A 144172-nucleotide genomic window follows, 5' to 3' on the forward strand; every position below is an offset into this window, starting at 1 on the left:
GGGGTGGAGGTTGTGCAATATTTGCAAAACGTGACCTTGCCTTTAAGTATGTTCTGGGCTCCAACACTCCTGCGATTGGATACCAGATAGGCGAACTTTATGATAATCACAGAAATAAAATCAACATCATCAATATATAATCCCTGTAATACCTTGGATGAAAATTCACTGAAAGGAATTGTAGACAAAACAGATAAACCTTGTATTATATGTGGTGATCTCAACAGTCATAACCCCCTGTGGGGGAGCGCGAAATTAGATCATAACGGTCAAATTATTGATGATTTTCTCACTGACACCAACATGGTTTGTATTAACTCCGGAGATGGTACAAGGGTCAACACCTCAGAAGCTACACTCTCCTGCATAGACGTTACCTTCGTTTCACCAGGCATAGCTACAAAATGCAACTGGAGAGTTCTCGACAACACCTGGGGAAGCGACCACTGCCTCGTTATAGTCGAAGTAAATCAACCTATCCATACAAATCCGATCAACTTCACCCCAAAGTGGTCTCTTAAAAAAGCCGAGTGGACAAAATTCGAAACTGCGTGTAATCGATACATCACTGAACCCAGCTAGTTAGACAACATAAATGAAGCTTACGACAATTTTCTTTACCAACTTGAATCTGCTATGAGCTGTTCCATCCCAAAGACCAACCCAAACCATCATAAAACCCCCTCCTCCTGGTGGAATGAGGAATGTAAACAAGCTATTGCGGATAAGAAGAAAGCCTTGGAAATTCTCAGAAATTCATGTCTTCCCTCCGACCTCATGCTATATACATGTAAGAGGGCTTGAGCTATAGCCAGAAAAACCATTAAAAGCACTAAAAGAAAAGACTGGGAGAACTTTTGTTCTGAAATAAATCCTAAAACTAACACAAAAATCATCTGGAATAAGATTAAACGAATTGAAAAAACCCGGAACACAAATAGCATCCCTGTCAAGTGTCATGAACCAGAACGATACAGATGCCATCACTGACAAGGGTAAGGTTGAAGCTCTTGCTGACAGTTTTACTAAAGTTAGCAGTACAAACAATTACTGCCCCTCATTTATTGCCATCAAAAAGATACTGAAAACGATTTCTCCATCAATGATAACAACGACAGTGTTATTAACGAAATTAATACAGAAGAATGAAACCTGGCGATCGACTCCTCTTAATGTATCACCCCTGGAAAGGACGGCATCAGTAATGCCGTGATTAAACACCTCCCCATGAAAAGCCGTGATTACCTGCTCACCATCTTCAACAGAATCTGGCAAACATCTCAATGCCCAAAACAATGGAAAGAAGCCATTCTCATCCCACTCCTAGTCCTAAAGCCAGGGAAAGAGTCCACCAATCCCCTGTCCTATAGACCAATTGCCTTGACCTCTACTTTCTGCAAACTTATGGAACGTATGGTTAACTCTAGACTCCTTTGGTACTTAGAAACACATAACCTCTTATCCAATTGCCAGAGTGGTTTCCGAAAAGGAAGGAGTACTAAAGACCACATTCTCAATCTGGAATCCTCCATTAATAAAGCCTGTACTAATAAAGAAAGCACCCTGGCAGTTTTCCTCGACATAGAAAAGGCCTACGGACATGCTCTGGCGAAAAGGAATAATAATTAAGTTACATTCCTTGGGTGTCTATGGCCGAATAACAAAATGGATTGACAACTTCCTGACTGATAGAAAAATTCAAGTGCGAATCATCAACGTCTTCTCTGAAGAGAGAACTCAAGAAAATGGTGTCCCACAGGGTAGCGTCATCAGTCCCCTCCTCTTCAACATTGCTGTCAATGATCTCTCCAGTCACATCACTGATGCTAATGTATCTCCATATGCAGATGATATTGCCATATGGAAATCTAACAGAAACATCTCCTACTTACAAATGAAAATACCAAAACCTCAACAATATCAATACATGGTGTGAAAAATGGGGCTTCAAACTGTCTGCTCCCAAAGCAATTGCTGTTTTGTTCACCAACAAACTACACGCTAACGTTTCCCTTCGCATCCAAAACCTTACGGTCCAAACACAATCTTCAGCCAAATTCCTGGCAGTTATCTTCGACAACAAATTAACCTGGAAACAACATAATGACAGTGTCCTCTCCAAATGTAAAAAGAGACTCAATATTCTAAGATGTATCTGCGGAAACTCATGGGGAGCCGACTGCAAAACACTCTACCACCTATATACTGCACTTTTAATATTAATCCAATTCTAGAGTATGGATGTGAAGCATTCGATTCTGCATCTCCGACAATCAAACATAAGCTCGATAGTGTCCAGTACCAAGCCTTGAAAATGTGCACAGGTGCTATTCACAGTTCTCCACTCTACAGGCTACAAACTGAATGCGGTGACCCTCCCTTGGCTTTACGACGACAATTACTGTGCAACCTATATGGAATAAAAATGAACACCCTAAAAAATCATCCCAATAAATATTTCAATCTCGACAACTGGCAAAAACGCTACTATGCTGATAAATGGAAATCTTCAGCCCATAAAACTCCCTTTGAAGCAAGGATCTCTCAATATCCGATCACCGTATTTCCCCTAAACGACCCTTTTCCTTTTTGGCACTACAGCAAACCTTCGATATCTACAGAGATCCTCTTGAGAGTGACATACATGTATGCTACCCATAGTTATGACAAAAGAAATATCAGCATAGAAATCATCAACACTACGTGAAACAATTCTCTGCACAACTACACTGACGGTTCTTACCACCCTACCCTAGAAACAGTCGGCTGTGGTGTCTACATCCCCCAACTGAAATATTCGAAAAGCACTCGTCTCAACAATGGCGTTTCAATTTTTACAGCAGAATTGTTTGCCATTCTCCTCGCCTTAGAGTGGATTGAGGATGTCAAGCCCCTACACACCAGCATATTCAGCGACTGTCTTAGCGCCATCCAGGCCATCTCAAAGCCATTCCCCCCACACAAAATCATCTGTGACATACGACACACCCTCATTAGTATTTGTAACCAAGGCAATATTGTAAATTTTGAATGGATCCCTGGCCACTGCGGTATCCCAGGAAATGAAAGAGTCGACCAAATTGCCAAATCTGCTACTCATAAAAACAAAATCGACCACTGCATCCCCCTAATGAACAACGAAATTAAACATATTCTCAAATCTCAACTAAAGAAAAACTGGAATAAAACAATTCCCAACCTGGACCCCACCAAAAATATGAATTATGAAGCATCTTTCTCCTTTACAAGTTGGGGAATGAAACGCACCCAAGAAGTTGCTCTACACAGGTTAAGACTTGGTACATGTAACGGCCTAAACAATTTCCTTCACGAAATCAGCAAACACCCAAACGGAATGTGCCAAACCTGCAATAGCACAGACAATGTTCAGCACTTCCTTATTAAGTGCCAAAAATATAACATCCAAAGACATATCCTCCAAAAATCGCTTGACTTCTCTGACATACAAATGACACACCCAAATTCTGATACCTAAACAAAATGGTAAACACATCCTCAAATACATCCACACATGTAATATTAAATTATAAGCCCCCCCCCCCCCCCCCCGATACACCTCAATGATTTCTGATATAGTGCCCAGTATTTTTCGGGGTGGTGGGTAAGTGTGAGTGGTTGGCTGGACATAGCGTCACCATCATCACGTGGAGGTGTTGCGGACCTGCCAATCAACCAGCCGTGCCCGGGCACTTACATGTAAAATGCGGGGGATACAATCCGACCTCGCAGGACTCCTGTGACGCTTTGTGTCCGGAGGATCACAAGCGCTTCCTCTCCCCCCACCCATTACCTGTGTTTTCCCTTTTTTCCCCCCTCACTTTTCAGTTTTATCCGTTCTTGTACCGACTCTTTTTCCCACCTTAGAACTAAGCCACAGAGACTTTTCACTCATTACCGAACCCCATGTGTAAACGAAGCGTTGTATTCCTACGCGCAGAAGCACACACAAAGTATATCGGAGCTACACACTGACGTTAAAGGGACACTAGGTCCTGGAACAGCCCAATTGGGCTACAAAACGCGCTTTGAACGAGATGATGATAATCGGAAATAACTTTTAAAAGTAGGATATAGGGCCTAAACATCCACACAACTATCCTTTCAAAACTGGGCGTTTTTGTGTTATTCCTGTATTATGCGTGCGAGAATGAACTTCAGGGTCCACTTTTGCGACCCCATAAATTCGAGCTGTTTGGATGCTAGTTGTGATTTCATTCGTACGCGTAAAGTGTTCGCCTTTTGCGGATGTTGAAGAAACCACAATTTTTTGCGTTGGTGATTGGTCACCGTGCGCTGTTCCCGAGACACACAACGTGTATAGCGTACATGAGAACGACACGAAAAACGTATTCGTACTCCGTCATGTCCGATGTAAACAAGCGGTTTTTTTTCCGTCTTTTCTCGGGAACGGTAAGACATTAAGTTGGTTTCCTTTCAACCAGATGTTTGAAATAGGCTAAGTAAACAATCCAAAACTTAACATTTTCAGGGATTTCAGGACCTAGTGCCCCTTTAATGGTGCAAAGGGCACGCGAGTGCTGTAGGCACCAGTCTAACCTACATCAACAACACACTTGTACATCACTGCGAAGCAAATTCCATCTAACAAAATCCAATCTATTCTGTGCTCACTATTATGAAATGATTTGGATCATTCAAAAGACAAGCTTGGCAAGGGAGTAGTGCAGCGTGGTCTTTAAAACAAGTACATGCACATGTGTTGTCTAAATGTGTGTAAAATACATGTATGTACAATTAAATTATTTGGAACAAAACCTTCTACAGTTAGAAAGATCAATACAACCAGCCTACATGTACATACCTGTTGTTGCAAGCCACTCTTTACACCGACATTTTTGTTTGGTAACACAATGAAGCGGCTGGACAAATCTGTAGAGGGTTCAGAAAAACAACGAAACATTTTAGTGAAATCAGTGAAGACACACTATCCTTGTAGTGTAGGGCCCCTGTTTTGTTTTGATCAAATTAGAGTCAAAAATGTTTTTTATTGCTCAAAAATCACCTGGCTTTACAATAAAAACCAGACTTTTCTCAATTCTAAGTACACCCGTTTTGCAATTGTGAACAATTTTTTTGGTAGAAACCATGATTTTCCTGCGCGGTTTGTGCCTTGTGATTCAGCGCGCCGTGCGTGCTCACAGTACATCGCGTGGTGACCGCCATCTTTATTTTCGGGTTGCGTGTTGTCGCGGTGCTGTCATCGTCATTTTACCTCCAAATTTCATTAAAAAAAATTAAAACCCTGCCCTCTGTCTATGACATACCTGTTTACTGAGAATGTCGCCAACTAGTTTGGTCGGTAAAATAATAATTTTAAAGTGGATTTTGTTCCCTTTTCAACCGGGCCTAGCCCCATAAATGTGGCCAAGTTACTGGACTACCTCCGTAAATAAAGGCAACACTTCCACCATGTACAAAAACACATTTTCACATTTAGGCTTATTTTGTAGTAGACCTGTGAACATGGCTATATACATAGCCACGCTTCAGTCTATAGTAAAAACACTCTATTGTGATCCGCGGTTACCAAAATGGTGTGACCGTTCTAGCCGAATTTCGGCTACATTTGACAGAATATTTGAATACAAAAATGAGTTGTACAGAAAATCAGCAGAGTTTTTTTTTTTGGCAGAATTATGAAGATGAAGGAAAATGAAAAAGATTGGAAAGAAATATGGCACATTTGGTTTGAAAAACCTTCATTGTTTGAAAGATCCATAAAACAACCCTTGCACATTGGAACAGCAATATAAACTGGGTGATTTGGCAGACTTTTGAAGTGGATTTAGCAGAATTCTACATGGTATTATGGTCATCCTGCCATGACGTTTAGTCGGGTACCCACTGGTGATACTCCTACCGCTTTGCGCATGCGGAACTAAAGGTACCAGAGTGTCATGCCTGTCTTTGATTTTCTGATCATTTTGAAAACATTTGTTGTGACAAAGTTGTGCCGTACTTTACATCAATTTTCTTGGCAATGACAGATCCAACACTCAGGGAAATTCACAGGAAGCCCAACAAGTAAGTGATTCACCTATGGGCAAAATTATACATGGTTATATGTAGCGGATCAAAAGATAGAATGCTGTCGCTTATATTTACTCGACGGAAGCGCGTGGCGTTGTATACAACGCCACGTTCACGGGTCTAATTTTGTAGTTGAGTTTTGCTTTAGAAGCATACTCACCGTCTTTATAGGCTAATCAGTAGTGCTGCCTTTTTCAGTCTAATTTTTGTGAAATTTCATGTTGAAATTTTGGAGTAATTGCAGAATACCCCGCCACGCGAAAATTACCCCCTAAAAATAAATGGCTACGCAGTCGGAAAATGTTGCAGAAATGTCCAAAGTACATCTAGATGTCGGGAAGTGGATACGCGGATACAATATACAGGGTGGATTTGAGCGCTGGAGGGTCTAAAGAGGGCGCTATTTCCCTGTATTTAGAAATGCGGCCAGCAGGGACAACGTGAATTGAAAAGGGGGGGGGGGGGGGGGGGAGCAGGGGTTAAATAAATCTAAGTCCAAAGTAGGTGCCAGGAAGTGGATACGCGGATACGGGGTGGACTTTATTTTTAGCGGAGGAAAATATTTTTGAGAACGAAGTATCCATATCCATGTTGGAAAATAACGAAGGCAGAGACAACGTGAGTTGAATGGGGAGCAGGGGAAAAACGTATAAGTCCAAAGTAGGTGCCGGGAAGTGGATACGCGGTGGCACACGCATGTGTTAGTTTCTGTTGAGCATCCAAGCGTGACTCCGTATCCGCGTACATCCGGATACGAGGTGGGATACGTGAGTGGCGGGGTATTCTGCAATTGTGCCGAAATTTTGATACGCAAACGTGTGCAAACGAATCTGGATATTTCACAAAAAATAGACATCTGAAAAAGGCAGCACTTTCTGATTAGCCTATAATAAAGAGGGTGAGTAGGCTATGCATCTAAAAAAAAAAAAAAACTACAAACTAAGCCTAAATGTGAAAATCAAAATTTGACAAAGTTTGACATGTTTTTGTACATGGTATGATGGACATTGTGGAAGTACAACTTGCTACAACCAATACAAGCGTGGCCTTTAATTTACGGAGGTAGTCCAGTAAATTGGCCATATTTATGGGGCTAGTATGGGAGAGTCACACAAATAATGGCAAGGACATTTCCTACCTCCATGTTAAAACAAAGGCAGTGTATATTTTGCCGGAGACGGCAAACCTTTAGTAAACGTTAGTTTGCCGGATATGCACTGAACATGCGCAGTGACTGTTTTTTGTACTTAAACATTTTCCGGTGACAAGTTTTAGTCTGGCTCCATGCCAAAATTATCGTTGTTACCTCGTATTCACAAGCATGACAAGATGGGATTCAGACCATTTTATAATTTCAGACTTTATTTCCCTTTTAAAAAAAATCCTCCAGAGCCACAAATCTGAAAAAGAAAATGTACTATAGTCGTGTTCCCTAACGTGGCGCACTTCGAAGCCTACCCGACTTTCCTCGTGCAGTGTTGCCAAACCTCTTTGTTGACAAACTTCAAATTCATGCATTAAAATACTGGTACTTTTACCTTATTAATGCTTGCTATTTAACCTCTGTGAACAATTTCAGTTTTATAAAATTTAATCCGAAATTCAAAAACGGTGGCGTCCGGAAATTGGGCACAAATTGGCGGAGTGTTCCCTAACGTGGCGCACTTGAATAAATCCCGGAAAATTCCAATTTAACATTTAAGAATTTCTGTAAACTTGATAAATTCTGATAAACAATTATTATCTCTACTTACATGCCCAGCCAGATGTTTGTCAGAAAATTATTTTCTTATTTTTCGGGGCATTTTTAAAGGGTTCACTTTGCACTTGAAAATAAAATCGGAAAATCACGCCAAAATAAATTGTTCTTCTAACTTTGTTTCGGGTAAATAAACTCGCGATTTATGAAGAGGAGTGTTTAGAACTTGAAGAAATTTCGCTTTCTTGGAAATTTCAGTTAAAACTTTTGCTCTAGGTAGGTGCTACAGGCGAAAAATCAAAGTGCGCCACGTTAGGGGCCGCGCCACGTTAGGGTACATCAACAATACTCTGCAAAAACTGTTTGAGACATGTTAAAATAAAAGAAGAATATTCTTATTTATTTGGGGATGAGAAAAAAAAAATTAAAAATTGTGGTGCGGTCGGAATCGAACGCGGGTCATCCAGCTTACTAGAGCCTTTGCTTAACCATTACACCAAACGTGCTACACAACTTTTAGTGGTAATTTAATACATCTTATAATTCAGCCCTATTTTAAAGAGTACAGCGCCCTCTGTTGATATGGATTGCCGCCGGCAAACCTTTAGTAATCGTTAGTTTGCCGTCATTACCTCCGGCAAAATATCCACTACCTAAAACAAATGGAAAATGGTCATCTGGTATTGGGGCGAAGTGGCAGTGGGGCGAAATGGCAATGGGAGTGAAGTGGCAATATGCAGATATGGGGCGAAATGGCGACATGACTATTCCAAAATCATTCATTTTACAACGTTATAAACCAACTAAATAAGACTCACTGTGAATACAAATTAAACTTTTCTGTATCACAAAATACATACCGTTCTGGCCATAAAGTCGAACTTCACAGAGAATGCGCCCGTTTTGAGTTAAAAACACGTCGTCAAATTTTCTGTCAAATCTGCCGCTCACTTCTCCAAACATGGCGTCCGCTAATTCCGGCGTTCGTTGGCTCGAGATTTTGACATGCAGAAAACCAGTAGCCATTTATTTCATTCCTCCACTGATTGCACGTGGTGGGATTAGACTGGTTCACCGTCCCCCGGGTGTCGCCCAAACCAGATTGAAATTGTGGGCGTGACTACTAATACATCACTTAATTCCCAAACCAAAATTTTCCAAAACTAGAAAACCTGGGAATCAACGAGGAGAGAAATCTTTTATCAAAATTTCTTGTCAAATCCTTTTCTTAAAAAAATGGCAAGGGTTTACCTGACAATGTTGTTAAATTTTGAGAAAAATTGAGTTCTCCCCAAGCAAGGCAGATGAGCACTTATCACTACAAAAATTAATTTCAACTGTCATTTATTGGTTCTAATTAATTGGAGTTTGCCCTTCAATACAAGAGCGTATTTTAATTAATATGCATGAGACCATATTATTACATAGATTGAGCCAATCCAATGATTTATGACCATAAATCCCAATCATGGCCAGCAGGTAACTAGGCGGTCACCTGGGTACATCAATATTTCAAGGGGTCATTAAAGGCAACTGGTTTATTGTTTTTGAGCAATTCAAGATTTTAAATGGAGAGGGGGGGGGGGTAGGCTGCTGATTATGGCAGATTTTGATATAATTCTCGACCCGTCAACTTTTAGAAACCCTATCAAGTGGCTTTCAGAAAAATGTGTAAAAAGACCCCAATGGCATTTGCTATTTTTCAAGAGACCTTATTGTTCAAGTAGTTTTGCAACCCCCAAATGAGTTTTTTTTTCAAATGGAAAGAGGTTCACCTTTCATTTGTCTAATTATAACCACACTTTTTACTGATGTCACTTAAAATATTTGACCTTTGTAGAAACTGGGGAAGGTAGAGAAACTGTAGAAAAGACCCTCAAATACACAATTACACATAGACAGGGCAAGACTTTTGTACAAGAGTTTGTATATTTTTAATATTAATCACTTTTATTGGCAAAAAGACAAACGAAGACCTCAGACTTTCATCCTTTGAAGACATTTTGAATACCATAGGCTTCCAAATCACAGAAAAACAGCACCTTTTTGTACACCATTGTTATTTACAGTGCAAAAAAATTTGGTTTCAAATATATATGGCCAGTAAATATATCTTTCAAACTGTACCATTGGAGTAGTTATTAATTAAGGCTTATATACATCACTTGATTTAAATTGGAATGCTTGTTCAATCTCTTTCATGGAGGCAATGATAACATGGTATTCCTTACCATGCACGTTCCAATAACATCATATAACTCATTTCAAAATAAAATGTTTACATTATAACTGACTTGTGCATATACGTACAATTGCATCATTCATTTTATTTAGGTAACACACAATTGATCACCGGATCTCACTCTCTCTTGTTTGGCTGATGCTCAACCATGGGCGTCGCTGGGGGGGGGGGGGGGGGGCAAGAAAAAAAAAAAAAAAAAAGAGGCGCCAAGTCATAGTGGTGTACATTTAATGAGTTGGGGGGCCCAAAATGTCCCTGCCCTCCTCTAAAACTGATAAATCGAGAATTTGTTGAGAAATACAAGAATTTTTTGGGGAAAAATATGTTTTGACCCCCTCTAGAAAAAATCCTGGCGACGCCCATGTGCTCAACCAGGAGACTAAATTTACTGCCGCAAATTTAATTGATATTAACAGTTAGAACACAACATATTCAAAGAAATTATTACGACAATGCAACAAACCCTGAACAATCCAAAATATATATATAAACATACCAGGTGGAAAATGAATACAGCATTTCTGAAAAGCAATAGTTGTGCTCTGCCTAATACATTCAAACTTTACTCACCCGGCAAACATACTGTATTCAGCCATGAAATATATGAAGGGAAGGGATTTTATGAATGACCGTTAACAATTACAAATGAGTTCATAAATAAATCTGTTTGCAATACATCACACACTTGGTTGAAAAGGAATTTGAAAGTACAAATAATCAGTTGCACAAAGGCACAACATAACAATTGTCCTAAAATTGTTTACATTGCATTAAAGACCATGATTTTTTTTTTTGCATTTGATCATAAACTACTGAAAATGTCAATGGCATATGGGACACAGACGCACTACCTTATTCCATACATGTTCCACTCACGCTTGTGATGTAACTAAAATAATACTGCTGGGCTTGAAATATACCTGTTTGCCTGTTAGGAGTTAAGTTATGGGACAGTTTTTCCGCAATCAACCCACTGTATCGGATATTATTTAAACTGAAGAGTTCTGAACAACTTGTCCAGGCACTTTCTGTGATGACACTTTCTGTGATGAAGTTTTCAGCACTGTTTACAAACCGATGACATCAATTTCCGAAAGATTCTGGGGAAATTGGTTAGAATCCTTCAACAAATACACTGTACCTGATACAATGGGTCTAGTACAGAAAACAGTTTCCACAGCTCATCCCAGGTAGTCATGGAGATAATCCTTAATACCAGAATTAGCCAAATTGCACATGTTAATACATTGTCTACCTGAAAGTGAACATATGACCAAAAATATATAATCTTTACGAGTACATGTGTCAAAACCACGTTCAGGTAGGTTTTTTTTTACAATAATCTTAGGCTGCATACAGTGATTGCAATTTTTATATCATTTCTATAAATGTCTGTACAATGAGTTTATCCTTTGACAAAGTAAACAAGGCTCATTTGGAATATGGGGCATCAATACAGGGTGATGCAAAAAGATGAAAACCCACTTTTGACCAGAATTTTAACCAACTTGCTTAATATTTGAATTGTTTTTATTGTTTTTTTACAATTTAGTGAAGTATAGTTCTTCAACCATACGTGGTGAAAAAACTCTGTTAAAAAATCGCAAGAATAGTGTTCTTCTGCTAATTTGAATAAAAGTCTACAAAATCACTGTTGCCCACGCGTAAGTCTAGTGCAGTGTTTTTGTCTTCAGATCAAGCTCCGGAGCTCAGTCAAGCGGATGGAATAAAGCCGTCCGTGGACAAACAGGTTTGGCACATGAAACATTTGAACTACCATATCTCAGAGACAAAATATGCATTTGCAATCATTTTTTTCTTCACTTATGTTCAAAGGTCAATATTTTAATACCATTACATTACATTTTTCAAATATGCTCAACAAGTAAGTGAAAATTGCTGTCAAAAGTGGGTTTCCTTCTTTTTGCACCATCCATGTACATGTATGTAACCTGAATGTCTACCTAAAACATTTTTTTACAGAAATGTAAATTTAATTTGTGCTAAAACATCAAAAATTTGGTAAACTGCGGTGACCTGAATTAAAAAATTTGGGCTACGCATGTTGAATCATTACATAATACTGCAATTTTAAATAAAACACGACTTACGGCCTCCAAGTTTTCTTTGCAAAAATAGAATATTTAGCCAGTACAGCTGGCCTACACCCGTTACAAAAAAACCGGAAAAGTCATTTGCGTTTATAATGAAGGCACTTCAGCCTACTGTTAGCGGAGAAAAACTAGCACACATATAACATTTAAGTCCTTCCAACACACTTAGTTAGCAGTGGGATAGAGTTAATAGTTAATGTACAATATACAAAAGCACCTCAGTGACTGAAAGTTTTTAGTTGGAAAAATTGGTTCATCGGCACCACAATATGCATCAGTAATTAACAGTGTAGAAAGGGAAGCAATAAAGTGTATGTTCCCACAAACCCTGAACCCCAATTTCCTGAGAAACGTTCTTGCCGGAATGCATGCTTCTAAGCTCGTACTGAATATATAATTTAATTCTCAAACTTTCTCACCAATTCCGTAAACCAGTGGCGGTAATAAATGAGCCACATTTTAAATAAAAGCCACAGAATATGAAACCTTTCCAAAAATACAGGGCCATCTGGGTTCAAAGTCAATATTCTTTACACAAAACAGCCACACATATCAACCTGCCGTAGCCTAGTATGTACATGTAAAAGTCTGTTTTATAATTGCAAAGTCACGTGGTTCTGACTGTCAATTGATAAGGATTCCCACTATTTTGTTGAATGTCAGTTGGTGTATGGAGTGTTTTATAGCATGTGGAACACCCAATTTGTGTGCGAAATGAGTGATCTCGTGACCCAATTTTCCACGACTGCAATAAATTGGTAACTGGTACTGGTCAGTGGAGACCTGAAGCACGTGTTGTTGCGAGGGCCTAAGGGGCAAGGTGATTGATTGCCGAAAAAAGGCATGTTCTGACATTTGTTACAAACCAACCAACCAATGGAGAGACATGAGTATTTCTAGAGCTGCTCAGCCGCGGCTAAAAATACGCTGCGAATTGAAAAAACCTTGTCATTTGTAGACAGGTTCCTTCCAACCTCTTTTTTAAAATCAAGAATGCAATGCTTGATGTTATAGACAGCAACTGACTTGTAAAATTGAAAGTAAAATTTAAAAAGCAGTAACGAGGTTAACCTTGAGGTTTTAGAGAGGTTTGCGAGGTTCAAGCTCAAGTATGGTCTATGTAAGAGACCCTTGTGCAAGGGTATATGATATGCGAGCAGATTCGGTGATTAATTAGGCAAAACCAGACTGCGTCTTGACCTCGAGATTCTGACCATTCAGCGGGCGCTTTCTATATCGGGTCTTCAATTATATACCCATCGTCGCGTCATAGACATCTATAAATAAAACCCAGACACGACATCTGTTATTCTTTTACGTTGTGAATTGAGCAAACAAAGGCCGCGGTCATCACGCGCTCAGTAACGATATGTTATGCGATGCGCCAAGCTGAGAGCCAATGTTGTGTCTAGGTTTTTATAGATTTCTATGCCCGGCCGTTGTTACATTACAAAAACACTGCATCCGAATTGACCAATCAATGACTTAGTCCAGATGTAAAGTCGACTCCGATTGGCTGGCACCCGGGGTCGCATAAATTTGCATGCTTAAATATATCAGACCTTGGACCGGAGACAGAGGGCTCCGTGGACACTCAGACTACCTCAGCTAATACCTCTGGTTAGATTTTGCATTCTTCCCTTATAAGTCTGCGAAAACTTAAACAGACCTGTTTTTTTTTTCTCATGAAAACAGTTTGATTTCCAACAGTTTGCATTTTGTAGTGTAGTCCAAGGAATGATTTGACTTATGCACGCTGTGCATAAAAAGTAGACGGCACTTTGTGTAAGATCAGTTGTAAGATCTCCTTGGAAGGCACCCACTGGTTTGTGCGCATAGTATGGTTGATTTGATGCTGAACGATCACAGACACTTAGTGTCTCCATGTGATCGTCAGGCGCCTTGGGAAATGTCTCCGGGAATCCATCCCAGTGATCCCACTCAACCTTTTAAAACAATGGGGCAGGTTCTTGTGCACGGAGTTCAGTGTATCTCTCCTGCTGTCTGAACAGTCACAGACAGTCAGAAACTAAATCCTCTTCCTCTGCCATGCCGCGACTAGTCAAATTCCATCAACAGACAAAATCAAGTAGCTGGTAGGTACAACTGGCTTATCAATCACTGTCAACTCAAGGCTGTATCAAGTTACATAAACAGTCACAGCCAGTCAATCCTGCTTTATGTAGGCTGGGAGCTCTTGACTGTTAAAAACAGTCACTGGATTGATTCTGACTGCTGGGATAGCTGTGTTGAATTTGACAGCCAGAGTTATTAAGGCATACACAACACAGCTGTTACTGTCCAGTTTGTGTACGTGGAGGCATAATTAACTGTTGCATGAGTCCCATAGACGATGGGTCCATACTGGGAGACAGGGATTGCATCTGGTACTGGTACTCCCCAGGAGATGCTTGGTCAGCGGTTGACGAGCCGGGCTGCGACTGGGAACCGGGGGAGCCCTGGCCGTGGGACAACGGAGAAAAACGGGGGTTTGGCTGCAAGCCGGGCGGGGTGGAAAGTCGGGCGGGGTCCAAGTCCTCTGTCCTATCCATGCCCGAGCTCATCCTGGCCATGCTCACACTGGCCGTGGTGATCACCGGCGCGGTCAGGCAGGGCATGGTGAAGCCGGACGACGACGGCAAGTCCTGGTGCATCATGGGATGCGGCGACAACTGGGCTTGTCCCGGCACCAGGAAGCCGGGCGGAGGTGTTGCGGGCATCATTTGCCTGGAGGAGGACGGATGATTCGACTGGTACAAGAGCTGGTTTCTCAAAAGTTGTTGTTGCTGTTGTTGTTGTTGTTGCTGCTGCTGTTGCTGCTGTTGTTGCTGCTGTTGTTGCTGCTGTGGTTGCTGTTCATCACACTGTTGCTGTTGTTGTTGTTGCTGTTGTTGCAGCTGATGTTGCTGCTGCCGATTGATAAAATAAAGTTTCCCTATTAAAAACAATATTGCACTTGGAAATGTTGTAAAAGGGCCCATGTAGTTTTTTAAAATGCAATTCTTGAAAATGCACCTTTGTCCCCCATTTCACATTATTTTCAAGTTTCATTTTGCCATCCCACATGTGGGTTTCGTTTTTTTTTTACTCACCCTGTATATGGAGCACAATGCTTACAATGGTTGGCATACCTGTACATATGATACGGGACTTGCACAACTAAAATTCATACCAGAAATGTGTTTAGGAGTTGGCACCAGATGCACGACATTAATGGCACCCAGATGTCTCTCATCTCTTTGTCAAAGTTGGAGGAGACTTGTATTTAGTATCCATAGCTTCTCAAAAACTTTGCTGATTTTTTAACTTTGTAACTGATCTTTGATGTTCAAGTTTTATAAAACACGTCATCCTCATCAAAAGCCAGAAAGAAGGCTTACCGATTCCTGCAACATCTGAGGGAAGAACGACGGTGCTTGCTGAGCCGCAATGATTGCCTGCACCGGTGAGTGTGTTGAGACCTGTGGGTCCGTTGCTAGACCAGTCCTTCCATTACTGCTTGAACTGGGCATAATGCTGGGCTGGGCTTGAGATCGAGATGCTGTCAAAAAAAGAGCAAGGCTTTGTGACTGTCAAAATACAGGTGCCTTCTAATGGTAACCTTAGTGGTAACCTTAACCTTACCTTAACCTTAACGGTTACCTTAATGATAACCTTATCAAGTTTGGATGCCGAAGAAGGCATTCAGTGGCAACATGTTTTTTAAAGAAACAGACAAGGAAACCAGACTACTTCAGTCAGTTTCAACGTCTTAACACAACATTTGTGAATGTGATTTTATCTGCATGTGAGTTGAATGTGTGTAGGATACAAAATTTGGAATTGAAATTTTGAGCAAAGATCACGGCAAACGTTGACGAAAAATAAGGCCACCTCAGATTTCATATGAACTGTTACAAATGAAATAAACAACTCAGTATGTTTGCCAAAGGCAGAGCCGACCGCCATGTTAAGGCAATTCTGCCTACTAGAGGAGCCTTTAGGCATGCCCGACTGGCAAGTTTATCAAACATTGTGCTCAACGGTGCATTTAGTGCCCTACATCCCAAATTGGTTGGGTCTGCGCACAGGATACACACATGGTGTGATTTATAGCACGCAGTGCTGCAGTTTATGAATATGTCCAACATAACATACATTGAACAGTGCAGCAGGGAGGTGAAGTTTATAGTATTTAAAACACTGCTGGAGCACACACTAGGCATTACAGTTTGAAACAATGACAACTCCAGGTTCTGGTAAGACATGGGTTAACAGACATGATAAAGCCAAAATTTTGGGCTCCCCTTCCTGATATACTTTGATTTATACTTCTCAACATAAAAAACAACAACACGTTTTACAGCAAAAAGTAAAATCTGGTTTTAGCAAGTGCGAGTGCGCACTAAGCTCTGGCCGCCTTGCATGAAAGTCTTGCATGAAACAATTGTGCGTACAGGGGAGGTCCGCCGTCCCACGCAAAAATCTCGCACTGAAAATTGACCAAAATTTGCAAAACAAAACCAGGCCAACTTTACTCACTCTTTAGCCACCAAAATTTCTTTTCTTCACAATTTGCAGCTGAGAGTGAAGCCAAGTGATTAAAATTTGAAGGTAAAGGCTAGACTGGTGCCTGTACAACTTTTTTGCAAAGACTGATCCTTCAGTAGTCTGGTGGCATGAAGATGGAAATATGTAGAAAACGAGCCAGATTCCAGACCTTTCTTTTGACAAAAATGATTGGTGCAGTGCTAAAGGGTTGTTGGCCTGGTCGTTTCATGTGCCAGTCTATTTTCTTGTATTGCATGTTTTCAATACCTTAAGTTTTGGGACTCTCACACACAGTATTGAGAATCCTATATTCTCGGACTACATGAAAACACAGGGTTGACGTCATGGGCATACAATGCTTGCAGCATTTAATACTGTGCTTTTTTATACTAGAAGCTAGCAGGATAGCAGATATTAAGCACACACTGACCAGCTGTTTGCATGCCACAAACCTGTGTCTAAGGCCTGCTGGCCCAGTATTTGATCTAGAAGGCTTTCGTCCAAGGCCAAATTTGGTTCTGCTAGTAAAACATCCAATCATGTCAAAGTTATAGAAATGGCAGTGGGAAACGCTACGGTGGCAAAACCCAGTATTGATGCTCAAGCACAAAATCTGTCACTATCTCAGAGGAATGCTTGACCAAACTACACCAAGGTAACTGCAGAACAATTTTAATGTTTGTTTAATCGTCCAAATAACACTGATAAAAGAAAAGGATATTGATTTAAGAGGGCAACATCTAGGGTCGTCCATTTTCGACTAATTTAGTATTTGATTACTCGAAACTGTGTTTGGCCAAATATTTAGACATTGGAAACTCTCAGATCAACTTTTACACACACCAGCTGCAACTATGTGCCGCATTGGTCAAAAGTTGCACGCATAGCACGCTGGTTAAAATTTGTGTGCGCCAATCGATATTATGGGAGCGTTTTGCAAATAAGTATTTCACAACTTTCAAGGGCTTTAACCTGCTAGCCCGACAACAAACGTTGCCATTGACACAAAAGGCGCATCTGACGATAAAAAGCCGCCAATTTACAATTAAAATAACATCGCAGTTGTGTGTGTACATGAGTAGTTTTTTTTATTTTCGAATATTTAAACTGGCAAAAGGCTATTAGAATATTTGGTCGATGATCGTATATCCGGTTATTGGATATATTCGAGACAGCTCCATTAACCAGTTCGCACCGGGAATATTTTGTCAAGAACAGAACGAGGTGCGGGATTACTTCTCACTCGACCTCAGGCCAGGCGGGTTGAAGCCATCACCCTCGGGCAGCACACTCAAATTTCCGGCCTCGCTCACTGCGAGCGAGTCCCTGACAGATATTTGAGGCCCAACTCCCTGCGTGTTTATCTGTCATCCGTTCCGAATACCGCAAAACCTTTGCGTGTATACATGTCATCCGGCGCGAACTGGTTAACATCTACAACCTTGTCAGGGTTTGACCTGTGAGTTGCGACACACAGTTCCAGGAAAACTCACGACTGCACCATTCAACAACTCTGTTACATGCATTTGGGTCAAAGTACCGGTATCTCCTACCTGTAACACAAGAACAGGACTAGCATTCCCACGAGAAGATTTTCGCTCAGAATCAATCTCCTAAGAAATGTACACACTACTTCTGAAATCCAGGGGGAGTGTGTGGCCTAATGGTTAGGGTTCGTGACTCATGATCAGAGGGTCAGGGGTTCGAATCCAGCTGGTGGTCATGTGTTGTGTCCTTGGGCAAGCCACTTTACCCCCACTTGCCCCTCTCCACCCAGGAGTATAAATGGGTAATGGCATTAGCTGGGGAGTAACCTGCGATGGACTAGCATCCCATCCAGGGGGAATAGAAATATTCTCAGTCGTTTAATGCTACTGAAACCAGAGATAAACGCCGGCCTGATGAGCCACATTGGCTCACGACAGACTTTACTTTCCTTTTACTTCTGAAATCCTTTCTCAGAAACCTTTAAGATTAAAGTGGTTCACTAAAACTAGTGACAATTGCTCAAAAACTAGCAGCACCTACCTGGTTGCGTTGCGGGCGGCATCAGCCCCTGAAGGAAAGGATTACTGTGGATCAGAAACTGCTGCGCTACTAGCAGCTGCTGCTGCACGGCCTGCAGCTCCTTCTGCTGCTGCACTATGGCGTCCTGCAGCTTCTGATGTCGCTGCACTAGCTGCTCTTGCAGCTTGATCTGCACCATGACGAGCTCAGGCGCCAGCGCACTCTGCTGTTGAACATACACAGAAGGTGAAACACGAAATCAGAACGCAATTGTGTCATTTCGAGATGTGTAGGCTTCAAGTGCCTAATTGGCATTGAAGAGCTACACCTTTAAAATGCTGTCAACAGTTAATTCTTGTGGGTAAAATATATATTCCCTACACAAATCTGAACTGTTTTTGCTTCGGCAAAATTACCTGTGTTTAAGAGTCTGGGCAGTTGCATTAAAAAAAAATTTGCACAGGCTTGGCAGCTTTTAGTTTAATTAACCGTAGTTTTAGTTGGTGAATAATGTGTGATTTTTCGAGGCATCCAAATGCAATTGTGTTCACTTGTTACTACAGCAATGAAAACAGGTGCATAACTGCAGGATAATAGACGCATGATTACAGCGGCAAGTTGAAAGATGAGAACTTTGAGCCAAAATGCTTTCAATCGCTCCTTTGATAACGGGTTATGGTGTCCCGTGTCTCTCAGGAAGGTGTTTCAAGTGACAAGGAACCATCTGCAATGTTACCAGCTAACTACCTGTACTTGGAGATTCTGGTTGTAGTCGGTGGCGGCCTGTGCGCTGATGTTGGAAGGCGAACTGGGCAGCACCTCTTGGTCCGAGTATAGATGACTGCTGTTGTCTGTCAAAAATAACAATGAGGGAGACAAAGAACATGAGAAATTGCTGGAACTAGGCTTAAACAGTATGGATTTGTTGGATTGTCATGGAATTAATTCTTGTCTGTATCAGTTTATGTGGGTTTGAGGGTAAAAAGTCATATCTTTATTATTGAAAACAAAGATAAATGAGTGTTCTTTTCATCTAATACAGCTTCTCTGTTTTTTGGAACTTCGGTCAATTTTATTGACCGACATTGACATGTCAAAGAAGAATGTCTATAATCTCTTGTAGATACAAACTTGCTTCTAGTTTTTATTTTGTAGTTTGTTTGATTTTGTTTAACATAGTCAATTATAAATCGTGAAATAAACAACTTGCGTCATTTATTATGCGAACCCTGATACTTATCTTTGGGACAAACTAATGAATAATCTATGAAGGATTATTGCATCACTGTGCCTTCAATTCTCGATGCAATCAGTTGCAACGATGCATCAGATAAAAGCAGGACACGGGAACTTGCTATTTTTATTAAAGCATTTCTTTGAGAGCACGACAGTTCCTCTATCGAAACGTTGGGCAGATTTTCTTATGGAGAAGACTGATGAATCTTAGAGGGTCTAGAAGAAGGAGTGAGTTTGAACCAACCTGTGCAGGTACTCTTCTGGCTACTCATGCTGGACAAAAGCGGCGGGGGTACGTAGTTGGGTCGCGGTGGCATCGGTCTGGGCGGTTTGGGCCTCGGTGGGCCGGGGCTAAGGGACGGACCGGTAGGCGGGAGGGGTGGACGAATGGACGCCATGCTGCCAACTAAACAAAATTAGAAAACAAGGTAAGGTTCAATGTCTCTGAAATGAGCTTCCATAGTAAAATAGTTCCATGCAAGAGATTTGGACGTAGCTTTAGAATGGGCGGAGGTAACTTCCAACCAGTAAAGCCCCTGTCACACATTCAAAGGTTGGAGCTACGAATATCCACGGTTTAACAAGAATCAATCGATCATGATGAACCGTCCAGATTCGTGGAGAAATCGACTTTCTAAGAATGCACTAAGGTTTCAGGACGGATAGCCACGACTGTCCTACGGTTTCTCTACGAATACACGACGGTTTGTCAAGAATATGGACGGATTGTTGAAGAATATCGACTGTATTACTAAGAATAATGACCTTAACGCCAGGGTTGTCTGCGATTCGGCCACGAATGACTAAGGTTCTCCTACGAGTAAAGAATACATATTTGTAGTACAACCTTAGCAGAACCCTTGCATACCCGTTGGACATTTGTAGCGAATTCGAGATTTCTACCACGAATGAGCCACGGATCTCCAAGAATATGTTCGATTAACCACGAATAACACTACGAATCAGTACGGTTGTCCTACAGATGTCCCACGGTTGCACTACGGATTGATTTTCATGACGATTCACCACGGAAGTTTGGAACAGTTTACAACTTCAGCAGCCCCTCCACGAATACCCAAGGAAGATGACAGGTAACCCCAGAGGTACTAAGGATGAATACGGTACTCCCATGGTTTATCACGAATTTTAAACCGTGGATATCTGTAGCTCCAAACCGTGAATGTGTGACTGGGGCTTAACGCTTGCTTTAACTGTCTTAGAACTTCTTCGAACTTGAGTCTAGATCCAAAAGCAGCAACTTACGACCACTCTTACCACTGTGGAAAGACTCTGCCAGGCTCTTAGGTTTCTTGTGCTTCTTGAGGTAGTGTTCACCGTCTGAGGATACCGGTGACGTGGACGCTGACATATCCGAGGTGCTGGTATGCGAGTCCATGGCTGCGCCGCTGTCCGACTTGTCTGCAGCTATCCGGGAGTCTTCGGTCAGGTTCAGGGACTGGTTCACATCATTGCGAACCTCAGCATAGCTGGAAAATACAATTGAATCAAACCAACGTGCACATCTTGAGCAGGAAATCATATGTACCCAGGTGTATCTTGCCAAATACCACGACTGCCCTTTTGACTTGCAAGTTCTTATTTCTTTCCTTTTATTTTTTTTATATTTTGGGTTTTGCCCTTTGCCGACATATTTTATAAACACTGTATACTCAGTGTTGTCCACGGGCTTGCGAGAAAAAGTTCACATGCTTACTGGCGTGGGACTCGAACCCATGACCTCCTGCTTACTAGTGCAGACGTCTCACCACTCGGCCACCGAGCTTGCTGGGGTCGACTGGCTGGTTCAAATCTGATATGGCAGCGGGTACCGCAACCAAAGTTGTGTTCATACATCAGTTTTGACAAATACATTTCTCATCTTACAAAAAAAGCCTTCCAAAGAACTCGCTTTTTGAAAAAACCTACACAATACAGTCGAACACCTTTATAACAAGGTCCTTGGGACGTTACCCAAATAACGTTGTTATAACAGGTACCTTGTATTTTCAGTAAATGGAAAACAAAGGAAAACAAAGACTTGGGGCCTTACTTTTTCCTTGTTATAAGCAGGATCTGGTATTAACAGTGTTCGTCTTATCAGGGTTGACTCTACCTACTTGACAACTTTGTGCATGCAGACAATGAATTCCGGCTTGGAGTTCCACTGATTGTAGGTGATGTAGTTGCGCGTCTGCAGCCATATCCACTCCTGTCCCTTGGTGAGGAACCTATAGTAGCAGGATATGCCTTCGCTGGTCTGTATTACTGTGGAAAGTAAGAACAAAAATAACATAGATAATCAAAGCAACAAAAGTGCATTTAAACAATCTTGGCTGACCTTTTTAAAGAACACATTTGCATAAAAGCACACTGTTTAACCAGTGTGCGCCGGAGGCCGTGTATACACGCAAAAGTTTTGCGGTATTTGGAACGGATGACAGATAAAGACGCAGTGAGCGGGGCCGGAAATATCTGTCAGTGACCCGCTCGTAGCGAGCGAGGCTGGAAATATGAGTATGCTGCCCGAGGGTGATGGCTTCAACCAGCCTGGCTTTTAATCCCGCGCCATGTTCCGTTCTTGTCAAAATAATCCCGCTTGAAGTAGTTAAGAAATGTCATTAGCAAAACCCAATAAAAGAAATGTACATCTCTGAAATACAAATTCCATCACACGAGAATTAACGTAAGGCTTTGAAACAGCTCAAAATCCCTTCAAACCAAAAAACGATGAGACGTTACGCCTACATGTCGCAACAAATGAGGTCATTCACGTAACGCAATGAACAAAGTCTGACAATCTACAAGCTCAAGCTGATTCACACAAGTCAGAAAAGATGCTGACGTAAAAAAGTATACCAAGGCTGTGATCCCGATCAGTTTTTTTTTTAGATTGAGGACCCTCATATCAAGGGTAACACAATCCTTCTTTCGTGTTTCCATAACAACCTGTCAAGTGGCAGCCAATCCCAAAGCGCAAGACGGCAAACTCTGACAACATTTGTGACGGTTTATGCTGCAAACAGCACGTGTCTAAAACACCAGGCAAGTTAAAGAAACCACCCCGACATGAGATTTCTCAGCACGCAGACTTGACCGTCACGTGCATTAGCGAGCACGTGGTGACACTTTCCGGCACCATCTGCACGGCCACTTCAATCACTGCATGGCCAATTACTGATGCACGAGATCACCTTGGCATATAAATAGGTTGTTTCGGTGGCACCGTGTAGATGACGATGCACATCTCCCAAAGAAAGTCTGCTATGCCTGAGGCAGTTGCTTGCATGAAGACATTTTCCCAACTTGTAATATTTCTCTTGCAGCAAAAAAATATAATGACGACAGATGGCATGGAAGGCCAAATTATAAGCTTATGACACACATGTACATATGTACGTAATATATGCATCTTCTGTAATATTGATCAAATAACATACATACCGTAGGAACGTTTACCACACAACATGCATGAGGTTTGGGGGAAAAGGTTACGGTAAATTTGTAAGATGTCCTTTAAAGTTGCTCCTTAAAAAAAAGGGATTCTCTTTCCAAAGGAAAATCAAATATGTTTTTCGGCATGAAATCTGCGAAAAGTTCATGTTTTGAATTGTTCGCTTTATTCTATTTAAAATGTCTGATTGAAAAGATGTCTTGCCGTTCCCCAGAAAATAAAATAAAAACCTGATTGTTTACATCGGACATGACAGAGTACGCATACGTTTTTCCTGTCGTTTTCATTCAATGTAAGCTACACGTTGTGTGTCACATACTTGACACACAGCAGCACCAATACACAAATGTTGTTTCTAACATGTCTGCAGAAGGCGACTATTACGCACTCAGCTGGAATCTGAACTAGCGCTGGAACAGCTCAATTTTTTTCGGAGATGAAACTGTGGCCCTCGAAATTAGTTCTCGCACAGTTCTCGCAAGAATAACCAAAAAACGCCCAGTTTCTAAAGGATGGATGTGGGGATGTTTATATTCTACTTTTAAATGCTCTTTCTATTTAATATCACTTCATTTAAAATGTGTATTGTAGCCCAATTGGGTATATTCTATTCCAGGCCGTTATATCTCTTTAACAAAGGAAAACCTAGTTTAGCCTGATTTTGGGCGTCTGCGACACTCTGAAAAAAAAAGGAATTTAATTTTAAGCACAAATCCGCCCTGCCAAAGCTGAATTATTGTCTAGCAGCCAATAATTCAAATTTTGGAAGAAATAATTCAATAACTGAACGTCGGTGGATTTTTTGGTTCGATGTCTCATTCAAAAGTGAACAACTTTTATATTGCTAGGGAAAAAAAAACTTGAAAAAAACAACAACAACATTTTCTTCGAGGTGACACTCAACAATAGCATGAAGAACACATCTTTAATTCATAACAGTCGGCTGATTTGGTTGTTGCTGTGACAACGAAATCTTTTTGTTTATGCACGCCTTACTAACTAGAGTCAGTTCTATTTACAATGCTGATACGGGTTCAGTACATGCATGTTAATCCCAGTTTTACTTACTGAATACACAAGCATAGAGACAGACAGAGTTATTTTTGTAAAGGTCGTCGTTTATATGCAAGGTTTTTTTACTTAATACCTAATCTGCAAGTTTTCGTTCTTGTTCTACAAAAACAGCAGGTCAGCGTTAATGATAACACAACGTATCAAAACATGTTTGGCCCATCACATTATTGCCATTGGGAAAACACTGAATAACATCTTACTTTCTGATTTTTTCATTGTCATTATTTGATTAACTTACAGGCTTCGTGGCAGTGTGCAACCTTCTCGAGATCGTCTTGGTGATAATAATCATACACAGACGTGCCCAAGACTTCAAATGGGAGATAACCTATGATCGGAGGGCCCCTGTGAACAAAAAACAAATAAACTAATAATAAAATGAAACAAATCAATAAGAATGAATTGTCAAGTAAAAGTTCTTCAGTAAAACACGATCCTATTCTTTACATTTACTCTGAAAGGTCGAGGATTTGTGCATTTGTTTCATTTGAAGCAATAAAGGTGCTCAAAATCTAGACAGGTGCTTAACAACTAGCCTGATTAACTTTTAGCTCTGTGAATGCTGTATATTCCGAGAAAACAACATTCTACGTGTAGGATCTCGATTTCAGTTCAAAAGTTGCCGAGTCATGTTTTGAATTGCGCCCGAAATCTTTAAAATGACACCCTGATCATGTCATTACATTCACGGTTGACTGAGCAGTGACAAATTTTATGAAAGGTCTATTTAGAGAATTGCGCCACTTTTCAATTGTGGTTTTTGTGGTGTCATTTGTCACAGAGTGAAAGGCCATGGTTGTCAATCAAGGCAGGTGGGCAAAAAAGAGATTTCACCATAAAAAGTGGTGTAAGTCTCTAAATAGACCCTTTCATAAAATTGGTCACTGCTCAGTCAATCCTGAATGTAAAGACATGATCAGGGTGTCATTTTAAAGAGGAGATTCAACCCTAACAGAGGATATCTCCCTTTGATTCACATGTTCCCTACTTTTGTTCCAATTAGCAATTTTTTTTTCCACCCTGTATAAGTCAAACTGCAGGTACAGAGGCAATAGCATACAGCATATTTTGTGTTGTTTATACGTGTACCCGAGAATGCACTTCAATATCATCAAGGCCTGAAACAAATTGCATTTATTTTGCAATGTGAAGTTTTTTGTTGACAGACATCTTACCTATGATCGAGAAAGAGGAATTTCCAATCCAAGCTGTGTCTCGACATGAACTTATTCTGCTGCTCGTTGAAACTGGCCATCTCGCGACTGAGTTGGGTTGTCTGAAGGCGAACGGTTGCGACGAAGCAGTACCGCGTCAATCCAACATCAAGAGGAAGAATGCCTGGGAAAAAAACACCTCATCTCAATGCGAATTTCTGTTGAATTTCACTTAAAAAATGAAAAAAATTTGGGGATTTTTATTTTGTAATCAGAACTCATGTGCCCGAGTACACAAAGTAAGTTTCAGGTAGGTGAACTACAGTGAAATCTCGAAAAGTCAAACCTCAAGGGAACAGGTTCAAAATTTGACTTCAACAGAGTTTTGAGTTAAGCAGGGTTGTATATCATTGTTATACTACTGAAGGGAATGGATTCTTTGTTTGACTTAACAGTTGTTTTGACTGATCAGAATTTGATTTATCGACATTTCACTATAATGGGGCAGATAAGGGAATATTTGGGGGAAATTGTGCCTTTGATGACATAAGGCCAAAAAAAAAAAGTCTCTGGTTTCTGGTATGGAGCTTGCCCCAAAAGTGGTGCGGCGACGCGGCTTTTTTTTTTTTTTTTTTACCTGTTTTTTTTTTTTTTTGGCTTCAAATTTCGGCTGATGACTGCAAATGGTGCCCGACTAAACTTAGTGCAAATATATGGGAGTCCAGAGAGGCCACATAAATCTTATTCTCGATCATAACCCCTTCTAAAACACGTTAAAATTGTGCAGCAGCAGAATTCCAGTCAAACCAGTGAGTTTGGCGGTTTTGAAACTTCATCTTTTATTGAAAAAAAAAACTTTTTCATTTTGCCGACGCGCATGGCTACGGCGACGCGCGCGCATACCAGAAACCGGAGACTTTTTTTTTTTGGCCTAAGCAGGGCTTTTGGCACTCAGTCAGAGTATGTCTTAAGAAAGATATCTGGCTATAGGGCCGTGCCATCGCAGATTTGTCCTTCGAAAAAATTTAGATAGAAATAACAATCAATTATGACATTTTTTTTTAAATATGGCTGCCATTGCTTGTTATTCCACCCATATTTGCTCAAAGGGCAAATCTGCGATGGCCCTATAGCCAAATATCTTTGTCATCTAATCCTTTCACTATATCTAATCCCATCACCTATATTTAGCACTACTATAATTTCTTCCTTTTTTTTTTTAATTTGGCTCAACTCTGATAAAAAAAAAAATTAACTAGATCATTAAAAAATGGCCCTTTACAAGTAATTATGCTTGATCTGCCACTACCATCCCTAATGACCACATCAACAATTTACATGTACATGTACATGTTCACTACAGCATTTCACATGGTTTCATTATTGTTTTCCCTTTTGCTCTACAACTCTGTGATCATTTTCTTCTACAGTAATTGGCCTGTGGCCACAGATGTAATGATTCGGCTTTACTAGGCTTCAACTTTGTGCTAATGACCCCCCCCCCAAAAATAAAACCGTATGAGTTATAAATAAACCAAATATATACCGGTATTTTTTTGTCTGGCTCAGACAGAAGAACAATTGTGGGTTTACGGTGACGCCCTAAATTTCTCCAGGTACATTGGCGGGAAAACAATTCTTTTGGTACCTTTTTATGTTTGTCTGTTGGTCTTTATACTTCCTTTGTTTACTTTGGGACACCTTTAACAGTATTGTTTAATTAACATGTTTAATTGTTTAATTAACTAATAACACAAAACTTGCACAGGGAAGACTTTTCAATTTTCCAAATATAGTTTATTAAAAAAAAAAAAAATTGCCAAAATGGCAATAATGAGTTTGAGGTCGGGAATATAGCCTAAAAAATCCAGGCAGGTCAGGTTACCGCAAACACGCACTTTTTTTTCGGGGGGGGGGGGGGGGGCCATGAGAAAAAAAGCAAATGTTTTCACTCTTTGAAGTAAACATTTTTTTTCTGTAATTTGCTTTTATGACAATTTAATAAGGTGTACCTGCACTAACTTCCCCCTAAAAACTTCTACTCTTCTAGAAATTTCCATTTGCACAGATCCAGACATCTATTTTCGTACATAACAGTGAGTGGCCAATGTTCGCGAGGTTTTTGACCTCCGACAACAACAGCAACAGGATTCCGCATTGTACGACTGTTATTCCATTACCAACAAAGGAAATAATCGCTATACATGCTTATAAGCTCCCTGGAGGGCATACACATGTACTGTAAGGGTTTATGTTCTTTACCTTCACATTGACATAAAAGCCCATTGCTAACAATGTACAACATAATGATCAACACTGCTTAGTTACAGCATTGAGCAAGGAACAAAACTCCAGGCGGTACTTTTTATGTACTGACCATAGAGCTATATTAATTTACTAGAGCGCTAACTCTTCATTCTCGCGCGGAGAAGCTTTAAAGCTGCTCTGGGTGCAGACATTTTGAATTTATGTGCGTGTCTGTAGAACACGATCAAAGTAGATGGATTGAATTTCGAAAGTGTACTCTAAATGCAATGCGCAAGTAGAAGATACGCAAACAACTTTAGCGCATCATGACGGTTAAAAAAACGTCACAGCGAAAAGCATCTGCAGCGGAGGGACGCCCACACGTTGCACCGTTTGCATAGAGCAAAATGAAACGCTCATTTGCTGATCGTGCATTTCGGTTTTGGGTACATTGGATTTGATGACGCACCGGTATGGAATACAAACGCAGATATGCAAATAGCCGTACAAAAGCCGTACACAATTTCTAGTTTTCCATAGGTTTGTGCACAAACATGGATGCGCCCAGCAGGCATCACTTTGTACATGAGTTTCACTCTAGTAATTTAATATATAGCTCTATGGTACTGACAAAGAAATATTGGCATACTTAAACTGAACACAATTTTTAGACCAATTAGCACAACAGTAATTGCTGAAAGTCATGCAGTCCCATGAGCTTCATCCCTGAGTTTTCTGCATACATTCCACCCACAGACCTCCTTGGTACCGGTATGTACATAAAAAATGCAACAGCTTTGATTTTTATTGGGGGGGGGGGGGGGTTCCGCACATTGGTGCAGGGGTGTGTAGGGGTAGGTTCTGAAATTCCATTTTATCCTAAGTGACCTTGTTCAAACTGGACTGTGTTTGTGTATGACATGTGAAGATTAAGATTAATTTGGTTAAAATCTACTATGTATATGTGCTGCAGTAAATTACAGGAGATGGCATTGAAATTGGTGTCCAACAAAAAAATCAGAAAGTATGTCCCCCTTAAACCAGCCCCACCCCTAGCAAATCACTACCCATAACATAGTGCAAGTAAAACACACGCATACCTCCTTCTTTGTTGATCATGGTGAAGTTGCCGTGGATCTTGACCATCTCGTACTCCACCAGCTCGTTGGCCTTGAGGGAGCCCCGTCTCATCTGACAGTGGAACGTGAAGCGTTTGCTGAGCAGTTCCTCCTCATTCTCCAGGCTGTTCTCCACCTCCGACAGGATCTTGAAGATCTTGGGCCGGTCGTCCTCGTGCACCAGCTCGTATATTGTGCAGTTTTCCAAGTCTTTCTGTGAGTCAAACAAGACGGCAATTCCAGCGTCATGGACATTACAAATCAGAGGTTTTTTTTGGTGGTTTAAGAGCTCAGTGAATAAACCTGACAATATATTTTTCAAATCTTACACATCTGTTATCTAGTAATGGTCGAGGAGATCACAGACTAGGAGTTATTGATCATTTTTTGAATCATTATTTAGATAAATCTTGATTAATTAGAATTAACCAAAACCTCTTTCGTCCCAAAAAAAAAGCAGTTTATTGTGTGTTCTGACTGTTTGGAACAACAAAGAAAATGAAACAGAATTCTAGTTTCAACAACTGTAGTACACAATATCTTTATTAACAACCCGGGTTAGGCAAACAATAGGATTTATAAAATCCCCTTTTTTTTAAAGACAGGCCTTCAAAAGGACTTTGTTGAATATTTTTAACTTTTAAACTGAGGTTTTATTGCTGGTGATGAATTGAAGACAATTGGGACGACGATTCTTGAGATCGCATTTCTGGACGAAAGAGGTTTTATGGTCATTGTGTTTAAATGGTGATATTCTTTGAACAAATTGAGCAATTTCAGAAATTTTTTCATCTAAAAGTAGCTTATGAAATTGGCTTTCCAGTCATTATTATGTTTGGTGCTACACATTTGTTTAAATATGAAATATAATTTTCGGGGTTTGGGTTCCGCTTTTTTCGACTCACCCTGACCTGTACGTACAGATATAGGGAAAAGTACTTAAAAGTATCTACATGTACATGTAACTTTTGACCAAATGTGCACAAGCCCACATGTTTTTATGCGTAGGCGTCAGTCATATTGCCGACATGGCTTTAAGAGCTGTCTGATCTCTCTGCTAATCAACATAAAGAGGGTGCTTGTCCAAGTACTTGTAGTTGTCCATAGAGAAGATTACTATTTAAAGGTGTCCGAAATTGCCTATAAAAGGAATTAATGCACAGATTTATCGATGGATGCTTTTAAAAAATTTGTGTCGGCATTTATAAGTACCTTTCCCTGTGGGCAAAATAAAATTTCAATATTGTCATATTTTGTTGTCATACTCTTTTGTTCACTTAAATGGAATAAGCATGTATGTACATGTGCACACATGTACAAATATTTGGGGACGTATTTTTGGTTCCGTGAGGTATCTGATTTTCTGTTATTAAGTGCCTTTATGATCAATGGTTGAATAATGTGTCACTCAAACTCAAACTGTGGCATTTATCTCAAGCTTATCCCTTGCATATTTCTCCTTTTCACAATAACTTGTAAAGGAAATGCAGTTGTTGCAAAGCATTGTGGGTACTGGAAGCACACTTGCTACGGTCCATGTACGCACGCATCATGCAAACGCTGGAATACAAAATCTGTCCAATGAACATTTAACCACTTCACGCAGGGATATTTTTGCCAAAAATTTTGATTTTTGCAAAAGGCAACATTTTCAAGCCAAATTCTGATAAACAGCCAAACGCCACAAACACTGATTTGCAAGAGTCATTTCAAACCTCGTATGTTTCAATACTCTGGGGTGTGCACTGGAGCGTAAATTGTACAATAATAGGCCATGCACAACGGCCAATTCAACATCAACACACGGTCCGCCTTCACAGACTTTACAGACTTTGTGTGTGTGTACAAAATGCTGTGTATACATGTGCATTAGCATGTTTAGACGTCACCCGGAGGCGAGTTGAGGCAATCATGACGTCTTAACCCGTCCGCCGTGCATGTGTATAAAACAGCCAGTGCGTGTTATCACGAACTGGTTAAATAGGTAAATCAGAGGTCATACCGATGCCTTTGTAGTTGTACACGTCATTGGGTACAAGCAAAAGGCCCGCGTTTGTTCACAACTTACCGGTATGTGTCTCAGGAGAGACGTGATGCTACAAGAAGTGTACCGGATGTGTCCCTGTTGAGAGAAGACTATCAGGAACCCGTCCAGGGCCTCCAGCATCAGCTGACTGAACTCGTTGTCCGACAGAAACGAGGGCTTCCACTTCTCCTTGATGGACGTCTCTGACTTGAGGGCGTTGTCTACATTTAATAAATCAAAAATAAGTTTTTGAGACTTTTTTTTAACTAGAGCCTACTCAAATACTATTTTAACTCTATGCAGTCATTCAATGGCACACTCTTTGGAACAGGGATATAGTCAAGTCCAACACAAGTCCATCACAAGTCCATCACAAGTCATCACAAGTCCATCACAAGTCCATCACAAGTCCATCACAAGTAAATCACAAGTTTTTCCACAAGTCCAGTCACACGAATAAGTGGATGAGCAATAACAATGCCTTTGTCAAAGCTCATTTGAATCGCTTGTGAGTTGAATTGGGACTGGAGGACTTGTGATGGACTTGCAGCAGGGTCGTAATGAGTCACTGATTTTTGTGACTCGGGTCAAGTCAAGTCATTTTAAAGAAGTGTCTCGAGTCGAGTCATTATGTCAAGAAGGTTGAGGAAAGTCGAGTCAAGTCAAATATTGAGCTCGAGTCAATTTGAGTCACAAATATTACACTATATAACAAATAAAGGCAAGAGGGAAAGTCACTTGTATCACTAACAGCTAACAAGAAGTGAAACTTAGGACTTATAGGCTATCTGGTTTGGCTTCGGGTCTAGAATTTAATAAAGAATTGCCCAAAAACCAATGATGATACCATGAATTCGAAAATGTGTTAAAGTCCGGTTCCGGGATAGTATTTTGTGCATTCCAAAAACCCACAAAGTGGGAGTCTGTGACACGTTGTATGTCTGTACACGACAAGCGGCCACTGTACTGTATTGTACTTGCAAAGTGATGTGAACATGAATTTTGCACCGTAAGTCATTGCAAATATTTTTTTGCAAAGTTTTGCTTTTATTTTGGGTCTAATATTTGCGTTCGCTTGAGTCAAGTTGGGTCTTCTGATGAGGGACTCGAGTTGAGTCAAGTCATTTGCTCGTAGTGACTCGCGTCATTTACCCATAGGGACTTCGAGTCGATTCGAGTCACCAAAAATAGTGACTCGAGTCGGACTCAAGTCGAGTCATTGACTTGAGTCATTACAACTCTGACTTGCAGGGACTTATGATGTACTGGACTGCATCCTTGCTTTGTAAACAGGGCTCTGAAGTTGTGTGTTCACAAAATCCAGAAAAAAAAACTAGCTTGGATTTTTGGAGGCTTTGGAGGATTAAGGAGGATTGAGGAAAAAGAGCCATGATGTGAAAAAAGGTTAAAAGTGGGAGGAAAATGAACACTGTGTCAGTTTTAATTTGGGATAGAGGACTGATTATAAAGTGCAAAATCTCAAATCTCAGCAAATATTTGAAAAATGTCTGAATCTGACAGCATTTTTTCTCCCTCTGCTGTACATCATTAATTGTCTTTAATCACAACGTGTCTCTTACCGTTGTGGACCTTGAGGAAGTTAATTGTGGACCGCAGGACGGCCGATTTGTCCATCTTACGGTTCTTGGAGGACACCATGCATCCCAGCTCCTGAATGAGACAGTTGAACTGATCTCGGCGCTTCTTCTCGCTAGCATTTCGGCACTTTCTGTAAGCGTAAACAAAAGATCACGGTAGGATCTACAAGGACAATCTTCATGTTTTCTGCACTGAATGTAAAACACTATATGCACACTCAGTTGATTTTATTTTAGCTCCAGGTTAAATTTCAAAATGTGAAAGAAAGAAAAATTGATGAAAAAATTGTTCCACATCTCTAAAATTGGACTAAATTTGCTGCAAATTAATATCTTGCTTGTGACATGTTTATACAGTACATGACTAAGTTATTGACATAGTTTGTATGAAAATCACATTAACTTAGACCTGAAGGCTGTTTCAACAGGATTTCCAGATTAGCGTCGAACAGGAAAGTACATGTATTTTATGGGAGTCAGGTTGACTAGTTGAACAGATTTTAGTTCCAGACAAACAAAATTATGTTCATGTACTTTATATTGAGTACACCCTTGGCTTGAGTCATCCTGAATAAGCTTGGGTGATTTTTGGATCCGAGGAAAAGTTGCGTACCTGTTTTCCAGGTTTTTTCCCAGGCTGCCGGAACCCTGTTTATGCCTGTTTTCCAGGTTTTTTTCCCAGGCTGCCGGAACCCTGTTTATGCCTGTTTTCCAGGTTTTCTCCAAGCTGCCGGAACCCTGTTTTCCAGGTTTTTCCCAGGCTGCTGGAACCCTGTTTATGCCTGTTTTCCAGGTTTTCTCCAAGCTGCCGGAACCCTGTTTTCCAGGTTTTTCCCAGGCTGCCGGAACCCTGTTTATGCCTGTTTTCCAGCTTTTTCCCCAGGCTGCCGGAACCCTGTTCATGCCTGTTTTCCAGCTTTTTCCCCAGGCTGCCGGAACCCTGTTGATGCCCGTTTTCCAGCTTTTTCCCCAGGCTGCCAAAACCCTGTTTATGCCTGTTTTCCAGCTTTTTCCCCAGGCTGCCGGAACCCTGTTCATGCCTGTTTTCCAGATTTTTCCCCAGGCTGCCGGAACCCTGTTTATGCCTGTTTTCCAGGTTTTTTCCCAGGCTGCCGGAACCCTGTTTTTGCATGAATATTTTAACTGACTTACCGTTTACAGCCTTGCTTGTCATCCTCGCTGGTTAATTCATCGGACATTTCACTTTCACTACAAACAAAAAGTAAAAACCGGGAAGAATATCACTTGAGGATCGTGACTTTTTTTCATTGTGTTATTGAATTGTTCAAAGCATGGACTGCATGATTTTGACACAGGCGATGAATAAAATGTGTAAAAACAATCTCAGTCTGAATTTGTTTAATTTATATCCTTTGCTGTACTTCATCATGACAAAGGTCAATACGTTTTGTATTTGTTCAGACTTTGTGAACCTCTTTAGATTTGTTTACCCATTTCTTGTGAAGACTTGAACGTACAGGTACTTATGAATATGTGTTCAATGTAAACTCTATGCAATGACTTTAGAATGTATTAGAATACAGGGTTCTGCCTGGGAGAAAATTGAACTTATACAACACACGTTCGCATCTACGCACATGTACACGGTAATAATCTACACAAGTAAATTACAATAATCAGTAAATACTTATCTACACTATAGCAGGTTCAACAAATGGGGTCAGAGGCATTGTAATCAGCGATGTTCTGTGGATTATATCACAAGGTATGGTCACACAGCTGTGCTCCACTGTGCACATGTTACGTCATGGAGGTGTGCTACATTAATGGTACAATGACTTCTTTGCGCACATTGCATGCATTGTGCATACACAAATGTGCAAGCCTTGTATCAAGGGAACATATGTACACACAAGATTTTATCAGTTCCCTGAAAACATCACAAATAGATAGCAGCTAGTATGTTATATATTTTTCAGTTAAAACTTTGGTTTTTAAATTTATTTTCACTGAGCGTACGTGTTTGTGTTTGTTGTATCTTACGTAGAAACTTCAAAATGAAAGAAGGAATGTTACAAATAATCCTCAAGTACGATAATGGAATGTGTCGTCAGAATTTAAATTCACCATCCTAAAGCTTAACTGCATTATTTGTTTCTACTTTTGTACCTGTTTCTGTAATTTTTTTTAAAAATGAAGTAAGACTTAACATGTTTATCTGAGGTCGTCTCCTTGATTCACTTTGAATGTGAAGAAGTGGAATTTATAAAATATAAAATATATATTCCCCTCCCAACCGATTGGACGTCTCATTCAAAAGTGAATACTTTTTGTATTGCTAGGAAAACAGTGCAAATTAAAAACAAAATCCATTTTTTTTGGGTAAAACTCAACCCTTGTATGGAAAAAGTATCTTTACCTATCAACCTAATAATCAATCTGAAATTTACTGAAAATTAGCAAGGGGGGGGGGGGGGGGGCATGTACAAAAATGCATACATTTAGTGCGCGTATTGCCACCGGCTATTCTGAGCCGTTCTTGAGCACACCGAGGTCAACATCAGTCATCTACCTAGTACTTGATCAACACAAACATGCACTCGTAATCACAGATTTGCTGGATGATAATAACAATTTTCACATGAGTAGGCCTAATAATTTTTTTTTTTCATACTGGTTGAGATGCCATTCGCTGTTCATGACGCAATGTCACTTAATAGCCTCAAGCTTTGTACCTTGTCACATTAGAATTGAATTTCAGCAATACTACAATAATACTATGTACAATTATGTCTGTAATTTCAGCTGGTATATATCCAAGTAAAAAATAACCGCTTTTAAAGGTTATGTTTGTGTCCCCTTTGAAGTACTTGATATATAGTATTGGAACACACTTGTACATGTACATGTAGAGCTGGGATAATCGCTACACATCTACTGATTTACACCACGAAGGTTTTTAAGCATACAAATGTAGAAGCTATTGTAAAGATGTACTCTCACGTTCTTTGACAAATTTGGTAATTTTTCTCGAGACCAATTTTTACTGCCTGTTGCCCGCTGGTCTCAGGCTTAGCAAATTTTATGCGAACCAGCCAATCGGAAACGACTTAAGAAAACACGACATGTGGGCTTTAGCTATTGATTGGTCAATTTAGCTGCCAAGTTTTTTGTAATACAACCATGGTTTACTGTGGTCGGCAAGAAGGCGCCCTCTGAATGATCAGAGATTGGAGGTCAAGACGCAGTCTTGCTCTGCATCATAAATTGCCAAATCTGAGCGAATATCATCCAGATACTTGAGTGCAAGCGGTTATTCCATAAATTAAGGAAAAGCAAGCACCCTGAGTGATTAGAATCACAGTGTTCCAGCTTTGCAATTCATCAGTTGGCTTAAATATTCACTGGATATTAATGTACAGATCATACATTTTTTTGTAATTTCAGTTGCAGACAAAAATGCTTTCCAAAATCCTTGGGGGTAAAAACTGGGCTGGACAAATTTAATCCAGTACCAATATGTCTATTTTGACAAATGGTAAATTGATACGAAAATCTGGTGATTATCGTGGAGACGGAATAACAAAAGTACAAGAAAGTACATGCGTGGAGACCTTTGGGACGTAAACAATAATCAGATTAAAAAAGCTTTTGGCTCATCGCACAGTTACTATGGCAACACACTGGGCGCGCAGGGTTTATTCAATTATTTACTTTAATGGAGATTATTTGGCTGCACACTGAGGTTCGATTTTCAAAAACCCAATTTGTGTACAATGAATTCTTCTTTTTGGGAGAGGCAAGAAAATGTGGATATATTCATCAAGCCAAAAAATCTTCAAACGTTCCACCTACAAAACTCTTTCAAAAGAAAGTAATAGAGACATACAATATATTGTCAAGTGTATAATGCACTATTGCAAGTAATTCATACTTAATCACATGAATAGTCAAGATCGTCTCACGATTTCAAAAATAGATACATACTGTACATCCGATTTATCCAAAGCCTCTCAAAAAAAAACTGAGTCCCTTTTGAATTTATCCTGTGCATCATGTAACTCCTCTGCCTCTGATGGTCATTAGGCCAAATAATAAAAAAAACATGTTTAGCGTCCCCACCCACTTCCTTTTGGAGGCCGCCTCCTTTTTTCTCTTTTCTTTGAAAAAAAAAAAACCAACACAAACAAATGATAAATTTTAAACAGTGACATCATTTTCACCTCTTTGTCTGTTTCTTGAAAAATAGCCCATTTTGGAAAGAAACTTCCTCCTTCCTTCCTTTGTTTCAAAAAGGCAGGACACTAAACATGTTTTTTTTTTATTTGGCCTTATTATCATAAGTCCATAACATTTTGAAGATTGTTTATTGCCAGAAAAGTAACTGCCAGCACAATTCGTGGTTGCACAATGACAACATATACACTGCCTCACGAACAATTAAAAATGATAAAACAGAAAACAACTAAACAAAAAACTTGGCAATTCCAAAAGGCAGTTTTCTCTTAATTTTATAAATACTCATACTGCTGTACATGTTATTATTAATAATACAAATGTAATTCAAGACCCTTCTATTCTAAGTTCTAATGCCCTCTAGCAATTCTTTTAAAATTTTAATGGCTTTATAGTTTTGGTACTTTTGAACAGGATTTTGGGTAGAAATGCAATTTTAATGTTATTACCTGGTTTTCCACTTGCTGCCATGTGACATATTCAAACACAGTTCTGTGCATTTGGTAAAATATTGCAATGCTCTTTTTCGTGTTGCGACTTGTTGGCAACGCACAAATAATCACAACCTGGCGCTTTTAACACGACATTCCTGTTAGTTTTTAAAATCGCCAACTAGGAGAGCGGAGCCCAAACCTCAAAACAGGGTCACTTTTTAATACCTCTAGACAAAGTAACTTAGGAGCTAGAACTCCTTATTAAAATTTTGACTTTAGTCAGTCATATTATTATTAGCACGACCGACACGACCGACCAAAGACAAAATTTGTAAAAAGGGAGACTTCTACTACGCCCCAGTTACTGCCGGTCGGGTCTACTTTTAGTTTTACCGTTTTTATTGAGAATAAAGAAATACTCACAATTCGGTTTTGAACTTTGGCAGAGGAGTCCTTCTGCCGTAGTTCATATTGGACCAAGAAGAAAGATATGCGCTGGACGGACCATCAGACTTTCGCAACGCTGATTCTCATCAGCAAAATATTAGACATTCACGGCTAACAATATTCCATTGTCTTCAGGTCCTCAGCATGGCTTCAGAGGATTCAGCATCGCAGTTACAAGACAGCAGGAGTCTCACGTCTAACTGTCTTGAGTTAATCAGGAAAATGTCTTTGAGTTAATCATGAAAATGTCGTTACATTCAGCACACAGTTGATATGATTCAGCTACAGCCTGACATAAAGTGACAGCCTTCGCTCTTGCTCAACAATAGCACTGGCCCTAGCATCTCTCTGCTGAATTGAAATTGATCTGTGCTGTGTCGGCCGGCCGAAAAGGCCTTTTTTCAATATGATTTTCCAGATCGGTGTTGAAACTCCAGCAATCGCATTAGTTTGAGTCATTCGGTGGGTAAATTTTGTTATCTCTAGCTTCAGCTGCGATGTTACAAACAACCGATCTGGAGCTAGGGCCTATAAAACTTCCCTGCCGCTATAAAATATATTCCTCCATGGTCTTTTCAAGGTTGGATTCCGATGGCAGACGACGTGGGTGTTAATCGGCGCAGTCACTGCCAATGCAGTGCCTATGTCAATTGTCATGTATGTTGTTCTCAATACGGATCGCTTACACACTGCTCCTGAAAGTGAGTGAAACTGGTGCTTAGTTCTGGAGATATCGGATCGCTGCATTAGCTGACCAAAATCATTAAGTTGATGTGATGTTCAGCTGTGTCTACATCGACAAAATCGAAGACTATTTCGGGGGGTTTTAGGCGATTTTGCAGCCCCGAACTATTCCTTCCTCCATGCTCAGATGTGTTACATAATGCATGTCATGTACGCGCGCGTACGCTGAGTTGCAGTAGACTTCATATAAAGTCGGCAACGTTACTGGCCGGATTTTGTACGTTCAGCTTGCTACTAGAGAGTAAGAGCGGCGTGGCTTCGATGGACAAAACACGGCCGTATATCGACTTGAATGGGAGTCTAGATACACCACACGGAGTAAGCAAGCGCAGAGTGAATGATTGAGTTTGATTATTGTTTTAAGCTAGCTATCAATCTTTCAAGCATATTAAAATGCATCTATGGTATGGCATTATGTTCTGCCATTGTTCAATATGAAATTTCATGTTCATTAATCAAAATTGTCAACAAATGAAATTGTCTCCAAATTACCAAGGAATAATTTGACAAAAATGTCAATGTGCTATATGCGTGTGTCAAAAACATTTATTAGTCGTCTTTGAACTCAAAATACTGGTTTTCTCTGCACTGTTGTTATTACACAGAATCATAACTTTGAAATAAATCTTCTTTGACATTTTTTGTTTCCAATTTCCTTGAATTGCATTAATGGGAATTAAAGTATTTCTGCCAACTAATACATCAAGTTCCTAAAAAATGTTTAAAAGTTCTTCTCTTTCTTTTCAAAAGTTTGTCCTGCAGCTCCAAATACTTCCCAAAAATGCACAATAGAAGTAAAATTAAAGGAGGAAAAAAATAGACCACAAAGAATATTAATTGATGAGATGAATTGTATGTGACAAATATATATTCAGTGCAAATGAAATTACCAAAATTGAAACAATTATTATTGACATAAAATGATAAGAAATTAACAAAATAAACAGGCAAGTCAGGTACGTGGTGCGGTGACTGAAAAAAGCGCCCTCTGTTGACTGAATAAATTTCCCTTTTTTGTGGACTTAATAAATAGCGCCCTCTATTAATAAAGTGAACAGCGCCCTCTATTGATTAAATTTAGCGCCATAAAGATAACAGCGCCCTCTTCTGAAAGAGTAAATAAGCAGTAAAACATAACAGCGCCCTCTATTGAAAGAATAAAAAGTACTATTTAGTGCCGTTTTTATCACATTTCTGAATAATTCCTTGTTCTATTCGCTCAATCTTAAACTGGCTTCTAGGAAATCCCAACATTAATCTACAAACTTAAGTAGAATGTGCCTCAAACAGCCCAAAGGTGCAATGTCATATGAAGACAGATTGCATGCTTTGAATTGGATGACTCAAGATACACGTAGACAGAAGCACATAGTTTCCTTCACAGTTAAAGTCCTGTTTAACTTAGTTGACTGCCAATCAGTGAAGGCCAACACAGTAGTGAACACTCGTCACCAGGATTGTCTCACATTTAGTCACCACTATGCTAGAACTCAAACCCTGAAAAACACACCTAGTCATGTCTTCCCCCGAATCTGGAGTAGTTTGCCATCGCATGTAAGGGACTCTCTATTAATTGATTCATTCACACTGTTTAACTCCCGATTATCCGCCCATTATTATGAGTGTTAAAACCTTGAGCTGGAAATAGGCCCCCCCCCAAGTGTTTAACTCTTTTGATCTACTTTAATCTTTTTAAAGTAATTTCATGTGTATATTTTTCCACTGTAAACTGCCATCATTCTTTTATTTCATTGTTATTTTATTTTATATTATTTTCCTCTTTTGTGGTTAAGTTTGTTTATTTATTCATTTATTTATGTCTGAAATAATGTTGGTTTTCAGGCCTATTTTTCCGGTTGCTTATCATTTATTATTACTTGTATTTATTTTGTTATTGATACTTTTGTTGTTGCTTTTCTTGTTCATTGGATGGATATTTTTTTTGACGTAGTTTTTCTCGCATGTCAACTGTATTTTTTACTTTTCTCTATCAGGTTTTTATTGCTTATTATTATTATTTATTTTTATTTCATTGTAAATTATTTTGTTTACTGTATCAATCTTTCGTTCTGTGTTTTTATGTTGTTGTGTGGTTGTCTTGTCTTGTCTTGTCTTGTTTGTTTGTTTGTTTTTTGTTTTGTTTCGTCTTGTCTTGTTTTGTTTCGTTTTGTCTTGTCTTGTCTTGTCTCTTTGTCTTGTCTCGACTTGTTTTGTTACATTTTGTTTAGTCTTATCCTGTCTTGTTTTGTTTCTTAGTTTGTTGGGGTGTTTGTTAGTTTTGTTTTGGCTTGTTTGTCTGTTTTTCCCCAGTCTTGTATAATCTGCAGTTGTTAGGTTTTTATGCCAGCTATTCTTGCCTTGAGAAAACTGTTGTAACTGTAATCTTTTAAATCTATTTATCTTTTTAAGTATTATTTTTAAGGCGGTCTTATTTTTCATTGAATTTTATACCTAATTTTTAATATATTTTGTATGTTACATGTACCATTCAAGTTAGGATTGACAGGCTTTCGAGTCACAGTGTTTTATTATACTTTTGTCAATCCTGGCCAGCTTGGATTGGATTGTTTTTGTTTAGTTTTGTTTACTTTTGTGAATTGCTTGTTGTACCTTGTAATTTGGCCGAATAAATAATAATAATAATAATAATAATAATGCTTTTTCAAGAGTAAATCAAAAGGATCTGTAAATTTAAAGAAAGATGTACTGTTCATATCATTTGTGAGTTTCGACCCAAAGTACGGATTTTTATTTAGTCTCCTTTTATGACAATACAAAAGTTATACACTTGACTTGAAACAGCTAACGGTAAAAATCGGTCCAAATTTCATTATAAAGAATAATGACTTTACAAATTGACTTTTTATGTGGCCTAGCAGTATAAGTCAGTATATTGATTCCTGCCCCAAAGATCAAGAATGCAGAAACCTTCAAACTCTAGGCCTGTTGTGTTTGTGCGCAAATAAAAGCTTTTTCTATCCAACTGAAATGTAGTTTGTTCTTGTTGGAATACAAAACACAAGTTGAACATTTGTTAATACGAGAAAAATCAATCTTTTCTCAGCAACTTGTCTGGTACTTGAATCTAATCACAAAACAATGTTCAGCAAATTGAAGTGCTTAGTTAACATCAACGGTGTTTTGTCGGGTAATTTTAAATTGCAGGGCATTTACAGTGCCCTGCTTCTTATAAAATTCTCCAAGCTTCGGTAATCTTTTCTTGGCCGTTTCAAAAGGCCATGTCGTCAAAGCCTTCCTCTAAGAAGCGTTTGTAGATGCTCATAAACTTGACCACGAAGGCTTCTAGGTGGTAGATGGGCTTGGAGCCCAGCTGAAGGCGGTGCTCGTAGAACGACGCTACCTGGGTGATCTCTGACTTGAGCTGGCCGTCGCAGTTGCTGATCAGTTCCTTCAAGAGTCCCTGGATGAAGAAAAGTTAGAGTCAAGTCTTATTTCATTAGGACTTGCAAAGAGCTATTACTCCGGAAAAACCATAGCTCTGCTAAAACCCAACTATGGAACACCTGTTTTCTTTTGATGGGATCATCATTCTATTTTGATGGGATCTCCAAGCACACATATATTGTCACATTTGGCTTTGGTAACAACCTTACAAGAAATAAATGGGTAGGAAGATTATTTTTAACCAGTTCACGTCGGATGACTTGTATACAAGCAAGGCAAGGCCAGAAATATCTGTCAGCGACCCACTGTCAGCGAGCGAGGCCAAAAAATATCAGGGTGTGCTACCCGTAGATTTTTGGCCTGAACCCGTCTGGCATCGATCTCGTGAAAAAATATTCCGAGCCTGGGTCTGGTCACAGTCAAAATAATCCCGGAGTGAACTGGTTAAAAACAATGGTTCTGTAGCAAGATTAAATACTGAACATGGCAAACACAAGTCCTTAAATTACAGATGGAATCAAGCTTTTTTTTGGTCCAAAACTCCTGTCCCAACTACCCCCTAATCCTGAAAATAGGACCTTTGGGGGGGGGGGGGGGGGGGGGGTTGCTGAAGTACGCCCAAGTCAGCTACATGTGGAATTCCGAACAATTCTAACACATCAGCTTATTTTCTTGTCATTTGATCCAAATCAGGTACGACCGGAGCTGAGGTGAATCTTTAATCCTGGAACTGGATCCTAACTCCCAAGTCAATCCAAAATGAACCCCCAGATTCCTTAAAAATGCCCACTTTGCAGGGAAAAATATTGCCCTTTAGGGTCATTTACCAGATTTGGGAGAGTTAACATAAAGAACCAACCAACCATTTATATTCTTTGGAAGAACACTCCAGTGCAAAACAAATCTTATTTTCATACACTGCGTGCTCTTCTGTTCCGGTTTGACAAAGTGTAATGTTCTCATCACCTTCATGATGACGTCCGGCGGTATGCAGTGGGTCAAGAGTTCATAGAGCTGACCTCTGACCTCCATCAGGCGCTGTGGGGTCTGCTCATTGACGATGGCGTTGGCCGTCTCTCGTAAGAACACCTCCCAGTCTGGGACGGGTATCTCCTGGGTCTCGCTGAAGGGATACCTGTCCCAGATCAAACGTAGACGCATTCAAGATCAATAGTGGACTTTGAACAACAGAGTCCAATCAAGTCCTCAATTGGATTAAGGTCCACAGTTGGAAAAAACGTGTACAAAACCAATGTGGTTATTCTTCAACAAACGGAAGGGGCACTGCAACATTGCTTTATTCTGTCAACTCGTATTGCTTATAATTAGTACCTATACTGCGGAAGGCTCAATGCCAAAACCTTTGTTTGGCAAGTTGAAGACTTGTCACTGTTGCTGGCATGGTGAATCTAAAGCAAGGTTCTTGGTTCTTGTTCTTGGTTGTTCATCTCCTAAATACTCCGCGTGGAAGTTTATACAGGAGACCAGAAACACCGGGGCAAACCCCTTCTCTTGGCGATAAATGTCACTGGGTTCTTTTACGTGCATTGCATTACACAACACACGGGACCTACAGCTTTATGTCCCATCCGAAGGACGAAGCAATAATGGTTAAGTGCCTTGGTTAAGGGCACAAGTGTCCACCCGGCGGGCTTGAACCCACGCCACAAGGGAGGTACTTATACTTTCTCCATGTCAAATGTCTAAATCGCTCTGCAAATCAGGGACTTATTTCATGGCTCTGTTGACTACAGAACTCTGCGCTATGTACAAAATCCTTCGATAATAGGATCTACGTATGCACACGAGCCCAAATGCCTTGCTTAACTGTGACATACGCTAGCAATGAGCACACAACTTTCTGCTATTGTTAGTGGAGGCAATTTTTTCGCTTGCAGTAAGCAGATTCCTGAAAGATTGCTCAGATCCATGAAATTTTGTTGAGGGTTGATCACAATATGTCTCTCTCAAAATGACGTCAGTGCCTACCGATTGCCAGGTGCAGCAGCATTGTGGGAGTCAAGTTTTCGTGATGCGCATCGGCTGCGCCATGTGTCAAAGAAATTTCAAGCAACTTGCGTGTGTGTTTAGAACATTTTGCATACTGCGCATACACGCACCTGAAGGCGTTGAATACGCAGTTGTAATTTTCCTATGAAGATGGCTGTCTAAGAGTGGGGTCTACAAAGGACTGAAGAGAACGTTGCACATTTGGTCCGCTACTTACTGCTGTACTTTGCAAGCTTCACACATCAGCAACGCCCGGCGTAGGTTCCGGTCCGATTTCTCGGCGATGCGTTTCCCCAGCTGGGCGGGCAGACTCAGACCTTCCTTTTTACAAACAGTTTGAAGAATCTGGCAAATCTAAAGAAAAAAAAAAAAATGCCAACAACATCGACTAAAATATGTCTCATAATTTTCTGTGATAACTCAAGAAATTTAGGCCAATTGCCTAATCCTTTTTTAGCTAGGAACCTTTCTAACCTCGTCAATCGAGGGCGCTGCCACCCGTATTCCCAGGCACCGGCTGCGGATGGCCGGGATGACTTTACTGGTAGAGTTGGTGCACAGGATGAGTCGGCATGTCGCCGAGTATTTCTCCATGGTGCGCCTCAGAGCGTGCTGCGCGTCTTTAGTCAGTCTGTCCACCTCGGTCAGCAGGACAACTAAAATACAAACAAAAGCAAGAGGAGAAAATAATATAAAATCCTGCATCTGTGATGTGAGGATAATTCCACATAGTGACTGTAAGACAAACTCGCACCCACATACACTCTTGAATTACTATACTCCCAAGGACAATGCTTTGTGTTTCCCTTTGTCCCTGTAATATAACACTCTTCCATTGACTAAGCACACGAACCTACCACAGAGGACCGTTTTGAACAAAAGACCCAACGCATAAGGACTGAAAGGATCCTTTCTTTGTGTGTCTGTCCTCGGGGGTTATGTAGAACACGTACACCCATACATACATACATACAGACATACACACAGAACTAAAGAATACGCATTCGCAATATCCCCCTCCGGCTTACAGCCAGGGGGATAAAAAGACATGTGGCATGTAGAAGTTTGAAACTTTGCCAGTTGATTTTCACTTGAAAGTTGGATTGTCCTACAAACGGTTCCTGACTATGGATTATTGTGACGAACAAGGAAAAGTAACAGGCTAATGCACTCAATGCATGTGCTAAAATTTTCAAGTTTGAAATATCTTTGACAAGGCATCCTTCAAGTATTGCTACCGTGTGGTTAACTGAACTGAGAAGTGGGTCATGCATTGTAACGAAAGTGTACTAGAAATTTTGCAGGGCAGCACAATTTTATAGTCTTGGAGAAGACTAAAGCACTTATAAAAATAACATTCCTTGTTACCTTTGAAGTCTTTCTGCGCTGAGGAGTCCAGCTGCTGCGTCTGGGCTACCGTCTTGAGGAGCTCCTGGATGACAACACGGTCATAAAAACCTGCATCACTGGAACAAGCAAACAACAAAAAATGTAAAATCTTCAATGATCAAGAGCAGGTTTTTCTCCCACCTCTAAAGACCAATCTGGCTCAATTCTATCACAGAGGCCCCCTTTAATGGCGCAAGCATTGTGCTAGCTGTTGTTCAGATAATACGTCATGGGGCAGTGCAAATTGTTTTCACCATTACAGGGGGCCTCGTGTGTGTACAGCGATCGATCAAGTGCCCCATCACCGAGCATTCTTGTGCAGGTTTCTTTGGGCTTTACAGGCTACAGTGCCACAGGAAAATGTTTTAGAGGAAGCCTTTGTTTTGATTGCTAAAAAAAATCAATTGATTTGTATTAAGAGTGTAAAGAAAATGGAAAACAATGCCGGATGTTGCCTACCTTGGGTTGACCTCGATGTGGTAGTTGCTGGCTATGGTTGAAATCTCAATCTTCTTTTTGGATGGAGTCTGAGGGTAAATAAATCAATTTTTCGTAAAATTTTTAACCTTTCTTTCTGTATAAACAGATTTATACGCTTCAAATGAACCGCAAAAGGAAACTGACAAGGTGAATTATAATAACTAGGTTAATTATGATAAGTTGAACAAAGAAAACGTACTGGAGCAGGGCTTGAACCCGTTCATTAGTTAGAAACACTACAAAGAGAAACAATTGTCGCATGACGCCGAAGCCATAACAAAAGCCCAAATGGAGGGTCATTAGATGCCGCAGGATGCAATACCATTCCAATCAAAAATAGCTGAAGGGTTGAAAAAAAAAACCCAGTAAATTAAAAGTAATCAAGAACTAATATCCCACGCCCTTACTGTAAAACTCTGGTGTTCTATTCGTAGTTTTTCCACGCCTGAGCCGTACAGCTCTCTGAGTGTGCACATGATTCTGGTCTTTTTTCCGGCTCCCGAGGGCCCATAGATCAGCAAATGGGGGAAGTCCCCTCCCTGCACCTGTGAAAGCATAGGGAAAGAAATGACATATTTATTTTATTAACATTGTTTGTTATACTTTAGGCCGAGAAAAAACAATTGTGTGTTTACATTGGTTTACGTCAAATTTTACGGTAAAATCTTTTAACAGTATTCTGTTTAATTAACCTGTTTAATTAACCAATAATACAAACAAAAAACCTCTCATCGGGAGACTTTTTTACTTTTTTATTTGCAAAATAAAGGCCTAGGTTTTAAAAAATTGCCAAATTTGGCAATACGAAGTTTGACTTTGAGGTCAGCCAAAAATCCAGGTAGGTCGGATTACTGTAACGTCTCCATACATTTTTGGGAACTTTTTAAATGGTTGTGTTTTTGAAATGTTTTCTTCTTCGCAAAACCAAATTTTGTTGTTTCCTCTCATGATTCTCTAAACTAAGACGCCAAAATCAGCATGTTGAGGACAGTTGTTGTCCACTCCAAGCAAGTAACAACAGGAGTCAGGAACAAGGAAACTCAGGAAGTACAAACACACTGCTAAAAATGTATGCAGTGTGCATCCTGACGCCACTTTTTTATCACATTATTATGTCAATGAAGGTCGGTCACTGCAAAAACACGTGAATCTGGTTATCTGGGACTGAGAAACATTTGCAATTGATTCCATTTTCCATTTCCATTTTGATTCTCAAAATGTCAATGCAATGGCAATGCAATGAACGTTGAACGATACTCTGCAATAAAGTTTACCAATTTTCTGAGATTAGCGGCTTGGTCTTTGTGGAAGTCGAGCTTTGACAGCGACGACGGACGGTACTTATCGACCCACAGACTCATGGTGACTTTTGAAGGAATTTTCCTCGATTAAACGCCAAAATCATGAAACTTCTTTGGCGCCACACGTCCTTCTTCGGAACACAACGTTTCGCGGGGTTCATGTTATAAATACACAAAGTTATCATGTAGATCGTGCTAAAGGGAAACCTCGTCCCAGAAGAGATCGGCACTGATCAACGTAAAAAGTCCTTTACCTAAATAAAATGAACACGAGGTTGCAAAGCTCGACAGTCTGATCTCCTGACTCCTTTTCAGCAAAATGGGCTAAAAACGACTGAATTAAACTGGCTATCACCAAATACACTATCAAATGTAAAAACCAATGATGTAAACACGCAGGTGGAAAAAAACTTTTGACCAATTCGGTTCAATTGTTTTCGAGAATAATTTTTATTCCGAAATACGCGAGGGAATGGTGCGAAAATGATTGATAATCCTGACATGAAATTGTAGTAATTGGTAGAATAAGCACATTTTTGAAGCCTTTCGGTGTAGGGGGGGGGGGGGGGGTTGAACTTGAATGGGGTTGAACTTGAAGGGGGGGGGGTGTGGTGCAAGGGCGGGACTGCGGGGAGGGGGTGCGGCAGGGAGGGGAATTTTTTCAAGAGCCTAGACTGTTAGTTATCAGTCATTATCAAGTAATACTCAATGAGAATCAACAAGCACATGACAGTTGCTGCTAGGTCCTTGCCATCCAAAATCATTTTTAATCAATATGACGTTAACAAAAATGTCTGGAATAGGATTCAAACCTGCGACCTCTAGAATGTAGCACCATATTACTCTACCAACCGACAAATTCCGCCTCTTTTGGCATTCTCCCAAATTTTCAGAAACCATTTTTGTGTCGATCTCGAGTACATTGAAATCTCGATAAGTCAAACCTCAAGGGAACAGGTTCAAAATTTGACTTAAGCCGAGTTTTGAGTTAAGCAGGGTTGTATATCATTGTTATACTACTGAAGGCAATGGTTTCTTTGTTTGACTCAACAGTTGTTTTGAGTTATCAGAGTTTGACTTATCAGGGTTTCGCTGTATTACCCCAATTAACTGTCTTGCACTGGCCCTGACCCCTCCCACATAAAGACTTAATGTTTACCTTATGATTTGAACTAATTTATAACTTTTAAAATAATAAACCTTTATAAACCTCAGTGATGATTTCATTTTACAATTGATATGTAAAAGTGAAAGAAAAATAAGCTAATAAATTCTACAGCATAGAACTAATATCTACAGTTTTCTTAGTCTACAAATAAAGACATTTTTACAAGGTGTAGTTGAGGAATTAATGAAAAGTTCTCAATTTTTACTCACGATATGAAGTTTTACATATTGCATAATAGGTGGATTATCCCCTAGATTGCAAATTCAAATTTAAAGCTTTACATGCCAAGGGCGTATTCAGTACCCAATTTTTTTTTCGGGGGGGGGGGGGGGGGGGAGGGGGCAAAACAATTGGGTCCCCAAAAAGTGCCGGCGTGGGGTTCGGGGCCCGCTTAAGGGCCTCCACAATTTTGTTGATTCTAGATGCTCTGTGGTGCGATCTGTAGCAATTTCTGACCACTTTAACCAATTTTTTTTTTGAAGAAAAAATGTAGTGGTATACGCAGTGCCTGCCTTTATTGCGACGTCACTTAAAAAAAAAAAATTGGGGTTTTTTTTGGGGGGGGGCATGGCCCCCATTGACCCCCCCCCCCTTGGATACGCCCTTGTTACATGATGATATTTACACACAGTATTGAAATTAAAATGTAAATCATCATTAAATAAAGGCATGAATAATCTCTCGGAAATTCAATTGTCATTAAGTCGTTTTTAGGTACAAAACTAATGTTTAAAAATTGGCACAGTGAAAATATATGTTTTACTCTTTCGATTCCCATATGGTAACATCTGCTTTGAAAAGAAAATAAAGTGTATAACTTATTTTTATATACATGTTTGGATTAAATATGCGGATATAGTTTAATACTGATTAGAATTTTCAACTTTAAAAAGTGCATCCTGATAAAGGAGTTTGACATAGAAGCCTATGTTATAATTTATATAACTAACTCTTCTTGGTTGCACTGTCAGTCATATTCACATAATAATTTTATATTAAGATAATTCACATGATAGTTTTGCATACAAATAAAATCAACATTGCAAAAATTCATTAAGTAATAAGCCAATGACAAATATAGTTTCTGAATCCGTGTAGTAACTGTCCTTGCTCAACAAACGAATACACAAAAAGCACATTAAATTGCAAAAAAAAATGATGATGGACATTAAGTAAAATGAAACCCTAACACAAGTAAGAAGTTAAAGGTAAATACAACATTTAATCTGGCTGCAAGTTTTAGAAATGGATGGATTTAGGGTTGGTATAAGATAGCAAATGTCTTTCCACTGACCTGTTTAAAGTGTTATCGTTCATGGAAGCCGGAAAAAACACACAAAAAACAAGGAACAATATGCAGTTCTTGTAGTCTGGTTACCTGACCCTAAGCTTCAGACGAAATGGAGCAATTTATAGTTGTTGGGGAATTGTCAGGTCAGGGGACCAGACTTGCTGGCTTATGGCCATTCACGTTTTTTCCAAAGATGGCTGGCCGAACCATCGTTGGACAATGATACAAAAATCCACTTTTCTTCAAAATGACAGCATACCAGGCACAATAATTTCAATGCTTTAGACCATTATGTACTTACAGTCAAGTAAGGTATTTCATAATGATTTGGTAGTTTTATTTTTTAAGGTTTGCAAATGTTGTACACTACCTTTCAGTCTGTTTTCATATTGCTTGGCTATAGTTTGACGGAAGTTGATCCAGCTACTTGCAAAGGTTAATGTGTAATATTGCTGGCTGTAATTTTGGACGTAGCCTAATCCAAGGTGTAGAATAAAGTTCGCTGAAGTTTATTGCATCATTTTCTGGACCATCATGCATCGCTTTCCAGAACCGAGCCGAAGTTGATTTCCACGGCAAAGGTGTCCCTGTAAACCTTCCACGTTTCGGCCTTGTGTGGGTTGTCCAGGTCCTTCCTTGCTAAGTACAATCTGCATTTGAAGACAAGGTTAAGAATGAACCAAGATGCTGAGGTTGACATTTGATGCGTTTGAGAGTTGTTTCTCAGTCTTTTAACCATGACAGTGCATCATGCATTCCATAAACCTCACTCCCAAGACAAACGTGTTAATTTTCAGCTGCGGGATAGCAGCTCAACAAATCATCATGTCTCTCAGTTAGTTAGTTGGGTAACAAACGTTGACATTGTCTATTGCTCCGACATATTTTGACCCATTTCAACCAAACTTTGTCGGAAGTATCAGTAGCCCAGCCCCAACGTGTCACATGACCAACCTGGGGTCTAAGGTCATCGTGGGGTCACAGGGGTCAAAAACCGTTTTTCACTCAAAACACTACTTCCAGAAATTACATTGCACAATCATGTGACTCATGCATGAACACGACATTGTTGGCGCCCAGCTTCCAAGATCCGATTGAGCTTATTTATTAAAGAGGACACACGACAACTTGTTCTTTACAAAGATTTAGAAAATAGAAAAGTGACAAATATAGGATCAAAGTAGAGTGAGGTTTGAGCTTAAAACTCTTTAGAAAAGGGCTGAGCTCATGTCATTTTATACAGCAAAGTTTTAGTGCATCACCTAATCACTGTTCATGTTATGTGTGTAATAATATTACAACTTTTAAGTTGGTATATATATGCTTGTCCTGTAACAAATAAATTTGCTTGTTTGTTTTTGCAGGCCTTTATACAGTTTTAAAAATTGGTTTCAAACGGTGCGCTCCAGTTACAAAATTGCACTCATTATTGAAAACGAATTAGGAGCGTCTCCACTTTATTCAAAAGTTGAAATTAATTAATTGAATACTTGTCGTGGGCCAATTTTTTCGTGCGATGTCTCATTGGAATGCTCATAACTAACATAATGCTAAAAAATGTTCGATTGAATTGGAAAATCTATTTTTCAAGGTGCCACACCCAAAAAGCATGTTTACACCAACTTTAAGAACATTAGGAATGTTGAAAATGCCTACATTTAGTTTCAAACAACTACTTTACCTGTTGTCCTTGATAAAGCCTGTGTAGAACCAGAAGAAGAATGCACAGTCATCATATGCCTTCGGGATTTTCTGTCAAATACAAATAAAAATATTTTGAACAACTTCAATTTATTAGCGCAGTTTTTTTCAAAAGAAAAATTACAGTGTTGTTTTCAACTCTGGGCTCCTTCGAGAAGAGTGACAAGTTGCTATTATTCCCCAAGAAATAGAAGGGAACTGCCAATCAGGATCGAGGATTCAAGTTTACTTGAAGATAAGATTCAATGGTCAGCATGTGTTCAAGCACCAGCAGATTAAAATCGCTATACCGAACGATTACTATTACAAACAATTTCTGTGAATCCCGCGATGTTCTTTAAAGCGGCATCCCACTGTACTCTGAAGTAACATGCTACAAACTCACGCTGTCACGGTAACAAAATTAAGGTAATTGGACTCACTTTGTTGGAAGATATAAACTTGACCTTCACGTCTCCGGCAAACTCAGGGGAGTTCTTCACCTTAATGATCACAGTGTCTGTGTCAAAGTCATAAATCACCTGTTTAAGAAATAAATCAAAATCGAATCACGAAAGATTAATAAGGACAGTAAAATGTGATGTGATCAAGCTAAATGAGTCGTTTGTCGGGAAGTTTTATGTGGAGATACAGGCCAAAATAGGACCACTTCATCACATCACTACATCACATCTCTTGGTGTTCCGACTTCAATAATTTTTGAACTAAAGATGGTATCAGCATGCGGTTTTCACAGCAGTAATGCTGAGATTGTGCTCTTTTGAAATCTGTAATAAAAATGTTTTTGACCAGGGTCGACAAACGACTCATGTAGCTTGATCGCATCACAAATGTTGACTGAAACTGTCAATGTTATTGAAAACAACTTGATGAACCACAAATTAATGAAGTGCTTTGAAATCTAGCACTTGACATAATTTAAGGGATCAAAATTTTTTTTTTATCGTCTCCAATGAATCATACACGTTCTCACAACTAGTGGTGTGCATTTATGGGTAGTATGGGAACCAGGAACCCTATTGAAGTAAAATACGGGTACCAGGTACCTGTAAATAAAAAAACCCGCGCGGATTGCATATATCTGCATGTCTGGACATATCAGACGTTATACAGGAGACTTGGCTCCGTGGATAACGGGTGATACTCAGACTACAGAATGTGACCATCAACTGCAAAAGTGTGAACTTCTTAAAATGAGACAAGTATCAGATAAAGGGCTCATCCTAACTGTATCAAATTCAGAGAGGAAACAAAGGCTTTTCAGAGATAGAGGAAGGATAATTTCAGTTTCCACCGTAAGGTCAAAGGTTTGTGAAACTACTGGTGAAATCATGCAGGCTATTTCTCTTTCATAACCTCATGCAATTAACGAAAGCTACGGTGCTTACAGTGCAATTAACATTGCGACGGAAATCGCAGGTGAAGACGGGGAGTGAGTCAGAATGCACCTCCATATACAAGTCCCTCCCGTCACCTTTACCCACACCTGAGAAGTAAGACGATAAAAGACCAAAGTGTTAAGAAAAGTAACAAAAGTGTTTTGTTAAGAAGGAGAAAAGAATACCCACAGAAATTGGATTCGCACCGACTACCCTAGAATACCGTTCTGGTGCTTAACCAATTAAGCAACTTGACAAATTGGGAGCAACCAACATGGGGCTGAAAAATCCAGTTGGTAGATTACCCTCAGGATATTTCGGTGGTCGCAGGTTCGATCCCTGCTTCAGTCAATTTTTCCCTTGTCACTCCGAATCCAGATTCAACAAACCTAGTCAGTTTTTATGTTCACAGTTTTCAAGATGAGCTTCTAAAGAACCAGTGGAGCAAGGCTTAAGTCGAAGGCTGCAGAAATTACGTCCAGCTGAACCAATGAAGAGATCAATCTGACAAATTCTTCAGTTGACTTAACTCGGTGATTTACCTTGGATTCCTGAGATACGGACGGTGCTGATGGTCAGTGGAGCTGCCGATGGAAGACGCCCGTCCAGACAGTATTTGACTTTTTGGAAGTAATCCACATATCGACTCTGTTGAGTTGTATTTAGAGGAATAAAATATAAGAAGGCCGGGAATTATGGGTAAAATATTTCTAGGATTCCACTGAAGAAAAAGATATTACCAACAATTAAAACAATGTGTTGTCATTAAAACACACACTCAGCTAAAACCCCTTGATATCAAGATGTCATTGCCAATATCAGTGTAAAAGTAAAAACAAAATCAAGCCATGACTTGACACAATGACCTATGTCCATGCATGTCTTTGGGTTCAGTAGTTGATGGTCGAAAGTTCCCACCGAAGGAAAGTGAAAGAAAATTTCATGACAAACACAAATATACAGCTCGTCCCAAAATACCCAAACATTTTTTTTGCGAAGCTCTAGCGATGATGTGGAAACACATACCGCCATTATATTTATACCATTTTAAAGCTTGGAATCTGAAATTTATCTCTTGGCAGTATTGAGTTTGATATTTAAAAGAGTTTTAAAATTATTCGTGTTCAAATAAGGGCATGACGAAAAATAAACTCAACCGATTTCAAGGAAAATTGATGATGCGGTACATGAGATGGAAACTCGAATCACACTTTGAGTTCGCTTTTTGAATAGGTACATACTTGCAAGTGAATTTCAAAAATGAATTTGAAATGAAGAACAATATTGTGACTTCATTTAAGGTGTAGTCTACGTGGATCAAAAAAGAATAGGAAACACAGAAAGTAAAAGGCAACGAAATCGTCTCATCATGAACACAATGAACCATTTCCACATAAGAAAAAATGTGCATGATTGATTTTCCTTGAAATTGGTTGAGTTTGTTTTTGACACACCTTTATTTGAACACAAATAACTTCAAAACCCTTTTGAACATCAAACCAATACTTACCAGGGATAAAGTTAAGATTCCAAGCTTTAAAATGATACAAAAATAATGGCGGTACGTGTTTCCACGGCAACGCTATAGTGCAGAAAACAGCTTGTAAAGCCGAGTAAATAAATGTTTGATCGCAATCACCATACCTACCTGACTGGGTGTGTCCACGCCTTGATACATATCGCCCTCTGTGTAGTCGGTCCGTCGAGCACCGAAATACTCCAAACACTCCTGCATGAGGGCCAACAAATGCCACAGTTAGAACTGCAAACCTACGGAAATTTGAATATTATTTCACGGAGACAACAATTTTCAGCAAAAAAAATATAACATTCCTTTGGTTTTTTAGGAGTCCCCTACATTTGCTGTCTGTTTTCATGTATCTTACGCAAAGAAAGTGAAATTGGACGAATTTTTTTTTTAATATTTCACTATTTTTTCAAACATCTAGTTTATTTTGTTCTTTCAGTCCTTCCGTCCTGAAAAACAATCGTGGAAGAGACACTCACCTTTGAGTTAGTAAACAATCCACTTTCTAAGAGCCAAGCACATACAGCCAGTCCAGTCCTTCCTACACACAACAAAGACAATCACAGGACAAAATAAAAAGTAAAGTCCGTCATGAGCCAATGTGGCCCATCAGGCCGGCGTTAATCTTCGGTTTCAGTAGCATGAAACGACTGAGAACATTTCTATTCCTTCTGGATAGGATGCTAGTCCATCGGATGTTACTCCCCAGCTAATGCCGGTACCCATTTATACTCCTGGGTGGAGAGAGGCAAATGGGGGTGAAGTGGCTTGCCGAAGGACAAAACGTATGACCAGCAGCTGGATTCGAACCCCTGACCCTCTGATCATGCGTCACGAACCGATAACCACTAGGCCACACTCGCCCACTCAGACAAAATAAATAAAGTTTTTAAATGCAAATGCAGTCTTTAATAATCTGAAATATGTGCAAAAATCTGCCCTCTCCGAAAATCCAAAGCGAATCTGCGATGGTAATAACATTATGACGATTCCATTTCAACCAAACTGTGAATACGTTTTACCTTTGCCACCCTTGCAGTGTATGAAGACAATGTTCTGGTTGTCTGCTTCCATCCACTGCCTGGCATCTGCACAGAATGCAACGAGGTCCCTATATTCAAGGGAATATTGAAACAAATATCCATGGATAAAATGCAGCAAATGTTGCCAAGGTTTCTAGGAAAATAATTGCGCAGGCAGCACACAGCAACTTTCATAAACATACACTTTTGTTTTACTTGACTCCCGAGGACAATGCTTTGTCCCTGTAATATAACACTCTCCCATAGACTAAGCACACGAACCTACTACAGAGGACAGTTTTGAACAAAAGACCCAACTCCCGAGGACTGAAAGGATCTGTTGTTCTCCCTTTGTGTGTCGGTCCTTGGGGGTTATGTAGAACAGGTACATGCCCGCTATTGATTAAAACTTGCCTGAACTTTCTATGACAACATTGAATTGCTTTGGCCACTTTTGTTGCTTCAAATGAAAAAAATGTAACAATGACAAATGACACACTCTACCTTTAAATGACATAAGGTTTTTACTCTACTTACTTAAGTTTTGGGACATTGTGGTCAAAAATAAGGACACGGCCAACTTGATGGTGAAAGAAAGACTCGTCATAGTGTCGCTCAACTGTCAACAAAGAAGGATTTATAACAGGAAATTTAAATAATGTTGCTAAATTGTCGTGAAACAAATAAAGCTGTGACAGGGAAAATCTCCTGACTCAGAACGTTTTGAGATATAGTTTTCTATGTGAAGCCTTTTCCCTTTATGTTGTAAATGATGGATTTACCGCAAAGAGGAGGGTTTGGAGAATTCACGATTACAACTAGCAAAAGTGCTTGGGAAATAGTAAGTATAGTCTGTCCCTAGCCAATGTGGCCCATCAGGCCAGCGTTTATCCCCGATTTCAGTGGCATGAAAACGTCTAAGAATATTTCTATTCCCCCTGGATGGGATGCTAGTCCATCGCAGGTTACTCCCCAGCTAATGCCGGTACCCATTTATACTCCTGGGTGGAGAGAGGCAAGTGGGGATGAAGTGGCTTACCCAAGGACACAACAAATGACCAGCAGCTGGATTTGAACCCCTGACCCTCTGATTATGAGTCACGAACCCTTAGGAAATAGCCGGTACTCTATTTACACTCAAACTGAAAACAAATAAAATTGATGAAACATTACTGCATAGATTGTAGACTTTGTAGTGGTCTGGATGCTTGGTGTCCAGGAACCTGGCCACTTCCTCGATGGGATTCCTGTAGATGGCCCGGCTACCAGACGAAGGGAATGATGAGGCTATGACTCGATCTACAACAAACAATGGGGAAAATCAGAAGTTGTAATGAGTACATCACAAGTCAAATCACAAGTCAAATCACAAGTCAAATTACAAATCAAATCATAGTCAGGTAAGAGGTTTCATAGATAGTAGCTTAATTGAATAACTTTTGCTTTTGACTTCAAACTGCAACTTGTGATGACTTGTGATGACTTGTGATGACTTGTGATGACTTGAATACAACTCCGGGAAGAGTCTGAAGAAATGAGGGCTATAAAGGCCACTTTGGTCATTCAACACCTAAAGGCCGGTTTATGCTCTGCGAGAAAGCGAATGCAAATGCTAATTTGTGAGGACACTGCAGAGTTTTCACGCTGTGAATTCGCAAGAGTTGAACACATTTCCACTCTGGTGAAAGTCACAGCAAATGTTTCATGACGTCAAATATGCTTCGCATTCGTGTGAAATTTGAACCGGCCTTTACTCTGACAATTTTTATAATCAAAAAAACTTTAAGTTTTGTCAACATTCAGGGCAACAATTTACCAGTAATGTAGGTCAAATCCAAGTCAAAATCATCCTCCTTGTATCGCCTTTTGTTTTGAGACACCTGAGAATGTAAAACAACAATTAGATTGATAACGTGGATCATAAAGAAGATATCAAGCATAAGACGCCAGGATCACACACACAAATCATATTTAAGGTTGGATACCCCTGATTCAACAGGCCATGAGACCAATTTGCTGCAGCCGAGATCGGCGCAATCTGGTCTCTACCCTCACAGGTACCCAAGCATACTCCAGCAGCCGATTTCACGAAACAGGGCGTAACTTACGCCACGCGTAGGACTTGCGCAACAAATTTATTGCGCAGCTGTGCGCACTGAACGCTGGGCACTGGTCTACATCGCTCTGTATTGAAGGAAAGAAGTAATGTCATTTGAAACAAATGAGAAAGAGTTATTAGAGTCAATTGAAAGACTTTACCATTTTCCTCGTTGCCTTGGAAACGTGCTTCCTTTCGCTGAGAAGCCTGACCAGAAGGAAGATTCGAAGCACACGGAACACCACCACCAATCTGCAAATAGGGGCAAAGTAAAGAAATATTGTAGAAAGGTTGAAAAGCTTTGAAACCGCAACAAACAACAGTGAGCGTGGAAAAAGAACTTTGGATGTTGTGTCTAAATTAGCTCAACCTTGGCCAAGCAGCTAGCACAGTGCAAACGTTTACGATCATACATAATAATAATAATAATAATAATTTGGGAGGCTAATCATCCTTACTCGCAGCTGGTATGCTGAATTGCAAAGGACGCGGCTACAAACGTGGTCAGGCCGCTGGCACATAAAGACGCCTTTGGCTGCCGGCCACATCGACCCATATATGACCACGGAGCACAGCCTGAGATCGAAAGTGTTGGATTTTTCCGGAGGGAGGAAAACCGGAGGGCCTGTAGAAAAACCGTCGTGGCACAGGAGAGAACCAACGCACAACTCAACTCACATGTGATCCGTGGCCAGGATTCGAACCGTGGGCACCTTGGTGAGAGGCGAGCGCTTTACGCACAAGCCACCCACGCCACCCCAAAATGAAATGTCCAAAGGCAGCAATGTTTTATGAATGGGCTCTATGCGCAAACAAGAGAGGGCGCTTTTTTACCACTTTCAGGAGCCCAGTGGACGAAACACACTAAGTGTGCGTACTGGTTTGCGTGCGAATGACGCTAAGTTTGCTCGTCTAATTGTATTCTGAATTTGCACAATGCCATTACGTATTCGCGTGAGCGTCAGGCATCGTCGGCAATGCATTTGAATGTCACTCCAAGTGGTCTCCCCCAACTCTCCCTTCCTTACCGTTGAGGGCGTACTTGTGCACGCAGCCCATTGGGTGCGGACAGTGTTGAGCCTTTTCCTTCCAACTACATGTACTTGTATGATATATTACTTTTTGCAGGGCTAAAACTGCAATAACATGCAGACAGTTACTTTTTTGTTTGAAAATTTAATGTTTCACTTACTTTAAATAACTACCAGTCAAGTCCACTGACACGTAAACAAGAGTGACAGACCCAGTGACTGTCACGATCACCAGATCCAGTATGTCCAGCTTCGTACGGAAGAACTTTTTCCTATTTTAAAAGGAAAATATGTAAGAAAAATTGACTTAAAAATCTGAGGTATCTGACATAATACGGAACAATTTATGAAAATAACATGGTACAACCGTATCAAACTGAAAAAAAAATTATAGCTCAAGGCAAGTTAACGTGAGGACCATTAGTCGACTCATGGTCGATTCATGAGGTAACTTAGGCCTGCGCACTAATAGCAACATCCAAATGTCTGTAGTCAAATGCTGCTAGAAACCTCATCACGAAACGTCTTGGACCTGACTCACTGCTTTACATTATGCTACGGGCATTGATCTCCATTAGTTAGACTGGATAGGACACAGCGCCCTCCATCTTGTGCACGCACGCGTAGCCAATGGTGAGGGTTTGAAAGTTTGAAATGCATTCGTCACACAAAGACCATGCAGCACGCGCTTGTCACGCATGTGCGGTCGCAAACGTTAAACCGCACTGTACTACCCAGCTGTTTGTGTCTGCGTTTTCCAAATCTTTACTGCGCGCAAGTATACGCATGTCCTATCCAGTCTTACCAATGGAGATCAATGGATTCGCGTCACTATTAGTAACCAGAGAAGGACTACAGTAGTCCAACCGTCCTCCGTTTGAGAGAAGTTGATGGAATTAGGGTTAATCATAGTCGTCGCTCAAACTTGATCACAATTGTGACTGACTTCACATGTGTTTTGCAAGGACAAGCTTTCCGATGAGGGAAGACTCAGGGTTCATTGTAACACCCGAATCTGTGCTTCAAATTTCTCTGACTTTTTGGATCTACAACGAAGAGAACACTGGAATGGAAATTTGAACACTGAGGAGATTCTCACCCTTTGGCAAAAATTCTGAGGCTGATCTCAAGGAGGAAGTAGCACCAGACTGCCACTGAGATGGCATCGTATACTTCTATGGTAGACAGGTTCTGTGGGTTCAACGCTATGTCCAGAATGACGATGATGATGTCAAAGATGACCAGGAAAACACCAATCAGTCTGTGGGTAAAACACGCATTTGAAAGAAAGAAAATAAATGATGAATACAAATTTAGTGTAAACTCAAAAGAGTATACAAATATATTCAAATAAAACATGGTTTGAGGGTTGATAGTCGATCTTAGTTCCTCTTGGTATTGGAAGTTGACAGTTTTTGCCTTGGGAACTAGTCTGTGAACTTCGAATACCGTGGGTAGATAATATCGACTATCCACCCGAATTAAATCATGTTTTTTTACGCATACGTTTTCTCGGCAAAATGTTGTTGTGGATGTGCCACATCTTTTCATGTAGCTGCTTCATGCTGCTATGGTGACGTTCACACGTGTGCACTACCCCCGTGCGCTAGCTCCACAATTGCTTCGTAAAGCGCATGCGTAGCAGACTAGCGCACTGGTTACCAGTGTGATAGTCTACTACGCATGCGTATTTAAGATGTGTGTGAAACAACAAAACTAGCGGTTGACACGTGATGGTGAATGGGCCAGTGAGAACTCGGCTCTCGATCATAAATATCATCACAAATCCTTCACTGTCCAACAAACCAATGAATAGCAATATGCTTTCTTGTTATTTGTTTACTTGGCCAACAGCACTTCAATGTCAGACAACTTCAGATATGTCGTCAGATTTATTTACAACAGTGAACTTGTTTATCTGTTCTCAATCCCTGCAGTGTAATTACTTACCTTACAGCTAAGTGTTCGATCAATCTCTTAGTCTTCATTCTTGCCTTCCTGATGAGAGATAAAAGAAAATTCAAATTGATATAACAATCATTGGTAAACCCATGAGAGAATGATTCACACATCGTTCCACTTATTTTACTAATAATTTTCATTCAACTATCTTTCTTGTAAATATCAGCCGAGTGTTAAAAAAAATTCCATTTGTTGAGCCCCTATCACTTATTTGTATCCATTCCTGTTGCTGGTGTTATGCTCAATCTAGACAATGATCCCAACTTAGGACGAGACCGTTCCAATTTATGTGTTGCAGTTGGAACATTTTAGTTAGGACAGAAGTCCCAGCCTCAGTTGCGACCGTCCAAACTAAGGTTGGGCACCGATGGTCTAGTTGGGGCGTAACACTGACAATGAGACACGATCATGAATTACACCTGAAAAGTCTAGACATCTGGACAAAAACAAAGTCCCTATCCCAAACATCTCCAGACAAATCGACATTTCAATTTAAAAATGAGAAACCAATTCATTCTTACTTGAGTCTAGGATATCGGACGACTGAGACGTAGGCATGATCAGCCTGCTCAAATTGGACATTTTGACTGACGGTCCAAAGTTCCTGGTCGTTTTCGTTGGGGTCATCGTGCAGGATGTGACCACCAAGAGGCACCGCATCGTCAAGATCAACTTCCGTATCCGCACTGAGAAACCCATTTGTCATTGCTAAGTGAACCGGTTTAAAGCTCCCGTTGCTTGTCGTGGACGAGCTCTCCAGTTCAACCGAAGGTGGGAAGATACTGTGGGCTGTGATGGTGGTTGGTGATGCTCCTTGGAGGTGTGTTGGATTGGCAAGATCATCTGCTTGGGCGTCCTCTTCTTGAGCAGCTATTAAGTAACGATGGGGGCTGGTGTCGTCTGCCATGATTGGACAGCTAGTCCCAGTGCAAAGGTGGCCTGTATTACAACAATTGCATAAGAGAAAGGAAATACTACTATTTAAGAGGTCACCAATGGTCAAAATTTTCTTCCTCACCTCCTGGCCTACTGTGTACAAACCAATGGGGGTCTTGACCAATATTGACCCAAGTAATAACATGGCTGACAATGCATGTTTCCATAGGAGGGTTAATAGATAGTTTGAATTTTGGACGTCAATCGATATGAACTTTTAATTTGTACTGCTTTTCACATTATATATTCATGTTTGTGATGATTTGTAAGTGGTTGGGAAACAATACAGTACGAAGGAAGTACCATGGCCCTAATAATTATTACATGCAAGTTGCCTAGAACCTTTTGGTCATATTATTTTCAGTGCAGCCACTTGGGTTGGAGCATGGAGCTCCATTGTTTGAGTGGCCGTTTTTGGTAATTGTGTTTAGTACCCTATTGCAGGAAAAGTCACTTTATATGTTTACGTTTGGAATCATATAAATAGTTCGTTAGGAATATATGTGGAGTTTAAGTAACTATAAGCTAGCTTAATTTTGTGGAAATAGGGCAGGGTTTTGATTTATGAACGGAACTTTAGAGCCTCATCACTTCCTTGTTTTTGATTATGTTGTGCCCATTATGTTGTTTCCCTTTTAACCGCTATACAATTCATTTAACATAATTATGTCGTGCAATGTTTGTTAAGATTGGGCAAAATTCATAAATTGTGCACGTGATATTCCCACCCAATCTTAAGAATGAGCGCTCATTCTTAAGAACGCGTGCTCGTTCTTAAGAATGGGCGCTCATTCTTAAGAATGCGCGCCCATTCTCGAGAATGTGCATGCCCATTCTCGAGAATGCGTGATTTTCAAGAATGGGCACAACAATTATAAAGAATAAGCTCCCATCCTGGGAAGAACACGAAGAAAGATGAAGGGGGTAAAAAGTGCAACATAATCCAGACGATTTCTAATTTTTCCTACGGATTATCTAAACAAGGTATTACTTTATTGATTATCGCATAGATTATGAAAATATATGGAGAAATTAATCAGTTAGCTTACCCGTTTTAAGTCCACGAATTATACATCCTACTTCTCAGTGGGCGTCGCCATATTTGATGTTACACTGGTAACCAAAGACCTAGAGCGTTACATATTACACGTTTTGCAGATGCCGTGGTACCAACTAGATCTTGTGATACTGTGTGAAGTGTGATACTGAAAGTGAAACATCGTCGGCAAACTGAACACGGAAATTTGTTATTTTTATTTTTTCCTCATCGGAATATGCGCCGATTGAGTGTTATTTTTGTGATCACAAGAACTTTTGCAACAACTTATAACCGTAAGATGAATTAGTTGGTAAATATGCCTGAGATATTACAAGGCCTACTGTACTTATTGTGTTTTATGAGTAACGAAAAAGGCGCACATTATGAATTGAATTTTTGTTTGTTTATTTACCATGTTTACTACATAGCTGGCCAGGCCGGGGTGGGGGGGGGGGGGGGTGGGATGGGGGTACTGTCACTACTTTTGGACAGAATGTTGCATCCTGACGCCACTTTTTTTCATCATACATTATTTCAATGAAGGTCAGTCATTGCAGAAATGTTGAAAAGATATGAATCTGGGACTTTTGGGGAGGCTGAGAAATATTTCAAATTGTGAATTTGAAAATACTTTCAAAATGCACTCGACTCTCCATAAACTTTGTACACAACCAAAGAAGCGGCATCTGGATACTACATTCTTTCCCAATCATGGATTGTGGTAGTCCGAATAACTGGGATCCATTTTCAAAAAACAAAAAAAAGTATTCATCTTTCATATAGCTCTTTCAATTGGCACTGTCTGTTTACATATTGCACATTAAATAATTTGTTGTGTGCTATGCCTATTATTATCACCTTTTTTAACATTGGACTTGATCTGGTGATTAGTAGGGTTCAAGTTACTTGGACTAGGATTGTAGATGATGCGTAGGTACTTTCGTAAAATTTGTGATGGATTTCATTCACAATGTCATTTATTTAAATATTTGTGCTGGCATTTGTATGAGATTTGAATTGTTCTTCTTGAGGATTTATTTCCTGCTGTGTAAACATTTGTAGCCTACTTGAGTATAAATTTCTCATCGGACATTTAGCCACATGATTTGCCAGGTAGAGCTGTTCCAACAAAAGAAGGGTAGCTGGAGGAGTGATAGAGATAACAGTTATGATTTGTCGCTCTTCATCAGTTTTGTTTTTGATTCCTTGTTTTTTTATCAGCGCTTATTCTCTGAGAAATCATCAAGATGGAGGCCATCCTACAGCGCCTTGCCAAGCTCACGGTGGACGAACTGCGAGCAGAATTGAAATCTTGCGGGCAGAAGCCCATGCCGATCACCAAGACAACCCGTGCGCTAGCAGAGCGTCGCATTGCCAAGTACCTATGGGAGCAGCAGGGAGGTGGGGCAAGGGAGCAGGTGGAGGGGGGAGCTACCGCCAAGACAGAAGAGACAACTAACGGGGAGTCAAACTCCGAAGCTGTTACGTCACAACAGCAAAGTGCTAAATCCCAGACGGATGTCAATGCGGTCAGCAGTGAGCGGAATTCCCCGACCAGCTCTGCAGGAGGAGTTGCCGTGGTGAACTACTTTGCCGTTTGCATACCACCCAAAAATGAAACAAGTTTGGCAGGTGGGGATGATGTTGACTTGTCACAGGCTGCTGCAAGCTCAGGTACGCTTAGAGCAGTTGCTTGTATATTTGAAAGGAGCTGTACTGCCCTGTTGTGTTGTAACGGTGGCTGTACAAGATTTATCAGCTCTTTGGTCCGCTGTTGATTTTGTTTCTTCATGAACCAGAGCTTGATGTTCAATTAAAAATATAATTTTTCAGTTTTGAAACCTCTTTATCTGATGTGAGGTGATGTTTGTGAGGAAAGTCCTCAGTTTTCTTTTCCTAACTTGTTATTACATCTTCCCCTCCACCCCTCATTTTTTGGCTCCAGATGAGGTTTTGATCTTTCAGGACAGGAAGGAGGTGTTGGTTATCGCAAAGAAGAACAAAGGAGCTCGGTTCAAGGTCTTCAAGACCAAAGAAGAGGCTGAGAAGTTTGCCAAGACCAATCAGGATCTCAGCACTCCCAAACCAACGACAGAGCCAACGTCAAGCCAGGTACTCATGCTTGAGAAAATGAAACAGACAGTTCCTGTGATATAACAAGACAGGACTTGCTGGTCTCCGCTTGGAACATTTTCATACTCAGTGACTCAAAAGTCAGTCACTAACTCAGTCAGTCAATCAAGTCCGCAAGTCTTCACAAGTCCATCACAAGTCCTCCAGTCCAAAGTCAAGTCACAGGCTGGTCACTGCGACAAAAGGATTCCTTTGTTACTTGTGACTGGACTTGTGAATGGATTTGTGATTTGTTTGTGACTGGACTTGTGATGGACGTGCCTGCATGACTTAGAAGAGGTTTTTTACTTATAGCAGTGAATCAGGGCGAATCTGAAGTTGCTCTTGTCTTCCCAGTTGTTTCTGACAAACACCCACTTTAAAACAGACAAAACAGCTTCTTTTTTTGACTCCCCAGCCAATAGCGGAGAAGCCTGTCAGTAGTTTCCGGTCTGTCAAGCCCCAGGATCTTGTAGCACTCAGGAAGACAATCGAGGCCAATGAGGCGGCTAAGTTCAAGGAGCTGGCCTGGAGCAATCCACGCTACCTCATCAATGCTGGCGACTGCCCTACTGTCTTGCAGGTAAAAATGGCGCACATTGTTTTGAGGTGCAAGAAGAAAATTGTTTTACCAAAACTGTGTCTCTGACATTGTGTGGTCTGGAGTTTTTTTCAGAACCGGCAGGAAGTAAGCAATTGGATGGTTTAAATATCCCAACCACTGTCTCAATATCTCAGATATAGAGTCAGAGATCAGCCAGTGCATCGTTGTCTTGTTGACCTCCGACATGAGTTCAACTTGTTTACATGTAATTAAGATAAAGGTCAATTACACTACAGGCAAGTGGGCATTGTCATGGTGCTTTAATAATCAATGATATGCCGTGAGGGCATGGCGTTTGTCCTCATCTATAAGGTCATTTGTTTGTGCTTGTGTCCATGGGCAAGCCATTTTACTTCAATTGCTTGTCTCCATGCGATGGCAAAAGCTTATTGTGCAGAGCACTTTGGCACAGCGTCTGTAAGTAGTTACTTATCTCTGTCACTTTCCTGGTATTTAGGAGGGGTCTCGGTACAATGCGCTGCATGTTGTAGCCAAGGTGAACCAGCCAGAGATATGCCGACAAGTGCTTGAGACCATCCAGGACCCGGCCTACATCCTCCTGATGTATCCTGACGACCCGGAGGACACTATCATCAGCAGGATAGAGTACTTGACAGATCTGTACCTCAACTCTCCCGACAAAGGGGTAAGACTACTACAATTCTGGAATGAAGTAACATTATTATTGTCATCGAAGAAATGAGTTAGATTTTCCAGTGAGATACTTGCCGTCTGGAACGTTGATTTTTGCTGACATCTTCTGTTGTTTAGAATGCTGAGACTCCGCTGCATTTTGCATGCAAGTTTGGCCACGTGGAGGTTGTGGAAATACTCCTCAATCACCCGCAGTGTGACAAGACCCTGAAGAACAAGTATGGTCAAACAGCTAGTGAGGTAAGTGATGACTTTCAACTCAGCCCAGTCCTAACCAGCCCAGCCCAGCCCATAATAGCCCAGCCTAGCCCAGCCCAGCCCAACCCAACCCAACCTAACCCAACCCAACCCAACCCAACCCAACGCAGCCCAGTCCTACCCAAACAAACCCAGCCCGGCCCGGCCCAGCTCAGCCCAGCCCAGCCCAACCCAGCCCAGCCTAGTCCAGCCCAGCCAAACCCAGCCCAGCCCAGCCCACCCTAACCCAACCCATCCCAAACCCAACGCAGCCCAACCCAACCCAACCCAACGCAGTGCTTGTCCAGAGATGACAGTTCAACTTACAGACAACAAAATATTGTGGTGTTCCTAACTTACTTATTTCCTTACAGATTGTATGTTCTTGGGCAAGTTTGTCTGATACGGCAATGAAACAACTTCAAAAGACCATTACCGATCTTCTACACGGTAAGAGAGTACATAGACTGCTTATGTACGTGTGAAGTACACTAATCCTTATATAATATTCTAAGAAAGCTACCGAAAATTGCTTGACAAATTTATTATAAGCCATGTTGGAAATTTGAAGAAAAAAATAATTCATCCCGAATTCATGTGCACAGTCAAATAATTCATGAAGCTGTCGTGTGCTGAGGATAAGGACGTTAGCAGCCCAGGCACGCCAAAAACGCTTTTGGAGATAATCGAGACAAAAGGTTTTGTGCTCCCATTTCTAAAATTAAAAATCACGTGAAGCTGAAATTTTGCTTGTGAAATTCTTTGAAATAATTGAAATAATAAGGTGCATTTTTTATCTCAAAGTATTTCTTCATTTAATTACGTCAGAATGATGTAGCCCCTTGAGACAGAGTATGTATCAGATGCAAGATGTTTCCATGCGCTATCGATTACCCGAAAAATCCCTATTTGGCCTTTTGATCGATTTTTTCCCTAACAAACTTCTTCCACGCACCGGACAACGTACTCTTTTGATTTACATAGAAAGGTAAACCAGCAATTCCATCAATGAATAAAGAGCACTTATACAAATGCAAAACTGTCTGCCCCGTCATTGGCATTTTAAAAAAATCTTGCAGATAGCAGACACAAATTTGTGTTGCTATAGTAATGCTCTAAACAATGTTTATCTTTTCCGGTAAGCTGATTTTTGAAAAGCTTTTGCAAAAAGTTAAGTAAGTGGAGGAAAAGATAATATAAGTGCATTTGGAAAAACAGCTTGTGCTTTTCACCTGGAAAATAATCAAACATGGTCATTACATCCATCAAATGATTTACCAGGTAACCAGCTAATTTGTGTTGCTATGGTAATATACCAGACACAGTTTGTTTGTATAGGCCATTTCGTATAAAGATTAGAAAGTGCACTTTCCCCCTGAAATGCATTAATGGAGTACATCCATTAGTCTTCATTTAAAGGGAATAGACACCACATGAATTTGATTTGCCGTAATTTCCAGAAATGGATGGATTTTAGGGTTAGTGTTTTATGATAAATATTGTTACACTGCCTCGTTTGAAGTTTTGTGTTTGTAGATACTGGAAAAACCAAGAAAAATAATCCTGTTCCCTGTAGTCTTGTTCCCTGACCCCACTTAAGATGAAATGGAGCAATATATAGACGTTGGGGAATTGTAAGGTCAGGGAACCAGTCTAGCTGGCTTGTACCCGTTCACAGTTGTGAAATTGATTGCAAACAAAATGCGGGCTAACTAAATATGGTAAATTGGGGGCAGTATTTGAAAAAAAGCCAGTTTTTCCAACGCTGATCGGCCGACCAGCGTTTGAAATTGACACAAAAATACTACTTTTCTGAAAATGAAAGCACACCAGGTGCCGTTATTTTACAGGATGCTTTAGACTGTCATTCACTAACAGTCCAGCAAGGTATTTCACAATAATTTGGTAGTTTTTTTTTATGTTTGCAAATGTTGCATATTAATTGCCTTTAATTTGGCAGATCACTACTACGTGCCGGTCTATAGAGCGGAAGACAATTGTACGCAGCCCGTCATTGGTGAGCCGTGGTCACCTGACATATCCGACCACCAATCCAGTCCGCTGTTTCATACCAGGTCGGCGGGAGCAGAGAGCCCCATTAGCACAGTGTTGTCCCTGCAGGCATACGCAGGGCCCATGTCGCCTGCAGAGGTACATGTACTATTTGATTTCCTGCGGGAAACACGTGTACAAATTGGTAAAAATGATCTCAATACAATTTATGATTGCCTGAATGCATTGTTTTGAAAACGCACCTGTTTGCGCATGCAGATGATGCAGAGGTCACATGAGTCGTGAATATGCATGGCCATGAATATGCATGAGCCATGAATGAGCCTGCATGAGAAGGTGTCTGGTTAATTTTTGGCCTTACATGACCTTTTGACCTTGCATGACGCTCAGGTAGTTTGCCCGCACTCCGGGCTCCTTCAACCAATAGCGTTACCAAAATGCACGCGCGCGCTGCGTGCATTATTTGCGTCAGTGTGGTACCACCGCAGTAAGAGACATTGCATGACGTCATTTGTTTTGCAATGTCTTTGTTTTCCTTGTATCAGTTTATGTATGCACTATTAATGTGTTTCTGAAATGAAAAGCATTTTCATACTTTTTGATTGAGCACAAAATGTATTGAGTTTTCTTAGTGTCTAATGAGTGACTTGTCCTATTGTCTATCAAAGGCGGACTGTTTCAGAAGAAATCTTCACACCCCTCCCTCGACAGAAAGGAAGCGCGTAGGGAGAATCAAACGAGCTGACGGAGAGAAAGGAGTGGAAAGAATAGGAAGGTAGGCCTATTTTTAAGATGGAATTTTGCGTTGGGTTGATATAAATCAAATTAGGTTTTGCCATTCACCGACGTTTAAACACTGTATAGTCAGTGTGTTACCTCCCTAGTGAAAGTTGGAAAAAAGAAAAAAAAAGAAAAAAAGGGTAGGCCTAGTTATTTTGGCTCCATCGCAGAACGAATGGGAAACGTTATTTATCAATGAACAGATAAAATGCTTTCCTTCAAAAGCAAGCAGTTATTATTATTTTTTTTAATCGGACAGGGAGATTGCCAGTAAAATGCAGGTTTCTTGGGCCGAGTACTGGAATTTCATGGATGTGTTCGCGGACTTTTCTTCGGCCGAAGGATTGCAAAAACTGGAGGACTATCTGGCTGAGAGGCGTACTACAATCAACGGAGGTGACGGTTTTACTTTTTCAAAAATCACACTATTTCACCACAAGTTAAGCACAAGTCAGCCGCAAGTCATGCAAAAGTCAAGTGACCAGACATCCCCATGAACTACATCAACAATCCTTTGTCATTGTTCATCGCCTGTTGCTTGCAACCGGACTTGTGATTGGACTTTTGATTGACGTGGTTATTTAAAGTTTGAGAGAAAGGCACAAAAGGGCCTCACTGAATGCTGACCACTTGGTCAAGAAGCATGTCCCCCTACGAATCGCCGAGAAAGCCCTATCACAACTATCACTGTTGGGGTTCTTTTTCTTTTTTCAGACAAGGCGGATGTAAGGATGCCGGAACCTTCTGTAAAACAGGAGCAGATGCAGTCTGTTGTCTCACCAGGTGCGGTGGTCAAGGACCTCGCAGGGGACTTTGAAAAACTGACCTTCGACAGTTCAGAAGATAGCAGGGATGGGACAGATATTGCTAAGGAAACAAGAATATCTAAAGATGAACAGGATCAACCCGACTACACGGCAACAGATGCTGACAGGGCACACGTGGACAGAACTGAGTCCCGAGTTGTTTTAGAGAGTGATGAAAAGATGGTGGATGTCTCCTCAGAGATCCGGAGTCCAACAGCTGATGCCAGAGATGCTGCTGGTCACCCAGGGGCTTGTACAAATGGAGAGGGAAGACCTAAAATGCAGACTGTAGAGTTTGAGCAAGGTGGGCAACCAGCAGCATGTGACGAGCTAGATAAGATTGATAGCACATCAGACAGGGTGAAAAATATCCCAATATCAGCCTCCAATGAATCAAAATTAAAAATTAAAACAATCGGCACTGACAGGAATCTCCAAGATATGGCGACGAAATCATGCCAACACGTTGCTGATGATGTCGATAAACCATCTACCACAGATTCTGATGAAACGGATGTTGACCTGTCGAACGCTGTGTGCCAATCTAAAATATCTCCACAAGCGCCACTCTGCGCTAAAGAGACGACGGTAAAAGACAAAGATCCTACTTTTGGGGACAGGACTGATGGTGCTTGCCCTTCGTGTGCTGTAACAGAAAAAAGTTTAACAACTGGACAAAATGGAGGCTTTCAAGAAAGCCAGGCGACATTAAAACACAATGCACCAGAGACAAATTTTGGCGAAAGAACTAGTAAAGAGGACGCCGCATCCATGACAACAGAGATTCTGGCGTCTGGTGATCAGAAGAAGAACGAGAAGACAAGGGCTCCCCCAATGGCAGGCAACGGAGATGGAAATGCAGATATTTTCAGAACACCGAAAATGGTTTCCTACCGCAGAGTCAACAATAACGTTGAGAGTAGAGTTCAATTAAAAGGTGGCTTCATTTTAGGGTGAGTGCAGAAATACGAGAAACGGACCTTTGCACCATAATTAGAGAATTGACAATGAGATTAGTGCTTTCAGAAAGTACACTGTCGTTGCTATCCATTCGTTCCCATTGACAACATCACGATGTTGCCTTTGATAACAATCTGTCTTCATTCTGTCAAGCAGCTTTCAGCAAACGTAGCCTGCACCACAAACACGTAAAAGGCAGATAGAGGCAAACTTGATGATGTATTTCAATTTAGCAGTGGGGACGATCTAATTAGGGTTTATATTAAACCTATTTGTTTTGTGTATCATTTGATTTAGGGCCCAGCCGACTAAGACAGATCTTCATGTGTGGAGAGCGTTAGCAGAAGTCGAGGTACCAGACAATTACCCCTGCATTCGACGCTGGAAACAGCTTGTCAACTCCGTGCCATGCGATGCAAGAGACAGGTAATGATCCTTTGCTGTTCCAAGTGAACATAATCTGTTGTGCATAGACAAGTATCCCATATACTTGTAGTGGTCCCTGTACTTCATCAAGTTCAGCAGAAGTTGTGGTAAAGCCTCTTGCTCAAGGACACAGGGAACACATCCATTGGCTTTACAGGACTCACAATGTTGAAACTATAAAACATTAGAAGAATCCATAATCTGCCGCAGAAGCATTTTCATTGAGTGGTGTTCCTTCACACTACTTTGTGCGATGCTTCAAATCAAATAGAAAACATCACCTGATCCACTGGTAACCAATCAAAAGACGGCTCATGCCTTGATGGTTTTCATTAAAGACTTTCAATGTTATCGTTTAATCAGATACAGATGCGTTTCGCTGAAGCATTCTTTGCATTTTATTACATACATAACTTGCTGATGAGTCAAACTTCTGTTTGTCATCTTCTTGTAACTGAGTTCTTGTCCGTTTGTTTGTTTTCCATTCAGGTGGCCGACCCCAGCCAGATGTGTCCCCAGGTTGCCCCTTCCTCGTCCCAGCCAGACTCCATCCCCGCGCCACCTCCATTATGCCGGCTTCCCTACTTTCTTAGGGGGCTCTCCTTTAGCTCTACGTGCCCGTCACTTCTCCGAACCCACCCACCGGTCTCGGGAGACCCCCGGGCTGAGACTGCGACAGGCCCAGTTGAACGGTGCAGAGTCCGTAGGCGAACTGAAAGCCAGACTGTTCCAGGAGTAGTTTCACGTCGAGGCAAAAAAGATATTTCAGTCATATTAACTGACTCTATAAATACAAAGTGTTACAATGTACTTTCGGAAGAGAAAAGGGTCAACATTTGTGCATAATTGCACCTTGTATACAATAAGGCCTCTCGAACGGGTATCCTTCCCCGCCCCCTCTCCCCCCCCCCAAAAAAAAAAATTATCAAGATTATATTGAAGACAGAATGTCATTTGACACTTAGTGACATTGTTCATGCGGTACCCGCTGCTATGTACATCAGATTCGAACCGGCCAACCGATCCTGTTAGCTCGGTGGTCGAGTGGTAAGACATCTGCACTAGAAAGCAGGAGGTCGTGGGTTCGAGTCCCACCCGAGTGATTTTTTCGAACTTTCACTCGGGAGGTAACACACTGAGAATACAGTGTTTAAACGTCGGTGAAGGGCAAAACCTAATTTGATTTATATCACCCCGACGCAAAAATTCCATCTTATGACATTGTTCATGTTAGGAACTTGTATTCCCACTACACATTCATTCCTTGAATCACATTTAACTGAAGTGTTGCGTGGGTGCTCTTTGTTTTGTTTTGTTTTCCTTTGTTTTTAGAATTGCTTTCATTTCTCTGTGAGTATTTTTAAATCGTTAACATTGGTCTTCGGCCAAGAAAGTTAAATGCATCGTCTATATGCACATTCACAATCGCAGCATTTGAAAGGGCGATAAACTTTCCCCCTCAAGGGATACTGTGATTTCCCCCCCCCCCCCCCACCCATCCCCATAATTGAAATTGTGTTTTCCTCCCACATGATCAAGTCAGCACGGAGCTCCAATCACGATGGTTCCAAAAATGACTACAGAAATATTCTCCTGTTATAATCTGCACCTTTGTGTTCCTAATAGTTCTTCGATAACAATCTCCCAACACACACCTTGGTCTTTATTGCAAATTGATAATAAGGTCAACCGTGAATTTGCACCAGTATAAATTGCTGTCGGCTACTTTTTTTTTTAACTGGAACACCCACAGCAAAACGTCTGTTGCTCATGTGCGTACATTGAATGTCAAGTCTAATTTTATTGGTGGGCCTCAATACACGTCAGAGTACGCTTTATGTTGACCTAGAAGCAGTGTTTGCATTGCTACAGCAGTGAGTGCACCATTGGTTTGATTTGCCGCTCATCTTTATGCTGTATGATGGTTGGTGTTCACCATCTTTGTTTTTAATCAAGTTGGTACCAGTTAATTAAAATTAAGAATCCTGTCAACGTGGTCAGTTTGATGGGCAGTCAACACGATGTTTTTAATTTCCATTCCCCATATTGCATGTAGACCGACAGCTTGCTTGTAGACCGACAGCTTGCTTGCTCGTGTGACAGTAATGAGAATATAAGAGTTTACAATGTGTGAGTTCTTTAAAACTTAGTTTGGAAATTAATTATTTTGGTAAAACAGAACCCTGTTAAGATGTCTTTACAAAGAATATAATATACAAATTCTATGCAAGTAGACATGTAAAAGTTCATTTTATTAGCAGTATGTCAAGCATGCAAGATTGTAAACATGTTTACATGCCGACGTCAGTGTATTTTTAATTACCCGCCGGCTTTACTTAGGTTTGGAATAACTTACCTGGAAAAAGAATTTGAAAGAAATTTGTTTTTCTCCCCCAGTGCTGCAAGGACAATTTGTGCCATGACTAAAAAGACCTTTTGGTTTGCGAAAAAAAATACATTACTCGCACCATACACACGACCTTTTTTACACCTGTGTTTAGTTATGCCGTGTGTTCGTTTGTCGTCACAACCGCGAAGTGCCTCAGTTTATAACATTTATGGTACAAGTAGAATTAAAATGTAATGTTTTGTTTTCCATGAAATTATATGATTTAACTTGCACGAAAAAAATATGCCATTGGAGTCGCATGTAAGAAAGCAGAAATAAATTCTATTGTACGTTGGGAAATAACAAATAATTTTGAGCGGGTTCTTTTGTTCGTTTTTCGTGTCCGTTGATTTTTGCGTCTGTGCAACATCTAGTGAAGGGAAACATGAAATTATTAAAATTGGAGTCTGTACTCGGAACAATGGGACGGAAAAGGGGAGAAAATTTGATTCGAAATTTTATTCTGTTCCAAAAGCTGTGCTGGTATTTTGTTCATCTAAATGCAGACAACTGCGTATTTTTAGTGTTGTGCCTGAACCAACGAACCCAAAAATAAAACTCGTATTATAATTTTATAATTTATAAGAAGCTGGTAGATTATTATTCAAGACCACAAGCCTGCGGATGACATTCGTCCACCAGAGCATGATGTTGTTGTTATTTTGGTTATTTACTTGGCAATAATTAAAACTGTGACTGAATGTTTTGTCATCCGGGACCATTTGGGATCTGATGATTCAAATTCCGCCATCCGTAAATGAATGCCCATTCAGAACTGACATTATCAGAAACCGTGCTTTTGAAAATGCCTTAGAGAGAAGGCATCTTACTAAACGCAGCTTAATTGGATTTCAATAATTATAGATTATGGAATATTTTTTTTATTAATTGAATTAACGGGGTTTCATCCATGATAAACAGTTCAACAAGGAAAACGAATGAGTACACAGTGGATATTTAATGCCATTGAAATTGCGCTAAAAATGCAATCATCCCACTTATTAGCCAATTACGATGACGCTAGTGCATTTTTACAGTTCAATTTAAGTGCAAAGAGTGACAGTCTGAGCTTGTATACCACTGTACAAACATCATCAACAATTCTTCTGAAATTAAATTGTTGACTGATTAGGCCTATGTGCGATTTAAAATACAAGGCATATCTAGGTGTCTGCCCTATCAGATACACCTCGGAATACTTTCACAAGATTGTTGGGCATGCCATATGATGTTCTTCTTTCAGAATGATATCTCGGCCGATATAAAGTTTCTGCAGCCTCAAACGACCAACAATTTAGGCCTCATCGTATCAAGTTTACGTTCGTGTTCATGGTATTGAGCGGAATCTGAAGCGGAGCATGCAGCCAAATGCTTTCTTAAAGTCTGGATGTTTTGTAGCGTAAATGAAAGGATTCAGGCAAGAATTTGCAAAAAGCAGAACAGTCACATACGGCAGAAGTTTTTGAGTGCCTTGCAGCATGATGCAGATGGCGTAGGGCGTGGTGCAGAGGAAGAAAGCACAGACAACGAAGAAGAGGTTTTTGGTAACGGCAATCTGACGCCTTCGGTGATTCCGCTGGGCCGGCCTCGGAGCCAGAGGCACTGGGGCTGCCGCACTGCCAACGGTGAAGACGCTGGTGGTGTCTTGAACCGATGCCTGTTCATCATGGACTCTCATGGTCAGCGCCTTGTGGTGCTTGCAGAGATGGACCAGAATCGCCAGGTAGCATGCGATGATGGTGCAGAGCTGGACAGGGTAGCTAGCGACTGCCAATATCAGCGCGTAGATCGGAGAGTTGGGGTTCCAGCTGTCCCAACCACACGTGCCGAAGACCGAATCGAAGCCGAACTCGACGATGTGAGACACCAGCGGGAGGCTGGCGATGGTCAGGGGTAACGCCCAGGCGGCGATGACCATGACTGCGATCCAGCGCCGCCGGTAGAGTCTCTGGTAGGTGGCTTTGGTGCGTGTGATGAGCACCACACGATTGACGGCGATCAGGGCCAGCGTGTCCAAGCTGCAGCCGATGGGTATGAGGACGCCCAAAGCACCCATGGTACACACCCAGTCCGGCAGAGGCCACTTGTCCACGCTCAACACAGCCACCGCCTGCCAGGGCACGGACAGACTCGAGATCAGGTCCGCTATACTGAGGTTGACCACAAAAACATTGGGCACAGTGCGGAGCTTGCGAGACAGCAGCACCGCCAGGAGAACCAGGCAGTTGCCCACCGTACCCACTACGGCCACCACGCCGTAAAATGCTGCAATAAGTTGACGCTCGCCGTAAGTCGAGAATACGACGTCTTCAACCGCCGTAGCCGTCGATGTCGCATTTTCGATCTCCATCCTGATGAATGTTCGCCGAACGTTTTTGTGAGAAATCTCGTTTTGCAAAAGACAGCCTTCTTGCATAGAGAGTTATGCATGGCCTGGCTTCGCTGACATTAAACGAGAACGCTAACAACCGGGCGGTGAGTGGTCCAGGATTTAGTCATGGGCGTGTTGGAGACTACGTGTCGTTGCGCGGTAACTTCACTACAGATGAAATCAGCACAAGAGATAATTTATAGCGTTGAACATTCGAGGCGACCAATTAGATTTGAGCTAGCTACTCATGAATACAGCTTCCTGGCCTACGGGGATGGGGCAGGCTAATTACATCTTCAGTTGTCATGTAAATTTCTCGGAGTTCAACCCAAAAAAAAGAATAATCAAAACGCCCAATTGTATACAGTACTGTTTCGTGTTTAGTCCATTTTTTTTTAAAGCCTGCCATTCTTATCCAGATAACATCATAATATCTTTATAGTTTCGGCCAAGCAATGGCACATTCGATTTAAGTTCTGTGTTTTTGGCTCAGCAGGACGCTTGGATCATAGATGTAACAACACAACACTGCGAACATCATTCATCGTCTCTGCATTACTTTAATACCGAGTCATACATTTTAGTTTAATCTTCGGGCATGTCCCCAGTCCTGTTTCCGTCCTCGTATGCGCGCCTAAGCAGATATTTGAGTTCCCCGCAGGCTCATTTCAAATCTTGACATCTGATTTGTTGATTTCCGAAAAAGGCAACATCATGTCCAACTCAAAATTAGCGACTAAATTGACAGGCTATTCAACGGCGCAGGATTTATGTAATTTTTTTTATGTCGGTCTAAACGCGTATAGGCCTACGCACGTCTACCAAAATATGTAATATCCGGTACGTGGAAGTGACAGTTCTTATACATACCATGTACCAGAGAAAATTGTGCGGATATACAGTGAAACGTCGCTATAACGAGTATTGCTATAACGAACATTAATTTGGCTACAACGAACATCAATTTTGGCTCCCAAAATATTGAATCTGTTATAATGCACAAGCACTATAGAGAACAACCACTGTAATAATGAACCTTTTTTATAAACCCCATCATGGTCATTATAGTGGCGTTCTACTGTATAGATGCAAGCGCTACATGTGATGGGGACAGTGAAATAATTCTCCTCGAAGTGCGGGGGACAATAAGGGCGTAAATCCCGAGTGGAGGGGATGGGTGGGGAGGATATATCCCCCCTTTGACCAGGGGAGGATGGGCCATTGGATCTCCCGGCAGAATGTGTGGTGAGAAACAAACAAAATGCCGGTTTTAAGGTTTATTTTCTAACTTTCAAGCAGCCCAATATTAAATAAGCGAACTATAAGAGCCCAAAAGCTTGAAATGCACCGTCGCGATTAATTGTACGCGCGCCAGTTTGCATAAGATGCACATTCGTGTCCCCTAGGCCATGTTGTGTCCAGCCTACCCCAGCCACTTTTTGAATTTCCACGATCTGGCAAGTTTAGGATTTTAGTCATCCCCCTCACTCGCCGGCATGGATTTACGCCACTGGGGGACATTGAGTTTCGGCGGAAAACCTCACCCCCGGGAAAAAAATATATCTGTTTTGCTGAACTATTGCATATCGTAGGCCGGGCGATGCTGTCACTGTTTTTTTCGGCCTCTTATATAAACAAGGGGCGCTATTGAAGTATTGACTAGTTGCATTAGCGGTAAATCTTCTGGGGCTTCTATCTTTTTAAGCTTTCTGGGACAATAATATCGGGGAGGGGGATTTCTCCTACAAATAGCCGGGATTTGCGTTCAACTTGATGGATTAGAGAGACTAGAATTGAATCCAAGTGTGCGTTTGTTGTACATATACTTTGTGAGACAAGACTGTACAGATAAGGATAACCAGAGGCGGAGATTTAACCGGGGGGGGGGGGGGCATTGACTGCATTGACGTTGCATTGACGTATGCTAGTTTAAGCAAACAGAGGTACCACCTAATACAGGCTGTGTAATTGTCTAGCCTCTTCTGTGAATTAGCCAAGGAAATAGCTAATCGTTACAAGCACAAAACACACAAAAAAACGTGATGAGGAGCTGAAGACAATTGCGTTTCCAAGGACCATATACAGGATGAGTAAAAAAAATAGCGGAACCCAAATGTCGGGGCCATTGTTTTAGTGAAGTTCTAAATGTAGCACTTTCAAAATCTAGCATATGAAAGCCCAATTCATAAGCTTTCGTTTAGTACAAGAGTCATTCAAATCATTCACGTACTTTTTAAGTTACGGGCTTTTGAACACAACCACCGTTTTAAAGTTCTGTCCACGTATCACAAAAAGGTAAGTGTTCATTCAGCAAAACGAAAACAAATCATATATAAGGGATGTAATGTATAGGGATAGAGTACATATGATTGACTATTAACTGTTAAAATGTCACTTAATTTGTGTACTGTGCACCCAGAAGTTTACCCTAGTAACTCCACTGTAAATACCATAGGCCTACACAATTTATCTTTTGCTTTTTTTATGAAAAAAAAGGAAAAGTTTTCTTTCGTTTCCACACCAACTACATCTTAAAAGTTCGTTCCCCTGCTCAAACAAGCAGTGCTCACGTACCACGCCCTATAAAAGAATCCTTATCCCTTAGGTAAATATGACATCGCAAAAAGCCTCTTGAATATGAATATTGCTCGGGAGAGAATATTTATGAAAGGATGTAGACTGACTGAGTTTAAACTAATTATAAGAACAGTTACATAACTTTTATTGACAGTAGAGCTACTGGCGAAGTTTGGGGCCGGGGTTTATAAGGCAGGGTCCCAGCAACTACGGCCCAAAACACGCAGACGCACCGACAACTTTCACTTTCCTCTGCATCGTTCTTCGACATACCGTAAGTTTTTACAATCGTACTTGTAACTTGAAATTTGCTCTTTGAAAAGTTCACCCAAATGCAATTGTAATTCCGTTATATAAACCGGTTTCAGTGTGAACGAATTAGACGCTAAAATCTTACAACTTTATACTTGTCAATAGGCCTGTAGCCTCCATGAAAGAGAATTCATAGAAATAAGATCTTTCTGAAAAAGAACATTCATTTTGTTTCAATCTATAAATATTGAACCTTAACGGACGGATCAACTCCTGAAAAAATAACCCGAACACGTTACCTTTTCCTCGAAACGCGAACGACTTGTTCCATGAATTCTTTTTCGCAAGGAAGTAGGCCCACTATAATCAACAAATCAAGAAACTAATATTGCCAAAGCCATGAATTGCAATAATTTATGTGTCCATTTGTTGGGCATATTGTTACCACTGTTTTGATAATATAAATATTTACTTGCATTATATTCTACTGGGAAATTCTAAAGCTACATAAGCACATTTCTTTTTTTCCGGTTACCGAATATCAGTTTCCTGAAAAGGGGACTAATGTGGAAATTTAAAGCTTCGTAAACTAAAAGCATGGAGTTGAGATGACGCATTTAAGGTTATCAGGGAATGGCAGAGGATATAAATTAAATGATGATGGAGTATGTTAATCATCGAGCGGGCCTTTTCTGTAGTCTAAGATATCTGAATGTGATGCGCCTTGATTAGCCCAACAGTGCGCAAAATAAAACACGTTACTCTGAGCATCATGTGAATCCTCTGCAGACACCAGCGTGGGCCATGGCATGTTGTCTCGACTCTTCAACAAAAGTCACATTTAGAAATCGGAAGGATATTAGCAGTACGATAAATTTAAGATTAGAAAGCATTCGGATCACAAATTGCATGATTAAATACTGAAGATTTCAATCGAGTGAATCCAAGGGCGTAAACCACACTAAGTTTGGCCGGGGGGTGGGGGGGGGGGGGGGAAGAAAAGGAGGGATTGGATCCCCCCCGAGAATTTTGTGCTGAACAGAAAGAAAAACAATCTTGCAGCCTCTCATAAAATTAAAACTAAAATTAAGAGTAGTAAATATGAGACGAAGTTGCTCTTTTCTGCAATTGAGTGGATGGATCACACACACATAAAAAACAGTTCTGAGCAGTATCCGAACAGCGCTCCAAATGATGTCCAGGCCAACCCCTCTCGTATTTGCGACGCATGGTTTCTGGATTTTGAGGGCTTATGAACAGCTTCCCAAACGATGACCAGCCCCCCCCCCCGCCTCTCGTCTTTGCAACATATGGGAAAGTTTCTGAATTTTTGGGGCGTCATCCCCCCAGTAGTCGACACAGATTTATCCCACTGAGTGAATAAAATTGGCGGAAGCGCTTAAAGATTTGTAGGGAAAAATTGACGCCCCCACTTAGAGTTTATGGAAGGCAAAATGAGGTTTCTATCTTAAAAGAAACCCGGGTCCCCGTATAGGCCTATTTAAAGTGTCCTCTGTAACTTGGACTCCATAGTTAAGTCGATGGGCCTCAGAACTCCCATTAATCTTACTTAATGTATCCTCCTCTTTTTTTTCCGGCAGTGACAACATGAAGATGCGCCTGACACTCGCATTGCTGGCCACCTTTCTCCTCGTGGAGGTGTCCCTGGCCTGCATTTCCAGCGGCAAGCCTAAACCCGATGACGGCTGGGGCGATGATGAAGGCGACCGCCCAAGACCTGGTGATGGGGACGAAGGCGACCGTCCCAGACCCGATGGCGGTGACGAAGGCGATGAGCCAAGACCCGATGGAGGTGACGGAGGCGACAACCCCAGACCCGATGGAGGTGACGAAGGCGACAACCCAAGACCCGATGGCGGTGACGAAGGCGACAACCCAAGACCCGATGGCGGTGACGGAGGCGACCGTCCCCCGACCGATGGAGGTGACGAAGGCGAAGGGAACCCACCAGCCAGGCGTTAAGTTGGCAGGGACTCCATGGTCCTATGAAGGCGGCCAGCAGACCACATAAATTCAGGGTCCTCCGTCGCTAACTACGGGACTTCTTGCAGTATACCTTCGTAGTTTTCTGATGACAATCAGATAGTTTATATAATAATCCCTGAGGATAATCAGCATTGTTCTCTCCTCCAAAGATAAAAATAATAACAAGCTATATATCAAAGGTCCATTTTTTCTTAATTAACATTATCATAAAAATGTGAAGCAGCACTGTAATTCACCGAAACTTTTGATTAACATGATAGTTTTGGACGGAAACAATAAAGATAATTTTGTAGAATGAATGTCTTCTGAGCTGTTACTTTTTTGTTGTTGCTTTTGTCTTTGTAAAAGACGAATTCATTATTGTTTTTATTGTTCTTATTTTAAATAAAAGTTAGCCATGGATGTGTTAGTTCACAAATCGCTGTCTCCTAGAAACAAAAACACAATTTCTTTTATAAATATCGAGGGAAACAACATGACAGAAAAAAATAGCAAGGACAATCTTCGCTCATACAGACTGAATTCCGTCATGCATATTTCAAAATAATCGGAGGCACACATACTCTGTTTATTAGTTGAGCGAGTCTCAGATTTAGCATGACACAACTGACACAACATGAGAACAACGGATACTTTCAGCACTCGGGAGTTGGGTCTTTCGTTGAAAATACCTCTGAAGTAAGTTTGTGTGTCTATGGGATAGTGTTATATTACAGGGACAAAGGGACACACAAAGCATTGGCCTCGAGAGTATAGCAAAACAAGAGTGGGTGTGCTTGTTTGTGTGCTGAAGAGGCTCTTGGTTTGTCTGCGTGTTTTAACACCCCTCCCACAGACCACACTTGAAGTCTCCAACAGTTCAACATCCGGGGATGGGGTGGGGGCTGGGGGGGGGGGGGGGGGGCTCGCGAAAGGCTAATCAGCCTCCCCGATCCAAAAAGGGAAAAAAGAAAATGAAAAAAACTAATTCGAAGCCAATATTGAGATTTGAATTAAGCTTAGAGTGTACAACAGAAACTGCTGAAGAGGAAGTATCAATGCGGATTTTTGCAGTTCATATTATCACGAACAACGCCACCAAGTGTCGAATGAGGTCCAGCTTCCCTCTCGTTCTTTTTGTTTTTATATTTCCATGCTTTCTAATAACTGCATACGGAAACACATTGAGGTCAACCGGATATAGGCCTACGGGATAGTTAGTGAACATGAGAAGTAAATGAACTACATAATTCATATAAGTTCAAATAAACTAAATGGAAAAATAATTTGTACCTGTACGACTGTAAATGCAAAAAAAAAGCAAACTAAAAGTATGGAGGCATTTTCTACAAGACGAGCCTTGGGATTTACTACGGCCGATAAAAAACACTGGTTTAAGTCCTCTCTAAAGACAAATCATTGGTGCGCCATGCTTCTCAAATGATCAGAAAAGCCTAAGAAACTGGAGTTTGTTTGTCCGTACGGAAGTGGCTGGTGCAAGATGGCACAGGGATGTATTATAGGGTGCCTAATCAAGCACGAAGGATGGATGTTTGTGTCGATGTTGACTATTGCGTAACCCTTGCTTTGTTGGCAGGATCACGGGGCAACTTCGTGACAGGTACGGCCAGACGTCCCTGGCGTTACCTGGAAGAAGAATATTAATCCCTTGGAAAATGAGAGTCTTGCCCTGGGTAAACTATAGTTATGGATGACAGGGAAATGCAAGAGTTGTTGGCAGGAATTCCATATCCCATTCTGAAGAAAATGGAACAGTGGCAAACAAGCAGAGAAAAACAACCCAACAAACAAACGAACAACCCAACACTGGTTCAATGGCAGACATAATAATGACACACGTAGTGCTCATTTTACGATTCATCTCTAATTGTCACAATTGATTGCTGAGTATTTAAAGCACATTTCCCGATTGCAATTAAGCCGAAGTATAGCAAGCGGCTATCTTATAGACTGTTTGTGTAATTGCACAGAATGGTCTAATCACTAATTTCTACCTTAGTCATCTCCCTTCAACTTTCTATTTTGCTTGTCAAAGTACATCTAGTTTAAGCCGGCTTTACTCTGTGAAGTTGTTTACTCTTGAGCTTACTGCTGACTCATTGATGCAACAACTCAAGACACTGGAGAGAGTCATGTGACAAGGGGCAAGGCGGTGGCTCGAGTTTGGCTGGTGACGTGGTACCGGCCTCGACTTCTTATCTGTCGTGTGTGTCGGGTTCGAACCCCTACACGGTGGCGGCATGTGCGGTTTTTTTTAACCTCCCATCTCAACAATTAAGATTCACTTGCACGGAACTGCCGAACTTGAACATCAGCAAGGTTTTAGTAGCTAAACAAAGTCTCTTTCCTGTTGTGGCCATGCGGGTTGCTGAGCTATATATATTATGGGGTGCTGTGGTCCCAATGTTTACGGTGTTCGACTCGTGTGCCGTGGTACATGCATGGGTTTAAATCCTGACCGTGGGAACATGGTCCTTGTGCTCTTGAGCAAGGCACTTTACCATTATTGCTCCGTCCGTCGGACGGGACGTAAAGCCGTAGGTCCCGTATGTTGTGTAATGCACGTTAAATAACCCAGTAACACTTCTCGCTGAGAGAAGGGGTTTGCCCCGGTGTTTATGGCAGTGGCTGCAATATGCGCTGCACCAATGGGCCTCTAATATTACTCACAAACTTCATCTACCTGTCTTTAAAAATAGACATAATTACCAGCGCCTTTAATACCTAATTGTTGGAAGATACATATGATAAAATGAGACTCCGGTATCATTGTTATTACTTGCGAATCCAAAAGTCTGCTTTGGTTCTCTCACTTTCAAAACGAACCGTCTCTTCAAGGGCCCAGGCATTCTGTGGGGTTCCCCACATCCTAAACACTGTACATTCATCGACCTCACGGGACTTCTATCAACAGGGATTTTAAAAAGCCTATGAGAAGCCTATTTAAGTTTAAAACCTCGACAATACTTGCAAGGACCACATTTAAACCAGTACAGTCCAGGGTTACTATACAAATTGATTTCTACGGCTAGTTTTCAAGATACGTTTTTTGTTGGCAATTTTTTTTTTTTTACGAAAGATACATATTTTTTTGCATTTGGAATTTTCTCCTTTATAACGAACGTTCGAAGAGGCTACTTTATAAACTTTTTTAAAAGTTAGATATACATGTACATACGAGCACATGTTTACCTATTTGTATGGATCATCCACGCTCCATCGAAGGCTATTTTTATGTTAAACTCAGTTTTGAAATCGATTCTTGATTCGTACCAGGTACCGGGGCGCACGAATGGGAAGAAAGTGACGCAACTGCTCTGACAAAAAGTCGCATCACGTCATATTGTAAAGTCTCAAGGATTTCGTATTCCAAACGGACTCTGCTTGGACAAGCGAATCTTGTCAGTCTCACACAGCTTCGCCTTGAGTTCGGACGCTTGTAGATTGGATCGCTACCAGGGTCCCTTGGACACGCAAATTTCCACCATTTTTTTTCGTCGCACTGTAAGTATATGAGATCTTCTTGCCCGGTCCGGCATTTCCTCTGATTGAAATACATTAACTTCACCGTAAAGTTTTCTCCAGATATCCGGGACAGGCCTACTGATATGTCTGCTACAAAAGTTGACCAATACCTTAACGTTGATTCTCCGATTGAAAAGCAAGATCTGGCCGCCTTGCATGGAAGACTTGCAAGATGGTGTGTACAAGCGCAACCCGGGCCGCCGTCCCACGCGAAAATCACGTGCTAAAAATTGACAAAAATAAGCCCCTAACTTTCCCATAACGATAGTGTGCTATATACCGCGTGAGCATTACTGCACATTGTCTTGCCTCCATGTTCAAAAGTGTTATAAACAACGAATTGTTACAAACAGTTATAGGTATTTCATTTCATTTGTTTGATTTTTTCGTTAAATTAAAATTTGGTAGTTTTATTTTTAAAAAATCTTAGGGGGCTCAGTTTTGGTCAATTTTCAGGGGACAGACATATGCAAAAAAGACGCACATGCACATCGATCATGACAAAGCCCGTTTTTCGATAAATTTCGTCAAGAGTGCATTTATACTGATGAAGACATGGAATTTGGTCATTTCTTTTTGTAAAATACTTTTTTGATAATTTTCGGGAACAGACAGACATACAGTCAGACCGTGAGACCGACCGAGCACCAAGTGACATGTGAGGCCTAGAAGCTCCTGCCAGAGCTTAAAAAAGGACAGAAGTTAGCTCAGAATATGGACTTATGTCTTGATTTCCTTTCCCTACAGTGGCAACAACTGCAGCCATGCGTTTGAGTCTGGTGTGTCTGCTCACCGTCCTGCTAGTGGGGCTAGCACTGGCTGCTCCCTCCCGCGGACGCAGCAGGCCCGCCGGCCGTAGACCCGTCGACCGGCCCGGTGCCGGCGAAGGAGGAGATGAGCCCGGCGAAGGAGACGCAGGCAGAAGGCCCGGTGGCAGGCCTGGCGGTAGACCCGGCGGACGCCCCGGTGGACGCCCCGGTGGACGCCCCGGTGGACGCCCTAGACCCGACGACGAGGATGAAGACTGCGAAGACGATGACGGAGGCATGGGACCTTCCCCCTCCCCCGACCCCCTCCGCAGCCCATCTCCCACGGGTGAGACACCACGTCGCAAGCCCTGCAGGCGCCCCGGTCGTAGGCCTGGGAGACGCCCCAGACCCGGTGATCGCTCAGACGAGTCAACCACACCGGCTAATGAAGGCGTTATACCCTAAGGAGGCGTGGAACCCGTTCAAATGGAAGCTGTTGATGGTGGAGCTATACCCCATCAAATATTGGCGCCGTAAAACCACATTCGTAGTGACTATCTAGGTAGATTCCTTCTTAAACATTATACCAATATCTCGAAACGTTTTAATACCTTTCGCTTTTGACGACGAACACGACTATGGAAATAATTGAAACCAATATAGCTTTAATTGAGTATAATGAAATTCAGGAGAATCAAAATTACAACATTTTGACAATTAAATGATTTGTTGGCTGAGCCATGATGTTGAATTTAGCCACCTCGAGGTATTTTTGTTATGAGGCAGCCTTGCCATCTGGCGTTCTGGCGGCCTATATGAGACATCACTGTTGGATCAGGAGAGCCATTTGATTATGCATCAGGACCCTATGAGCCATTTAGTTTTGAAAAAGAGGCTGACATGCTTTGGCAAACATACACAGAAGCGATGCTAAAAGCATGTGCCTTTCCAGGGCAGCTAGCCTCGTTTTGGTTTCAATATGGTCTCCTGTACAAGTAGGCGAGGACGTAACACACCATTGTTGTTGGTGAAAATTACCGATGGGTTTCGATCAGACAAATTTTCTGGAATTCCAACGCTTCATACTATAAATCTTGACTTTCTGTTCAACTTCGTACTTCGTTTCCATTTCAGTGTTGAACTGGTTTACTTCCTTCATTTAGAGTAGAAATTATTCATGGTGTCATTCTCTGCTGGAAAATCAAAAACAGGCATGTCTGGATAAAAGTCAAAGTTCATGTAACGTCTCGGGGCTCAATTCACAGGAAATAAATTCTACGGTACAACGAAACACCAATTCACACTCGACTTGACTCCATTTAATTAATATTCAAAGTGTAAAACGACACTATAATTATTATTTCAGACAATTAATAAAAAAAACCACGAGTCTGGTGTCCACTTCACAGGCAGCTCCTTAATATCATTTGGAATGACTCTGAACAAAATCTCATCTTTGCAAGACTTATTAAGCTATGCCGAACGAGTGTTTAACAAGGCAAACTCAAGGACGTAAATACCGGGGGTGGGGTGGGGTGAGTGGGGTGGGGTGATGGGATGGGGTGATGGGGTGGGGGATGGGGTGGGGGTAGAGGAAATATACCTCCCACTTTTTGACCGGGGGCACTGGATCATACCCACCCCAGATTTGTGTGGTGAGAAACCACAAATGCCAATTTTAAGGTTATTTTCAAACTTTCCTACAGCCTAATTGTTTTAGACAGCACTGAAAAACGGAGAACGAAAATGTATTTTAAACGTGTTAGCTTGCATAAAATGTACGACGAGCATTTTTCGCGATCGCGCATTCGCCATCATGCATCATGGATCGTTTATGTAGCTAATGCATATGCCCCATGTTCTTGTTGAAATTGTACATGTAGTGTCCACCCCCTTCGAACACCCACAGCCGGGCAATTTTTGGATTTTGGTCAACCCCCCCCCTCCCACTCGCCGGCAAAGAATTACACCACTGGTCAGACTACCGCTGGACGTTAAAAAAAAATTTTCAAATGTCACGCTCTTTGGGGTAACACATTCTGTCATTTTGGAACGAGCCCTCAAAAAAACAAAAACAAACTTAAGACCTTGTTTTGTTGTCAGACATCTTCGATAAAACACTAAAATCCTACAAATTCATGCAGCGTGGCAATGTTTTCTTATGGTTGGGCCAAACACACACGATGGAAATGGACTGGTGCTGATGCATACACCATGCTGATGTCGTAAGTTATGGGGAATGTCTCTGGGGTTAAGACCAAGATGGGGCATACATTCTTGGTTGCAGCATGTTGAGACAGACAATAATCATCGAGTATTCGAGTATAAAGGACCCCGTCTCTTTACATCATATCGTTTGAACAACTAAACAAAACAAATGGCACGAGTGAAATTGCTTGTTTACAATTTGGAAGAGAAAAGACCAAAGGTTTACGAATACAAATTCGTGTCGTAGGACCGTTTGCATAATACCTTAGGCACTCATAAACCTATTTTTAATACGGATCAAGGCACACATTCCCTTCCCATTGTGCTTGTTTGTAGTTCAGATAAAAACATAACGATTGTACTGTCTTCCATACAAAAATGGAACTCCCTTCATCAAGGAACATGAATCGTATTAACGTGACGAGCGCCGCCAACGTCGAACCATACTAGACTGTGACGAGTTGTCAAGAACAGCTCAATACCAGGTCTAAGATTTAAATATGTCTCGTGAGATTAACCCTTAGGAAAAAACACACACGGTGCCTTATTATTGGAGGGTATACGTATGTAAAACAGTAGGAAAAAATCACCATGAAATCGGTGAATGGGGAGGACTGTTACAAAGACATCATCGAGGAAGGCACACAAAATTCATGGAAGTCGATCGTTACAAATTGGTCCAGTGTGCCTGTAATAATTTACCATCTTCCTGACTAAGAAAATGTACTCTCAAGAGGGCGCTATGCAATAAACATGACAGCTTTTGTACTCCACAATCTCGTCACACGAATATTGAAACATCTTCAAAGCGAAGACTTCGAAAAAAAAAGTGAAACACGGTAAGTCATCTAAAAAATGGTACAAATCCATTAATTCAATACAATAAATATTGATCAATTTTTTTAGAGACCAAAAAGTCTGTACTTCTTCAGGTATTAAAGTCCTGCCACCCGACATACAACGTAACCTGTCAATATGACATTACAATCGGACGACACGTTAAAACCTCGAAGCTGCTGCATTTTTCTACACAATATAAATACTCTACTCTATTTCTTAGAAAAAACCTCTTCTGGTAATTCCTTCAATAAATATTAAACAGCTTTATCCGAACACCATTTTGTACTCTTGAAATTGAAAAGTATTTCAGAAAAGTCGGTACTGTATGCGCTGCACTGTGGTATATATTACATTGTGAGAACTTCTGGTGGAATTGACGGATAAGGGAAAGATCGTCTTCACTTTAATAGCAAAGACGTCCATTTTTGTTTAAGTATTGCAGCATTATGACGTGCGTCTGAACCGCCCAATTGAAATTCAAATTATTTCACACTATTTTTGTTATGTCGTAATGAAATCATAACACCTTCACATTTACTGAATCAAGCCGACAGTTCCTAACAACGCCCCCAAGTTGAGGGCGCTTCTCTTAATTTGACGCAAAATACCAACTCCTGTGTGTCTTTGTAACAAACATACCTTACGCCCTGAATTATGCAAACATGACGTATCACATTGACGGAAACACAGTGTGGTAAATAGGTACGTAATTTGAACAGACGAATTGACGTTCGCGGAAAAAAAACCACGCAGCACGATTCTGACCGTAGTTTACATCTCAGACGGAAAACATGTACAATACTCAATTACTGCCCATTGAAGCAGGGTTGTTCCGTATGATCCTCAATAAGCTACAGCGCCGTAAGTACAAGTTACATACACTAAACATTCATGTTTCATATTTGCTGTGTTAAACTTAAATTTCTCGTCTATTTTTGCAAGATTTTGTTTACAACTATATACAGCTATAAGTCATACTACATCATACAGCATATTTTCTAGACTCTATTATATTATGAACATAAAAAAGCTACGTGTGTGGACTGTCATCAAACTGCTGAGGCCGAATGCGCGGTTTTTTTGAGCGGGAGATTTTTCTTTCGCGCCGGGCTGAGCCCCGTCGGCAAGGGGGTCTGATTCTCGAAGAAGGTCCCCGGTAAATTAGGAATGAAGTCGTCATATTCTGGCTCGTCCTGGTCGATCGAGAAGTCGGAATAGACCAGGACGCTCTTCAGTTTGCTGGAGGTAGGGGAGAAGCCCGAAGGAGGGGTGTTTGGCAGGCGCCGAGGCGTGCGCGGCGTCATGCCCGACCGGGAACTCTCCCCGCCGGAGAAGGTCTTGGCGAGGCTTTCGTCGCTGATGAACACGGACTTCAGCCTGTCCGTGTTCTGCTTCTTGTCCAGCTCGGGTATGCGCACGGGAGACGAGGGTTCGCTCAATAAATTCGTGGCGCTGGCGTCGTCCGATTCTGCCGTGCTGTACAGGGCAAGCTTAGCGGCCGTCCGTCCGTCTTCGTCTCCCGAAGACGTGCGCTTCCCCTCGGACTTACGCGTCTTGCGCGCGCTGCTGGAATGAGGCATCTTCTTCCGTTTGGAGCGGCCATTGGCTCCTGGGTTATTTCGCTTGGAGCTGCCCGTGTATCCAGGGGCACCTTCGCCAGGAGATGAGAGAGGTGACGTCATTCCCCTGTTACTGATGCTTACAACCTCGTTCTTTTTCGGGCTGAAAGTCGACCGAGGGCTTCGTATCTGCATGTTGTCCTTTGAGGAAATGTCAGTCATGGGAGTGACAACGCCAAGACTTTCTGCGTCGTCAAAGAAGGCTTGTCTTGGAGTCAGAGGTAGCTTCCTCGGTCTTTGACCGGTTGGTGACTCCCCATTGACTAATGGTTTCTGCACACCGACCGGGTGTACGCTATTTTCACCATGTGTGGATTTTTTCCTGTTCCCATGTGTGATTCTGTTGATCTCGGCCACCGTTCTCCCTTCGTTGGGAGCCGGCGGCCACACGTTGCTGACATGGTTCTGGGGCGTGGGCTGCCCCTCCGGTATGTTAGGCAAACCTTCCGGAGTTCTAAACTCGTTCTGATTGACGTTTTGGTTTCGAGAGAGGGCCATCCCTAAGGGTGTCAGTTGGCCCTCTCTGTTGACACAGGGTAGGTTGCTATCAAAGCCTTGCTCACTACGATGGTCGCTGCGATGGTCACTGTGATGGTGGTCACTCCTGTGGTCACTATGGCGATTATCACTGTGGCGATTGTCACTATGACGATGATCACTGTGACGCTGGTCACTGTGTCGATGGTCACTTTGCCTATGATCACTACGAGTATCACTACGAGGCAGGGAACCATACTTCTGCTCAAAGCTAGCCTGGCTCCCCGCCGCACTGTAGCCACGCATTGCCAGGTGTTCCGGTGTCTTGGTTGCCAGCGTGGTGGTATTCTTGTCCGTTTTACCACTGTGGCGACTCAGCTCACTCTGGGAGCTGCCCGTGCCGATGTGGTACGGGAGTCCCACCTTGCGCAACCGCTCCATCTGGATGAAATCTTTCCGGTGCGGGTGATAGGGACTCGGGAGCTTCTCCTCCGGTATCTTGGGAGGTCTCCTCATGCCGATGGTGTCGCTGCTGTGGGTGTGGTAAGGCGATGACAAGCTCACGTTGGACTCCGGCAGGTATGCTAATCCCTCGTCCTGCACCATGTACAACTGGCTCCGGTCGGCCAGGTGACCGTCGGGGCGCCCTCTCTTGGCACTCTGATGCGACATCTCGGATTGGGAGGAGCAACTGTGGCCAGGCGGGCCCCAGGGTCGCTGACCACTGGCCGAGGCAACGGAGGACCCCGGGCCCGGGTTGGGACGCAGCTCGATCTCCGTGGGGCTCTTGGTCTTCTTGCAGCCGGTGAAGACAGTGATGACGATGGAGATGATGATGATGGCAGCACACAGGAAGATGCCCACCAACATGACCGTGTTGTTGATGGAGCCGAGGTTCAGGCCGGAGGCCGCCTCGTCGCCTGTAGAGCCCGCCGCCAACGGCGTGGTTGGAGAAATACCACCATCTGAAAAAAACATCAAAGAAATAATGTTTCAGTAGTTGTTCAAGTCACAAACGCGTACTCAAGGTGGCAATCCAAACTTTGGTGGATCTGAACTAGACTACCGAATCCAGACTGCCTATAATTCCATGATTTCATCAATGGCTGAAATCAGATTTGATTTAGGAGATCGCGAATAACCACGGAGGGTGGTGAGATGAATTTCCAACCAATGAAAGTTTGAAACTAACAAAACTTTCCATTGTAAGTTCGATTTCTTCGGTATGGCGGCGCAAATGATCTTTCCCTATCCACAACAAATGCATTGACCATCGGGTCTCAATGAAGTGGATATTCAACATACGAAATCGTGTTTTGTAATGTTTCCCTAGCCCTTCGTATTTTTATTGCTGGAATGGATCATAAAGAAACGAACGGAAAGCGTTATGTTTCCCTGTGGGTTATGAGCTATTTGACCTTATGTCACTACGAATGGAAACAATATGTGATTAATGGCTTCGGCGCATGCGCTGTAAGATGCGTGGGGTATTTCCAATCAAATGGAGACTGGTTCCCAGTCCTCCCATCATCGATTACCTCGGAACCAGTCTAAAATATATGTAGCTTAAGAATTTGTACAATTTTATAATTCTTGTGAGAAAGAACATCACAAAATTTCTGCCACCTATAGTCGAAACTTTTTTTGGGGGGGGGGCCTTTCTTGTTTCGGGCGTGGACTTGTGAATTTTACTTTATATTTTGGTTTCCAGATCCTGAGTTGTGGCATGCATACACGCTGTGTCTTTTGAGTTTGTTATTTCACTGGTCGATGGTGTATATTTTGAATAGTTCCATGGCATTAAATAAGCAGCTAATCAGACGAACCCCGTATGCTCAAGATTAACGGCCGCGGGGTCACGACCCCATAAAGCGGCAGCCATCACTCTACATCCGGCGGTTGACGTCAGCTGGAGTCAAAGGTCATCGCGTTTAAACCTTCAAAAAACAGTATTGCCAACTTTCGGGTCAATTTTTATGGCCTCGTTACGTTTCACGGACATTATTTTGTGCGATTTTAGAGCACGTGAGAACAATAATTGTGCGGTCTACCTAATGTCGAGAGGCTGGCGTCAAGTGGTTGGGTATATATTATAATATACACCTGTTGGAAGTAATATACCATGCAGAGTGGAAGCTAATTTATGAGTTCAATTCGGAGACTTCAATTTCTTGCAATGCCTCGTCTAGTTTACTTTGATACAAATCAAAGAACCAAGCAAAAAGGACGACATTGAGTTAATACACTCGAATTTTTCGCTCGGTTTTATACGATCCTCACTGGACGCCTGTACGCGCATGAGTCCTTCGAACTGCGCATGCTCCGAACGCCTACATTCCCATAGACACGAGTGATCAATCCCCATACTTCAAAATTCTATTAAAAATACTCAGACCTCTCACAGGTGTTCAGGCTGCACAGTAGAAATGATGATCAGCATGTCATCTTTCGTTTTCCTTTCAATATCTGGTAGGTTGACCAATGACTTTTTTGGAGAAATAGACACCCAAAGAAGACCACCCCTAAAACGAATGATATTTCCCAAACTGGAAAAGTAGCCATTTTGAAGGAAAAAAAAAGAAGGATCCCTCCACAACATGGCTAAATAGCGCCACTTTCGAACCTAATTGCATCCAAAGTGCTCGGAAGTGGAAGCCCCAAGTCCAGGCCAGAGGCACAGTGTCATGTCTTCATTTCCCCAATTCTATGCCTCTCAGAACTTTCTAATATAGACTAATTTGCATGTATAACAATTATTCATGAGTTCGGCGGACGGATTTTCGGCCCATTTACTTCGTTGCACCCTTATTACGCACGCCTGTTTTTCCAGTTCATTGTAAACGATCCACAGGACAAATCACCTTTCGACGGCATGCCTGGCTAAGGTATATCACGGCCACCTTTGCCCCAACAAGTCATTAATGTGAAGCTCAGGCCAAAGGACGGGTAAATATTATTCTTGGACTCGAGCTCAGAACCATTAATCGTAAGTAAAAGGAATAAAACCAGACTCCTGATCCTATACAAAGTATTCATATCGTGTGCTTGAGATACAGTGCGGCTAACTTCAAACAGGATTCGTGGGCTTGTAAACTAAGATCCAAGCAATTTCAATCCGTTTAGATCACGAGCACCATTAAACATATTGATCAATTTTTATAGGCAAACATTTCGCTTACATGCAACATGAAATCGCAGACCTGGCGAGCAAAACGTCGAGACAAACAACTAAACCACAAAAATGCGAATCCTTACGTCCAACAAATATGCAAGAACAATAAAACAAACTCGTAAAAAGGAAATAACTTGCATTACTTTCGAAAGTATTTATGTCATCAAAGCAATATTGAAGTGATTTGACTTTTATTTCAATGGCCGCAAGAGACGTTGTTTCTGATGAGCACATTTCAGATCTGACAGATCACACAAGACACCGATGTGTCTTTTCATGACGCCGCCGCACCTCGTAGTGATGAACAGTGATTCCATCCTGACTGCAGACGTAATTGAAAATGTCTTCCTCCCTGATTTATAAACCAACTTATAACAAATCTTGTCAGTTCTGAGCACCAATTCACTAGGACCTCAATAAGCACGTACTTCTGCACGATAACAGACGGTAGTAACGAATTCAGGCTTACCGTCTATTCCCCATAATCGTACACTTAAAGTACACCTGTCCGTATTTTATGATAAAATATCGACCACCACTTTCGTCAAAATAAATAAATAGGACCCCCTCAGTCAGAATAATTGTTAATTCAACACGATTTGCCAAGTTTTAAGAGGTAAACATTTACATACCGTCCATGATTGTCAGCTAACGATCCGCCGTGCTGCGCTGCAAGATGCCCACCGAACGAAATGCCGATACCGATACACAAGGAAAACCGATACTATAGTCTAGCTATAGAGGTTCACGCCTGAAATATTATATATTTCACCTGTTCTGATCCCATAACTCAAGACCTACTTTTGTTACGGTTTATTTCATGTTTTTGGCGGGATTCGTTCACGTGCATCGCGCGGTCAGTCGCTTGAACTCTGTCAGCCTAACCGCCGGTTGCCACTTCATCACTGCTGCCGTGGCAACCAATAGTGGCACAAACACCATCAACCGCCATTTTGTTTTGTTTTTCTTCGAGTATGAAGTTGTTTATAAAGCATTCTGTCATCTTCCCAAAAAAAAATCCTTCTCTGCGAAGTCGTAAAAAATCTCTGCGGGGGAGACAACCAGGGAAATCGCAAGAATGTTCAATTTTATTTTTCTCATGTTCGTTCCTCCCCCCCCCCCTCATTTTCTTGAAACGAATTCCTGTACACACATTGGAACACTAAATCAACAGTGGATCATATGTTAGACTTCACAGAAAGAATTATGCATTTGAGTTTGAAAAAAAAGAAGAAGAAAATAACAACCTCAACCCTAAACCTCCTCCATCCTCGAAAATCCCTCGAAAATCCGTTGGGCGGTTTTGGAGGATTTTGGATGATTTAGGCTGAATGCAACATACAATTTTGAAGGATTTTTTTGAGAATTAAGGGCACATGGACATTCAGTCTTGGTTGATTTTGGAGGATTGAGGATGAATGGTGTCTAAAGAAGAGGAGGATTGAGGCTGAATGCATTTTAGGCAGGGCTGTTGGAGGATTTTGAAGGATTGAGGCAGTGGGTATCCTTCATTTGAACAAAATGTAGGTGCAGAATTTTGGAGGATTTTGGAGGATTGAGGATGATTCCTAGCAAAAAGGGCCTGGGGGTTTCGATAAGATATTTAAAAAATACACGTGAAATCTTCAATGCGTGCGGTTTATAACTTGTTGACATTTAGAATCTGTCTGCACTCTACGGCGTGAATTTCAGCAAGAAGAGAAGAGAAGACTCCGAGCATTATACGGACCGGGAAATACAATATTCCACCCTTCCTTTCCAATAATTCTCTGTCTTTGAACACCGAATTAGCCGGTCGTTACCGGCCGTTCAAGTCCCCGGGGGAGGGCCGGTAAATGGATCAGCGGCCTCACTGATTGGATATGTCGGCTGCCGAAACGCGGTCCTTTGGGGGCTGGAGTGAGAAAACTGACTGTGTGGCGGAGAAGATGATTGGATTTGGAGGAAGTTTGAGGTTTGGAGAAATACGCGCACGGGACAATGTTCTCATATAAGATTGACTGAACTTTCTTTGGTAACATAGTCCTCACTTTTGAATATTCTTGCTTTACAACCCTGAAAGTCTCGATAACATAGCTAAAATTTATCTCTATGATGAAGAGGTGTCTTCAATGTTTGCTTGTCAAGAAGGGCAAGCCTATAAGCCTGACTGACTGAATCAGAGGCCTAGCTGTAACATAGTCCTCACTGCTGAATTTTCTTGCTTTACAACGCTGAAAGCCTCGATAACATAGCTAAAATTTATCTCTATGATGAAGAGGTGTCTTCAATGTTTGCTTGTCAAGAAGGGCAAGCCTATGGGCCTGACTGACTGAGTCAGGGGCCTAGATGTAACATAGTCCTCACCGTTGAATATTTTTGCTTTACAACGCTGGAAGTCTCGATGGCATGGCTAAAATTTATCTCTATGAAGAGGATTCTTCAATTTCTGCTTGTACAGAAGAGCAAGCCTATGGGCCTGACTGACTGAGTCACTAACTCACCGACCGACTGACTGACATAGGCACTAAGTATATTATAGTGTCCTATACTGAGACTTTGGTTCGAGCTCGAATAGGCATGCAAAGTTTTGTTTGAGTGAGTTATTGAGTGGCCAATGTACCTTCATGTCAGCTGTTAGTAGCTTGAACATCATGATACAAATCATATTATCATCACGAATGCGCTGGCTTTTTATTTGGCCCTCTCTTTCTATGCTTACCCAGGCTGGTGTAGCGGGCCCTGAAGCCCCTGTCCGGCTCCCCACCGGGGTAGACCTTATACTCGATGTACAGCCGATTGGCCGTGGACTCCACCACCGCCGGCAGCCTGCTGCCCGTGTGGTAGGCCAGCACCTTCGCCTTGTCGTCCCCGCCGTCCCTGATCCGCATCCACTCCTGCTGCAGGTGCAGGTTGAAGGTGCTGAACTCCAGCCGGACTCGCTTGGCGTCCCCCGGCACGAGGACCAGCCAGGTCAGCACCAGGCCCTCGGAGGGGGACTCTGGGGCCGCGCCCCCGCCCGTGGCGTCACCGGTGGACGGGACGGTGCAGTCGTACGGGGAGGAGGCGATGACCCCGGTGGGGTTGGACCGTAGGGTGCAGCCGCAGGTGCAGCCGGGCAGGACGCTGGGTTGCGTGACCGTGTCAGGTGGATCTGGTGAAGTGTGACAAATCTCCTTGTTATAACATAACAATCATTATGCAGAAACAAATATTGCAGAAGCTTCCTCCCTCACAAAAATGAAATGCTTCTTTTCAAGAGGATCCATTTGCAGTTTAAATTAAGAAGAGATCTCTAAAGACAGACTAGATGCAGAACACCTGAGTTTAGTCCCAGTTGGATCCATAGCATTTCTGTGGTCACTTTCACCTATTACGTCTCTGAGTCGGGTCGAACCGAATTATCCCAAAGACTTGAATTAAGTTAGGAGCGACTTCTCGAAAGATGTGTTGTTGGAAAAGTAACAAAACATGTCTTATTTTACCTTTTGGTACCGGACACACTCCGTAATTGCACAGCTGAGACATGATCGTCTCGCCGACGCAGAGGGCGCCCCCGTTGGCGGCCGGTGGGTTATTGCACAGTCGGTAGCGATTGCGTTGACCCTGGCCGCAGGTCACGGTACACGCGCCCCAGTCCGACCAGTCGCTCCACGAGCCGTCCACGGGCGGGCCTGAATGTGGGTGGATGAGGAGAGGAAAGCTGTTAATGAAGGCATCAAGTAAGAAATATTTTTACCCAACTTACAAATCTACCACATGCCAATGAAAGCTACAAGTATTGAAACAAGCACTCTGCAACGTGGGAATTACAGAGGTGTAGGTCCATACACATAATACAGGGCAACTGCAGAGATACAAAAACATGTATCCTTTCAGTGTTTTGCCAATAAAAGCCTATATTATAAGATCCTACCTAGGCTGTCTGTCTGTCTGATGTCTTTCTGATGTATGTGTGTCACTTTTTTTGTAAAAGGCCTAAAAACTCTGATTGTGCGGTCATCCAGTGTTTAGAGGTCCTTGACTGGTCTATGCACAGATTTCACTGTCCTCTGAAGTCACAGTTGGAACAGGATAAATGTGTTTTGTTTTGTTTTGTTTTACTTTTATTGGCAAATGTATTTCTTTGAGACTTTGAATAGTTAAATATTACAACATCATCTCTATTGAAAACACACCAAAACGTATATGCATTTCGAAACCTGACTGTATAATGAACCCCTTCTCAAAAATACGCCAATTGAGGGCGCACTGACCAGGCTAGCGGGTGCCGTGCGTAGCGCGGCGTCCCGCTGGTCTTGAACAAAAAACACCAACCAAGATCTTCCGAAATGTCGACAAAACCGAGCTTTTTTGTTTTGATCCAAATAATCTGTGCAGTGGTTTAATGCAACACAAACTTGAACAAACATACAAACACGCAAGGATTTGCTCCTCTCGTGCATAGGTGAAACGAACGACCCGTCTTAAGCACTGGTTGCAAAAACCTGAGTCTATATTTCATTTCCTCTTTTGCCAGTAATGATCGAGAGCAGGGCTCCTGATCATGTGCATCTGTGTATCATTCATGTCCCGCTCCGACCGGAGTCGATAATATTTGACTCCGGGCCATTTCCTGCGAAATGTTCACTGCAATAACACAGCCGGGCACGAACCGCATCAGCGCGAGCCCCTGACGACGCGGCGAGTCGCTGATGATTGCAGACAGATCTCACCGACCTGCCTTGCGGTTCTCATCGTCATTATGGAAAGCAAACTATTATCGGCGCAATCTACTGGGATGGAATTTACAATTTGAGATTCAGGTGTAATCCATTGGTAATCACAGCCCTCAAGACGACGATAAGTTTGGGTGAAAAGTCAATCCGGCACAATCCTTGAAATTGTCATGACAACACGCGTAAGGACGCAAGTGGCAAATGGAGAATCCTCAGGACAGCAAATGCAAACTTATGAGACGATGGTTCTATAGGGAGCAGTTAGCAGTGTGACAGACAGCGCCCTCTGTGGCAAGAGTATGGTGGTTTCCAAAACAATGTATTACCAATTAATCTTCAAATTTCAACAACGAATTGCACCACTTTTCGAAGTGTTATTTCACATACGCATAAAAAAAAGAGAGAGACGAGTTGTTTGAAGTCCGCAGGCGGGTCTAGAAACTTTGACGGCGTAAAAGAAGAAAAAAAAATTACCCATAGCCACTCGCCTATAAATTTTGTCAACAGGCGTAGATATTATTGGCCCAGCTACTCCTGCATCCGATCGGAATTTTATCATCGCGGTATATCTTAACTGTCTGCAGGGCAGTGATATCTTTCCAGCCAATTATCCCTACACCTGCCATATCGTCCGAGAGAGAAGGAGAGAGAGATCCATCTCCACCGTCCCGTGCGCTGACAAACCCGGGCAGGAAATCACAACAAATACCGCAGCACCCCGAGGGCGAGCAGCGACACCGTACACGGCTAATTCGTCTTGCCCGTAAACTCCCTGGATATTGTTTCGACTTCCTAAACCTTCCCCGTCGGGCCCCGGTGCACCTTTCCTGTCCGCTCGCTCCGTACCACGGTGACTCATTCTGCGCTTCCCCCACAGCCTCCAACTTTATGTTATTACCAGGTGGACTGTGGGATATGACACAGATCCCCTGGGTTATGATTTCATTTCGAAATGTTAACACTAAAGGCAAGAAGAAAGGTAATATAGAAGTCGGCACTGCGATTTGCCGATAGATTTTTCTTCCTACACTTGTGAAATGAATCTCGGTAAGACCAGTTTTCCCCAAATCGGCAAGGGCCAGCAATTAAACAGCACTAATTGTATTGAGTTACAACCTTACGGTGATAGGAGACGGTAGTCGTGCTAAGGCAATGCTCTAATTGCCCGTAATACTACCTTGCCCAAAATAAAAGAATGCACAACACTGAAGCTGGAAATATATTGAACTATCAACGGTTAATAGTCGGGCTATAGCCTATTCCACATCATATCAGTCCAACATGCAAATCTGTATTCATTGTGCGTGCTTGTGAAAATAGTAAGCTACTATTACTATATAACCAGGCAAATATCTTGTCAATACAGGTCTGTTCTGTACTGAGTACTCATAGGAGAATCTGTATTAAATTATTTAGAACTATCAACGGTTAATAGCCAGGCTATATTCCACATCAGTCCAACATGCACATATGTATTCACTGTGCGTGCTTGCGAAAATAGTAAGCTACTATACAACAAGGCAAATATCTGGTCAATACAGGTCTGTTCTGTACTAAGTATAGGATAGTCTGTATTGCAATTTCGAATGGTAAGTACATGTGCAGGGGAATGGAATTGCAAGCCAACTTAAATGTTCCGGAGAAGCATTTGATGTCAGAGGTATTCAGTAACGGATATGTTTTATTTTCAATTAACAAAAGCAGCAAGTGTAATAAGTTCGATTAGCCACCGGCAACAAACTGTAGTCTCAGAACTCCGTGATAAAGACATCCTTGGATTTTCAGAACACTGAAACGCACGAACTGAAAGGGCCTTTCAAATAATTGATTCACTCGGTAATTGCATTTTTTCGGAGCAAGCATCAAAATTCAGTCGACGTCTTTAACGCGACCATGTCCCAAGGCCCCAAATAAATATTTGTCATGCAACCTGTCGCAATCACGTTTTCAGAAGCCAAAAAAAGGAGGGTTGCCAAAATCGCAAATTAGTTTCCCCGAAAGGCAGGAACGGCACTTCGGTGTTGGTTGGAGCAACAGCCACAACCGCGTCTTGTAGCTACGGGTAATTTTGGTATAATTAGTGACGCCCCAGATGGAACGACAATAACGAAAGAAGCACGTCACTTTTCGGGAAGGTTAGGAAAATAAACACCCTACAGCTGACGCGTGAACTCACTTGAAATAGAGCTTACCACCATGAGATTTATGGGCTGACATTGAGGAATAATATAGCCAGTGCTTGCACCTTGCACATAACATCCCAGATTGTCAGAAACACCCCGGGTTTAACGGGATTTTGTAATTCCATTCAGCAACGGAAATCGATTTGAGGTTTATTGGTTGCGGTTGAAATGGAGTTATACTACAAGGCAAATCCTAGATTCGGGCAATGCCGAAGATCTACATAGGCCTTTTAATTATCTGGCGCGCCTACTTCGGCTTTTTCTCGAAAGTACTTGCTATCGTCATGCGATAGCACACAATTGATATAACAACACGTTTGCACCACTTGGGCTACTAAACCAGTCTCAACAATCTTTAATTAGTCAAAACATTGAAATAGATATACAATTATTATACAATCTCTGATAATCTAAACGACAGACCACCCAATACGGGATGCTTAATTTCAATATGTACAAGACTTCGCCTATCAACCAAAATCTGAGTCTTAACTCAAAAAAGTGTGTACTATTCCATGACAACGTTATACACACCAATATCACCTATAGTCCAAGGAAAAAGCTGAACATTCCCTCGGCAGATACTCTTACTAAACCCGTGGCCGGGGTCGATCGAGTTCGCCTGAAACGATGATACGAAGCATGGACAAAAGAATATAGAAGAAAATGTGTTGGGCCAGGGTAATAAATTGGAAGCCACGTGGTTCAGGTGTTGTTTCAGATGCTCAGACGCGATGAGAGATGCCGGATTATGATGCAGAATAAATGTTGGTAAAAATTTAAAGGTTGTATAAATATGACCTGCAAGAACGGACGGGCACAGTGCGTCGACACCGGAACCTTGTATGACAAATGACATGAAACGCGTATGAAATCGTTAACTCTTCCCTTAAGCAAATGGCAAAATATTGACAAAGTTAAAGAGATAAGGCCGTTCAAATTCTGGCCCATGTGTTGAGATATGTCAACAAAATCCTGCTGCTAGACACTAGACCATGGTATAAATTGGATGTTGTGGGTATACGTGATGCCAACTTTCAGCAAACTGTTTCTTCTGCACTGAACGTGTACCTCTTGAATTGGGGTTGGTGCATAAAAGTGGCGACACAAATAACATGCAAACGATGCTTAAATGTTCGGGTTGCCTGTTGGTTGCCCGTTGGTAATTGGTATGACGTCACAAAACACATGGTCTTTACACGACCAAATTGAATTGTTTCCGAAGCGCATGGGAGGGATGTGGCCAAGTGGTTAGGGTTCGTGACACATGACCAGAGGGTCAGGGGTTCGAATCCAACTGCTGGCCATATGTTGTGTCCTTGGGCAAGCCACTTCACCCCCACTTGCCTCTCCACTCAGGAGTATAAATTGGTACCGGCATTAGCTGGGGAGTAACCTGCGATGGACTAGCATCCCATCCAGGGGGAATAGAAATATTCTCAGTCGTTTCATGCCACTGAAACTGGAGACAAACGCCGGCCTGATGGGCCACAACGGACTACTTTTTACTAAGTGCATTATTTACTAATAATTTACCGGTTACCGCAGCCGCTGAACATTAACCAAATTTTGCTCATTATCAAAGTCGGTCAAAGCCATTTAATCCAGGCGGCTAAATCCTGCTAAATTTCAAAAGCTATACGATAAGAACCTCCCAAGCATTTCGAAGAATAGGCACGACATCTTAACAGAATCTTTATAAGATAAAAAGCATTTTTTTTTTGGTCGCAAAAATGTTATGCACAATCACATTTCCTGTTATTCACATAATGACGACGACGCCACTTTAGGTTTGCTTTCGGCATTTTGCACGGAATGCACGCATTTGCATTTGCACTCGTCAAGTACACACTCCACTGTCCTCAAATCGTGACTTAAGAGTTTGTAGCTCAAGTATCTCTGCTTATTGAGAGCCACCGGGTCCCAGTAGCAGGACCCCGGCAATATTTTACCTCCACAGGCGACCTCTCGCCGTCGAGGTTTTTACAGTTAACAAGTGGAGGAGCCCTGCGGTACGACATACCAAATCGTTTTTTCGATTTTTAAGTTATGACCCGAAGCGTGGGGGATGGGGCGTGCAAAAGTCAAAACTCGAGCAAGGAACTCCATTTTCAGAGGTATTTGGGTCCCGACTCCATTCCGGCGATCTGAACAAAACAGAAGCAGTAAAGGAGGAGCAAGGGATCAACTGGATTATATCGGTCATGTTTACAAGGTCATTGACTCTAGTGTAAAAAAGTGGATTGATTCGTGCTTTGGGCGTTTTTCGCGCCGTTCAGTGCTTCCAAAACGTGCTGTCCAAAACGTGCTTCAAAAATGGCCACAGCGTTCAATATCGGAAACAAATCTGGTCACAGTTTACCTAACCACTGTCCTTGTTTAGCCAATATTTTGGTTCTCAGGAGGACGATGTGTTTTAGAAGGTGTGAGTTTGGTTAAAACAGTGGCTGTGTGACAAACATGACCCCTCCTATGAAAATGATAGCTTATAGAAGACGTAAAAAACTAAATCTCATTCCCTGCTTTAAAGGTGTTTTATTTATTTCCGTGGGTCAGCGAGGACATCACCTTTTGTTAACCGGATCACATAAAAGCGGATCTATATTTATGTTATTCATATCTTAATGAATGAGCTTTCATGATCTGCTCCAAACCTATCCTCCGGTTGGTTTATATTTGGGAAGCGTCAACTTTTCCATCTATATGTATATCCCGGTTTGCAAATTCTCTCGCCTCATTCACATTCACAGAAGGTGCCCGCGAAACGGTTTGAGGGTTACCTCCGAGCAGTGTACTTTCTCTATGCTCATGCAGAGCAACCCAGTTGAATGAAAACGAATCCCCACGCGCGTCACATGTCAATTAGAAATTCCCGCCATTGTCCAAAACTCAGAGTTTAATCTTAATGATACAAAATCGAGATGTTCGTATTAAACTCAAGATGAGATCGCATCGTCTCAAGTTGATCGGACTGATCTCCGCAGAGTGACAAATGCACTGTTGAGTTTTTTTTTCTCTCGACGTGCCTTGAGGCAAACTAACATTTTCAGAAAACCTAGTGAGATATTCTACAGTTTGAGTATCTTTATTACACGTTATACATCAGTTATATGGGCTACTCCATAAGCTATCGCGATACAATTTCACTGTCAGAATGCATCTAGCGTCCGATTGACAAAGCGAGTGTGGGCCATTAGTAGGATATGAGGAACGAGGCGATGGCGGTCGGTTAGCAACTCCCAAAACCCGAAGATTCAATTGAAACGTTGATGGGAAAGCGATGGGCTTGTCAGGCTACGCTAATGAAGACGTATAGCCCCGACTCTGTTGTAGAATCACGGTGCCTTGGGCAGTAAACTGACGAAATATAATATTTTTTTCGGCAGTCAGGCGACTGGCATGCATGGTGTTTTTTTTTGCACGGAACATCGTAGTTAATTGACAAGTTGTAAGTAGAGCTATGCTCTCTAACAACATTGGCCCGGAGCGTAGTCTTGAAAACAGGCTAAAATTTATATTTCAGAATCAATGCATGATTAACATCAATGAAGCAGGAGCCAATTCCCAAAGAGAAGACAAATACTAGTCAAATTTGAAAAAGAAATCTTCAAGTCCAAAATACACCTATTCAAAAACTGTATAGGAACATGTAGTGTGCTTTCTACTAGTAAAACTAGCTATGCTGAAAATAGATTATGCTTTTCTTAGCTTTTCATCACAGAGAATGTATTTATAACTCGAACCAGGGCACTGCAGAAATAAATCTTTTGAAAACCACTTTCCCGATTTCTGTCGTGCCCTCTTTGCAGCAAGGTTCTGTTTCTGATCCATCTTATCCGTGCCATATAAATTGGACGGCGTTTTCAAAGTTTTTACTCTTTTTTGTCCTTTTTTTGATGGAACTCCCTGCAGACGGCGCGTGTTTGTACACACGAGCCGGGCAATCTGCGGGCAAAGATAGCGGCCTAAAGCTCCGTTTGATGTGTCCGACTTATACCGGCGATGATTTAGTAGATTCTTCAAAGCGAAACCGCGGGTTATAGAGAACGGAAGGCGCCTCGCGATGGATGGAGGAACAAAGTGTAAGTAGTGAGTTGGTACAAAATGCTTGGTACGATTCTATCGTGGCCGGCGAAATTTTTGTCAGGACAATTTGTATTTAGATAGCACCTGCTTTTTCGGAGCTGAACGTGACTGACTCAAAGATGGTTTCATCAGCGGTTGGTCCAGGAAGGGCTTGCTTGCCAAATAGCCCCAGGTCAAGTTAAGAGAATAAAATGAGTAACCACTGGAACGCAAACCAGACGAGACCATTCCATGAAAAGATTCATATACGAAAAAACGATTATTTCGAAAGAATTTTGCAGCCCCTACAATGGCAAAGCTGTAAATGTTGCTCGCATTTTGAACTTAAACAGGGTACACGAAGCAGGAGGGCAGACAATGTATAGAAGAGCTGTTCAAGATTAATTTTTCCTGACGGCATTTTGACGAATGACCGTTTTCCGGTGACAACTGATAAGAGAATGAACAACATAGTTACGAGAAATGATAAAGCACGCTGCCTCTACCGGAAAACTCGAAGTTCATGAATGCTGGATGTCTATACAAGTTCGTGTGTTTGGCAGGGGGGCAAATTGATCATTCATGTTCTCAGGGTTTTTGTCCTCTTCCTTGTAACTCATTATGTCCAATTCACTGATAATAAATAGTGTTTCAAAGCCGAGAACCTACTTCAAACCACACCATTAGTAAGGCTGTATGACTTGATAGTAATCACAGTGCGGAGAAGCCACATCCCCAGGGATTCGAGATACACTATGTTATTGAAGATGCAGGAGCACTGAATCGACAGGAGCACTAAATCATGCTTCGCTTGTGAATTAAGCATGCGGGGGAAAATATGTAAGATTTACGTCAATGGGTCTGAATATCTATATTCTGTCAACCCATTCTTGTCAGCAGGTGGTTCTAAAGTCAAGTGCGTATTAATTTTACACACTTTCTTGACTACTCACATAATAATGGACGAGTAACAAACACAAAATTAAAAGGGATCCAACTCGACATTAGATACTTTGATTTTTTAGACCCCGTGGGGCAACAGATTGAAATAGCCATACCTTTCTAGCACATTACAAAATTGACAATAGCAGTGGCCTTTCAGCATTAATATGAAAAGTCAAGGCTTACCAATGGCATCAACAGGCACGCAGAGTATCTTATCCCTATGTGCGTCCACAGCTCCGCTCCTGGCCGTGCTGACGTAGACGAAGCAATATCCCACGTGTTCTCGCGAGAAGTGGTAGCAGTCAAAGGTCACCAAGGCGCCCGTGACCGTGACCTCAGTGATATATTCCAGCGCGCCGGTGGGCCGGAGCTCGAACCGGCCGGTCTCGGCGTAGACCCTGATTTTATCCCTGTCCCCGCGGCAGCTCGGGGCGTCGAAGCCCACCTCCACGGTGGACCTGTCCGGGCAAGGGAAGACGGTCTCCCGGGGGAAACTCACCCGGTAGCTGCCGCTCCAGGTCACCTCAATCTGCTGACTAGCACCCAGAATACTCCGCCGGTAACTGGAGCAGAAAATGAAGGAGTAAATCCCGGCTCTGTCTAGAGAATGGCACTCGAACTGTTCCAAGTGTAAGGCAGTCAGGTATCCCACCACTCTCTCTTCCACCACGGTACCGTGGCCGAAGGTGACCATCTCCGTGTCAGACAACGTCCTGTTGACGTCATGGTAGAGCAGCACCACTGAATTCTCGTACCGGTTGTATTGCATATCCATGCATAGATTGGCCGTGGTTGTGACGGTCACCGCGATGCCACCGACCAGTGCCACGTGTGTCCTGGGTGCCATCAGTGTCACCAGGGGCCAGGCGACATTGATGACCGAGCTGGTGACCAGGACCTCCCCGCCGCTCTCTCGTAACATCCGGACCTCGAACTCTCCGGCGTGGTCGAAGTAGCTGCACTCGAAGCTGACGTTGCCGTTGGGCCAGCTGGGCAGGGCCTTCTCGGTCCGGTGGGCGTCCTGCCCGGACAGGTCTCGGAGTTCCAACACCCCGTACGATGAGAGGTCTTCTCGCGGCTGTTGGAACTCCACCGTGACGTCACCGCTCAGGGCTAAGTGATCTAATGGTACCCACAGCCGATGGCGTCTAGCACAACTTCCTAATCTGATGACTGTAAAGAAACAAGAAACTTTCAATATTCATAAGAATGAATCTTACAAGAAACTATCAATATATTTGATTCACAAAACAACGTGAAAGAAAATAGAGGTCCATTTGCAAAAAGTTCCGTTACAAGTGAAACCTAAAAGTGGACCTTAGAAGCCCTGCAGTTTCGCACCAAAACACCCCCAAGTAATCCTATACCACTCTCATATGCTTATGCAAAAGGGCCTATAGGGGCAACTTTATCTGGTTGTTGTCAATTAATAGAATTTTGTACACCAAGAGGTGCCGAATGGGTGTTCAGGGTATGCATTCATCAAACACAATTATTACTCTTTTCTTATTATTCATTTCAGTGCCAACTCGGAACTACACTACTAGTTTTTGTCTTTCGTTAAAAGATGCAAATTTAAAGAAACTATACCAGTGATTCATTTCGGACGACCTCTTCATACAGACATCAGAAATCGAGCGACAAACCATCACATGCTGATGGATGAGCGCCAACGGAAAAACCAACCGGTTAATTCCCAGGCAAACAACATCCTCCAGCTAAAACACACCAATAAACCCTTCTTGTATCGAATACCTATCTCCAGACAACGAGCGAGAGGGCCAGAATTATCAACCACTCAATTCCCCCAGCATATGCAGTCTCTACCATAATCGCTCTGGCTGAGTGGTGCTGTGTCAACGCTAAATGGGTCGCGCCAAGATGGAAGCGGTTCGAAAGAACACGTGCTCCGTCAGCAGCGCAGCGCTCAACTCCACCACGGTGAGTTGGTGCGGGCGCCACGGGTGAATTCGAAAACCGGCCCTCAATTTTGTGATTCATCGCTATGTTTGGTTAGCTTTTTGGTGCTATAACTTCGAAGGAATGTTTGTGACAGTGTGTAAGGGTTGATAATCAGAAAAAAGGAAAATACTTATATAGATAATAATATTATAGCCTTTTATACCTAGACGTTTCAAAGCGCTTTACAATTATTATCCCTGTTCATCAGGAATGAGACAATTTTTCTGCAGCAGCTTGAGATCAGCACAATTTGGTCTCTACATTCACGGGTACCCGTTTATACTCCTGGGCGGAGAGAGGCAATTGCAGAGAAGCCCCATGCAGGATGCGATTGGAAATTATACTTAAACTGAGTTGATGAGTAAGGTCTTTCATGCATGTTGCATGGAACTTGCAGATTCATAATTTGAAGCGACTGTTCAAATAAGGAGAGGTGGTTCTGAGTAGATGTTAACTCAACGTTTCGATCAGTACACTCTGACCGTCATCTGGAGACTGATTGCAGGCGGTCCACCGTCTAAAAACATTAGCCCTTAACTTTCTGTCTATTTCAGCATTTTGCTAGTATATAGTACCCAAACGTTAGGCCATCTGTGACCTGTTCTGTCAAAAGCAGACGCTTCTGAGCAGAGGTTGAAATTGAGATAGGGCCAAAAAATGCTGTGGGGGTGATATTTTTCGATTTTCTAATTTTTGCATATTTGTAATCTTGAACATGTCTAAAATACACTATAAAAGTTTGAAACCCTAATTTGAACTCTAAATATAGTATTTTTGATGATTTGTCAATTGAAAACAGGTCTTAAAATAGACCCCAAACTTTCTATCATAATGTTTGATTGGTATAGGCCTATTTCAGGTCAATCCAGTCAGTAAGCAGTTTGCATCAGTTAATTCGTATACATTCACGTATATTTTCAGCAACTGCATAAAAGTGGACCAATCATAAATGCAGGTTGGTATCCTCGGCGATGCAGTGAAAAAAATTACCCTAAATCGAATACAAAGTGAGATTTACAACACGCCTGGCTTTATACCAACAACAACAGGACCAAGGGTTAATACCACAGAACAATCCAAACAATGCAGCCAAGTCCAAATGGTAGGCATCAGAAAGTGCACCAAAACAGAGTAATATTCGTATCGCTGTTTCTCCCCGATGCCTAGAGGCTACTAGCCTTCTTTTCGAACGAAAGTGTTTCAAGCTCGGTGTATTACATGTTGAATAGAAAACTATACCATCACATCAAATTAGCATGCACTAGTGACTGGCGGGCCGAACAAGTCACAGTAAACAGTTTGTAAGACTTAACTTCTCGCGGCATATATTTTTTTTCTTGTGCTGTGGAGAGTTCGGTGCCAAACTGGGTCCAGAACTGGTAACAATGAGAGGGGAGGCTCGAGGGGACGGGGCTATACGGGGTGGAACCCGGCCCGTTAAAAAACACGGGTTGGAAAGGTCAGACGGTTGAACAGAAAGGCCCGACTGCCGATTTCAATGGCGCATTCTCCGATGCTGAATGCCGGATTTGGGGATTTTTTTGTGTGCTGGGCGAACTCTGCTACGTTTTTATGTACGTTGCCATTGTGCGATACAGGGTATAATTTATAGCGCTTCGCTATAGGCTTTGATATAAACCCCAGAATATTATCTTACGGGAGGTTAACATCTCAGGATTATAGTTTGAATGTGCAAAACTAAATTTACTGACAAACAGGAGCCTAAACTTACATATTATTACATCAGGTAGAGATGAAGGTTTTTCATTCTGTGACTACAGGCAAATGACCTATCGGGCCATTCAGTAAAGTGCTAGTATTAGCCTTTCATCTCGCATGTGAAATTTCATGATTGTGGGAATATAATTATTTTTTATACTTAAACACCATTTCCTTACTTAGATCATGTAGTTTATGTCCCTAAATGCCAAACCACACATGTATTTGCACAACGTGATTATCGATCAGATTTTCGTAACGTGTGTAATATAACATAATGACCTAAGCGCCGATGTTGGTATAAAAATGCTGGTAAAGTTTTCAGTAAAAGTATCTGACATTACCTAGGAGTAGAAGGACTAGCAGCCAGACCGCCTTCCAGGGCGGGAGCCCCGCGGGCATGATGCCTCCTGCACTCGGTACAGCCAACTCCTGCTACATCCAGTCACATCCAGTTAGTCCTCGTGCATGGTGGATGCGAGGCTTCACAACTCCTGTCCCTGATATGAAGAAAAAAAGTCAACCGATCAATACTTGGGTTATTGTCAACACGAAAGAAAAACGGTCGTGCCCTGCAGCTAGAGTAGCTCCAAGACAAAGCAAACGTCTTACTGCTTCTTTTCCAAACATTCAAATGATATTTCTTCAGAAAAGATGGCTAAGAAAGTCGTAGCCTGAGTTACATGTTTTAGTTACCTGAGAGCCCTTGCACTTGCCGAATCGACGAAATTCATAAACCTCGCGAGATTTAAGGGCCCTCTGCCTGTAAAGTGTCCGTGCCTCTGAGAGGTGCTCTTAGCTCTCACTCAAACGAAATACCTACAACCCTCACTGAAGGCTACCTGCAACATGCTGACAACACTGAATTGTCCGAGTAAGGGTACGGTTCGTTGGAAGATTACTTGGGCAGCGAAATATCACCTTCTGACCCACACGACCCCATCAAGACTTGATCTACGACCAGGAGGCGTGGGCAGTACACGTTAACATCAGCAGTAGATATTGACCCATGGCTGGACTTAGTATTGATTTCCCGCATACCACAGCATTCATCACCATGTTACGGTATCGAGATGTACGCCAGATCTTAAAGGCTGGTGAGGAAAATATCGTGTGAGATTCAAGTGTGTTTTTGTCTTCCTTAATGATAAGTACAATGACCATGTCCTGTTGTTGACCTAACCCGACCTGCCATTTATCACTCAGAGCCCAATCAGGAACACCGCAGGGTCGACCGCTGATGGGGCTTATCACCCTCTAACGGATGAATAATAGATGGTCGACTGGAGTCCAAAGATCCCAAGTTCAACTTCCACAATGCTATCATCGGAGACACCCATCACACGTCCAAAACGTCCCCAGGCCACCAGTTGTCTGTTTGTTTGCCGATGTCCGAAGTTCACCGGACGGGGCGTGAAATATTCCCAGCTCTGCTCATCTGTAACTTTTCAGAGGATGTCATGCGTCGCAGTCCGTTTACAGTACGGAGCTAAGACCGTGTCATGTTTACACATCAGAGTGTCCACCACACACTGTTGCGGAAAACGAATTCATCTTATACCTGATCACAACTTCAGTTGATTCATGGATGCTCAGATTATATAAAACCTGTCCAAAATAAACGCATCTCAACTCAACCCTATAGGCTCTGTCTCTAAAATAAAGTACACGACCTAAACTTCTCCCCGAGTGATGTCGCGATCATTAAGGCTTACAGCTCCCGTATACAGAACCTTAACCTCTAAAGTGGTTCTCTGACTCCCCATCCATCAATTAATTTATTCACAAACGGAAGAAGCCTACAAAATCTTACTCACTCGGTGATAATGCATTCACATTTTTTGTTGTCTGGACCGAAGCCAAACACTAGACTATTTGCCCCGCCTTAACGGACAAACATGAAGACAAACATAAAGCAGGAGCACTAATATGCGAAGTGGATGCTCTCAACCACCCAGGAACCACTTGCCAGACACCATCAAAGTGCGACCCGGCTAGCAACCAAGCACTTGGACAAACTTTACCATTCCATAGCGATAAACTTTCCCTTTTAGAAAACTGAAAAAAGGCTGCCATAATCGGGCAATTATAAGGTTAAGCACACCAATAAGAAGTGTAAAGATCTAGAAAGATTCGAAGAAGTTGTTCTCTTGGAGACATTGTGTTTGGCCAGAAGATTAGGGATAAGTGCAAACAGTGTAAAAAGGTGTCTGAGACCTTCGTGTTACAAAATTATTGCATCATCAGTTGATTCAATCAGCGCTTGTAACTACGAGTAACAAGGACAAGGGACCATGGAACTATTGCTCCATATCAGACTCGTGCATTTACACAGTACATGTATATGTTATTATTTGTCATGTAATTATTTCATGAATTAAAGTCTCCTGCTATTTATACGAAAGGTTAATTAGGCCTACCTTGCACGCAGAGTCACCACGAGTAGAGAAACTGGAGTTGATTTTGTAGTGACAAAGAATATATCAAGTCCAGTCATGTGGCAGATGAATTAAGCACTGTTGGTCCAGCATTCCACCGTATATTATTTCAAATCAACGGTCACTCATTGTGCAAATACCGTGCATATTTTATGCCTGTATTTTGTAATACTAAAGGTAATGATTGTCCAGGGGAGTATTGCTGTACTCAAATAGTGCGCACTGGCGTTTATACTTCCTGATTCATCAAGTCTTCGCGTGTAACGGTTCTTCCAGAAACACCCACCGAGAAGTAGTGAAAAGAAATACCAACTGATGTTTGTTTCAATCGATTGAGTTTTCTGGCAAATCGCACAGTGACAATAGAGAGAAGGTCTAGGACTCCCTGCTGAGGGTATCAATAATGAAATCTCAAGGTTGGTTGAGCCGTATGAGGAGCCGGATCTCCCCCGAACAGTATACCGGGTGCACGGATGACTGGCTGCCGGCAAAGCGGTGGGATCAAGTCCAACAATGAGATAATGCACAGGTATTACGCGTTGGGAGCTGGAGACATTCGCTCAGTCTTCCCACGACTGCCATAATGACGGGTATAATACACAATGGATGAATATCAGCTACAGATACATAGTCCATTGTATCTCTCTATTGTATACTTGCTGAGATGTATGTCCTTCGTAAACATAGGTGTGCAGGTGCTACCTCACAAAAATGTGCAACGCGGATGTAACACATCAAAATGTAAACAGTCTTTCCATAACAAACATATTTTCTGTTCCCCCATCCTTGGTGAACATACATTCTCACAAATCTCTCCCATCGATCAAAACTTCACCGTCGCATGGTGAATATAATAATATGTGCCCTTTCTCTCACGCAACTATTGTAGTTGCAGGTGTTACTTTACAAAATGTGCACGCAAACATAACACATCAAAATGTAAACAACCCTTCCATGCTTAAAAAAAATATCGTGTGTTCTCCCTTCCCAAAAGTTGTTACTCTCTCACAAATCAAATTAAAAACTTACCTATCCGCACGATATGAGAGCACAGATCCTACTGTATGCTGCGATCATTCATTATACATCTTCCTTGCTCCACGGCTGAACTCAGAAAATACAAGTGCGACTAAACATGTAGTGTAACAGTGAGCATGTGACAGCCTTGGTAATGCCCTCCAAATCGAAGGTTGTGCGATCCCAACCCAACAGGTCCTGTATTGACTCACTCATCAACTGGTTCATAGCAACAACCGCTGCAGCACTTCTCACACCAAAATATACCACGAAGTACCCCGGGCGAACTCTCATTGATATCGACAGCTCGGATCCCGAACCACAGAATGTGCTGTTAGGGGATATATCCAACACTCACCTGTTGGCGTTGCTGCTCGCTATATCCTCGCGAGTATAGTGAAGTTCATCCAAATTTGTCAGAACACATCACGCACTAATTGAGTTTTCACATAATGCGTTGCATACGATGCTACCAGACAATAACTCGTGAAAGTTAATCGAGCCAGTCATACCATACAGACGTGTGTATCTCAAAAGACAGTGTCAAGTGACTAAAGTTCATAGTTTAAACTACATGTACAGTATAAATATGCATAGTGACATCGGAGGTAGCAATATCAAGTGGAGCTTGACAACTCATTACGCTGTTTTTCTAATAGAGTGTGAAGTGCACAATATGCACACCCAACAAACAAACAAACAAACAAGTCTCACCTGTGCCACACACCGAGCACACCAACACTGACGACTCGCCTCAATACAATCTGCAACCCTGAACTAGGCTGAGGCACTCAAGCTTGTTCCCCCTCGAGGCACCAGTCATGCACCCCTCTGAATGCAATCCCGGTCGAGTACCCCGTTGCGCTCCACAAACTCCCAAAAAAGCTGTGCCTCTCACTCCCCCATACTCTCCCTTCGTTCAAAACACCAGACCTCTACCAACAATAGACCTCCCCGATGGAAAAAATTCTATACCTTGTATTACTGCTTTCATATTCTTCCTTTTTGAGCCCGGGAACAATTTTGCACAACATGGGAGGGATTAGTATGGTGTAACAAAGGAATTTATAAGCCTGTCAACAGAGCGCTCTGCCTGCGTGGTGTCGGTTCATAATAAATGTGCCTATCGCTGCATCAAAATGGCGCAATCAGGTGGTTTTGCTGCTGATAATGTAGAAACGATTTCGTTTGTTCAAGGACACGGGTGTAACTTTGCATTTTCCAAACCGTTTGGATGTTTACAGGATAGTATCCTGACTTTTATCGTGATCCAAGGCACGTATTTTGAGGTGGGAGTGTAGTAATTAGTTTGTCGGTTCTAACTTCTAGGTTCTAACACACAAATAGGAAGACAAAACAAAACTGATCTTACATTTGCGTGTTAAGTTATCAAATACACAATGGTAAATCATATCAGCCTCAATGCTTCCCTATTAATGTTCAATTCAGTGGCAAGAAACTGCCGTTGGCGTTGGTGGCGTTGTACACTGGATTATAAAACTTGTTAGCAGTGTAACCAGTGACGTCACGTGTAACCAAGAGACAGAGTCCCACCTTGACGACGAAGAACCAACCATCATGATCCTCTCATACAAACTTATAAGGAATTGTACCTGGAAGTCAGACGGCGTTTCTGAAGTGAAAAAATAGCAACTACCATCGTCAACACAATCTTTTATTCATATTTGTGCATCTAGCCCTCTGTTGTTAGCTGTGCCATGGCTGTGCCAACTGCAGAGCCCACAGCGGCTGAAGTGGGCTATCTTGCAAGCCACATGTTTGTCTTGGCCCAAATATCAGATAAAAACACCATTAGCAAATCAGTATTGTTCATCAGCTGGCGTTGGTTAATCGCGTGCAGTATGCGTCTGTGCAAAGAAACAAGTGCAATTATTATACTGACTATTTATGTATACACGGCACACACGAAATAATCCAGGTGAGACTATCAACCTTTACCGTGGCAAGAATTACCATTTAGAATTAATGGCGTATCATCAACCAATATAGACTCTTCGACGTATGCTTTTCATGTTGGCAAATACAAAGAAGGAAATTATACCAGAGCCGTTCAATAAAGTAACCCATTAGTGTAATTACACTGCCGGAATGCTCAGTACAACTTTGCAAACATGGAAACGACAAATACAGGAAGATGGAATGCATAATGTTATGGCCCTAAGGCATTGGTGGGAACACCGCGTACACAACGCAATATACCAGCATTCTACTCACACAAACCCAACCATGCGGATCCGAATATTATAATTATAGTACTTATAGTCCACATGCAAAAAAAATGTACTGTGTATAAAACAAACTAATGGTATCCTGTATTTCCGGAAAACATTATGATAATGCAGTGTGCCAATCGGTTTGATATGCATGACTTATATATATTCTTATATATTAATGGTCGACCGCTACTGTCACTAAGAAATGTTTGGAAACAGAGTTGTTGCCATGGAGTTTCATACCAGCAAATTTCAGGTTCAGTTAATGTCGGCGATTGTACTAAATAAAACTTCAATCACTGTATAATAATTAGACTTACCTGTTTTCTATCCGCGCCGTACGCATGTTTTGACACGATTTGGTTGACTTTAGAATTTGGTGACTCGTTCATCAAGTACATGTATACGTACGATCATCGTCATTATACGGAACAAGTTTCACTACACCAACAAATTCAAAGTGCACGTACTACACACAGCAACAGGCGATAAACATATCTATCTTAAACTTGGTCACTCGCTGTAAATGAAATAGGACTGTTTTCCACCAACTCTGCATCATTGTAAAAGAGAAAAACAAACCCAGAGCCCAAATTTACCCGAGCCCCAGAATACTCGTCCCATTGCTTTGTCTGTCATCACTTACCAGCTTGGCCCAACTTTGGGGGTAAACCGTCTCTAGCTCGAGGTCAAGTCCACGATCCGAATGGTCGTCAGATAGTACTCACAAATTCAATTGCGCTGCTCTAAGATTAATTGGATCCGGCGGGCATGTTCTCCACACCGAACCTGAATCTGATGTGCACACCAAAAGCACTCCGTATGGTAATGCTGAAAAATTTATCAGATTCCAAATCAGCCGTCATGTGCAATATAATGTCTCTGTTGTTTAAGCATGTAGCTGCAAACCAAGCTGTTTTTGTGTGTGTATACCACTACACCTCGTGTACATGTACACGAATTCAATTATACCAGATACCAATGAAAGCCAGCGAGACCGAACAATACACTAGGGGGAAGTTCAACGTCGTCGATTCTATGCCATCGGGTAGTGACTGATCACTTTGCATTGGGATCACAATACATCACGACAAAAGTACGGACGGGGCAAAGTCCGCTGGTGCCGTGTGTGTGTTTGTGCGATGTGTACATAAAAAACAAACTTGCGTACAGATTCCAAAAGGCCTAGTTTAATTTCCTATGGCACAGAAAAACGGCCTCAGCGAACAGATGGGACGAAACAGGGTTGCTGACAATCACTTTTCGATGTTAAACAATTAGTCATCCTTTGTTCAACCATACGGCCTGCGTTGTATAAAGTTACAAATGAAGTGAATGAGTTTTGAATTCGAAGTTTAATTTGGCGCTCGCTAAAAGACTTGATTTTGAGCACATCTCGCATGAAAAAAATGTCATTGTTGGTTTGATCAATACATAATTCTTTGTCAAGCAAGATGGATACACATTTTTCTGTAATGAAGTCACAACATCAGTTCGATCCCCGCTTGTAAAAATAACACATTGTGTACGGCCTCCTGTGACGATCCTACGGGTGAGCATTGATATAACGAGACACATTGCCCTAGGGGGTCACAAACACTCACGGTGCTACATGCACCTACCTCAAAAAGACCGACATCCCACCCAAGAACCATCAGTGGCAGGGAGAAAAATAATGGAAGCTTTCCATGAGATATGATTGGTGAATCCCGCCCTGATATAGTCCAGACTATAATACCGAGTTCATGTTAGCTCCAAAGGTGCAATGCAACGATGCTCTATCATATCACCGCAAAGGCTGTCAGCAGACAATCGTATATAGCCTTAAAAACGTCTGTTATTTTTCAAGTTCGACTTTGTGTGAATTTGACTACAGGGCCTACTGCACTTCAGACACGTATTCAAATATCTTGTATGCACAAGGAATATAAAAAGGTATATTATGGTCGAAATTTGTTTGAATAGTACAATATTATAGCACCAATAAAGACCTAAAAGGCTTTTCCTCGGAATTCAAAATGTACTGATATATAAAATGGAAACCTTTCAAAATTTGACAAAAACTGAAGACTGACAGCAACCAAGTATATAGTGTACAGGCTGATTCAAAAAGAAAAAGACCGAATTAGAAAAAGATATTAAAAAAATATCATAAAAATAACATAGGGATAAAGTACATGTTATTGACTAATAACTGTGTAAAGTTTACGTAGGTTACATCTTCTATTCCCAAGTTATGTCTATCTTTTTTATATAAAAAGATCACAAAATTTAGCTGTCCACTACTGATCATTAACTGTTCTACGAACTGATGAGTACCCATTAAATACAATGAAATATGGACGTTTTCCCACCTCCACGAATGAACGAAAACTTGCAAAGGAAACAATCAAAAATCGCCATCATCATCAATATTTCAGAAAAAATTTGACTTGTTTCTCTTATTCGAAACTCAAAATCTGATAGAAACAAAAAAATGTTTCAGTCTTGACTCAAATGATCAAAATCTCATTTGTATGTAAATGCCTGTGTGTTATCTGTAATTCTCACTCAGCTCAATATAGCCTCCAATGGCAGTCCATGGACAGCTACACAAAAGAAGGTTGTTTTAGTAAAATATGTATAACTTCTGATAACATGGATCAAATTCAGTAATTCTTTTTTACTTCTTCAGATGAGTGGAAGAACATGCTCTTTTAAGACATACTTAATTGGTGTATCAAATTTGATTGCTTTTTAAGAAAGAAAAAAAGAAATCATTTATCCAAGTAACTTTCTTTTTGACTCGCCCTGTATTGTATTTTTTTCTGATATGTTTACGGAAAGCTTTTCTTGGCCCGGATACAGTTGTCCGCTCCGCTCCACAAAAGTACGATCTGCAAGAGAAGCCAAAATCGCTGAAGGGGCCCGGTTGTATATGTAACGTCTAGCAATCGCGCACGAACGAGACCTGTGGGAAATAAGCTGTGCAACGCTTGAAACATTTTCCTCGCTCTGGCGTCCCTAAAGATGGCGAATTTCGGCTGGAATTGGAAATCCAGTACTCGCATGGGGACCTCGTAAACATAAATACAGGAAGAGATCCTTCTGGCGCTAGGGGTATTTCAGAAGCGAACGCAGATGGATGTTATTATAGTCTAGGAACTGAAGCACATACATAGGTTTCTTGACGTGAAACGACATTCGGAATTTACAGCTCTAGAAATAAGTTGATTAATTCCGAACGCAAATTCTTGTCAAGCAATATACCAGGAAACTTTTCTTACACATACGTTGCATTCCTGTATCATCATTTGCAAGGTGAATATGGGAATACAAAATGGCGTTGTACGGTTACGTAATCGATGGTAAATCCCTGCCTCGTTTTCAAACACTGGACACTTACCCCTGGACTGCACACATGACGGCACCTGTTTATCAACGTATAGGGCAACACACTACTAAATGCAAAACTTTTAGCATGTTGGTTACACACAGGTAGCAAGATAAGACTACAATAAGGAGAAGTGCGCATAACATTCCTGCATTACTCACGAAACAGAAACGTGTCCAGTAACACTCATGACAAATATCCATCCAGTTTTGAAACCAACCAACTGGAGAATGGAAATACATTAATCAAAGGGTGTAGAAGTACGCTGTGCCATCAATTCCCGGACGAAACCGGTACTGTGTGTTACTTTAAAGTACAATGACATTGCCAGAGACCTCCCATAACATAGGCATACAGTCACATAATAGTCTGGTCCCGCTGGCATAAACAAAAAATATGATATGGGTGTCAACGCACGCAGATAAGGCGGGACACAATACCACGGCGTGTGTCTCGTGGGATCCACAGGTGCTACGGCTGGGCCATGAGACGAAGAGCCTGCACTTTCCGTGACATTTTGACGGATGAGAGGTGCCTGTGGGTTACAATGCCAGGCTTCTGACGAAATTATTAGGGCTCACGCTATAACCTCTTTGTTTTCTCAACGGATACAAACCATGCGCAGAAATTTGGGACAAAAGACTGAAAAAGTTGAAGATGTTCATGTATTAAACCTCTGGTGTTAAAACCTCTGGTGTTGGCTAGTGGTGGATTTGTCTTACTGCAAAACAAGTATTTTTTTTGGATGATATTATTGATATACACTTTATGCACTCATAAAAATGAGTGTCGTATTTGGTGTAGTTTTGGTGTTGCAGTACATGTGTAGTATGAAACCTACAGAACAATGGGCTTTTGTGTGACAATAATTGTATATAAAGACATAGATGAAAGTGTTGCATTGCCCCCATATATTCTCGATATATAATCTCGATAATAATCTCGATAATAATGTAATGAAAGATAATTTTATGCCGTTTGACACCTCTCTCTTATATTACTGTTCTTGATCTGTCGCTTCGAATAGGGCCATGTGTTGCATTCCGACGATTCAATTTTTAAAAACGATACAAACATTTTTTTTATCCGATAACTTCAGCTGTTTTTAAGTTACAGTAGTAATTGAAAGCCGGATTCTGCCACTAGCACTGTTTTTTTCAGGACTCACAATAAATAATTATTATTCATGTTTTCACTCTTCACAGTCAAGTTTCAACTTAGCCAGTGGCTATGAATTATTCAGTTCTAAAAAGGTTCAAAAGCGCCGTCTCGCTCGCATTCAAGGACCACATGGTAATCCTGTCCACAAGATAGCAATCTTTTTAACCCAACCCAGTCTTCCTTTATTTAAAAGAGTCGCTGAAAATTTTATGAATATAGAGCGACCACCTTTTTTCTGGGGGGGGGGGGGGACGCTTGCTGTGACCCGAGTTTGCATTGGACGTGATGGTGTGTTTGGCACGCCGAGCTAGCGCAGCGGGAATCTACTGTTGACAAAAATGCACAGAGACTGTTATCCATTGCGTTACAAACCCGTAAAGTCCGGCATTTCGACTTGTCGAAGGGTTTAGCGCTAAGTTCACCTGACTTTAATGGGGCACCGTGTGTTTGTCGCCTTTTTCTTTTGCCTGCGAGTGTTTTGTCCTTGAATTTCCCGTCTATGAATAATTAGCTTTATATAGAGTAGATTGTATCAGGTGTGTTAGTGCATTCGGGCTGCCATAATAATGCCGAAGTCAGGCAAAAATTATCATCCTGTTATCGAAAATTAGCGTAATTGGGCTGCACGCAATGGCAGCTTGGAGTACCTAACTGCTCAATGAGGATGTCATTTTAACTTTATATATAGTATGATATCTACAGAATACTCAATACAACATTTGTTCTGGATTCTATATAGTGAATGCTTTGCTTTTTGTATAAAAACAACAATTGACATAAGCCAAACGCCCATGACAAAAGTGTTAAAATGATGCAACCACTTTTAGTTCGAAATGGCGCGAATGACGTCATGTGTTTTTATTGTGCAAATGCGACACACGACATCATGGAATATTGATGGATAAACACTAAATAGTAATACTTTGGTCAGAAAGAAGACAAATACCACAAATTGTCTCTCTTTTCTGTCACTTTACGGAGTTGCCTTGCGATGCATACACCTTAAGGCTTCATCGATTGTACAAATTCCCTTCCACGGGCAAAAATGTTTCATGGTTCAGTGATGTGACTGTCAGTTTAATTCTGTTTTTCTTGACTTCCCTCCTGCTTTTTCTGTGCATTTCTTTATCTTGTTCTTTTTTCCCTAGCCATTATTGCCGGTCACTGGGCAGTACCGAGATTGCAGAGATTCTGTCTTTTTTTCAAGAAGGGACATTTCTAAAAAAGGGGCCTGCCGAGGGGTATAGACTTGGTACATTATGTGTAAAACAGAATCGTGAAAGAAGGTCTCGGTGTTTACAAAAGAAATGCAGGGGAAGAGAGTGCAAATGATAATTATTTGGTACACACTTCTCTTTGTTATTAATGTGCAAGTATTCAGTTTCTTTCATGAGTTTCAGTACTTTTAAAGGTAATTATACAAATAATAATAATGCAACGGTACAGTTTTTTGGGTGAATATCATATTGCAGATATATCACGCATATGATTATCCTATTAAATCACTGAAAAGAAATACGTTGTTTCTATTCAATTTCCGGCAAGGCTAAACAATTCCTCTCCATATTGTCAGTACACCCAAAAGAAATACTCGCCTAAATGGTGAAGAATCCTTAAACGACTTAAACTGGATCCAGACCAAGATCCGGATCGCTTCCAAAATCTAATTCGTATTTTTACCAAGGACCACCCCTAAAAAATGCCAGTGCAAATTCGTCAATAACTTTTTGAGTTATCTTGTTAACAGAGAAACCAATCAACCAACCAACTAACAAACTAACCAAATCCGATGAAACCATTACCTCCTTGGCGGAGGTAACAAGCAATATTCCTGTAGGTTAATTTTCACTCAGCGTAGGCCTATAGTGTCATAAATGAAAAAAAAGTGGACCAAAAACGAACCATTTTAATGATTGTGAAAAAATGAGCAACGAATTTCATATTTATTCAGGTTCACCTGCACTTATCTGGCGTGGCCCTGACCGAGTTTCCCCGTACCATTGTGAGGGCGGTGCGATATGTCATCAAGCATTCATCGTTTTAATCTAACGCACACCAGTCACGATGACGTGTCATCAACAATTAAGGTGTTTTGGGATCTGCGTGGAGCTCGAATGGCTCTCTGACGAAATTCTAAATTAACCTTTCTGAGCGTACAACCTCAAGAGACTCATAGGTAGATCATCGGCATGTACAATTACAAGTGCGAGTACACCATACGTTTGGTCGTTAACGTTCCAAATAAAGACGAAACCTTCAAAAAGTCTATGGAATTTGAGATGGAACAATGGAAAGAACAAGAACAAGAAAGTCGGCACAATTGTTTTTCTTCGGAAGTCTCCGGAAAACAAAGAATGAGCTTGCGCAGGAAGTTGGCTTCTGCCCTCTTGAACTAGAAATCACATAGGAATATCCAGGGAATAGACAAGAAAGCATTGGATAAATATACATAGCGAGCAAAAACAAAACCGATACCATTAATATTGTGCCATATTTTCCTTTCAAAAGAAGGTTTTCACGAACAAAACCGTTCTGAAGTAATTGGACATTTTAGAATGCCCGCACGCTTTCAGAATAATTTAGTTGAAGTGCACGTAAAGGCAACCTGTTCGTGGTCCATCCCAAAGCGTTCATCTTGTCAGATCCCTAGTTTCCATGACAACCAATTACCCGTAATGCACCACAAATGACGCATGACCAACAAAAGGTTCTAAGCACCACAATATCATCGTGATACAATTGCCTTCGTTAATTGCAAACGATTACTGACAAACATTTTGTGGGTGAGTCCAATACAAGGTCGTATATTCATTGTCCGTGACGGTGACACGTGCTCGAAATTCCCCAATGCTGAGATTGTCTTGAAGTCAAACGCGCATGCACATGATACATCCCCCACAACTTCCGATAATAATGTTCACATGTAAATCCAGCCCAAGACAGTTTTGAGCGCGACACATGAGCGAGGACTATCCACATCCATCATCCCTTCCCCGGGCCTCAGCCGGTCTCGTCGAGGAGACAAACGGTTTGGCTTGATGCGCGTGAAGGCGTCGGTACCGCTTTGATCTGTTGTTTTGCCGGCGTTCAGCCAACCTTAAGGGCAATCATTCGGGGTACTGCCATGCCTCGTCTCATGCAGTATTCATTTTCTTATCTCCTCCTCGTCTATATACCAACGCATCTTTGAGGCATCTTCTACGATACATCGGTGGGACTCTCGCTTCGCAGCTATCCACACTTCGCACTAACCCGTCAAGGATGCTCTCGTTGATGACAGATACTTCTCAATCGACAACTTGACACAATTATTTTCTCTTTTAAGCATTCCGTGCAATCCGGACTTCATTTCGGGTTTGTTGATTAACCCCACCCCAGGGGAAGTTCGATGTGAGTTGTTCCTGAATAATCACTAGATGGCGAAAAAATGATGGTTTTTATTATTGCCGCTGCTATACTCGCGAGAAACCGTCTGGGATTTCTGGGGGAAAAAAAACCACCGGTCATCACAAAGTGGACTGCCAAGGGAAGTCAATGAATCAATCAATCACGATTAAACATGCAAATGACTCCAACGGTTTTCGATGATGATTCATGACTCACTGCATATATCCCCGATACTGAAACAGTATTTAAAAACAATGCTGGGCAGCTGTGTCCCCGTACATACTTAATCCTAGCAATTTGACTGTGAAATTGACTTTCTTACCCAAAACACGCCCGTCTGATACTGGCCACGTTTCCTCCATTTATGTGGCTCCCAGCGGAGAAAAAGCCTAATGTAATTGAAAGGTTAATAGAATTTCCATAAATTTTCCCAACTCGTTCATCCATTATTCCATCATTCCATCGTAAATGCATTAATTTATCGGATGATTGATACTAACGTACGTGTGACAACCAGAGGTATAAAGCCGAAAAAATATTTATTCATTTATTTATTTCACATCTTCTGACATTAAAATTTGTGATAAATGAACAGGGGATGTCAAGGAAAAACAAAAGTATAAAAGTGTCATCAACATGATGTGTTCAACCAGATATCAATATGACATGCGCAGAATGAAAATTGTCAGCAACCGTGTAATGCTGAGTATTTTACATGCGACACTGGAGTTTAAAAAAAATAAATAGTTTTACGTATTTTTTTAAGAAATAGCTAAGAACAAATTGGTCTCAACCTGATTTTTGCCAAACTTGAAAAAAACTGCGAAAAAATACTACACTGATACCAAATGCTTCATTTAAAATTCTAAGGGTTCACTGAAACATTTATAGCCGTCGGAACATCATTATATTTAGACTCAAATAAATACTACACTGATGCCAAAAGCTTCATTTAAAATTCAAAGGGTTCACTGAAACATATATAGCCGTCGGAACATCATTGTATTTAGACTCAACTGAGCTGAAACTAATATGTTTGGATAACTTTGAACATAATTCATCACGGTGCAATGGACCTGCGTCTATCAAAACAGACCTTCAAACGAATTAACGTGCACTTCGTTTGGAATGGGATGAATATCAAACAAGCAAAACGTCTGTCAAAATTATCTGTCTAGAATCTCAACTTCTTGTGCGAAATGAGAGTTTATGAGATAAGGAGATCGAGAATGCCGCAGATATTTATATGATGCCATAATAATACTAGAATCTCTAAAGCAAATGAGCCAATCATCTTATCGGATGAATAAGCGCCGAGCGGACATTCAGGCAGAAGACGTGGTTCCCGCGCCGCCATTCGTCGCTGCGACGAAGCACGCGGCAGATCGGCCAATCAGCTCGTCGGTTAGATCAACCGTGCACGGGCTGGACGGTTCGAGCAGAAAAACGGCGGGAACGCGCCATTACATTCGTTATCCACGCTGTGGTTGCCGCGCAGATGGAATTTGCACATACCGATGCGCACTTTCATTACCGAGTTAACGATTTATGCAAAATTGAATTGAAAATTCTCAACGTCCCTGAGGAGTTTTATACAAATAGAAATGATCCAGTTTGGCCAAATGCACACAGCCCGTCTTTACTTAACGAAATTAGGGTTATGACGCTTGGCTATTCTGGAACGCTGGAATGTTTAAAGTACGACGAGTAATGACAGAGTCAGGGCAGTTCAAAGTGCATTGCCCCTTAATGTTTTTTCATCTTTTCAAGTTCAACAGTTTGATGTTCCCACATCCTCTTTGACACAAGTTCAACGTCTTCCTATTCCTATACATCCATTCCACTAACAAATCTACCTTAAACACAACAGCATGTATAATACAGTACGTCTTTCTGGAGATCTTATTAACTCTTATAGATAACGTCACAACGATTTGTTTGAAGCACATCTCGAAACATATCCTTTTCTACAACTTCGTCAATGTCCATCGTGAAAAAAAATAGACAGGGATTTGTGAACGCCGATGCTGTAAAATAGTCCATGGAAGAGCAAGCAGAATAGACAGGGATATGCAAGCAGAATCGGCGATTAATATTGTGCAAAGCAAGACTGCATCTTGACCTCGAGATTCTGACCACTCAGCGGGCGCCTTATATCGGGTATTCGGTAACCCGTTGTTGTATTACACAAACATGGTAGCCAAATTGACCAATCAACAGCTGAGTCTACATTTTAGATCAAAACGACGTTACAATTTCTAAAGTCGACTCCGGTTAGCTGGCGCGCGGGGTGGAATAACGTTATTCTTTGCTCACATTATATCAGACGTTGGTTCGTCCAAGGGTTCCGTTGGCCAACGGGTGATATTCAGACAAGCTGTAAAACAGAGCAGGTCTGCAAATCTCGTTTGCATGGATCCCCCTCAAGTCAAACACCGTCACAACCGCCACACCTTCAACATCAACGTCAATCACTGTCCGGCCACGCTGTCAATTTCCCGGCCCTTTCATTGTCTTGTACCGGCCACAAGGCCACCAACTCGCAGAAGGAGGGGTCGGCAACTTAGGTCGCCTTTACCCCAACCATTGTTCCCCTAAATGTAAAAGTTGACTTTCTAATCGACATCGGATGACCCCGCCGCCCTTTTTCAATAAAAATCCGCCCTCGCCCTATCGACCCGCCATCGACGTAAAAGTATCACCTTAAAAGGGTTCGCTGGAGCGATAGCTAATTTGCAGGGAGGAGGTTAATGATACTAGTCTGTTTCGATTTCTGAGAGATCTATAATGTCTGGCCAATTGTTCCTATAACTGACTTCTACTTCCATGCTAATACAGATTGGTTAAAAAACAGGCTTACACTCGGTAAATGAATTAGAAATGAATAATTTTTCCGACCGCTCGGCACAGGGCATGTTCCATCGTCAATCATTTTCACTAACACAACCTGTGATGAAAGAACACCTGATTGATAGAGATGGGCATGTTCTTTCCAGAGGTATTAAGCGTGCTCTACATTTGAGTTGATTGATATAACACAAACTCATAATTGTATTGTTTTTTTCAATGGAAAACACATATTAATTTTACGGATCCTACAAACAATGGGATAAATTTATATACAAAGTAGCTTTCGACACGTGCCATTCGATGCAGAAATTTCAAACTTCTTTTACTCGTATTTTTTGTTTCTCTATACATGATATATTCTTCCCCATCTGACGCCAGCCCTGGCTTGTGACAATTTTTATCACATACCGGAAGAGAAGGGAATGTCCTGAATACCACATCTCCCAAACATTTTTTTCTGTCTACAACACACTTACCGTTTAGAGCTTCCCACGATAACCTCTTCTCGTCCATCACCTCACCATCTCAACGACAGAAAGACAAACGACGCATCTCCGTGATGACAAAACACTAATACTCCACAATGCATTCCTACCTGTTCTCCACGGTGCGTCTTGAATGAACAACATCCCCGAGCCCGTTCCGACGCGAAGGTACCGGTACGTCCACGGTGAGCCCGTCAATGAACGCCGGCCCGGCAGTCAATGGAAGCCCCGCCCGACCAATCAGCGTTCGGCTTCACATCCAGGTTGTCATGGCAGCACACAGAACCCCCTCAAGCTAGCTCTGCATCCCAATTGCATCTCTTCGTTTGCACCTCATCTGTACACTGAGCTTTCGAACGAAAGTCAAAGTCATTCTGGCAATGTATCCGTCTTTTTTTCCCTCGGAGACTTTTTCTCTCTCTCTCGGAGCTCCTGACTTCGCTGCAGAGCGGTGGAGTTAGAACGGGGAAGACTGAACGGGCCCCGCGGTGGAATAAAGATAATGGAGGAATGGAGAAGAAAAAAAACTGTCTTGGGAGAATGTAACAGGTTCAACGTCCGGGCCGCTGTGCATCTTAAAGCGGCTGGTCTATGGCAAACAGCCAGCATCTCAGAAATCGATTTTTTCTCGCCTATTCTCTCGCCGATCCTGACGAGATTTTAATTCCCAAGGTGTTGGTCGGTGATGTGGGATGTGTGCCACGCTGACACAATAAGCACGCCCCAGTAAACTTGGTCCGGCGGATCGCAGCCAGCAGCGATCGCGAACCGGGGGAAGAACTTCTCTCTTCTCTCTGCGCTGTAAATTTGATCGCCGTAATGAAGTTATTCCGGGCGTTTGGCTGCAAAAAATGGTGCCCGGAGATTTCCAAACAACAGTGCGGCAGTAAAGCACGGGAGAAAGACTGGAAGTTTTGAAGGGGTGATGCTGTGAGGTATCAACTCTTCCTCAACGTGGCTACCTGTGTGTGGCGGAGGGAAAACTGGGCACTACTGCAGACTGGAATACACCTATCACATCGATGTCCTTTCCGCATCACAGTTGGAAGCCTGGTTTGCGGCAAGGTGGAAACTGCATGACCGACTCCTGTTTATGCAGTTATTGCCTTTCAGCAATTGAAAGTCACGATAGTTTCTGGCTAATGCTCTTGTAACAGTTGCCTCATGTGATATCCGGCCCATTTTACATTGCAATTCGAGATTCTACGCATCATCATTGTCTGCTAATACATTCATGTCATTGTATTCGAAAGTCATGAACAACAATGTCTGGCTGATGCTCTTGTAACAGTTACCTTATGTGATATCTGGCCCATTTTACATTTGCAATTCAATATTTCTATGCAGCATTATTATCTGCTAATACATATATCATTGCATTCAGAAAAAAAGAAACATGGATCTGGCTTTTAGAGTGCATTTCAACGCATGAAAATCTCGGGTTACCAAAAACTGACACATTCTTTGTTCAGTGCAAGCGCGGCGTTTTAATCATGCACCGCAAACCTCGCGATACAAACGGTGAGAAGTATACAAGCTCAACTCGGATCAGATTCGGGCAAGTTTATAGCCCAAATTTCCCCCGCTAAAAATCTCCGGTTTCGTTCCCCCGGGGGGACTGACGAATCTCTCATATTGTCACATGATGAATAAATATGAAACACGCTGCAGAATAGTACGGGTCCGGGGAAAGACTTCATTAACAGGCACTTATATGGATGAGTTGGCAACGACAGGCGAGAGAGAGAGACGGGCTATTGTGACCGAGGGGTTGGGTTACTCAAAATGCACGTGGCAACTTCTTCGCGCCCTTCCTTTAAAGGGGCAGTTTGGTGAGTCTGCAGGTCTATCGCATACAGACGTGATCCTACTTATACATCCACCAATTCACTCCAATATTACTGTGCCAAGGGTTTTGATTTAAGCCAATATGACCTACGAAGATACAGGATTAACCCATGAGACAGAGAATTCAACAATTTACGAAATGAGCAACCTGCAGGTGGACTCTTGGTTTGGTTTAAAAGAAATTGACATAATTTTCTTCAACCGATCAGTGACCACTTTAAGTTTCCCCGGCCTGTGATTTAACATTGGTGTATATTGGCGATCGACCGCTGGTGCACGCGCTGCGGTGTGGAGGACAGATTATGCAGAATGTGGACATGAAATCACATCATTGTGGTGAAATTCTGTCAGAAGATACGCGTCATTACGGAAAGTGAGTGAGAATGAGATCCTCATTACCTGCGCAGTACACAGTAAACGTTGCATGCAAATTGTTGTATCCATTGAGTTAAGTAAAAACCACTAAATGTGTTGTTTGCAATGACTCTCTGACTTGTGATGGCATCGTCATGATATCACTAAAATTCATTCACACACCACATTACAACAAGCTATGCCCCTTTCATTTTACGTCACATGATATGTTATGACGTCATCATGCCATCGCTTGGTTTTCATCTATAGCCCATCCTGGTATAGGTACATCAAGTTACAACCAAATCGGACCTACAGTTCTGTAGATATAGACATTTGAAATTGCACCTTAAATGTGACGTAACACGACATGTGATGACCTCATAATGACGACACTTTAATTCTCATCTGTAACACATCCCTGTCTATGTACATACCAAGTTTAAACCCAATCGGACTTGTATACCTCCGAAGTTATAGCGATTCCAAATAAGCACCTTTAATTAATATGACGTCATGTGACACACGATGACGTCATCGTTACGAAAAACGTCAAAGACCATCTTCGGGTGGTGGTTCCTAGATTTGGAAAAAAACCCAAATATGACGTCCAACTTGCTGAAATTTTTGACATGTTTGCGTGACCAGCAATATTAGGCTAATCTGGTAGAGCTGGACCGGAATGTCTCCAATGAGGACATTATTTAGTCTGTCAGTCAGTAACTCAGATGATAGCAGGCTGGTCTTTCGGTTCCAGCAAAAGAAATTTACAACAAAACATACGCGATGTCCACATGATGCCAAAAAGAGGACCCTCGGCTGAAACCTCGACATTAACAAAATAAAGAAACAGGTTGTTCAGAAGACATTATTCAGAAGACTATACGAAATTGAATTCAGAAAAATCCATTATATTACACTTGACCTGAATCAACCAAAGTATTGTGACAGTCAGACAAAAACAGTTGTAATGCATTCACCTGTAGGGTCAACGCTCTCTGAAATGTACCCAGGAATCGGCGCCAGGACACTTTCTTCTTACGGCCGGTGCAGTGTAGTGATATTAGTTCCCGCTCATCTTTTTGGTAAACGGCCCGCTGGGGTGAGTGTTGTCTCAAGACGCTCTCGAGTAGTCCGGGGAGAGGGGGACTATCTGGCAGATGTTCGGGCTGAATAACAACCACCGACTGAGTCACCGTATATCGCACCGATTTGTTGTGGGGGAAGATGAGGCCAAGGAACCACCCATCGCAGGCGAGAGTGGAGTGATGTTGCTGTTTTTTTCTCTCCTCCTCCGGACTGATCAGAATGTTTTCCACAACCGAGAAATGCCATGCATCCGAAAGGCATTAATTTATACCGTGGCGGAGTGCAGGACACTAAGTGGTTTTTCAAGATGTTGACACAGAATGCACTTTGGAGTGCTGACTCAAAACACATCCCAAACAAGAAACCCGTGCATAAATAACTTACTTTTTAATACTAGTATAAAATTGGAAACTCTAGGCCTAGAGTGTCTTTTATAAATGTTATGGAAGCATGGTATGAATACTGATGTAGTGAAATTCTAAGGAAAGCCACACACTGCAATAGTGCAAAGGAGAACCTTTGATAAAATGAGTCTCGAACGTATTTGAAAGATCACCAAATCTCATGTTAATTTATCTTTAGCTACCTCATTACTCGATAATTGTGATATTAATCTCCTCGTTATTTTCACTGCAAGTACACCCTCTTTGAAAATATCCACCCATTCTCAAACAATTGAAAGACATAACTGTGTCGATTCACTCGATTGCTTCTAAGAAACTATGTATTATATTTTAAAAACCGGAAGGAAACAGACATTCTTCCGTGAGCTCCTCAAAACAAAATCTTCATCGCGAAACGAGATTTCAAAACCGGGCAATGCAGACCGCGCCGCCCCTCGCGGCGGGGCTCCTGCGTGCCTCAGGCCCCACGGCCCAGTCGATCTTACCCGCTACGGGTATCAGATTATCCAGGAACCTGTCCCATAAGGACCAATCCAACACAGCTGGGTGGCTGGTTTCCCGCCACTAACTAATCACTTTCATACCTATCATATTGCCTTATCATGCCCGGCACGCCAAAGAAAACAATTTTTGTTCGGCCGCTGCATACAAAATCGATGTCAGCGATGCGACACACAGTCGTATTGGTATTACGCACTAGGCAATTTCTTGTCCAATTTTGAATTTACATTTCACAATAAATGCCTAACGCGGTGTGCGAGACTTGAATTATGCATGCAGCAAATTGGCCAATTACATTTCGTGAATATGTGTATAACAATTATGCATGCGCACGTTTTCGCACGTAAATAGTTTCACTCATCTTGATGACCAGTCGTGTATGCACAAAACAGGTAAATATTATCAAATCATGATGAAATGAACAATATGAATCCCAGATTAAAACTATTTTCGATTGGTATTAACTTTTGAAATTAAAGGTTTTAAGTTTTGGAATATAGATAAGAAAATGATGTCTTTGGAACAAAACGATAACCGCTACACACACGTGGTAAAACTTCCATCAACCATTTTTCTATACTTCATGTACATGTTAGCTCTCCAAAAATTATCAGCACACTTAAATAAAAACAGGTGAATAAAGCGTATATATTTTTCATAACCATATTGGAACTTGGACTCTTGAAGTGGCTGTATAATATATAAATCGTAAAGGAAATAACTTCCTTGAGTACTATTGCACGTAACGACAGTTACCACATTGGCTCTATATACAAGAAAATATCCTGGAAGCGTGACTGTACCAAATTGACGGTTTAAAACACACCACGATTTTGTTGCCAACGTCACGATTTTCAGGGAAGGATTTTGAAAGATGTAAGGTATAGGGTGCGCGTAATTAAAGAAGAAATCCCCGTATTGCTTTTGATACCATTTCAGTATAAAGGATGTACTTTTTTCCAGTCTTCCATTAAAAATCTAAACTAAACAAAATAAATATGATATCATTTTAATGAAACATTCGTGTGCTACTCGTTTAATTATGGGAGTCGATGTTGGCGTTACGGTATACTTTCCTCGCCTTACACTACTGTGACCAAGGGTTCGAATCCCGCCTGGGCCAACATGTGGATTGGGTTTTCAGTCCCTACCTGATTCCGTGGGTTTGACTGAGAACATTCTTCTGGGGTTTTCCTCCCACCTCTAAAACTGTAATTTCTTCACACTGTCTTCTCTTAATACTGAGCCCTATGGGAGACCAGTGCATTCCACTGAATGGGCTACCCAGTTAAAATAATAAATAAATAAATAAATGCTCAGTTTTTCATTGATATTGTGTAACAGGTACGAAGATTTTTCACCACTGCATAGAATAAATGGAAAGAATTGTATCCTTGAATTGAAAACGCAATTGCTAAAATTTCGCATCATTATTTCTTAATAAAAAAGGGCTCAAATTCTTTCAGTCGTGTCAAATACTCAGTCACGGTGGCCGTATTTTGCAGCCCCTCTTTTCGTGACTCACCGCGTTTCAGACTTCCAATCCCCCATAATGGACACAAATGAAACAGACGCTGCGATAATGGGAACAAAATCAAGGCGTATAAACGGCCGAGCGGCTCACAACAAATAAAGTGGTGAAGCGGTACAAACCGTAGAATCGGTCAACACTATGTACGAAGTGGGTCTTCGGAAATGAAGCGATTAAATTTGGAGCGAATTATAGTTTGAGAGCTTCGGTACGACCACCAGCAAGTCTTCTATTCTGAAAAAAAAAAGACCAGCGGCCCATGATGATATATTGGAAGTGAGATTTTGAAATAATTAGGAATCAGGGTCATCGCATGCAGAAGCATTCTTGATGACTATACACAGGTGCATTAGGGCTTTCAGACCTTTGGAATAAAGAGTAAAAGCATGGTTCAGTTATGTAAAAACTGTATCATTTCAGCTCCGTGTGGAAGTAATAATTAATGAAGAACACTATAGGCAAGCGTATCAAAGCGGGTCTGGGTAGTCACCTCTGTCCAATTTTGGGCCAAGGTCAGGCTGAAAGGGCCCACGCAATGTATTTTTTTAAAATGCAATCCTTGAAAATGCACCTTTGTGTCCCATTTAACTTCATTTTCAATTTTTGTTTTGCCATTTTGAAGGGCATTTTGGTGCCTTTTTAGTTTTTATGCTGATGCCAATTTCCATATTCCTGAGCAAAACTGTGGTGTAATTCCGGGCAGAAACTTAATATTACAGCTATTTCAGCACAAAAAGTTTTTTTGTTGTGTCAGTACAAGGCAGTAAGCCAATAAGCAAACTTTTCTCACAAATGTTTTCAAATGAACAGATGTTGGGTTCACAATCACAAAGCGCCCTCAGTTGTCTGGAAAGCACGGAATTTCTTTTTAATGTTTAGAGTGCACTTTGAATTAAATTAACCCAAAAAAGACATGTCAAATAGTTTCATACGTTTAAGAGGAGTAGAAAGGTGCACAAAATGTGTTCCTCAGAAAAATTCATTGCATAGCCCTTTAAGAAAAAAACCCAGTATCGGACCAGTTAGGTCAAAAGGGTAAGGTAGTCGCCTCAGTCCAATTTTGGGCCTAGGCGCATGGGGCTTTATTAGGCAAGTCTGATTCACAAGTGCCAATGAGTGAGTCAGTCAATCATTCAGTGAGAAAGGTTCAAAGAAGACTGTAGGCTGGCCCTCTGGGGCCACCAAAAATACACAGGTTTCAAAATAGCAAGACTTTTCGACACAACAAATTGTCTTTTTTTCATAAAATAGTCAGAGGTTCCAAGACTGAGAGCGCGTTTTGCTTCACATCACTTCACACAGATAAATCACTTGTCGAAAGGAATTTAATTCGTCAAACAGGACACAGAATGCCTCTGCTCGTCTCAATAAAGAACGGTCGACCTGTTCATGACCAGCCAATTACCATCACCGCATGACAGTTAATATCCGAGATTAATTGATTCAGAAAAGCCCTCGTCCAGCATATACTGACGGCCAAACGAACAACCGATGATCGCACATCAGCTACAGACAACGACAAATCACCCCGGCAGTTTGTTTTCATTGACAGTCATTTTCTCCTGCACTACGTTATCAACGTCTTCTCCAATGCCATCTCGTCAAGACGTAATAAGAGGTATCGCTACCTTCTCCGATGTCTCTGAGATGACAGACTTACATCCGAAGACAAACATGGGATAGGGGGCTCAATAAGATGCCCTGGATTGATAAATTTGCTCATCGTGACTCAATTTTCTTTTCTGTATTTTTGTGTGTGGTTGGGGATCGTTTGCCCACTTCAGGCGGCAGATGTTGGATTTGGTAATACACGGCGCAAACAATCGGTTTTACATGGGATGTCATTCGACAGCTTCACGGACCACAGACAAAAACTGGGGTGCGATGAGGCAGTGCCGAAGCTGTCAGGACCCAAGAGGGGGAGTGGTTTGACAAGAAGTGGGGAAGGGTATAGGAGTTGCACAAAACGTCCTTCATGAATCCTATAATAAATATCCTACTCCTATATAGGTTTCCTATCGGTTTTTATGGTTACATCCTGTAGGATCCTATATGGTACTATAAGGATCCTATTGGATTCCTATCGGTTTTTATGGTGTAGATGGTACTATAAGTTTCCCGTAGGATTCCTATCGGTTTTTATGGTTACACCCTATAGGATCCTATGATGGTCCTATAAGGATCCTGTAGGATTCCTATCGGTTTTTATGGCTACATCATATAGATCCTATGGTACTATAAGGATCCTGTAGGATGCACATGTCGGTTTTTATGGTTACATCCTATAGGACCTATACATGGTACTGTGAGAATGTTGTAGGATTCCTATCGCTTTTTACGGCCACATCATATAGATCTTATAGATGGTACTATAAAGATCCTGTAGGATTCCTACATCGGTTTTTACGGTTACATCCTATATGATCCTATAGATGGTACTATAAGGATGCTGTATAGGATTCCTGTTATACTTGCAGGATAGCATGCGTATAACGGATGAATGGGTAAAAGGGGAATAAAATGGGAAAGCCACAGGGAGCAGTGGAATGGAAGAGAACGGTAAGGGAAGAGGAAAGATTGCCGAACTTCAGCAGGGCGGACAACTTACAAGTAAAGAGTTTTATGAAGATACTGTGTGCAGAAACGACGAAAACATCCAACTGGGCTAGACAGGTACACCTGACCCAAAGTTGTTTCTATCCTTGCATATGTTTGCTCACCACCAAATTGTGTCCAATGACTGCCATCAATTACAATAAAAGAACTGTAAGACATATACAGGTATAATGAGAAGACTTGCGATTCAATTACAACTTACTACTGACACAACTATACATGTACATGTTTTTTCTTGCATATCCGTACATTATTAGCTATACGGCATACCCTGCTCTGGAAGTACAGTTTCAGTACTTTTTGCCAAAGAGGTCAAAATAATTGGTCTGTGTGAAATTTAACTCAGACGGCGCATTTTCGCGACTCATTTCCGCGCGGCATTGAACTCCGGTCGGCGGCACCAAAGACCGGGCTCCATTATTACTAATCGGGGGATTAATGGCGGGCGATATCACGGCTGACAGCACAATTATACCAGCGTGTCTGGCAAGGACCAGGGAGCCGAAACCAGACTGGAGGCATCTCAGGGTATAACAATAAGCTGAACAAAAAAACACACTGCAAATATGAAAAAAAATACCGAATTTCTTTTTGGTATACCAGACCGGGTTGTGTGTCTCGAGGCATGCACGGAATTTAGGATTATGCCAATTGACAGTCACTTGCATTGGCAGTTTGCATTTTTCTGGGTGGAATTTGCAGGTGCGCTGAGTCGTAGACTGGATTCGGATTGTGTGTCGTATCATGGGGCTACAAAAATCCCAGAATTGGTTACAATCTAAAGAATGCATTTTATTCTAAATATTAAAAATAGACCTGACAATCGGAAGATATATCACGTCAGACATTATGGTATGCGAGAAATAAAAAACAATATCCAACAAAACGGAAAAGTAGGAAGCAAGAGATATTGCCAAAAGATCGAACAAAGCTCGCATTTTGTTCCTGACACAGACCTTTTAAGGAAGTGTGCACTTTAAGGCAGCAATATAACAGTTACCAAGACCTTATACAATCGAAAACATCACGAGGCAATTCTCCTTGATCATGACTTGTTGTGACATATGGGCCTAAACCGCGAAAATTAATGACCATTTTTGTAAATTGTGGGACACGAATCACATCTACCATGCCACCAATTTCTAGTTTGGGTGTTCAAAAGCACGGTTCTACACAGTTGTTAGTATTAATTGCAACGGCTAGTGATGTACATTATCCCTATTGGAGGGTAGATACATATTGGTTCTATATAAGCATCAGACTACTGGACACGAACCCAAACTTCTTTCAGTGTCTCGTTTGAAAAGATATGCAGTCTCACAATAGGAAGAAGAGCCAAGATGGCCGCCACATTGTGTCAAAGGTCAACGGCGCAACATGGGGGAACTACGTGTCTCTAGGCACGCCAACACGGCCACATCTTGACAATTTCAAGTGTTTGCTTATCGGCACACGCCCACCTCGGAGAGGTTTGCCCTTCGACACCTGGCCTTTACCTCCTATAGTGTCAAAGGAGCACTCAGTGAAGAAGTTACCCAAGGCAGATCCCTCACCGAAAGAAACAGTTTGAGGGCTCTCGATGACAAATGATGAAGACTTACAAGACAGCTGGATACACAGTGATGCAGGAGTTGCTACTCAGCAGTACCATAACATCCTCGACCTAGGTGTACAAAGCAGTTCACGCAATAGGAAAATTTGGAAGTTGAGTTTTTTCCCTTAAGACCTTAACGCCCATGAAAAAAGAGAGCATACAGCGCTATAACTATGGACATGCCTAAGTGACACGTGTGCGAAGACACCTATTAATAATATAGACATGTATAATTATATCGAGCGACATATCCACCAGAAGGTGCTCAAGCGCTTATAAAGCAGACTAAATATGAAGCTTTTAAGGCAAACTTTTCAAGTGTGTTTCAGATTGTTCTTTAAATCATCAACAGTCTCGGTTGCTTTCACTGACTTAGAAGGTCTATTTCACAGATGAGGAGCAGCATACACAAATGCTCTATCACCCAATGATCGTTTTGATTTTGGGACAACTAGAGAAAAGTCATTGGGTGACCGGAGACCTGAGCGTCACTGTCCTCTGGAGGGCCCTCTGTGCAAGTTCTCTATAGGCGAATCCCAAATTAGCATTGAAACCGAGTCTCTCAATCCTAAGTCATTGTATGAATTGAGCAACAAAATACAACATTGAGGCCCTCAGCTTCAGCGCCAATTCGAAATTCCTCTATTGCTCCCATTAAGGGTAACTCATTGGGTACACTGCATGGGTAAATTGGGTACACTGTTATTGCTGCTTACTTCAAAGTTGTCTAAATTGCGTATATCCACATAATCCACCCATTGACAGACGGCGCACTGGATTCACCGATCTTATTCTATTCTTCATACAAGATATCGTGGTAGTGCTGAGTGCACACTGGCTCGCGTCCCTAGTACCAACGAATAGGTCACCCTGATTCCATAGATATGTATAGAGTTCCGGCAACTTGAAGAGCTTCCTTGACACAATAGTAACACTTTTAAGGTTGGTGAACGGCCATGACGATTTTCGAAAAGAGTGAAGGCTCTTGGAAGGTCCATGCCTTTCTTGCTCCTTGTGATGCCTGTTGATTTGCTTATAGGTCTAAGTACATTATGGCCAACTTCATATTTACTATACAATACCGGAGAGTGGGGAGTGTGGAGTGTGGCCTAGTGGTTAGGGTTCGTGACTCATATCAGAGGGTCAGGGGTTCGAATCCAGCTGCTGGTCATGTTGTGTCCTTGGGCAAGCCACTTCACCCCCACTTGCCTCTCTTCACCCAGGAGTATATAAAATGGGTACCGGCATTAGCTGGGGACTAACCTGCGATGGACTAGCATCCCATCCAGGGGGAATAGAATTATTCTCAGTCGTTTCATGCTACTGAATCTGAAGATAAACGCTGGCCTGATGGGCCACATTGGCTCATGACAGACTTTACTTACAATACAGACAAGCATGTTGAATATTATCATCTATAACATGCCAAACAGAGCAGCGTTGTGAAGTCAATCCAAGTCTTCACAACCATAACAAAGTTCATCCTAAGTTTATCACCAAGTCATCCCAGTCATATAAGCCCAGTCACAACCTGCTAGTCAAATGATCTTCGGCAAGGCATTTTGTTCATTCCCTGTTTATTTGTGACTAGCCTTGACCATGGCTGTCAAGATTTTTCCCCGAACGAGCTTGTTCCCACCCGGAACGGTAGCGGGAACAAGCTTGTTCCGGGAAAAAGCTTAACAGCCTTGGTCAAGGCTAACTTGTGACCGGACTTGTAAGTGGACTTCTGATTTACATTTTGATCGAAATCGTGGTGGACTTTGGCGGACTTCCGTCCCCAACACTGAAACAGAGCTTACATCGGCTATAGTGTAAAACTTCTCTCACTTCTGTACATTTCTCATGAGCTTTCCCTCTTAAGCCAAACAGCACGAAAGCTCAAACATGCTGTAGGCCTACCTGTACGTGCAAAAATCCTACCTCCCAAACAACATGCTGAAGACAGCGTAAAGTGAATTTATCTCGGGCGTTAGGGGGATGAGTGAGAGGAATTTGGTAATGAACTCCCCACCATGTCGCAGTGCTGCATGCCTCCCAAAGACCAAAATAATATCCCGGTTCATAAAAATACTGGTAGTGTAAACAAAGCTCCCGTACATTAAATAAACTTTGCCCGTGTCTAACATCGTGGACGAGAAACTAGCCCGTACCATTGTACACGCCAAATAGAACAAGCTGGGTTAATTGGAAGAAAAACGACAGACCGAAGAAACCAAACATGATTTATATTTTGGTGAATTATTATGGTGTAAAGTTAAGAAATGAAATTGAAATCTTGATCAGCGAGATAGAGGTACAGTGTATATGAAATGTTTGGAATACCATGTACAAAATCATCAAATTGTTGGAATAAAAAGTCCAAGGTTGTCGTGCATGTATTTTAGATTGAAAAGAAAAATCTGCTCCGCTGATTTGGACTCAATATCACACATGCAGTGATTTCAAATAAACTTCTTAACCGATGGTCTTTATCATGAAACATTAAGATACGTTTAATAGAGAGCTTGGCCTAAACTTGGACTTAAAGCTGGACAGAAGGCTTGGTTTCCCGCCGTCAAGGCCGATTCAAAATGTTTTTTTTCAAGGCAAGGAAAAATATGGTCTTCTCTAGACTATACGCTTTGTCCCCCAACCAATCAGCCAATGAGACACAAATTCCTCTTTTGACAAAGCATTTTACCATTTTCATTGTTTCTCGACTCTAAAACTTCAAACTAGCAACTACAGCTATTCTACAATCAATACTCTCTTAGATCTGTATAATTTTGTCAAAGATTGAGACAAAAAAGCTTTGAAAAAAAACCAAAAAAACGTTCGAGGTACAAAAGACTTGAACTGTCATATAAATCCGGTGTAAGTAGAGCAAACATCCATTGTTTCCCGATGGGACTAACTAACCAGAAACGACATTCACTGGGCCCAACCTGAAGTTTGTGTACACTACATTCCTGGTGTGGACTCAAAACTTCTGAACAAGATCAGGGGTGCCCGTCGCTGTATTATAAACAGCCAGTCAAAATTCAAAGATTAATTGTCTGTTTGACCCTAAGTTAAACATACCAATCCCGCAGTCAGGAATATTTATGACAGGAGTGCTATCCAGTGAGCACAGTCTATATACGAGAAGTAGTATTATTATTATTGGTTATTATCGTTTACATTTTTGTTATTGTTGATTACAACAAAGAATGTTTGTCTTCGGAGTTTGGGCAGGCATTATCCCTTCGCCGGCCAAAGTTCGTATGTCGTGCACTCCCTATCAATTAAAGTAGAGTTCCCATAGAAAGTTGCTGACTGGGGCTGCCAGACCTCAAATTCTGCCGATTATGACAAATGTGGCACTGCATTTATTTTCAACATCCCCCATGCATAACAATGATCATCAATCTATTCATTATATTATTAATAACGGCGCAGCTACTCTTTATCAATCGGCTGATAATGATGTCACCGGCTATAAAAGCTCGAGTTTATCTCGGCTTGTCATTGGCACTTCATTGATACCTGTATCCTGATTAATTCTAAAGCCACGTTCATCAGAAAGGGGCTTCCTGGTTAATGACTAAAAACAACTTCATTGAACTTGGGCAATTCTTTGTCAGCCACTCATAGTTTGCAAGAGTTTTGGCGCCATATTCTCTTCAGGATCGACAATGAACTGGTAAATGCGAAAGACGATTCCTCTTTAGCTTCGTTTTGCCCCTCCAAAATCTAGGTTACTCACGTGAAGATTTTAAACCTTACTCAATTTTGGATCTTTAACCATTATCTGTGTACCTGGTGGACCTTGAAAAGCTCGACCCACAAAAATATCTCAATGTATCGTGAATCTGTAGGTCTTAACGTGTATTTAAAGGGACAAACTTTCGATAGTCTACGGTCCCGACATCCAGACAAACAAACCAGACTGATAAATTAACAGCTCTCTTTACACAAAATTCATTTCAAATTACTCTACGCAAAGCTCCATTTTCACTCGAGGGTCCCGACTAAGACACGGTTTCATTAAAATCATTCATCAAAGCACTCCGGGATGAAATCAAAGAGAGGCGACCGCTATGCTCCCTTCGGCACTGATGGAGGAAATTGCCGATCACTCTCGCCTCAATTTATCAGTCAGCATCTCCACAAGACTCTTGAGCGTGGTCTCATTTCTTATGTTCTTAAACTGTTGTATGATTTTGCCTCGATAAATTATCTGAGTTTGCCACTAGAGGGTCTGGTCTTCTCGACGACAGCACACAGAAGTTAAACTTACAAATTACTTTCATTTACACTGGGAGAGGACAACTACAGCAACAGTAAATGTATTATACATTACTGAATCTCATTGCACGCATCTCTTGAAGAAAATGTTCACTCGTCCCCTAGACCAACAAGCAAGCAAACCAGGCTGACATTAACTTAAAGGGGCGAGTGGCACAGTCTAAAATCGACCTAATTCCCAGCATATGAACAGTCATTCGACGGTGAGCTATTTTGAAAAACATGACCAATGTTAAAATGTAACCGACTATAAATAAGTTTTAGTGATCATTCCCTTCATATCCGTGTCACCCTATGACATTACCACTATGAGCCCACAGTATAGAAACAGTTGTCAAACAAGTATGGTTTTACATTTCACTGATTTTGGTATACACGCCATTTGCAGCCGGCGTGGCACCACTTGACCAACATTCACACAATGGAACGACCGTGACTCCCTGAAAGAGGCCCTAGCCTAGACTCGTATTTTGATTAGATGGTAAATATTGAACCTTAAATGGGTCCAACTAATAAGGCGAGAATTTTCACTCACAATTAAGAACGTTTCATTGTGGCTGAACCGCATGGAAATGACAATGAGCTTCCGGGTTCTGTGTTGAAAAAACGGGGGCGACAAAGATGGTCGCAGTCTGTTGGCATAACCTCCATGAGGGAGTTGCGGGTTGCTCTTCAAACATGGCATAACTGTCCATCAAACATTTGTGTTCGTATTTTGCGATGTTTATACATCAAGTTTAACCCCACCAGTCTTCACACAAAGGCAGAGTAGGTCTACAACGTCAAAATCACTCGCAAACAACCCACAACAGTTGATATGGGTTGTGCCGTGGTTGTACTGACGTTAAAGGGAATCATAACGGTCATTGTAATTTGATTGCAATACATTTAAGCAGTACCTTATTCCTGATAGACATGTTACTGTTTTTTAATACTGCTGGTTCCCGTTAATGAATAGACAGACAGGCTCAATTTTCGTCCCACCACGAAAAAATTTCATTACAAAACTTCAATGATCGCAATCACAAACAATACTGGATGGAAAAGGTGATGGACTTTCATTTTCCCCAGAACTCCGAAGGAATGGAGCAGAAGGGTGAACCCGCAGTTTCACAACTGAAATACTCTTTAAAATCCTACTAGTAACTAGAATACCTTCACTTACCTCTCTATTTCAAGATGACACACTATAGTTGTTTGAGCCCCTGGTTGCTATCTTCCGAGTAAAAGTTTTTTATCCCAATTTAACGGGCCACACACAACCTCGCAGCACGGGAGTAGTGCCTGAAACTCCCCGCTAGGTCACGATGGGGACACGCAGGAGTGACCCGGGGGTGTTCCACGCCCGTCCGCACGCCTTGTCAGAACCCCTCGGCTCCCCGTGGAGTTCACAACTAAATCTCGCAACCGTTATGTCAACAGACACAACAAAAAGTGTCAGGACACGGGTCACAATTAGCCGCTAGAAACGAAGGAGGAGGGCCACAGGACAGGCCTATGGAATTACTGTCCAGCGCTCAAAATTTAAAATGAACTTTCAGGGTTTGCTGCGGCACCTGCAGTTTTATCGTCAAGGGTTTCGGTGCTCCTTAGATCTACCTCTTCCTCAGCTTAAACTCCATTCATTTTAAGACGGACACTTGGGTATTCCGCATGGGCGATTGCTGGACGAGTACTTCCACCACCCTTCCAAGTTCCAACAATGGTGATTTCAGTTTGTAAGCGAGTACGGTGGAACTAACAACCAAGTAATGAAGATTTTACTCCCGCCACTCTTATCTGCTATTATGACGAACACCGTTCTTCAAAGAAATGGTAAACGTGAACTTTTGTCTCCCGGTACGTGAGCATGAACACGAGCAGTGATATCGGCATCATTACGCGTGACACATTTACAACTTGGGTATGTTATGGCTTCCAAGTTCTCAGCCTGTGATGAACGTCACCTGCGCTTACCAATCGGGTAAAGTCTACCGCTGATGTGGTCCGACGTGAGACTCGCAGATACTGAGCTTAAACTAACATCCAACGTTTAGACAGCGAATCTGTCGATGATGCTATTTGACAAAAGGCTCGGAGACAGGCACACGAGAGATGTCTCCAGGAAAACCACACTGCTACCGGCACTCTTCTGTGTATGCGTGTCGTGTGGCTTGGCTCTCGTTGAGTCGCGGGGCGAAATGGAGATGTCTTATTGTAAACCAAACGCTGATCCATATCCAAACACGCGAGTTCCAATCACCCCTTGACCCTCTCACCGTGCGCGTTCAAGTTTCCAACCCATTGTGTTTGGGCTCCACACAACTCTCTGAACTTTGAGCTCGGTTGATAACACACGGTGCCATAATATTCGTCATCATACTTTCAAGTGTGGCTGTTCAGTATTTTTCCCGAGGTCTTCCCAGCAAGGCCAGACATCACTTTGTAGCGACTCGACAGGCATTAGTGGGCAGATTACCCCCATAAAATAGCGTCCTTTATTGGAGTTGATTCACGCTTTACACGGTGGATCGATTTTCAAGGGTCCATAACCTGCTGCTCTCAACACAACAGCCACACTGCAATAATAAAGCCTCACACAGGCAGCCGACACTATTTAGCCACAAACCCATGAATTGATTGGACTAGGGTGCTGCATTGTGTAATAAAACGCAATTAAATTGACGACCAGTGTCCCGCTGGAAAACAGTTTAAGAACACAATTTAAGAGATTACTGAAAACCTCTGTAAACATCTCAAAATACTGATACAATCTCACGAGAGAATCGCTTTTACTGTTACCTCTTGCACACGACAAGTAGGTGTTAATCCGTGAAAAAATATAACGGCATTTTGCCAAATCCAGGTCAAATCTCATCTTCGGAGTATTTTAATCGGTTGAGCCTCAGACAATAAGGTAATTAAAACAGTGTATCCACATAGTCGAAGGCAATTTGCGGCATCTTTTAGAGGTATCATCAGATTAGATTAAGGCTGATCGTGTCAGTGTGTCTTTATCAGTCTTTCTAGCTCTCACAAGATTATGCTCCTTGGTTCCTTGCAAGACACCAAAAGTGAAGTGATCACAGTGCAGATGCAGCCTTTTCTCAACATGTCACCACATAGTGTACTCCAAATAAACAAGTACTGTACAACTGTCATGCAATTGTGACAGCTTTCATACAATACTTTTGGGTATAATGTGAACATTTTAATCCCACAAACGGTTGTTAGTGCCCATCCTCACAACAATTACCAAATATGGTGTGGCAACCTTGAAACACCCCCCCAGGTTACAAGCTTAACGATCTGTAGGTCCTCTAATTAAAGCCATGTCGTCGGAGGTACACTTTTATGTCTCCATAATTACAGGTTAGGTCTTTTTATAGGACCGTTGAATCATTACATGGAGGAATGGTTGAATGATATCATGAGTGCACATTTTCGCTCCTGTGCTTGTGAGGAGCGCCCTCAAACGGTAAGGGCTATATAGGGGCGAGGCTCGGCAAGTTAAAACCATACTAAATAATACATACTTAATCATATTCTCTTGACGGGATGGGAATGGAGTATTACTCCGAGATAAATGGAGTTTCGAGTTATCCGAGATTGAGTTGACGAGAGTTTACTGTACATGAAAAAAAGTATTTGCTATTCGTATAAGAATGTAATGGTAACAGTTACTTTGATATCAGTCATTTCTGTTTTAGCCTCTGAAGAAGAACTTGCTAAGTTCGCAACGTCAGGCCACATTAATTTTAAGATTCAGATAATAAAAAGTCAACACAACAAAGTATTGCTGGATATAACCATCATCAGAAAAGTTGCGGACAACCGGGGATCAATGAGATTTTTGGTTTTTCATCGGCAAAGAATAAGAAGAGAAGGTGATTTAAACACTGAAGGTTCGGCTTGGGTAATTATCAGCATCCAGACCCCAACCGGTCTTAAACATAGTGTTTAATACCGACCAAGCACATATTTACAGTATTCCCACCCATAAATACCTTTTCGGTAAAAAAAAATCAAAACTTTTAGGTCTAAAAGTCAAAACAAATGAGAGGTAGAAAATTTCCAAAGATTTTGTTCAACTATTTCACTTCATGATTTTTTCGAAACATCCCCTAGCTAAATAATGGCGCTGTACTTATGGAGATTAGCGCGTATCGCGCGATGTCGCGCACAATGCAGCTGTGGCGGTGCGTTGTGAATTTAGGGCTTTGAAATACTGACTCACTGGTAGTATTGCGCATGCCTCTGTGACGATTGTGAAAGTTCAACCAACAAAACGTAAAAGGCACTGGATTTCATACGATTCCAAATTTCATGAGTCACTGGAAAAGTGTTTAAGACCAGCCAGCCGGTCTTTATCCTCCGTTTAAGACCGGCCACGTGACGGGCTCTCGACTACTGGGAAAGAGCAAACTGTCTAGGTATTTATGAATACCAGGCCTTTATACCAAATAAATATCTAAATGCACATACCACCAAAATTGGCGATAAAGAAACAAAATACGGCCGGAGACCGTATTAAAGCATCATGCAGAATGTCAAATGCAACAC

At 41.7% G+C, this 144172-nt stretch overlaps 8 protein-coding genes across 15 annotated transcripts; 3 read left to right on the forward strand and 5 right to left on the reverse strand.

Moving 5' to 3' along the window:
* Positions 1 to 14246: 14246 nt before the first annotated feature.
* LOC119729091 (circadian locomoter output cycles protein kaput-like) lies at positions 14247 to 38555 on the reverse strand. 3 transcript variants are annotated; one of them, XM_038201599.1, is made up of 14 exons: positions 37623 to 38555; positions 33721 to 33777; positions 32551 to 32699; positions 31013 to 31191; positions 28927 to 29158; positions 25601 to 25763; positions 24664 to 24770; positions 22018 to 22165; positions 21176 to 21387; positions 20145 to 20306; positions 19412 to 19515; positions 18686 to 18887; positions 15508 to 15668; positions 14247 to 15036 (listed from the first exon to the last, which is right to left on the reverse strand). In XM_038201599.1, exons 1-14 carry the CDS (start codon positions 37667 to 37669, stop codon positions 14422 to 14424), a joined length of 2538 nt encoding a protein of 845 aa, XP_038057527.1. In that variant the 5' UTR covers positions 37670 to 38555; the 3' UTR covers positions 14247 to 14421. The 3 variants fall into 3 exon arrangements, with proteins under 3 accessions (XP_038057527.1, XP_038057526.1, XP_038057525.1); XM_038201598.1 differs by having other exon boundaries at positions 14247 to 15033; positions 18686 to 18890; XM_038201597.1 differs by having other exon boundaries at positions 18686 to 18890.
* Positions 38556 to 41108: 2553 nt separating this feature from the next.
* Positions 41109 to 47152, reverse strand: LOC119728567 (replication factor C subunit 3-like). The gene is made up of 8 exons (XM_038200856.1): positions 46949 to 47152; positions 46082 to 46219; positions 45654 to 45721; positions 45174 to 45271; positions 44280 to 44461; positions 44023 to 44159; positions 42762 to 42930; positions 41109 to 41811 (listed from the first exon to the last, which is right to left on the reverse strand). Exons 1-8 carry the CDS (start codon positions 47033 to 47035, stop codon positions 41620 to 41622), a joined length of 1071 nt encoding a protein of 356 aa, XP_038056784.1. The 5' UTR covers positions 47036 to 47152; the 3' UTR covers positions 41109 to 41619.
* Positions 47153 to 48695: 1543 nt separating this feature from the next.
* On the reverse strand, positions 48696 to 62264 carry LOC119727714 (phosphatidylinositol 3,4,5-trisphosphate 3-phosphatase TPTE2-like). Its single transcript, XM_038199733.1, has 17 exons — positions 62141 to 62264; positions 60677 to 61094; positions 60144 to 60191; positions 59293 to 59454; positions 58355 to 58465; positions 57324 to 57414; positions 56881 to 56944; positions 56238 to 56363; positions 55602 to 55683; positions 55065 to 55153; positions 54522 to 54583; positions 54163 to 54243; positions 53057 to 53162; positions 52524 to 52621; positions 51558 to 51656; positions 51116 to 51186; positions 48696 to 50084 (listed from the first exon to the last, which is right to left on the reverse strand). The coding sequence occupies exons 2-17, from the start codon at positions 61060 to 61062 to the stop codon at positions 49967 to 49969; spliced, it is 1794 nt and encodes a 597-aa protein (XP_038055661.1). The 5' UTR covers positions 61063 to 61094; positions 62141 to 62264; the 3' UTR covers positions 48696 to 49966.
* On the forward strand, positions 62236 to 71689 carry LOC119727713 (ankyrin repeat and LEM domain-containing protein 2-like). 2 transcript variants are annotated; one of them, XM_038199731.1, is made up of 13 exons: positions 62236 to 62281; positions 63352 to 63804; positions 64076 to 64242; positions 64661 to 64825; positions 65304 to 65492; positions 65618 to 65740; positions 66112 to 66187; positions 67698 to 67888; positions 68419 to 68525; positions 68790 to 68926; positions 69245 to 70289; positions 70594 to 70722; positions 71212 to 71689. In XM_038199731.1, exons 2-13 carry the CDS (start codon positions 63378 to 63380, stop codon positions 71459 to 71461), a joined length of 3006 nt encoding a protein of 1001 aa, XP_038055659.1. In that variant the 5' UTR covers positions 62236 to 62281; positions 63352 to 63377; the 3' UTR covers positions 71462 to 71689. The 2 variants fall into 2 exon arrangements, with proteins under 2 accessions (XP_038055659.1, XP_038055658.1); XM_038199730.1 differs by having other exon boundaries at positions 62273 to 62423.
* Positions 71690 to 73803: 2114 nt separating this feature from the next.
* LOC119727341 (neuropeptides B/W receptor type 2-like) lies at positions 73804 to 75622 on the reverse strand. Its single transcript, XM_038199195.1, has one exon. The coding sequence runs from the start codon at positions 75525 to 75527 to the stop codon at positions 74439 to 74441; it is 1089 nt and encodes a 362-aa protein (XP_038055123.1). The 5' UTR covers positions 75528 to 75622; the 3' UTR covers positions 73804 to 74438.
* A 2597-nt stretch (positions 75623 to 78219) lies between these two features.
* On the forward strand, positions 78220 to 80617 carry LOC119729334 (basic salivary proline-rich protein 3-like). Of its 3 annotated transcripts, none has more exons than XM_038201958.1 (3): positions 78228 to 78333; positions 79913 to 80223; positions 80257 to 80617. In XM_038201958.1, exons 2-3 carry the CDS (start codon positions 79920 to 79922, stop codon positions 80292 to 80294), a joined length of 342 nt encoding a protein of 113 aa, XP_038057886.1. In that variant the 5' UTR covers positions 78228 to 78333; positions 79913 to 79919; the 3' UTR covers positions 80295 to 80617. The 3 variants fall into 3 exon arrangements, with proteins under 3 accessions (XP_038057885.1, XP_038057886.1, XP_038057887.1); XM_038201959.1 differs by having other exon boundaries at positions 79913 to 80190; XM_038201957.1 differs by having other exon boundaries at positions 78220 to 78333; positions 79913 to 80617.
* A 3006-nt stretch (positions 80618 to 83623) lies between these two features.
* Positions 83624 to 85889, forward strand: LOC119727722 (translation initiation factor IF-2-like). The gene is made up of 2 exons (XM_038199751.1): positions 83624 to 83822; positions 84591 to 85889. Exon 2 carries the CDS (start codon positions 84608 to 84610, stop codon positions 85055 to 85057), a length of 450 nt encoding a protein of 149 aa, XP_038055679.1. The 5' UTR covers positions 83624 to 83822; positions 84591 to 84607; the 3' UTR covers positions 85058 to 85889.
* A 1573-nt stretch (positions 85890 to 87462) lies between these two features.
* Positions 87463 to 115222, reverse strand: LOC119727721. 3 transcript variants are annotated; one of them, XM_038199748.1, is made up of 6 exons: positions 114815 to 115222; positions 108824 to 108979; positions 104982 to 105971; positions 96373 to 96561; positions 95610 to 96041; positions 87463 to 90701 (listed from the first exon to the last, which is right to left on the reverse strand). In XM_038199748.1, exons 2-6 carry the CDS (start codon positions 108879 to 108881, stop codon positions 88690 to 88692), a joined length of 3681 nt encoding a protein of 1226 aa, XP_038055676.1. In that variant the 5' UTR covers positions 108882 to 108979; positions 114815 to 115222; the 3' UTR covers positions 87463 to 88689. The 3 variants fall into 3 exon arrangements, with proteins under 3 accessions (XP_038055676.1, XP_038055678.1, XP_038055677.1); XM_038199750.1 differs by lacking the exon at positions 114815 to 115222 and adding an exon at positions 110900 to 111337; XM_038199749.1 differs by lacking the exon at positions 114815 to 115222 and adding an exon at positions 109176 to 110227.
* Between the last annotated feature and the right edge of the window lie 28950 nt (positions 115223 to 144172).

This window comes from Patiria miniata, unplaced genomic scaffold (assembly GCF_015706575.1).
Source record: "Patiria miniata isolate m_02_andy unplaced genomic scaffold, ASM1570657v1 HiC_scaffold_20, whole genome shotgun sequence".
Classification (NCBI taxonomy): Eukaryota; Metazoa; Echinodermata; class Asteroidea; order Valvatida; family Asterinidae; genus Patiria; species Patiria miniata.

Bases quoted from the DNA above. Each gene is read 5' to 3' on its own strand.
- LOC119729334 (XM_038201957.1), top strand. From the start codon at position 79,920: ATGAAGATGCGCCTGACACTCGCATTGCTGGCCACCTTTCTCCTCGTG.
- LOC119727722 (XM_038199751.1), top strand. From the start codon at position 84,608: ATGCGTTTGAGTCTGGTGTGTCTGCTCACCGTCCTGCTAGTGGGGCTA.
- LOC119727721 (XM_038199748.1), bottom strand. From the start codon at position 108,881: ATGCCCGCGGGGCTCCCGCCCTGGAAGGCGGTCTGGCTGCTAGTCCTT. The intron at 96,042-96,372 runs GTAAAATAAGAC...ACACTTCACCAG, and splicing joins AGTGTGTCCGGTACCAAAAG to ATCCACCTGACACGGTCACG. The intron at 90,702-95,609 runs GTAAGCATAGAA...TGTTTTTTTCAG, and splicing joins GGCCCGCTACACCAGCCTGG to ATGGTGGTATTTCTCCAACC.
- LOC119727341 (XM_038199195.1), bottom strand. From the start codon at position 75,527: ATGCAAGAAGGCTGTCTTTTGCAAAACGAGATTTCTCACAAAAACGTT.
- LOC119728567 (XM_038200856.1), bottom strand. From the start codon at position 47,035: ATGAGTCTGTGGGTCGATAAGTACCGTCCGTCGTCGCTGTCAAAGCTC. The intron at 45,272-45,653 runs GTAGGCAACATC...TGCTTGTTCCAG, and splicing joins CACATCGAGGTCAACCCAAG to TGATGCAGGTTTTTATGACC. The intron at 44,462-45,173 runs GTAACAAGGAAT...TTTGTATTTTAG, and splicing joins AGCGCAGAAAGACTTCAAAG to TTGTCCTGCTGACCGAGGTG.
- LOC119727714 (XM_038199733.1), bottom strand. From the start codon at position 61,062: ATGGCAGACGACACCAGCCCCCATCGTTACTTAATAGCTGCTCAAGAA. The intron at 52,622-53,056 runs GTAAATCACCGA...CTTACTTCTCAG, and splicing joins CCGTATCTCAGGAATCCAAG to GTGTGGGTAAAGGTGACGGG. The intron at 51,657-52,523 runs GTAAGCACCGTA...TTTCTTAAACAG, and splicing joins GTCGCAATGTTAATTGCACT to GTGATTTATGACTTTGACAC.
- LOC119727713 (XM_038199731.1), top strand. From the start codon at position 63,378: ATGGAGGCCATCCTACAGCGCCTTGCCAAGCTCACGGTGGACGAACTG. The intron at 66,188-67,697 runs GTAAGAGAGTAC...TTAATTTGGCAG, and splicing joins CATTACCGATCTTCTACACG to ATCACTACTACGTGCCGGTC. The intron at 68,927-69,244 runs GTGACGGTTTTA...TTCTTTTTTCAG, and splicing joins GCGTACTACAATCAACGGAG to ACAAGGCGGATGTAAGGATG.
- LOC119729091 (XM_038201597.1), bottom strand. From the start codon at position 37,669: ATGAACTACGGCAGAAGGACTCCTCTGCCAAAGTTCAAAACCGAATT. The intron at 20,307-21,175 runs GTAAGAGTGGTC...AATTTTGTTTAG, and splicing joins GGCAGAGTCTTTCCACAGTG to TTGGCAGCATGGCGTCCATT. The intron at 15,669-18,685 runs GTAGGTGCTGCT...TTTTTTTGACAG, and splicing joins GCCGCCCGCAACGCAACCAG to CATCTCGATCTCAAGCCCAG.